The following is a 104,509-nucleotide window of genomic DNA, read 5'->3' as shown; positions in this document are numbered from 1 at the left end:
TCACTGAAAATAACGTCTCTTGAAAATAATTGACACGATGACTTTATAGATATTTTGTACATAAATATTGTATGCCGATGCACTTAATGCATTGTCTAGTTAAGTTTTTATTAGGGTTAACTGCTTCACTTTAATCGTGGCGTCTTGTACAAAAAGCAGTGTTCCTATTTATATATACTACTTAAGAACGATGTCTGCGATACTCGTACCAGTCTTTCCCGTTCCCTCGTCTCGGTCCTCACCTTGAGCTAGCGCGCAGGGTGCTCCCGCGCAAGCCGCGCAGCATCCGCGATCAGTCGCGCGCCACTTCGCGCATGTGTGGTGCGCATCATAAACAAATCATGCTTGCGTAAACTTACGGCCGAATAGTGTTGTGTTGTGTGTGAAGAAAGGTACCTATATTTTAGTAAATAATTGTACCTGACCAAAATACATGAAGTAACAAATAATTTTAGAAAAAAAAACTAGGTACCTACAATTGGTGTCTGTTGACCTAGTCGCACTAAATTGGAAAATTTATTTCAGTAAGCATTTTAATTTTACACAATGGTGGGGATAATTTAAAAATGTTATATTATAATAATAATTTTTTAGTATAAAATTACTATAAACATCATCCAAGTATTAGCAATGCGAATGGCTAAAAGATTAATTTTAAGTATTTTATGTTAAAGTGTATTTTCATTTAAAAAAAAATATATATAATATTTTTAGCACAATGTAAGGACTGTCAAGACAAAAAAAAGCAATCGTAATTTATGAACCGTTTTCTTTTGCTCTTGAGTGTTTCAATTCACGTCAGCAAGTTATTAATATTAATTACTAAGTAATTAATAGTTATTTTCCGATTCATCTACATAACCTGCACCGTCGATTCTTTGCCAGCTAAAAATAGACGAGCCTCGATCTATTTGTAGACCTTCTTATGCAAATAATACCGGAAAAGTTGGCTTTGCCTGGTAGCAACACTGTTATCTATAATTGTAACCATCGTAAAAACACTAGATCGTAATAATTAAACCGAAGTAACTATTTGCAGCAATATTACCTTGCAGGTATTGATATATCTGGTTGTAGCTAAGTAAAAAGTAAAGTAAAAAAAAAAGTAAAAATCGTTTATTGTTGCACATAAACACAAAGACATTTGTTGCAAAAGATAGGTAAAATTTACATCCATATGTGCATATCCTAATTATTGTTAACACAAGTTTCCAGGGGTCCCCGCACTAGGCTAGGCCTGTACCGCGGGAGACCTGTATTGCATTTTTATGTCATGAAAGTTAGAAAAACAAGTTAGCTATATAATTAAAGTACAGTGTAAACAATGATTAAACATTGATTCTGTTGCCTAAAGTATTACAGTTTACAGAAGTAGGTACCTATTCCATAATTAAAACCAATTGCAGGCAATTCTATCCCAATCCCAATCTAATTGTCCCCACAATCTCTATTCTCAACATTTTGCGGTATTATATAGGATATAACCCTAATACGGGCGAATCTCTTAACGGTGGTGAATATAGGACATTAGAAATGTAATTAGGTAACTTTTACTTAAAACTGAAACGCTCGCGTTAAACGCTCGTTGACAGTTGTCATTCACTGTCATCGCTACAACGTTTCCAGATCATTGCTGCTGGGATTTTTTTTTAAATTCATTATGGGTGAAAATTAAGAGTAGGTAACTCAAAAATACCTCTCACTCTCAGTTAATGATAACACTAATGAATTAAATGAATTATATGCCTGGTTTCATTTAGGTATCGCCCGTATTACGTTTACACGCTGTATATACTGAGAGACCCCCCTGTAGAGATAAATTTGCATTCTTTATGACTATATTCACAAGTTTGTTGGTGCTTATGAATATTAAGGAGCCATAAATTTATGTTTTGTACTTTGTTTACACCCAATAAGCACTCATTGTATTTCCTACATGTTTCTTAAATGTAATTAATTTTAGTATTGACGTCAGGTACATTTGCATTGATAATTAATTTTATTGCTAAAATTATTTTATGTGCTTCATTATACTCTTCTCCACCCTTTTCAATATAAATATGTAGGTGCCTACCAGTGGCGGCTGGTGAAAATTTCTGCTAGGCAACACTGAGCAAAAAGAAACTATACCTTAACATTAGGTTCTTTACTAGTAATCAATTTTAGGCAAGCCGGTGGTAATCGGCTTGTATGGACCAGCCACTGCTGGTACCTACCTACTTCTATGGGATGTAACAACACAGGCCAGTTTAGGCAGATACCTGATATTCTAAAAATCTTTTGCAAATACCAAAACTTAAACTGATAACGTCACTACTTATCAGTGGCGGTTGGTGAAAATTTCTGCTAGGCAACACTGAGCAAAAAGAAACCTACCTTATTAACATTAGGTACTTTAATATTAATCAATTTTAGGCAAGCTGGGTATCGGCTTGTATGGACCAGCCGCTGCTGCTACTTATACTATTTACTAAAATATGTACATAGCTGGTTTTACCCCGGACACTTCTCAGTTTTCACATAGTCAATACTTACACACTGGCGTAAATAGACTAATGTTATGATAATGACACTTTTTGTTTCTATCGCGACAACATTCTTACGACAATTTAGAGCAACTACACCACAGGATAAGTAACATTACTAAACTACTAACTCGTGAACGCTTCGAATGTTCATTATAGATAGCCAACGTGTTATAAATATAAACAAACAGGAATCAAAACTCTTTTGTAGTCAAAACGTCTGAAATGCCGTATTCGAGCCATGTTTATATGAAGTGAGTAAGATCTCATTGTGACATAATAACGATCTTTCAGTGTTATATTAACGTGTGTGATACAAAAAGTTCGTTTGATTCTGACATATCCGATGTGGATCTGGACTGGATCTAATATTTGACGTATATTAAAATTCGGATCGGGCAACAGGAATCGGGGACAGTAATATAAATAGGCTATGATATTCAATTGATAATTCTACTATATACATTTGAGCGAATACTTATGTCGCTGTATTTACAATAGTTAGATAACTAGTAGAATAATGTGTTTGAAAATCTAACTTGTGACCTCTTACAAAGTAAGCGGTCGATACCACAGAACAAATTAAAATCAATCAATCATATTGATAAGCAAATAATTAACTTATGACTTGCCTTATTTCTGATGCCTAAAATTCTTAATGAAACAATAAGGGCCTGTTGCCAAATGAAATGACGTAAGTATCAAAAGCGGTGGAGTAGTTTCACAGACCTATCATTTTGCTTACGCTGTCATCCTACTTCTATAGGTAGTTTTCACTCTGTAATAATGCTGTGGCCTTAGTGAAAAAGGGTATAACTCAAATTGACTCGGTGAAAAAGGTCACAAATTGTCAAGTCCGAGATGGGACTTGTGCCCTTTTTCACCGAGTCAATTTGAGTTATACCCTTTTTCACTAGGGCCACAGATTATTTATTTATGGTACAGCAATGTAGAGATACCGATATAGAAATAGCGATAAAGAGAGACTGCTATACGCTGCAGAGCGTGAAAGATTGGCTACTTTTCTATACATTCAGAAGTTATTTCTTACACTACAGGTAAATTCTGATCTTTGGATTTGAGTCACAAGAACGTAATCACGACTATACCACAGTATAATAAAGAGTACTAGCGTACTATCTATAATAAACTATCTTTTAAACACACAACGCTCTAATTTTTGCCATAATTAGGCTTGCTAACTTAACATGTAGACATAGGTTCGCATCATACTAATCTACATGCGTACCAGCAAATAAACATTAAGAGGGTTTTCTGAATCGTTATTTAGCGGCCAATAAAATTCACCGAACAATGTAAGTGTCAATTTAATATGATTGTTGGATTTCGAAGTTTGCTGTCTGAAAGACCTGGCGTGGCGCCTTAGTATCGACGCCTGGCGAAAAAAAGCGAATCAGAATTCCCTCATTGTTACAATGTAATCGTATAGTTTGGTTTATTGTTCCGCAACATAACTTCCTCCTAATTGCAAGGGACTAACCGAATGATAATTTGATAATAGTATTGTGAAGTATTATTTAACATTTAACGAACCCTGAAATGCGCGGATGTGAAACGCTCGGCACATCCTCGCGACCGCTCTGAGGCCGCCCGTTTCCCTTCGTTTTCTACAAGGACCTTCAAATAGCATCAATTCATGTAATTAGACCATGCATATTGTAACCTTGAGCCGTTTTGGCTTCATACTCTGGGGCCGCAAGGACTCAGCGAGGGTGCACTTATATTAGGTAAATAATATAGCTCTAAAATGATGTGCAATTGTGCACGACCAAGGCTGATTTTTTTATGACTTTGGCAGATTCATTATACATTGTTTTACATGATACTTAGCGTAGTTTTGCTGAATTTAGAGGTTTAACATCACATCGCGGTTACATGTTAGATTATTAAATTAGCTGTAATTTTTATAAAGTGACCTTACAGCCGGATGCACTAACGGTTCAGCACGTGGTTTGTATCTTAGATACGATAGAGAATGATACAGCAACTCATGCAAAATACCATGATATACAGAAATTACTTCCTAACACGTGATTGCAACGGTCTAAAGCGATTCACATATAGCTTGATGCAGGTGATGATAACTACATACTTACACAGGTCATGCAAATATCTCTGAAGGAGTGAGTTGTTTTTAAAATCCGAATTTATCAGAAGAACGAATTATTTGCAAATTACGAGCCAAATGAATGTTTAATAATTTTTGGAACAAATGGAAAATGGACATTTAAATTTTATGCGTTTTGGCGTCGTTTTAGAAATTAAATTTGACCTTTTTTGGACTTTTAATGACAGAATGAGGCTACCCATGGTCATATTGGTCATGTTTTATCACCACAACTACAATGACATTGCCAGTAAAATAATAATAGCAATTCGATTGCCCATCGCATCAGCAACGGTCCTAATAATAGGCTCGATTAATGGCTGCGTGCGATTTGTGTAACTTTTGTTGTGTGTGGTGCAGTGAATGTAATAAATATGGAAACGGACGAAGTGCCATATGTATGTAAACACCTTCTTATGCCAACACATTAAGGTACCTGTATACATATTTTGAATTCTTTTCGTGCCCATGTTTATAACCGTCATTGCACCACGTTTACCTACCTCACATGTATAGTACCTACATTAAAAACATATAGTTTGGTTTCATAAGGTTTAACAATATTGTTAGACTTTTTGAGTTTGGGAGCGGTTCGCTGCGCATACGCAAAGGCCCGTGCCCTTACGACAGACTCGTGAGAAACAAAAAACGGCGTAGTGTCAGAAATGCGAGTGGCAAAGCATTGGAAACACTTTGTTCGCGGAAAGGAATGGATTAATTGCAACATGTGATTTATGAAATACATATTTGCAATCAAGAACCTACTAATACAAGGCCAGTAACAGGGAATGATTGAAATTAGATTATTTAGAACACTCAAATATTTAAGAGCCACAAATTATGATGGTAAGTTTGGCGAAATAGTTCCGAACTCAGAATACATCATCTTTGTATTATTACATACTAGCTTTTGCCCGCGGCTTCGTTAAATTCGAAAATAGTGGAATGCTCATTTATTATAATATTAGTAAGTAAGTAAGTATCTTATACTATTAAACGAGCAATTCTTGTATATTTATTTATTTATTTATTTATTTATTTATTTATTTATTTATATATACCGACGATCTCGGAAACCGCTCTAACGATTTCGCTGAAATTTGTTTTGTGGGGGTTTTCGGGGGTGAAAAATCGATCTAGCGTAGCCTTAGATCCCGGAAAACGCGAATTTTCGAGTTTTCATGAGTTTTTCTTTCGCATTTGTAAACGTAAAATATGGTCCTTAATTTCGCCGCGCGCGCATCGATTCCGCGTAGCTCAGTCGCACGAGGTCGGTCTAATGTTCGCAGATAGATCGTAGGTGTCAGGGTTTCGAATCCCGGCCAGAAATTAAGTTTTTGTTTTTTGTCTTTTTTTTTGTTTTTGTATTTATAAGAGTTTTTTTTTTATCTAAAGACGTGATATATTAAAATAGAACCGAGCGAAGCTCGGTCGCCCAGATATTGGAAATTAAACTACACTAGGTGTACATTTATGAAAACACTAGCTTTTCGCTCGCGTTAGAAAGAGACAAAAAGAAGTATATGTCTCCATCCCTTCAACTATCTCCATTTAAAAAATCACGACAATTCGTCGCTCCGTTTTGCCGTGAAAGACGGACAAACAAACAGACACACACACAATTTCCCATTTATAATATTAGTATGGATATGCCTAATGATTAGGCATTTAGCTACATCATCATCATCCTCCTTGCGTTATCTCGGCATTTGCCACGGCTCATGGGAGCCTAGGGTCCGCTTTGACAACTAATCCCAAGATTTGGCGTAGGCACTGCCATCTGACCCTCCAACCCGAAGGGTAACTCCGAAAAGCGACTGGTAAATATCAAATGACATTTCGCACATAAGTTCAGAAAAACTCATTGGTACGAGCCGGGTTCGAACCCGCGACCTCCGGATCGAAAGTCGCACGCTCTTACCGCTAGGCCACCAGCGCTTCTAGCTACATATACAGATATAAATTATCACATCGAAATAAAGCTATGCTTCAAATGGCGTGTTTAGCACGAAAGAGAGATCTGCTATAATTACTCAAGTAGGTACCTATATCTAATTGTAACGGACATTATTTCATCTCGCATGCTGTTAAATATACCGCAATTTAATACATAATTGTAATACTTAATTGTACCTATTGTAAATTTACTTTTAATATTTTTGATTTAAAATGAAATATAATAAATGCATCTCGTTTTCTGCAGGCATCATGCAAGAACGGCTAAACTAATATAACGGATTTTGTGTTTGTTGTCTTGTCAGAAGAAGGTTTTCATTAAATAATATAAAACCTACCATCCGATATAGGCAGATAAATTACAAAGTTTGTTTTAACGATTAACGTCCTCCAATTGATCGCATGCTGCCAATATTTGGACACCAACAGTTATGTACGTAACGAAGCCTTGGCCTTGACTCATACGTACAATGGCCTCTCATAACCATCGAAAACTCTTAATGGCGTCATGAAAATAAACAACGCTCGCTGAACGTTGCATAAGGCTATGATGGTTATAATACTTCAATCTCATCCGTTGTCGCTTGAACCTTTTTTGGGGCTTAAGTGACTACAGATGAGTAGATATTTCAAACCATAAATTAAATATAACAAGATCATACCATCCCATACATTAAAATGCGACCGCCTACGAACGCGCTTACACTCCACCACACATAGATGACGCCACAAAAAAAATGTCTTGTAGCTTTCGATTATACTTGTAGATGGCGTTAAGTGTCACTTTTGACATAGATTTAAGGCTCGGAATTGACACTTAATGCCAATCTACAAATAATCGGTGGCAACAAGGAATTTTTTGTGGCGCCATCTATGTGTGGAGGAGTGTAAGCGCGTTCGTAGGCGGTCGCATTTTAATGTATGGGATGGTATGATCTTGTTATATTTAATTTATGTTCAAACTAACATAAAATTGAAAAGTGAAAGAAGCGAAAGAAGTATCGTTCCGATTGTCTCTGACTACCTATACTGCGTTTGACTAACTTTACCTATGTGCCTATTTTAAACTGTAACGAATATGAGTTTTATTTCATGAGTAACTATCGCGGTAACCGAAGACAATATTATGTAACGAGTATATCAGCAAATTCCTAAAAATATATTTGTAAGGGTGGACGACACAAACCCGTAGGCGTATAAATAATTTTCCCGTCTACGTATCTTTCCTAATCAAAACCGGGTAGCAAAATTAGGTGTAGGAAATATTCACTTAAAATCGTATTCATAAATTATTATTTAAGTGTGTAACTAAATGTAATCGAACTTGACTATGTTCCTAACGCTAATCAACGTGTTTAAAATTTCAACTAACATGTTTTAAAGTAGCAATAATCGCACCTAGGATTATCTTCATAGGTTACGATGCTGCCTCTATGTCTCTATTTAAGTTAACATTTGATCGATACACAAGGTTAACATAACTCGCTAATTCAGTATCACGGTTATTCAACTGTTTTAACCAAGTCATTCACTTCCAACCTGTGTTTATCTAACCAATTACTATTTTGTATTCACAGACCAAAGGCTGCTCCACAAAAGTTACAACTAAGAAAACCAACACAATGACTCAATGGACATGGAAACACAACGCGTCTTGCTGCATCGGGCATCTTCGGAAAGGCGATGAGCCTTCGGAACTCTTCGCCAGGTCGCGGGGGGGTATATCCCCCCTGTTTTGGAGGCTCCCGATCCTGATATGGGCGTTGCTGGTCATTGGCTGGTCCAGTGCCGGCTTTTGGGGACCTCCGGAGATGTTCTTCCTGTATATGACGCATTGGGGACTAATACTGATATTGGTGGAGTCTCTGTTGGGCGTTGCTGTTGCAATGATGAAGCACTGTGGAACGTTGCCTGGTAAGTTTTAAAACATGAATGAATTTTATAGAGATATTAGCGATATTACCACAATTACCATTCTCAGTCAAATAAGTTTTTAGATAATGAATCTCACAACGAATAATTTAGCCCCTTCCAGCGTTTCTTCCCTGGTTTCTTCCTTAGAAAAGATTGCTATAAAAGTTACAAACAGTGCGTGAGGTAGAATTAATGGAAATACACATCTAATAAGTGCTACATTACTAGTTTAAAACAAGGTTTATGGTGTACCTAATAATTACATAAAACCTTGATTAAAGTAGATCAATACTGTCATAGGAACCGCAAGGCGATTTGCAATATCATGAGATAGAGCGTTTATCTTGAAATTAGGTAGTATTAAGATCAGAGCTCTGGAATTTTATAACGGCATGTATTTCGATGTAAGTCCAGTAAGTATTTTATTAATCTTAGCTAAATCAAGTGACTTATTAAGAAACATTTACAGTAAAATGCATATAAAACGTTACTATTTTTAAATTAGTCTAGTTCTAGTAATATGTAATTATTTTAACGAGCGGTTATCTAGCAATATTTTCTCACGTGAATATCAAATAAGAAATTCTTTATAGAGATGAGTAATGAAATTGATGATATTGAAAACTTCAGGAATGCGTGTGAAACTATGAATAGGTGGGAATTAGAAAATTATTGTTGTAATTAATAATTTGCTGGTGTTTTTATGCGGAGTAGATGATTAATCTAAAATGATTTTTTATTTTCTTACTAAGTTCTTATAGAAGAATAACAAATATGAGATTTTAAAACCATTAAAAAATCATATTTTAATCTGCGACGTCGATTGGAAATTCTCAACAAATCCTAGGTAGAAACTGTTAGATTTAAATGTAATGTGTATTTATATAATCTTACTATTTGCATATTACCTATTATGTTACTGGCTTACAGCAAGCATGTCTATGCTTCATAGTATTTGAATTTTATATTTCGCCTGTTCTTATTTTTGTCTGCATGACAATATCATGTCACTTGATTTGTTTGTTTACTTTAGGATGCACGTTATTTAATATATATTAATTATACCTAAACAGTCTCGTGTTATTTAACCATTGCGTACTCAGAAAGCTGCGTTACAATGGTTATGGGCCCAGAGAGCCCTAGGTATATTTAAAATTGAAGTCGAGTCAGTTTTAGGTCAACGTATTTTGTGGTACGTACGGTTGACACGGAAGTAAAGGTTGACGTAGAGAGGTCAACAGAATGAGTACTACTGTGAAAATAGAACCGCTTACTCAAGAAAATTATGAAACGTGGAAAATTCAGGCCGAAGCGGTTCTTATAAAAAATGATGCATGGAGCTACGTGGATGGGAGTAGCGCAAAGCCCGCCGAGGTGGAGGAAGCACGGAAGTGGAGCGTTGGAGATGCAAAAGCTAAGTCCGATCTTATACTTGCTATCAGTCCTAGCGAATTACGTCATCTACGTGATTGTAAGACGTCGCGAGAGGTGTGGCTGAAACTGGAGAGCGTACATGCCTCCAAAGGACCCGCTAAGAAGGCGACGTTACTGAAACAGTTGTTGCTTCACAAAATGCAGGAAGATGGTGATATCAGGGAACATGTTATGCATTTCTTTGACGTCAGAAATAAGCTAGCTGATATGAAAATAGAGATGAATAAAGATTTAATCTCTATCATGCTCCTCTATAGTCTCCCACCAAGTTTTGAAAATTTTAGATGCGCTATTGAGTCCAGAGATGAGTTGCCAGATCCAGAGGCCTTAAAGATTAAAATTATCGAAGAGTTTTCTTCAAGGCGACAGAAAGGTATAGACGATGGAGCATTTGTTGTAAAAGGAAAATATTCTAAGCCGTTGAGTGGAGCAGGTGCCAGTAGATCTTACTTCAAAGGTAGATGTTGGAAGTGTCAAGATTATGGCCACAAAGCCTATGAATGTAAGATAAATGATAACAAGGAACGATACAAAGACAGTGCCGATAAGTATGTGTCGAAGTCTAATCGCGATGAACAAAATTATAATTATGGTCTTGTAACTTTTAATTGTATTTCAGACAATAAAGCTGCTGCGTGCGATGGGAATGAGGGCTGGATCATGGACAGCGGGTGCACCTCGCACCTGTGTAATGAGGCTCCTAAATTTGATAATTCTTTTACACCTGTATCTGGTAAGCTTAGCCTAGCCACAAATTCGTCAGCCAATGTAAAAGGTAAGGGCACAGTAAGGTTACTTACATGCCAAGATGATTTAAAAACATTTGTGGAGTTAAAAGATACATTATTTGTTCCGGATCTGAGATGCAATTTGATTTCAGTTGCAAGAATTACAGATAGGGGCTATAGAGTCATATTCGATAAGTATGCAGCTCATGTTGTGAATGACACTGGAAATACTGTCATGGTCGCAAATCGTTCGGGTAACCTTTATCATGTCGAAGAACGGCTTGGGACTGCTTCAGCAGTTATTGGTAAGAATGATGATGTAAAGTTGTGGCACGAGCGCTTGGGACATTTAAACGTAAAAGATTTGATAAGGCTTTTGAACAAAACTGGCATAAAATTTGAAATGGCGGATTTGAATCAACTGTATGATTGTAGTATTTGTGCTAGTGGGAAAATGATTGCGTCTCCGTTCCCGAGAGGAAATGGACCATGTGACGAGAAACTGAGGATTGTGTATTCGGATATTGTAGGTCCCATGCGTCATGAGGCTCTTGGTGGAGGAAAATACTTCATCACTTTTATTGATGATTCTTCTAGATGGTGCGAAGTGTTTTTGCTAAATAAAAAGAGTGAAGCGTTAAAATTCTTCAAGATTTATAAGAATCATGTTGAAAATTTGACAGGTAAGAAAATAATATACTTTCACACTGACAATGCAGGAGAGTATTGTAGTAGAGAGTTCGATGAATACTTGCAGGATGAAGGTATAAGAAGAAGGCTGACTATCCCTGGTACACCCCAGCAAAACCCAGTAGCAGAGAGGATGAACAGGACATTAACAGAAATGGCCAGGTGCATGTTAATATCATCAGGTCTCTCACCAGGATTTTGGGGCGATGCTGTACTGACTTCATGTTATATTCGAAATAGATGTCCAACTAGCAGCTTAGCAGGCGAAACACCCTATGAGAAATGGTTTGGTAGACCTGCAACAGTAAGTTATCTGCAACCTTTCGGATCTAGAGTCCACATTTTAAATAAAGAGGAAAACAAGGACAAATTTGCTCCACGTGGAATAGATGGTATATTTGTGGGGTATCCAAGCGACCGAAAGGGTTACAAGATTTGGTTACCACAGGAGCGAAAACTTGTCGTATCTCGAGATGTCAAATTTCAAAAGTTCATTGAACAGACAGACGAGCATGAGTGTAGTGAATTAGATCCCCTAGAAGTCAGAAATGAAGAGGTACAGATGGATACTAATAAGAGTTCTTCACCTGGTTTAATTGAAATAAGTTTTTCACCCAAAGGTATTGCTACAGAATCAAACCCTCAGAATGATCCAATTGAAACACAAATAGAGAGTGTTCAGGAAGTTAGAAATGACGTGGATCAGACAGAATCGCACGGGGATGACAACCAGACAGCAACGGTTCATGTGGAATCAATTGCTGGTCCGTCGCATACTCCCGTTCAAGATGTCGGCTCCTGTATTGACGAAGTCAAGGTTATGAAGAGAGGGCCTGGTAGACCGCGTTTAGAGAGAGGACACATTGGAAGACCAAGAAAAATTTACCACATGAACGAAGTGAGACAAGAAGTCGAAGCAGAATGTAATGTAGAAGGATCGTCTGACGAATGTAATGTAGAAAGATCATCTGCCTGTCAAGATTATGCTGGTGTAACTAAAAGGATGCCAGATGTTGAAACAGAAAGTGGCTCAGAAGAATATTCTGACTGCCAGGAATTCGCTGGTGCTGCCCAGATAACTTTAAAACAAGCACTGTCAAGTGATGAAAAACAGAAATGGAATGAAGCCATTTTATCGGAGATAAAAAGTCTTGTAAAGAATGACACCTGGGATATAGCTGAGAGACCAGTCGGGCGAGCGATAGTAGGTTGCCGCTACGTTTTAACAACTAAATTGAACATTGACAAGACAGAGAAGAAAAAGGCAAGGCTTGTAGCGAAAGGCTACAGCCAAAAATATGGTATTGATTATCACGATACTTTTGCTCCGGTAGTCAGATTAGACACGATACGATTGTTAACATCACTTGCGGTAGAATTGGATATGGAAATCCATCAAGTAGACATTAACACAGCCTATCTAAATGGTACATTGGACGAAGAAATATATATGGAGATACCTGAATTGCTTAAGGAAAGTCTACAGAAGCTCTTGGAGCTAGAGGAAGTAGGATCTGACACGTATGAACGAGCTAAGAAAATGTTAGCCGATATTAGCGCTGGGGGCAATGTCTGCAAACTTAAGAGGTCATTATATGGATTAAAGCAAGCGGGACGCCAGTGGAATGCCAGGTTAGACGACCAACTTCGTCGCATGGGCCTGAGATCATCGTTAAATGAGCCATGCTTATATTATGAAGACATCGACGAAAACTCCAAACTTTTTGTTGCGGTGTACGTTGACGATATATTAATAGCTTCACAGAATAAAGTTTACATAGAAAAGTTCAAAAAACAACTGGCCAGTGAGTTTGAACTCAAAGACTATGGCATCGCAAAATATATTCTGGGTATTGACATTGACAGAAATGTCAAAGGTAAAATTAAGTTGTCACAACAAAAGTATGTTGAAAATCTTTTACAGAAATTTGGTTTTGAGAATTGTAAAGGATCCGTGTCGACTCCAATGGAAGTGAACTTGAAATTTGAACCCTTTAAAAGTGACACGAAATCCGAAGAGCAATATCCATATCGGGAATTAATTGGAAGTTTGATGTATCTTTCCGTTGGAACTCGACCTGATATTTCAAATACCGTTTCTAAGTTAGCACAGTTTGTGGAATCCCCGCGTAAAGACGCATGGGTCGCTGCGAAACGCGTATTGCGTTATTTACAAGGGACAAAAGAGTATGGACTCGTGTTTACAAAGACTGGTAAGTCGTTAGAGGGGTATTCTGATTCTGATTGGGGAGGCTGTGTATTAGACAGGCGTTCATATTCTGGCTATGCTTTTGTATTAGGTGGTGCGTGTGTGGTATGGCGATCCCAGAAACAGAAATGTGTGGCCACGAGCACTTCCGAATCGGAGTATGTTAGTTTAGCGTCAGCGATGAAGGAAGCGATGTATTTGAACAGCTTGCTAACTGAAATCGGATTGGGTAAGTTTGCACAAGTAACCTTAAATGTGGATAATCGAGGAGCAATTTGTCTAGCCAATGATCCAGTGTTTCATTCCCGCATGAAACATATAGATATTCGCCATCATTTCCTTAGGCATGTCTTAAAGGAAAATCAGGAGATTAAGTTGGTGTATTTGCCAACTGAGTTCATGTTGGCAGATATATTAACTAAGGCTTTACCGAAAGTAAAGCATTACGAGTGTATGTCCGGTCTAGGAATGCATTCTTTGTTTTAATATTATGTTTTGTGCATTACTATCTTCTAATCTGTGTTGATAATAATTATAATATACACATTAAGAGGGCGTGTTAGATTTAAATGTAATGTGTATTTATATAATCTTACTATTTGCATATTACCTATTATGTTACTGGCTTACAGCAAGCATGTCTATGCTTCATAGTATTTGAATTTTATATTTCGCCTGTTCTTATTTTTGTCTGCATGACAATATCATGTCACTTGATTTGTTTGTTTACTTTAGGATGCACGTTATTTAATATATATTAATTATACCTAAACAGTCTCGTGTTATTTAACCATTGCGTACTCAGAAAGCTGCGTTACAGAAACAAAATTAACAAAACCTGGTTTTGGTTGAAAAAAAAAATGTTTAGTTAAAAGGTGGTTTTTCATAAACATAAGGTAGACGCAAACCAGGGAAAACGTAAACAAAATAGTAAACGGAGTTCTATGAAGATTGTGAATCTTTTTTATAATTATTATCTTTGATGGAGACTAATTCTTCAATAAAATTGATACGTGATGCGATTGTACTCGCATCTTCTATTCTATAACTTCTAGTTACGTGCGCGCGCGCTGCATCGGCACGCGTTTGGCTGCAGTGGCATTCTTTGTCACACAAATAGACGCGGCCGATCAAACGCTCTACTAATTATTCTCTTTAGATTCCTGCCACTTGATCGATCGCTTTTCTAGCTTACATTGTTATAGTGTATGTATGTTGGAAATTTAACTAGTTACCTTTTAATAATTCAAGTGCTTTGTGTCTGTCTACGTTTTTATACTCACTTAAACACATGATTAAGTAACTAGTTGGTTGAAACGAGAAAAATGATAATCTTTACGTTTTTTTTAACATGTCCAGCATGAACGTTTGATTTTTGGCGACGTCTGAGGTCGATAATTATTTAATTTTAGCCTCATCCCTGTAAAATTATACTTACTCCAAAAATCTTAAAGCCCCACTTATTAAAATCACTCTTAGGTCCTAAGGCACTGGTCCCACCGCGAGCTAGTAAATTATGAGCTATCGGCTATAAAAACGTACAAAAGATAATCATTCCCGCCTAAATAAAAGAGACACGGCGATGTTTATAGTTACTCACCCAGCGGTGACCTATCAATATCGCCGTGTCTCTTTTATTTGCACGGGAGTGCTTATCTTTTGTTCGTCTTTATAGCCGATAGCTCATAGCTTACTAGCTCGCGGTGGGACCAGTGCCTAAAGACCAAACCTGCCAAAGAAAAATCTCTTGTTCCCACTACTCCGTATGTTTAACCTGCACTGTGGGTACACTAAATTTGTATGTCAATACATTATAGTCTTGAAATCCATAAAATCAATAGATGTGACCTAAGTTATAAACATGAACTGCATACGATCACGTAAAATTACGTTAGTCACAAATAAAACGGTATTTGTGAGACAGTTCTTTGCTTATCCACTTAACCTCAAATTATACAATGTTAAGGTGATTTGACAAAACACACAAACTCACAAGGAGAAGTTAAAGTAAGTACTAATAAGTACACACAGGTGCTCAGTAAATGTTTGACGTTATGACCTTTCTCAGGTTGAATATTATGCCAAAAATGTTAAAATATGTGTTTAAAACGCGACACTTCATTTAATTAACATGTTGTATGTTTTCAGTTTTTATACCATTTAAAATGGATGGTAAAAACAAACTAAATATTTACTCGTAAGTGCGTTTTCACATTATCCGATCCGATATCGGATGTAGGATCGATATCCCATACATTGAAGCCGCCTTTGATTTTTGCCTTTGAAATCCTTCCGAGATCCGATATCGGATCGGATAATGTGAAAATGCACTAATGTGGGTCAAAAACGCCCACTAATGTCTAATTAAAACCAATTATTGTCGTATAAGCAAACACGAGCTCAGAAGCACAGGGCCGCCGGCCGGCAAGCACTTCACATGACTACTTTAACATACCGAGAAGGTATACCATACTAAGTCAAAGAGGTGTAAATAATAAAAACTATCAATCTCCACACACTCTTTATGAATTAAATATCATCACATCATCATCACCTTCCTTCCATGCTTCTCGGCAAAAGCCGTAAAAGAAGAATAGAATAGAATCGTTTTATTTGTGTAAAAAAAGGGTATACATTGATGTTACATTATATTATAAGATTTATAAGTTATAACCAGCCTTAATTTACCATAATAAATGGCGTACAAATTATCTTAATTAACCTATTTATCATGAGATAAAACTATAGAAACGGATTTAAAAAAATACGGATTATAAATTCATTATACGCGATTTAATCCGTTTCTATAGTTTTATTTCATGAGTAACTATGGCGGTAACCGAAGATAACCTATTTAAATGGAATGCTCTGGGGGCCTAGTTTTTATTTTTTATTATTGTTATACATTGAAATAGATATCATACACGAAAGAAAAAACGACAAGGCCCAATGGCGGCCGAGCCGGGAAACGATCCCGGGTCTTTAGTTTACGCGGCTTAATGTCTTTACCACTAGACCACCCGCCCGCCGTGGTACCCGACGAAATTTCTAGTGTATGTTATCTGATATTTCTGATAAGGCTAGGCGCCTTTTGATATTTGTGTATGATATCTCTTTCAATTTATATTTTTTATTTATAGTAGTGTGACTACTTGAAAAAATAACAAATCAAAAAATATTCAATAAATTAATTTGATTTGTTCCCTAGTTGTGTTTATTATTGTTATTATAAACTGGCCAGTGATTGACCATACTCCTGATGGAAACCTGATGGAAAGTGAGGACAACGCCGAAGTTGTAGCTCACTGGTTCAGTAATAGCCTATTCGCTCTTGACTTGAATACACCCAGATTGTATTCGGCCGGGAATACAGATGAGCATGTTTAATTCCTTGTGATATAGTCCTGTGATATAGCCTATATAGTATGTGGGTCCTTATGGCACTTACAGTTAGTGCTAATGGTAGTTGCCCGCATGATATGGCTTGCAAAGCCAAACTTGGCCCTGAGGATGCGGCAATTATCGTTACAAAGTCATTTCACAAATTAGCAGGGCCCTTTGACCTTAGCCACTAAGTCTCATGATTTTTTGACGTTTTAGAATACCTTACTCGATATATAACTTTTGATAGAGGCTTGAATCATGATATTAGGTTAGGAACATGATTTTGGAGCTACGAAAACATTTTATTAAAAAAAAATATCGCTTAGAGCCGGTAAGGCACAGCGTAAAGTTACTTAAACTACACAGGTATGGTTAAATTGTAGTTTAAAATATCTTTCGGTTAGATTTGAACTTTAAGATACGAGTAAGTACATGAAAATATTTGCTCTAGATACTATATCAGATACATACATGTGATATCGTATCGTATATATTTATTTTGCTTTTTATAATGCATGAAAAGTGTCACTGATATTTAGTTTTTCTAAATTGTGCGTGTTTCCAGTGTTTGCAACTATCAAATAAACCTGTCTATCAACAAAAATAGTAGAGACGAAATAAACTTTAGAACGGGAATATAAACTTTATTATTTACCTGTCGCCTCGTAGGTTAAGGATACCTTTGGATTGGCCTGCAGAGGCATTGCAAAACGAATTCCCAGCTTAGGTACGAGCTTTATGGCCAAAGTCAACTAGTATTTTAATCGAACAACTGTCCGATTTAGCCCTTTAGCGGTATCCGTTGTACCTACTTACGTTTGAAGGATATATTTTGTACCGTGTACATTTACCTACTTATATGCGTTTGCTACTACATGGTACAAATTGATCATTGATATTTATATTTTAGTAGGGCTAGTCGACGGCCCTACTAAAATATAAATGTCAATGATCATTTTGTGTATTTGTTAGTTGTAGACAAAAAGGAGAGGACCCCGCTCCGAGTCGTTCCTGGTGCAAAAGCTTTCCATCGTAATCCAACGCGGGAAGCAGTAAGCGTTATGGGCACTTTTGCATCGGAAACATCGGTTTTTTGGTTTGAATTGTTTATATTTTTAAGTTCTTTTTTAGTGTAATTTTAGTTTGTATTTTATGATATCAAAATTATTGTAACTAACATAATTATGTAGGTACTAAATTAAAATGACATATTTATAATAGGAATGTTTCATTTTATCTTGTCTTTTTATTCATGTCTGTATTATGTATGTCTTTGTGACGTTTTAGTAGAAATTGGCCATAATTTCAAATTAGTATAATGATTATTGCATGTAGTCTTTCATGTCAAATAAAATCCTATACATCCTGGAGAGCCCGCAAAAGACTATGCCAAGCAAATAAATAAACTGTAAAATTGTATATAACTAGGTATTGTATATTATTAGGTACTTAACTATTGTGGCCAGGCAATCTTTTTAGCCAATTACCTAAATAAAGAGGTGTCTAAACTATCGCAAGACCTTGTTAAAAAAGTAACAGTTAAAGAATGTCGCAGATCTAAGTTCACGCTTCAATGCCCCTGACCATTGTCTGTTTAGTACAACAGTGATTGTACCGACAATCAGTCATGTATTCTGATAAAATTAGATTAAACCTGTTTTAATCTCCCTCGTCATCCGCCGCGAAGTACAAGCCTTTTTTTCGTGTGTGATTGTTAAAAATTGTCGGTCCAAATCAAAAGTGCTTAAATCTCGACTGTATTGCACAGATCTTGCGTCAGCACTACTACTATCATCATTAATATAATTTTCACCACACCAACAGGCTTTACTTTGCTATCCGAAAACAGATTGCAAAATTGCATTTTATCTACAAGAGTGCAAAGTAATTTCATATAAATTTCAACTTGACTTGAGCTGGCTGGTTGAATTTACCTATAAATGATGATTTTGAATCATAAATATCGAATAAATTGATATATTTAATTTAGTTTGATGTTTTATAGTCAGTATTTTGTTCGTGTTGGTGTGGTGAAAATATTTGTGTTTCACTCGGCGGCAAAGTTTGTTTAACCTTCGTCCCTTGAAAATTGAAACCCCCGCAACGTTCAAGATTCCACTTTGTGAACCATTCGCTACGCTCGCGGTTCAATATTGGAATCTTTCGCTTGCTCGGGTATCAATATTAACATGTGCGGTTAAACAACAACTTCCTTTGTAAAACAAATAACTATTTTATAGCTCTGCTCTTGTCGTTGGAGTAAATAATTTGCCAGTCCAGGAAGAACCAATCTGATACGACACAACTTTTTTCTAAACATTCTGGAAGCAGAATTGAATACACGAGAGAATACGAAAGGCCTAGTACAACGTATCCCAGCCAAGTGAAAAATAATGCATCGTACAAGTAAATCAAGAGACACTAATATTCTGAACAAAAGTACACTAAAATGGTGTTCAAAAACAAAATTAAAAAGATGACTACACCACACAGTAAAGGTGACAGTTTAAACCGCAAACATCAAAAGTGATTCGTGACAATGAGCACCAAGTGTTTGACAAGTCAATGTCATTGGCGACTATTTGGTTTAGGTCACACGTTGCCTACCGATTTCTACGTGAGCTGCTGGCAAAACAGTCGGTCAGCGTTGCCGCTGCTTTTTCTACGCTGTTTCCTCTTCCTATTTTCCTTGACTGTGTTAGTGGCTACTATGTCATTGACATTGAGAATGGACAGGATCGGACATTGGTTCATGTATGCGCCGCACTGGGCCTTCTTGTTGGTTGTCCTTGATACGGGCTTTGCGGTCACCGTTTCCGCGTATGCTTATTTTAACCATCTTATTGGTATGTTATTTTTAGTGTTTCTATTACACTATGTCTAAGTTTATCTAAGTTGGTATTAAGAATGGAAACAAACAGCTGTCATTATGTTACGATCGTTAAAGTATGTACCTACAGTCATTTAATTGTTAGGTATGTTCATACCAGAATCAGTACCTACTTACATTATTATTAGTAGGCCCCTAATAATTATTGAGTTATGATTTGTGATCAATCTATGATAATTTACATTGTTAATGCTTGTTTTTGATAAGTCTTGATAAAACTGTTTGTGGATTGAACACAGTATTATATACCTACTTTACTTTGTCCTTGGATCGTAAAAGAAAATATCTTACAAACTTTAGACTTTCATTGGAAACATAATTAAGTGTCATCTTTTATGTTTTCAATTATATTATCTTAACTTGTCTTTATAGTCATACTAGTTATGAAAAAAAAGCTGCACTTTTAGATGGAAGCAAGCCGCTTTGCATGGTGATAGTAGACATCATAGTAAACGATTTTTTCCGAGGATATCGAAATTTCATCCCTTAGGAAGCCGAGCGCAGCGAGGTGTTTTATGAAAATGAAAAAAATTTTTTGGGTGGTCTGATTTTTACAAAACGTGTGTCAGTTGAAAGAAATTAATTTATGTAACATAAAAAAAAAACTTGGTTTTTTGTTGTTTTTCGTTGCAGACCTCGCTACGCTCGGATTCCTAAGGGATAAAATTTTTATAACCTCAGCGAAAATCATTTATTATGATGTCTTCTATCAATGCATAGTCTTAGCTGTAAGAAAAATATATTATTATTTCTGACTTTTTGGCTGAATAATTTAAAAGCGACCATATAAACAAACTAAGCCAATTTTGGCAACTTGTATCTTAAAAACTACTGATCCGATTTCGATTCGGTTTTCAGTTTATAATTATGAATTTATTTGTCTTTGATTTTAAAAACTCATGTATCGATATTGTATATCTTATCTGTCGTTCTTAGCAGTTATTCAGCGTGATACGAAAATTTAAGGTTTTTTTAATTTTTTCTTACACGTTTTTAGCAATTTTTATTTTTTTATTTTTTTTTCGATTACATTAAACAATACCTTTCAATTGACACATTTTTTGTCAAAATCGGACAAAGCACAAAAATAATAGAATTTTTTTTAACAGTTTTTAATAGTCCTCATTACGCTCGTCCTTCTAAGGGCTTAAATTATGATATCCTCGAGAAAAAAACTTTTATTTTGATGTGTACTGTCACTGTGTACTTTTATGTCTAAGAAAAATAGATTATTTCTGACTTTCTGGCAAAGGAATTGCAAAGTGATCATATAAACTAAACTTTTCCAACTTTGGCAACTTGTACCTTAAAAACTACTGATCCGATTTCGATGCGGTTTTTAGTTTTCAATTATGAATTTATCTGTCTTTGATATAAAAAAACTCGTATATCAATATTCTACATTTTGTCATTCATTCTTTGAAGTTGTTTAATGCGATACGTAAATTTACATTTTTCAATTTTTTTGTTACTTTTTCTGAACAATATTTTTTTTGTTAATTTTTTTTAAGTTGCACTAATCAATATCTTTCATTTGAGATACGATTTGTCAAAATCGGACGATATGATAAAAAGGTAGAATTTTTTCATTTTCATAAAACACCTCGCTGCGCTCGGCTTCCTAAGGGATGAAATTTCGATATCCTCGGAAAAAATTGTTTACTATGATGTTTACTATCACCATGCAAAGCGGCTTGCTTCCATCTAAAAGTGCAGCTTTTGGTCAAAAATTCGCATAACAAGTATGACTATTATTTGTAGGTATCATGTAAATATTACACCTCATGTATGTAGGTACCGTGCAATAAATGAATAATATAAGATAATATGCGTTGACTGCCAGATTCTCGAATTCGTGCATTGGAACAATACAATGAATCACACAGATTACAAAATACTTTGTTATTCGCAAAACCACCTTTAAAAATAACATAAAAACCGCCAGATATCAATCTGCGGTATCTTAGTTTATTGTTTACGCACAACCATAATATATTCTTATGATGTAAGGAAAAGATCAAACAGTACGAGATACGCCACACCTCGCGGTCCAATGCTTTGTTTTGGGCGTGCGTGCCCGTCACATAATATTCGTTGGAATTTTTGAGATCGGATATAGTGCGATATTTACCTTTTTGTAAGAGTTATTTATGTATTATTGGCATTTATTTTTGTAGTGTGATAAGCGGAGTTATAAGTAATTCGAATGTACATATTTAAGTATTTTTATTTTATACATTAAGTAAGTGTCTGAGTACTCACAACACAAGCTTCTTGAACTTACATTGGGACTTAGCGAATTTGTGTAACAATATCCTGTAACATTTATTTACCGTGTAACGTCAAACAAGGTAAATAATAAGTTATTCCTTAAAAATTATTTATTGTACTTACAAATAAAACATAAACAGAATCATATAACAATTAACAACACTGGATAACAGCAATGAAGCAAATGATATCCTTATCAGTACTATATGATATAAAATTCATCTGTTTGTATAGGAAACCCCTGTGGAATCTTTTGTAGTCTTAAATTCTGCTGCTACTCAGATAATTATAATTTGTTTTGTGACGTATCTGATATGCTTAGATACGCATATCTAATCTGTAGCAAGGATCGCACGCGTTAGTTGAGCACGTCCTGCGTCTTGCGCCCTTGGCTCTTGTTCTCATCGCTTGCAGATGGAAAAAGAGTGTGCAACAGATACTCAACCAATAAGATTGATCCTTAATGACAAAGCCATTTTTTTAATAGCCCGTTTATGTGTCCCACTGCTGGGCATAGGCCTCTCTCCATGATTTCTACAGTACTTAAGACGTACTGCGACAAAGCCATATTATTTCTATAATATAAATTTAATTTAATTTTATTTTTAATTTTTAAATATTGATAATACGTATTCTACAGTTCACCTTTTGTCGATGAATATATTCGCTTTAAATACCATTAAATTATAATTTAGTCACAACCCTACTAATAAATTAATAAAATTACTAATAAATTGTATCATGAGGAACGTGATGATGATATTCAACAGAAATGAATTCAAAATAAAACTAGGCGTACATGAAGACGGCCGGTGAAGACTATATTTTTATTTCTTTTAATAAGTGAATGCAATTGCACTAGGCACAACTGTGTATTATTAAATTTAGTAAAACCTAAATATTAATACCTACATCATATTTATTTTTTACTGGGGCAACACAGTGGTAGCATAGGCTTAGTTACATTCTTGAGTCAAACTAGCTTTTTAATGAATTGCGATATTTATAATAAGGTTCAATTACTTTAATATAAGGGCACATTTATTGATACTGGTTTTCTCGGTTCATATTCTGCCCTAAACTCTGCAAGTGTTAAGAATACAGGGCCTTGTGCCACTTGCACGAGCTCTCTTCGACTATTTGGGTCTTCCCTTGCCATACGAGTACACGATTAATCTAACTGACACAAAGACCTTTGTGTAGAAATGTCACGGTTGTGACAATCTTGACTGTGCTGTGACGTGCGAGTTAAATCTACTCGTTATGAAACTGTTACATGATAATTCGATTTTTGTGGTCGTAGGTGTTCAATTGTTAATGATTTTTGCTTCTTGGACTTAATTTGATAATCACAGTGATGAATCGATTATGTAATATGTTTTTATTCGTAACAAAATAGTGACCAGTGACCACCAGACTAACTGAATTTGAGTAATTCCTATTTATACGTTCCTCATTTTTCCATTCTATTTCTTAAAGTTTTAAATATTTAGCTTCACATGTTTGTTATGTAAATATTTGGTTCAAAACGTAGCGAAATTTTATATTTTTTATGTTATTTATGTAGATTGATATATAAGAATAAAATTTAAAAAATTGTTAAATTTACAACTCTACCAGCGGGCCGATTTTTGAGTCTCACGCGTTCGAATTCAGAAAATTGTCACCGAAAATGGCGAAAATAATAAGCAAGTCACCGATTTCAACCGGTATTTTAGTGACAAAATCTCGCATGCGAGATTCAAAAATCGCCCTCCAGAGCTCGATCTTGCAACGTCCAATGCAACACAGGTCCAATTTATATAAATAATATAAATATAAATATAATATAATAGGACTTCTTACACAGATTGACTGAGTCCCTCCCACTGCGAGCTCAAGAAGGCTTGTGATGTGGGTACAGACAACAAAACTCTTTAATCGTGAATGTAAAAGGATTGAGTAGTCACCGTAAATTTTTAAATTCCAGATGCAACGTTTGGTCTGCCGTGGTATGTCAAAACTTACTGGGTCCTGTACAACATCACCATTCCTGTCGCCTTTCTCATCACCATATTCTACTGGGGTGTTCTAAAAACATGTAAGAATGTTATTCTATTAATAGTCATACTAAGGGTCGGTTGCACAAAACCGACCGAATTTAGCGTTCGTTAATTTTTTTGTATGGGAATTTCCATAGACCTCTGTCGCGTGACGTTGACGTGTCTGTTAATTGTACTTAGTTGATGAAACTTGGTATGGAATGCGCTCCCATCATCGGTGTTCCCAGAAAAATACGACTTCGGTATCTTTATAGCAAGAGTGAATAGGCTATTACTGAATCGGTGAGCTTCATCTTAGACTCTGTCTTCACTTTCCATCAGGTGTGACTAGGGTCAATCGCCGATCAGTCCATAAAAAAAACTGGCCCTAAATGTTTTAATTTTTTCGTATGTCCAAGTAAATTACTTGGATCACGCGTCCATATGGGTCACCAGGTACGAGTATGACCTGTAGGCGTAGCACACTAGTAGGATAAACTTTATCGTATCGGTGCGTCCGTATGGCACTTACAAATAGTGCGAAAAAGAAGCCCTGACATTTTATCGTTTATCACGTGACCATGCTTGCCTGCCAGATATGATGTCTGAGGTTCTGTGAACAGTTTGCTTTCCAATGAAGGAAAATGATCATATGAAACATACATTGTTAGTAAATAAATACATGCCTGCAGTACAAATTTAGGTGTGTATAAAAATAATGAAAAGAAATCATGCTCATCTTTCTGGTTTGTGGTTAAAGAAGGTTGTAGTTAGAATTCACAAAAAGCTTTATGAGTAAGATTTTTTTCTTTGTTTTAAATCATGATTCATGGTTTTTATTTTAAAGACAAGGTACAGACAAGGAACACCGCTAAATTTATATCAAATGCCAATAGCAAAACAAGTAAACAAACTTATTTACATTTAATAGTAGTCACGCAGTTTTATTGAACGAACATCGTTTTTTCGAAAATTGCCTATTAAGCTTTTTATTCCTTTTTAAATGAAAAACGTGTACTAGTAATAGGTAATTCTGTAATAGGCTATACCGTTATTTGTAAAAAATTAGGGTCCTTGCTAAATTTGTTATATTGTTTATACTTTTGGTGATCTTATGAGCTTTAGGTGGTCTTATGAGCAGTATGAACTCCCAAAAGAGCCCGGAGCTAGACCTTTCTCATTTTCTCAAGCATTAAACATATGAGATAATCTAGCGTCAGTATCGATGTTAATGTCTGCATATTTTGATTGGGGAGAAGAAGTTCTGGTGGCTCTGGTCAAGAGCCCATTACAGCAACATCTCTAGTATGTAAACAACTTAAAAACTCTACCAACCTTCACAGCTGGGAGAATGGTGAACTACGCCCCAAACCCAGTGCTGGACGTGATGCTGCACGGCGTCAACTCGCTGGTGATGCTCGTGGAGCTGGTCGCGTCGGCACACCCTTCACGGCTGGTCCACATAATGCAGCCGCTGTACTTCGCACTGGCTTATCTGCTGTTCTCAGTTGGATATTACGCGGCTGGTGGTTTGGATCCGTAAGTATCATACGTAGAATATCAAACTAAATGCTAGACGTGATGTTGCATAACGTCAACACGCTGGTCGCATTAGCGCACCCCTCACGGCTGCTGCACATAATGCGGTAAGAGGTCTGGACCCATAAGTATAATAGTGTCATAGTGTTCGAAGCCAGAGCTGCACAGTGTGCATAAGAACTGCATGACCTGGTTCCTTCTTCCCCTTTCCATCAACAGACAACCAGGCGCGGGGAGCAGTTTCATCCTTACGTTGTCGACCTATCTTTCATTCGCACGAAGAGGTTTGCCTCTTCTTTCCTAATGCGAACTGCTAAGGAATGAAACATGCTCATCTGTATTCCCGGCCGTATACAATCTGGGTGTATTCAAGTCAAGAGTGAATAGGCTATTACTGAACCAGTGAGCTACAACTTCGGCGTTGTCGTCACTTTCCATCAGGTGCGACTAAGGTCAATCACTGGCCAGTTTATAATATAATAAATTAATAGTTTAAAAAACACTATAAAACACGCTTTTATAAATGCACGTAAAAGCCAAAAATAAATTATGGATCGTTCAAGTTGTCTCTATTTGTGAGCTGAAGTTTAAAAACTATGTGCTTTTAATTATAATATTTGATTGTAAAAGCGTGGGGCGCTGGAACAGGAAAGACTTTTTGTATAACTTGCTGATAAATCAAATTATGCTATGTTACGGGAAGGAGGTTACACAGATTGACGCGCTAACTGGAGTTGCAGCATCACTAGTAGGTTCTACATTAAACAGTCAAATCAATTAAAAGTCAGTGTTCAAAGTAGGTACCAGTTTGTCGAACTCAGACAAAATATGCGCTAGTAGCGAGGAGAGTCGACAGTCACCGACACTTAGAACGCCGCTTTTTTCCGGTAATCAAAGTACAAATGGGGAAGTGTCTACAGTGACAGGATGCAGAGTTCTTGTTCGTGGACGAGATATCTTTGGTTCTCTTTGGTAACCCTTAAGCGGCATATGTAAACGTTATGTTCTTATGCAACTTCATTCGCCAGGAAGTTCGGATTAGTATTTGTTTTCAAGAAAGTCTTTCCTGTTCCAGCGCCCCACGCTTTTACAATCAAATATTATAATTAAAAGCACATAGTTTTTAAACTTCAGCTCACAAATAGAGACAACTTGAACGATCCATAATTTATTTTTGGCTTTTACGTGCATTTATAAAAGCGTGTTTTATAGTGTTTTTAAACTATTAATTTATTTTATACTTTTTAGTCATTAATAATGAAATACTTTTAACATTTATACATAAATTTATTTCAAGTAGGCGGATTTTACATGCCATTTGTGGCTTAACGTGTACTTATTGCTAATTGCTACTTAATAATAACTAGCGGCTACCTTCTTATTACGGTATTATCATAAAAATGTTTATACCTAGTAAGTTATCCGTAAAAGATAGACAATATAGACATGTGCCATCGCGGACTTTTTGAAGACATTAGAGAGACATACTTTCGCCATACATTGTTTTGAAGCTCTCAGCTAGTGGGATTTTGTTTGACTCGATTAGAAAATATTGTCACATTTCAACTAATTCAAACAAAATTTAAGTATTTCTTTTTTGCCGAGCCCCCCTTTATTTGCTCTTAAGGGTCACAGGATAACCATTACCCAACTTATTTTAAATACAACGTTGATCTTTCTTTTATGCGGAGGCTTCGCCCCCCGAGCCCCCTTTGTTTGCTCTTAAAGGTCACAAAAAAACGCTAACCCAACTTATCTTAAATACTACGTTGATCTTTCTTTCATGCGGGGGGCTTCGCCCCCCGAGCCCCCCTTTATTTGCTCTTAAAGGTCACAAGAAAACGCTAACCCAACTTATTCTAAATACTACGTTGATCTTTCTTTCATGCGGGGGGCTTGGCCCCCCGAGCCCCCCTTTGTTTGCTCTGAAAGGTCACAAGAAAACCCTAAATTAACTTATTTTAAATACAACGTTGATCTTTCTTTCATGCGGGGCTTCGCCCCCGAGCCCCCTTTGTTTGCTCTTAAAGATCACAAGAAAACGCTAACCCAACTTATTCTAAATACTACGTTGATCTTTCTTTTATGCGGGGGGCTTCGCCCCCCGAGCCCCCCTTTGTTTGCTCTTTAAGGTCACAAGAAAACGCTAACCCAACTTATCTTAAATACTACGTTGATCTTTCTTTCATGCGGGGGGCTTCGCCCCCCGAGCCCCCATTTGTTTGCTCTTAAAGGTCACAAGAAAACGCTAACCCAACTTATTCTAAATACTACGTTGTTCTTTCTTTCATGTGGGGAGCTTAGCCCTCCGAGCCCCCCTTTGTTTGCTCTGAAAGGTCACAAGAAAACGCTAACCCAACTTATTCTAAATACTACGTTGATCTTTCTTTTATGCGGGGGGCTTCGCCCCCCGAGCCCCCCTTTTCGTTACTCTTAAGGGTAACAGGAAAACCCTAATCCAACTTATTTTAAATACAACGTTTGTCTTTCTTTTATGCGGGGGGCTTCGCCCCCCGAGCCCCCTTTGTTTGCTCTTAAAGGTCACAAGAAAACGCTAACCCAACTTATTCTAAATACTACCTTGATCTTTCTTTCATGCGGGGGGCTTGACCCCCCGAGTCCCCCTTTGTTTGCTCTGAAAGGTCACAAGAAAACCCTAAACCAACTTATTTTAAATACAACGTTGATCTTTCTTTCATGCGGGGGCTTCGCCCCCCGAGCCCCCCTTTGTTTGCTCTTAAAGGTCACAAGAAAACGCTAACCCAACTAATCTTAAATACTACGTTGATCTTTCTTTCATGCGGGGGGCTTCGCCCCCCGAGCCCCCCTTTGTTTGCTCTTAAAGGTCACAAGAAAACGCTAACCCAACTTATCTTAAATACTACGTTGATCTTTCTTTCATGCGGGGGACTTCGCCCCCCGAGCCCCCCTTTGTTTGCTCTTAAAGGTCACAAGAAAACGCTAACCCAACTTATTCTAAATACTACGTTGATCTTTCTTTCATGCGGGGGCTTCGCCCCCGAGCCCCCTTTTCTTTACTCTTAAGGATCACAAGAAAACCTTAACCCAACCTATTCTAAATACTACGTTGTTCTTTCTTTCATGCGGGGGGCTTTGCCCCCCGAGCCCCCCTTTGTTTGCTCTGAAAGGTCACAAGAAAACGCTAACCCATCTTATTTTAAATACTACGTTAATCTTTCTTTTATGCGGGGGGCTTCGCCCCCCGAGCCCCCCTTTTCGTTACTCTTAAGGGTAACAAGAAAACCCTAACCCAACTTATTTTAAATACAACGTTTAATCTTTCTTTTATGCGGGGGGCTTTGCCCCCCGAGCCCCCCTTTTCTTTACCCTTAAGGATCACAAGAAAACCTTAACCCAACTTATTCTAAATACTACGTTGTTCTTTCTTTCATGCGGGGGGCTTCGCCCCCCGAGCCCCCCTTTGTTTGCTCTGAAAGGTCACAAGAAAACGCTAACCCATCTTATTTTAAATACTACGTTAATCTTTCTTTTATGCGGGGGGCTTCGCCCCCGAGCCCCTCTTTTCGTTACTCTTAAGGGTAACAGGAAAACCCCAACCCAACTTATTTTAAATACAACGTTTATCTTCCTTTTATGCGGGGGCTTCGCCCCCGAGCCCCCTTTGTTTGCTCTTAAAGGTCACAAGAAAACGCTAACCCAACTTATCTTAAATACTACGTTGATCTTTCTTTCATGCGGGGGACTTCGCCCCCCGAGCCCCCCTTTGTTTGCTTTTAAAGGTCACAAGAAAACGCTAACCGAACTTATTCTAAATACTACGTTGATCTTTCTTTCATGCGGGGGGCTTGACCCCCGAGCCCCCTTTGTTTGCTCTGAAAGGTCACAAGAAAACCCTAAACCAACTTATTTTAAATACAACGTTGATCTTTCTTTCATGCGGGGGCTTCGCCCCCGAGCCCCCCTTTGTTTGCTCTGAAAGGTCACAAGAAAACGCTAACCCAACTTATTTTAAATACTACGTTAATCTTTCTTTTATGCGGGGGCTTCGCCCCCGAGCCCCCTTTTCGTTACTCTTAAGGGTAACAAGAAAACCCTAACCCAACTTATTTTAAATACAACGTATATCTTTCTTTTATGCGGGGGGCTTCGCCCCCGAGCCCCCCTTTGTTTGCTCTTAAAGGTCACAAGAAAACGCTAACCCAACTTATCTGAAATACTACGTTGATCTTTCTTTCATGCGGGGGGCTTCGGCCCCCGAGCCCCCCTTTGTTTGCTCTTGAAGGTCACAAGAAAACGCTAACCCAACTTATTCTAAATACTACGTTGATCTTTCTTTCATGCTTCCCCCCTCGAGCCCCCCCCCGCCCCCCCTTTTTCTGTTCATATCGTCCGGCACCATCATCAGGCCTTGAAACCTAATCGTAGTCATAGTTCATTACAAGGCTTTTCTAAGAAGCCCAAAAACAGCTATGATACGATGTTCCATCATTTAGTTCCAGTTCATATCTTCCGGCTCCATCATCAGACCTTGAAACCTAATCGTAGTCAAAGTTCATTACAAGACTTTTCTAAGAAGCCCAAAAACAGCTATGATACTATGTTCCATCATGTAGTTCCAGTTCATATCTTCCGGCTCCATCATCAGACCTTGAAACCTAATCGTAGTCAAAGTTCATTACAAGACTTTTCTAAGAAGCCCAAAAATAGCTATGATACGATGTTCCATCATGTAGTTCCAGTTCATATCTTCCGGCTCCATCATCAGACCTTGAAACCTAATCGTAGTCAAAGTTCATTACAAGACTTTTCTAAGAAGCCCAAAAACAGCTATGATACGATGTTCCATCATGTAGTTCCAATTCATATCTTCCGGCTCCATCATCAGACCCTGAAACCTAATTGTAGTCAAAGTTCATTACAAGACTTTCCTAAGAAGCCCAAAAACAGCTATGATACGATGTTCCATCATGTAGTTCCAGTTCATATCTTCCGGCTCCATCATCAGACCTTGAAACCTAATCGTAGTCAAAGTTCATTACAAGACTTTTCTAAGAAACCCAAAAACAGCTATGATACGATGTTCCATCATGTAGTTCCAGTTCATATCTTTCGGCTTCATCATCAGACCTTGAAACCTAATTGTAGTCAAAGTTCATTACAAGACTTTTCTAAGAAACCCAAAAACGGCTATGATACGATGTTCCATCATGTAGTTCCAGTTCATATCTTCCGACTCCATCATCAGATCAGCTCAACAGTACCATATTATTGTATTGTCATCGGAACTACATATAGCTGCCAATTTTCATTACGCTACGACTCCTGGAAGATGGTTAAATTAGCCTCCGCAGATTCCATTACATAGTTAGTTACATACACGACGACCTAATAAAAGCGTGTTAAAAAAGCTATACATGTGGTTGCACGGCGTCAACTCGCTGGTGAGATGCATATATAATGCAGCTGCTTTACTTCGCTCTGGCTTTTCTGCTGTTCTCAGTTGCATATTACGCGGCTGGTGGCTTGGACCCGTAAGTATCATAGTTACCAAACGTAGTTCATTTATATCGGCGCTTGACTGCAAAACTTAATTTGTGATGACTTATTTCTATAATATGAACTGCGGGCCGATTTTTGAGTCTCACGCGTTCGAATTCAGAAAATTGTCACTGAAAATAATAAGCACCGTTTAAGCGTAAGTCACCGTTTTCAACCGGTATATTAGTGACAAATTCCCGTATGCGAGATTCAAAAATGGCCCTCCTGGACTATTTATTTTTAGTCCTCTAGCTCACCATACATTTTCAAGGGTTCTAAATCACAACTTCAATCGGTCTCCGTCGGTTGAAAAACTCCAAAAAGGCAAATATAATTCATTCATAATAGACTCACTTTAAAAGTATGACCTTATTATAGGCAGCTTACTTCACTTGAAAGTAGGTATTTTTATAATATTCAGTTAAGAAATGATTTCGGATTCAGTTGAGATGGCGATGAAGTTGAATGACCCACATAAAGCTAATAGTGGGACATCAAAATACCTTGGTTTTGTTTAAGAACGTATAAATCAGAGGACCTCCTTGGCGATAAGGTGCTAGAGTTTACGAACATTTCGCAACTATAGTGCATGGGAAGGTTTTGTCCTGGAACTGTTTATTATTTAGCATTCACGTCATCATGCTCATTTATGCGCCATATGCATAGCATGTTACAAAGGGCGGCCCATAATAGTTATTTGTTTTACAAGGGGGCAAAGTTGTTTAACCGCACGTGCCAATATTGATACCGGAGCAAGCGAAAGATTCCAATATTGAACCTCGAGCGTAGCGAGTGGTTCAAAAAGTGGAATCTTGAGCGTTGTGAGGGTTTCAAGGCAGTAGGTTAAACAAACTTTGCCACCGAGTGAAACACAACATTTTTCACCACACCAACACGAACAAAATACTGACCATAAAACATCAAACTAAATCAAATCCAGCAATCTGTTCAATATTTATGATTCAAAAGAATTATTTATAGGTAAATTCTACCAGCCAGCTCAAGGCATGAAGTTAAAATTTGTATGAAATTACTTTGCACTCTTGTGGATAAGATGCAATTTTGCTATCAGTTTTCGAATGGCAAAATTGATCTTTACCAGAGTTGGTGTGGTGAAAAAACTTTTGCATAGATGTTTGTGAATATTTAAAATATGTATATTATAAAGTTAATGTTTCAAAAAGAAACACAAGTATCTATTTATACATTTTTCAATAAAACAAGCTTTCATTTTTAAAAAAAAATTGGAAATTACTTTTACGAAAACACCTTTGGTGAAAATATTATTAAAAAATGTTTTGGGTGCGTAGTTTTCTACTATTTCATGAATATTTAGAAATACATATGTATTATACACAATTTGGTCAGAACTACAACTTAAACTAAAATAAAATATGTACATAAAAGTCTATACAGTTACTCTACTTGGCTACGAACTCTAATCAAGATACGATTATATTTTGGTAAACTTGAATATGCATAGAATAGGTAATAAAAGCAATGTCTTCAACACCAAGAGTCAAAAATACTTTTTGTGAACATATCTTCACAACAGAAGTAAGTATAAATTAAATTGTCCAAGACGAATTATATCGTTTCCAATGACCCCAGACTGCAGGTGCGAATTAATAATGTTCGGCGCATTCAATGTCTCTTCGTCTATTATGAACGTAGTTCCAAGGTTAATGCACTATTACGTGAAGAGATGACTATTGCAAAATAACATAAGTGGTAACCTAAACTTGAGTTATTGCTATTGATGACATTTTTCTTATTCATTAATAACTTTCGGTGTAAAAAAGGTCGTCACTAAAAAAAGCATTGTAATATCTTTGTCTTTTCTGTGTGTAATATGTTGTTTTCTATAATTTTGTTCATGTTACCTGTCGTGATTGTTTTTCACTGAATGGTTTAACCGGAAGATCAGCGCTGGAAGTCGCCAGCAATATGCTGAGGTTAAACCATTTCGTGGCACCTTCTCATTTTTATGTGTTCCTATTTGTAATATTTTTCTCTTTTGTGTGTTTACGAATAAAATTTATTCTATTCTATTGTCTTCGGTTACCGCGATAGTTACTCATGAAATAAAACTATGGAAACGGATTAAATCGCGTATAATGAATTTAAAATACATCCCGACGTTTCGAACTCTTTACAGCGTTCGTGGTCAACGGGTGACTGAGGAAAAAATTAAAATGTGCAAAAGCTACCCACTTACAAGAAATATTAACGAACCATGACCACAAATAATATAGATTTCTAAGGCAGGTTCACACACTATTAATAAAGCTAGTTATACAATATTCAAAAAAATTTTACCATTACTCTGTTAAAAAATAATTAACCAATTAATCTACACAAAATTGACAAAGAAACAAACTGCAAATGTCCAACACCATACAACACAAATGCCTCACAGCCTTCGTCGTGCTTGTTCCATTATCAGATGTACTACTGGATCCCAAGCCGGTGGTAAAGTAAAGCCATCCTCTCTATTAAAGTTTGGATATTTCTTGATCTCAATGGCCTCTCGCAACATTCTGGGTATATATCGCTTCTCCTTAGCGAGAACCAGAGGCTTGTCAAACTTTATAGCATGATTGACTTTATCCATGACATGTTCAGAGACTGCAGACCTTTGCCGACGGTGCTTGACATCCGCTATGTGTTCCTTCACCCGTGTGGAAATGCTTCGTTTCGTCTGTCCCACATATGACAGGCCGCACTCACAGTCTAGCCTGTACACTCCCGCGCTTTGTAGAGGAATTTTTTGAATATTGTATAACTAGCTTTATTAATAGTGTGTGAACCTGCCTTAGAAATCTATATTATTTGTGGTCATGGTTCGTTAATATTTCTTGTAAGTGGGTAGCTTTTGCACATTTTAATTTTTTCCTCAGTCACCCGTTGACCACGAACGCTGTAAAGAGTTCGAAACGTCGGGATGTATTTTAAATTCATTATACGCGATTTAATCCGTTTCCATAGTTTTATTTTATTCTATTCTATTCTATTCTACTACAATAGTCAAATGTTTTAAAATTGATTAGTGATTGCAGTTTTATGGTTTTTTCAGATGGGGTAACCCTTTCATCTATCCCGTGATCGACTGGTCGAAGCCAAACCAGACGATGGTGGTGGTCACGTTGACTGCACTGTTCCTGGCCCTGATGCACATCCTTACTGTTGGGATTGCTGCCTTGCGTGACGTCATCTCTAGAAAGTACGTCAGAGATTCTACGGGAGTTTACAATGATGGATTCAAGGCTTGAAAACAGAATGCAAAGAAATGAACCAAGTGGTACTTTTAGTGACATCGAGATGTGTTCAAAGTGACGTGTAGATTTGCAGATCAAATAAGCATTGGTGCTTGTCGTGCTAATATGTGCTTTACTTAGTCTTAGGACACTATTTATGTCTATTTAAGGGCCTGCCGGCCGTCAATGTGTCATGGACTTGTATTCCTAAAGGTGTCGTACGTATTTTTCCTCGTTATGTTCGATTCCATCCTGTTGTCAGCCAATGCCAAACTACAGCGCCTTATTTATTTTAAGTAAATAGAAGTGCCTGATGTAAAATTACTTAGTTAAAGTTACCTATTACAGGCGTTCTTTCCGTTTTAAGGCTCAATGTTTTTAATAAAGTTATCGTGTGAGAAAAAAAAGACAAATGAGGAATCTAGGGAACAACGATAAAATTAGAACATTATATTTGTTTTCAAGTCTGTTCTTAAAGAGTACTTTTCGTTTGTTCTAAGTAGTACTCCTATTGTTCTATCTATACTATGTATAACGTAAGTTATTAGGTTTAAGACATAGGCACTAAAGACTGTGATAGAATTATTAAAGCCTACTGTGATTTTAAACTTTTGCTGACGCCTAAAACTGTCAGCTAAGTTTTTCTCATGCACTTAAATGCAGCAAAAGTATTGAATTTTATAAGATGGTTGCTCCATAAATTGAGTTGGATAAGTACAGTGCACGCAATTTATAATGAGGTGAATGGAAAAAATGGTGAGTGAATGGAATTACATGCACGACTAAACAAATATGGAGATATGAACTAAAAAAAATACAATAAATGGCAGCGGCCACTTCATTACAAGTCATATTGTGTGTATTATCTAATTTGATGGTGCGATTTCTATAATTTTTTACCAATTTAGACTTATAATGTGGTTTGTAACCTTCAAGCTCAATTATCTATGATTTATTTAGTAACTGTAAATACTTAAGGTTATTTTTTGTATGGATTATAGTTATTTTCTTAAATACTATTTGTCAAGGATGAAAACATGTTTTTGATCTTTAGAATAATGAGGTCATCTAGATTGTTAAGGTTATTTTTTTTTTCAATTATTATTAATTGGATGTTTGTGCTCTGTCAATTAAAGATGTACCTAATTGAATACGTATATGTTTGATAAATGGTAACTTGATAAAATGATAATATACAATCATGTGAATCTTTCAGGTCATTAAGCACTTCTCGTGCAATTTTGTGAGCAGATTTTATAGGTAATAAAATAGATTTTGTGTTGAAAGGTTTTTTTTTTAATGGCGTAGTCTAAAAGGCGGGACCTATTCTTTCAAGTCTAATTTTTTTTAGCTTTTGATTCGTCAAAATTAAGAGCTATGAGATGGGACATATTGAACCGTACGAATGAGCCGTAGAACTCAGTCAAAATATTTATTTATTTTTAAACGATACTCGCGAGACCTACCTACTGCTCATAAAATACTGTTTTTTTAATAACTCAAATATTAAACCAATTATTGAATAATATGAAAATATATTAAAAAATCAATTGTTTACTGATATACCTACCAGACGGTTCCTCCAATGTTTAAATTTATGTTATTCTGTGAATGACTCTTGTAACAGTTAAAACTTAAAACTAGACTCATTCAAAATTAAATTTCTGCAATATCAGGTGACTAGATTAATTTCGTTATTATGAACGAGACACACGAAAAATGTAAGTACAATGTGTAAGTAAAGTATAAATAGTATCTTCTTCTGTTAATGAATAAGTAGACAAAACAAAATTAGTTACTATTTGTATGGGATTCTTTAGAGTTGCAGGGATTCAATTGGGATTGAGTAGTTTAACGTTCAATACGTGTTCACATACCTAAGAAGTTGATTAAAAAAACATGATTTTTATTTTTAGATAAAACAATTAAATTCAACTTAAACAATGAAATGTGACGGGATCAACGAACGTACTCTAGCCAGACTAGATGACAAAATTCTGAATCAGTACTGGCCTTTATTGTTATACAAACATCAGATTTTATCATATCCTCCGATAAGCACTCAAACTGTATCACCCTTCGAACACGAAACTGCAACAATGCGATGATTCGATCGCTGACAAGCGCGAAAACGTATCGCAGATAACATTATTAAGTATTTTCAACGTGACTGCGCCGGTGTCTGTCAAAACCTAAAATAAAATGGGCGTGAAAAAATATTTTAAAAAGGAATTCCAATGGTCGAATTTTGGTTTAGAATACGATATCGCCCCTGATTTTTATTTAGGATGCTGGCAGAGGAACAGATCTTGTGTGCCGTTGTTGTGTTTGCGTGCGATTCTGTGTGCCGGGAATGTTGCTATTGTGGTAGCGTCCTGGGCTTTGCTGGCTAATGTGCTGAGCAGCCATGGGTTCTGGTGGATCTATCTGACGCATTGGGGAATTGTGGCTAATGCCTTGACTGCGACATTTGCGTTTGCGATATCTCTTAAAGTTTACTTCAGTGGGCCTATAGGTGAGTAAAATTATTTGCTTTTAATCGAATTTAATCAGAAACTCTATTGAACAATATGCAGATTTACGAAGAGTTACAAAGATATGACTACGTAAGTGGTAGCTAATTAACTCATTATTATTTTAACATTGTGTTTGAAAAATTTGCATAACATCTTTACTTTGTCGTGACAAGGTTACCCAAAAACACGCCTAACACTAAAACAATATGGTCATGACTTCTTAAAATTAACTACTTATTTTGATCGACAGCCATCCATTCTTATTTTAGTTCTTTTGTTTTACTAGTTGAGTCCTTTATTTGACGCAAGCAGATTTGTACCTACAAATCAGGCAGTTTTCTACAAATCATCATAATCATCATCAATTCTAAGTTTTGTTTTAATGATAATGGATCAATTAACGCTTTAGAAGTAACTAACATTCTGTAACCGTTAAACTATACTTAAATACTTACAGAATAATAATAAAAAAAATAACTTTTACACTTCTGACCGCGAACTGTTTGTAGATGTATATTTAAATAGAAAAGTAATTCAGGATGTCTCATAATTTTGGAGCGTTATTTTAGCTACTATTGATGTTGACTGTACGTACACAGATAGAAAATATCTCTTCAACCAAAGAAACCTATTTGAACCAAGAGATATCCAGTTTCCCATATCAGGAAGATTTTAATTACTTGATATAAAACATAAAATGTCTCGATGTTTATTACTTGCACTAACCATTTTATATCTTAACATGATTAGCAAAACAATCTTTTTTTAAAAACTTAATCATTTATTCCAAGAGCGTAAACGTTTTGTTCAGTGATAATTATTACTCAGAAGCAAATCAGCAAGTTCTTAAAAACAAGTATAATATTTCTTGGTTCTAAGTAATAAAATTGTTGTATTAAGAGTTATGACGGTTTTCGGTTAAGAGTTATGCATAATTAAAGTAAAAGTTAATGTTTCATGGGGTGAAACAATTAGTTACTTACACCAAATATATACATTTTTCATTTTAAAAGTTCTGACGGTATTAGATGAAGATTTACATGTTTGAAGTTAGATTTAATGTTTCTTGGGGTGAAACAGTAAGTATCTTAAACTAAATATACTTACTTCTTGGATGTAATTTATCTTATTTCATTTAAAATATATAATTTCGAGTTCCCAGCCAGTTAGAGAGAGAGAGAGAACTGGAGCGGAAGCACGTTTAGGATAGTCCTCAATAATAGCGCGTAGTTCCCAGAGGGAAGCAGGGGGCTATTATGTCGGAATTTGTATTCCTATGATTCGATACATATCAAGTTCCAACCGGCGAGCCTAATGGTCCCCCCACATCTAGCGTCTCGCGAGCGTCGCGTCGGGCCAACTGTATGGGCAAAGCCTGACGCCGCGTCGACGTCGCGTCGACGCGACGTCTTTTTCCATACAGTTGGCCCGACGCGACGCTCGCGAGACGCTAGATGTGGGGGGACCCTAACCAAATCGGGAAAAATCTTAACACCGCGATGTACGAATTCTATGGGCTGGGGTCAGCGCCATCTAGCGGGTTTTTTGGTAACTAAACCGGTGTCGCCGCTCGGCGCGCGAACTAAATCTTGAAGCAAAACTTTATTATTTTTCGATCTAAACGTGTTGATTCTCAAATGGAACTTGTAGGCATTAAATCAAGAATTTGTGATATGAAGCCAAGAATGTAATAAATCTTGACCTAAGTCCGTGTTGATTTTTTATTTAAAACCTGCTCGAATTATGAATGAAGTCTATAAGCATCAAACCAAGAATTATTATAATCAAGCCAAGATTGTTCTAAATCTTGAAGTAAAACCTTGATATTTTTTGATTTGAACTTGTTGATTCTCAAATGGAGCTTGTAGACATTAAATCAAGAATTTGTGACACAAAGCCAAGAACTTAATAAATCTTGACATAAATCTGTGTTTATTTTTGTTTTAAGTTATTCTGGAACTTTGAATGGAGTTGCAAAGCATCAAATCAAGAACTATTAAAATCAAGCCAAGATTGAACTAAATCTTGACGTAAAACCGTGTATTTTTTTTATTTAAACTTTTATGTCTTGACTGTAGAACGTAAAAGTTAAATTAAGAAATTATGATTTCCTATTAAAAACGCAGAATTCTTGTAGTTAAATTGTGGTGAATCTTCTTTTAACAGGTTTTTATTTTTGCTTTGATAAAGGTTACTTGAACCAAAGACGTTTTTTAAGAACTAGCATATTCATACTAAAACGGTGTAATATTTTGTTGCAAATAAATACTTCTTTGATTCAAATCTGTCCTATTTGTACCAAATGTATATAAAGTTACGACTGAACAATTTTGATTCTTCTTTGAAAAAGGAATATCCCTTTAGGTTAAGACCATGTTATTAGATGAAGAATTATATTATTCCTTTTAAATACCAGTGTTTGAGAGAGTTTTCCGTCTTAAATTAAAATATATTTTCTATCTGTGTACCTATAAGCCAAATATGTATTTTTCAGAGAGTACATTTGGGCTGCCGTGGTATATAAAACTATACTGGTTTCTGTTCAATGCGTCAGTGCCGGTGGCTTTTATGATAACCCTATTTTATTGGACTTTCATCAGTGGAGCATGTAAATATATTCTTTATCTTTATTATTTCCATTAATATTTCATATGCATATTTATTATGTTCACTTTAACTGCTCGAAGTGACTTAGGCTATGAAAAAGATTTTATTTAGAAATCGATAATATAAGGTACTAGTGGCATTCACGGTTTACGATTCAAATAAGATTTTTTAATACTCATTCAATATTTTTCATAACAATCTTTAAAAAAAAACTACTGAGTATTTGTTTACCTACGAATACGTTATTTGTATTGTATTGTATTCTAATCAGACCGATAGTAGAAATATCGTATAATGCCAGTATATAGTAAGAATCATGTTTTATTCGGTGATAATATAACTTTTTCTTAAACTCTGGAAGCTTATATTTCGAGAGGCCCTGTTAAAAAAAAGTAAAAACATAGTTCCCAATATGGAACTTTCTTTGCAACATCACCTGAATGGAATTCTTAATTTGCCTGTATTTTAAGCATCTAAATCTTCAACAGAGTGACATGAAGTCACGATCCTCAGCATTAAGGAAATGACTAAAGAAGCAGAAGAATTCTACATAAGTATCTACCCAATTATTTTTTTCAGTTGACATTCCGGGATTGAATGTAACGCTGGATGTGTTCGTCCACGGCATCAACTCTGTGATGATGGTTTTGCTATTGATCTCCGCAAGGCACCCGACTCGCCTGCTGCATTTCCACCATACTGTGGGGTTCGGCATATTCTACCTCATTTTCAACATAATCTACTACTATGCTGGAGGACTGGATCCGTAAGTTATTCTTTTATAAAAGCAAATAGGTTGAAACATTAAAAGAACGCATTTAATTTGCAAACCGATGTAATACCGGAGCTTTGTAAACAAAGTTTTGTACGAAAGAAAAAATGCACGCGTCTGGTTGATTGGTAGGCCTACGCAGGTCAGAACGGATAGGCCGGTGTTCCAGAAAGTAGCAGGTTCGAGTCGGCCCTATTTAATAAACGCGACAATGACAGGTGACAGGCGACAGGTGACAATCCGACAATTTGACATTATTTCGTTTAATAAAAATTATCAATGACAAATATGTCACGGTGGAAAAACTACAAATTTGTCGACTTGTCGTGACAATTTGACATATTTCTGTTTAATAAATAATTACCCTTGACAGGCGACAATTGACAATTTGTCCGGAAAAACTTGTAAAATTTGTTTTATTAAACACTAAATTGTCATGACAGGTAGACATATTTGTCAAATTGTAAGAGATTTTCGACAGGCTCGGCCCTATTTAATAAACGCGACAATGACAGGTGACAGGCGACAGGTGACAATCCGACAATTTGACATTATTTCGTTTAATAAAAATTATCAATGACAAATATGTCACGGTGGAAAAACTACAAATTTGTCGACTTGTCGTGACAATTTGACATATTTCTGTTTAATAAATAATTACCCTTGACAGGCGACAATTGACAATTTGTCCGGAAAAACTTGTAAAATTTGTTTTATTAAACACTAAATTGTCATGACAGGTAGACATATTTGTCAAATTGTAAGAGATTTTCGACAGGCTCTTCATCCTATGTCAACGATATTCGGCAGTTAAATTCGTTCGATTAACTTAAAAAAATGGTGTTAACATCGTCGACCGATAGCAGTAGTGACGATGAATATTTGGCGCAAATTGTACGACGACGACGTCGCATATTTAAACCAAGAATAAACTTTACTTTCGACGTGACTGATGGAATATTCATGGAACGGTTTCGAGTCTCTAAAACTACCGTAGAATACTTAATCAATAAAATTGGACAGCAACTTCAACACGCAACAAGGAGGAATATAGCACTTACACCACTTCAACAAATTTTATGTGTATTACACTGGGTGGGGTGTGGGTCACAGTATCATGTCATTGCAGATGCACACGGAGTTAGTAAAGTGACGGTACATCTGTGTATAAAACGTGTTTGTGAATTAATAACTAGCGAATTATTTGGCGAAGAAATCCGCTGGCCCGATAATTGCAACGATATTCCTAGTAGGTTTATGGCATATAACATTCCCAGAATAGCTGGCATAGTTGACGGATCTCTCATACAAATGGATGCGCCTCGCCAAAATGAATCGGCGTTTGTTGACAGAAACGGAGATCACTCCATGAATGTCATGATCGTATGCGGACCTAATTTAGAAGTTTTTTATGCAAGTGCGAGATGGCCTGGTTCAGTTCATGATGCACGAGTGATGAGGTGTTCTTCGTTAGCACGGAAATGGGAAAGTGGATGGAGACCATTTCCCAATGCAATCATATTGGGAGATAGTGGATATAGTCTACAAAAATGGCTCATGACACCTAGAATTCCAGTACAAATACCAAGAACAGCAAGCCTAGAAAGATTTTTGCGTGCGTTTAGATCTACTCGGAGGATGGTGGAAAATGCACTAGGAATCATAAAAGAAAAATTTCCTTGTCTTAATTATATGAGATTACAGCCAATAATTGCTTCAAAAGTAATATTATCTTGCATTATTCTACATAATATAGAAAAACGACTAGGCTCGCAATTTTACGTTCCCTACGACGACAATGCGGTTCAAGGAAATAATTCAAACAGTAACAATGTTGTTGAACATGATAACGCTATGGTTGCAAGAGACGAGGAAGTAATTGAACCGGAAGCTATTGAAACATTGCAGTCATTAATACAACTGTTTGATTGAGTAACTTATATTTTCAGCTATTGATTGGTTACATAGTATTATTTAGCGCTTCCTGCAGAATATCATTAGTCCCTTCAACAGAATAAATAATATGAATATCCTTTTCTTGTTCCGCTGGTACAGAATCAGCAAAACTTACATTTTGTAAATATAAAGGAATTGTAAAATTAGATGGTTTTGTTATATTTAGTTCTTTTTCCATCCTCAGCAACTCCAAATCTAACTTATATTTTTCTCTTTTTGCTATTTCTACTTTTTCTTGTAAGAGCATGACCTCTAATTCCATTTTTTGTTTTTTTAATTCCATTAAATCATTTGGGGTGTCAGGCTCACAGGTTGATATTCTCGCCGATTTCCTTCTTGGCCGCTGATGCGGTATATGCGGGTGCGTACCATTATCTTGTTGAATAGAATCTGGAACAGATATTTCAGACTCTTGTGATCCTGATGATTCTGGCACCGGAAGACCATTTAGAACCGGAGAATTTTTTCCTATTATCTTAAAGATCAATTCATCGGAATCATCGTATTTGCACTTTTTTCCTCCTCCTGACCCAGTCTGCAATCGATTATCTCTCTTTTCCTAAAAACAGATCAAAAATAATTTATAAAAATACTCTCTAAGTAAGCTCACTCACTCACTCACAGGGCTAGGTCGATTTATATAAAATTGTCCTATGATATTTAATAAATTAATTTATTATTTATTACATCATAATCTCATTGTAGTCGTAGACATACATATATAAAGTACTTACAACTGTCCTTTTCCTCCAGTTTTGCCAGGTTGTGTCACGAAGATATTTCCAATCTTTGTTAAATACTCCCAATCCCTTCAATTGTTCTGTGATGCTCTTCCATTTATTTATTTTAATTTCGTGTGTTAAAGTATCACTAAATTTGCCAAATAAAACCTCTTTGTTTTCATAGATGAGCCCTAAAATTGTTAACTTCACGTCCATTTCAAATAGCAAACAAGTTGACATAAAAACGAAAGTTAAATTGTGGTAGGAACTTTTCTGATATTACCCTCATTTTGTCTCATATGTATGCCTCGATGTTGTGTTGTGACAAATATGTCGGAATTAGTGACAAATTTGTCATTGTCATGACAAATATGTCATAGGATATTTTCTAAGATACTTGACAGGTAAAACCTGACAATTGTCGTATTTATTAAACAGTTTTTTAGCCCGACAATTTTGTCAGTATTTACCTGTCACATTTGGACTTAATTGTCATCTTTATTAAACGCCACTTGTCACGACATTTCGACTAATTTGTCATAAAGTGACAAAAAAGTCGAATTGTCGCGATTATTAAATAGGCCCGCTTGAGATGTAGGTAAATATTTCTATTGTTCCTTTTACTTATTCAAGAGCGTACACCCATCTTAAAGGCCGGCAACGCACTTCCAACACCTGGTGTTTCGGGTGTCCATGGGAAGCAGTGATCGCTTACCATCAGGCGACCTGTCTGCTCGTTTGCCTCTAGCAATCCTATAAAAAAAATTGTAAGAGTAATCAATTTCAAAATAGGTACAGTTTTGTTGCCTAAGATCAATTAAATACATACAGTGCTATATTGAAATTACATAGTTTCAAAGCTTTTGTTATTTTTATAATACGTAACGCCCTCATCAGCCGGCCCAACCCAAATGACAATCGTTGGTGACGCTAACGCGATGATCGAAACTAGAAGAGCGATGTAGGAAAAATTCTACAATATGCTAACGAAGCGTAAGCATCCGTAGCGTTGTCTAGATATCCAGTTGTAATCACTAATCTTCTACATTTTGCAGGAACGGAAACGTGTGGGTATACCCCATGCTGGACTGGTCGAACCCCGGCCCCACGGTACTGGTGGTCGTTGGAGTGGCCATCGGACTCATCATTCTGCACTGCGTAGTCGTCCTCATCGCCCTGTGTAGGAACCACTTCAGTCGGCGGTTTAGGAAGGACAGATCGTTCTCGGTTTCTGGATGAAAGGAAGACTTTCAATGTGTGTATTTATTTAGTTAAATGAGTTAAGAATGAAAGACTTAGTTAAATTAAACACGTGCATTTTTGTAAACTGTTAGTGACTGGTTTAATATTTTGTTCGAGTCATTTACTAGGTTACTACCAAGAACAATATAATACGGGACTAACAAACAAAGAAGCGTACCCCTGAAATGTATGGGCTTTTCAGGCTTAAAACTAGATGGCACTGTTTCGCAGCTTGAAAGTGGCCAAAATAATATTTTCCCCAAATAGTTTTGCGTGTTTTTATTTTTTATAAGAACAAATGACATAAGCCTACATACCTATTTCTTTTTTTAGGGTTCCGTAGTCAACTAGGAACCCTAGTTTCGCCATGTCTGTCTGTCCGTCCGTCCGTCCGCGGATAATCTCAGTAACCGTTAGCACTAGAAAGCTGAAATTTGTTACCAATATGTATATCAATCACGCAGACAAAGTGCAAAAAAAAAACCGGTCAAGTGCGAGTTGGACTCGCCCACCGAGGGTTCCGTACAAACTTTCAAACTCCCCAGTTAAAATAATCTCATGTTTTCACATAACTCTAACGACTTGACTAGAAGACAAAAGTATAGGTACTAATGAGCATTATTGTGTATAACGCCATCTCTCGGTGAATTCGCTAACTAATTTGCGCGACCATAAGTATGTTGGTTTTTCAGGGATTATTCTTTATAATGTTAACCGATTTAAACAATTTTTACTTTATTGGAAAGAAGATGATTTACGTAATATCTCGTATAAATCTGAAGTACTATATACATCCGCAAAGGTGGGTAAATTAAAAGTAAAAATGTGAAAAGTTTTTTGTGAATAAAAAAAAAGTTTTCAAGATACAAACACGATTATATTTTTCCTGTAATATTTAGCATAAAACCAATGTTTCCTAAAATTTTCATAATTTTTCGTTGGTAAACTTCGGAGATAAGGGGGGGGAACGGTATTTTTTTTTACATTTTCCTTCAAAATTCTTTTTTTTTCCACAACAAAAAAAATATAAAAAATAGTTTATTTACGTTCAATTTAAGCTCTTTCTAACGATACCCCACTTGACCTAGTAACTTGAAATTTACAGTTTGCCCCCCTTTCATTTTGGCCATTTTCTACAATTAAAATTAATAAATTTAAAAAAATTATACCTTCTATTTGTAGAGGTTCACAATGTTCACAACTATTCCAAATTTCAAGTTGATAGCATTAGTAGTTCTCGAGATATTTAGGAATGTGACAGACGGACAGACAGACGGACAGAGTCGCACCATAAGGGTTCCTGTTGTACCTTTTTGGTACGGAACCCTAAAAATGAAAAAAAAAATGTTTTATTAGGGTACCCCCCCCCTACATGTAAAGTGGGGGCTAATATTTTTTTCATTCCAACCCCAACGTGTGATATATTGTTGGATAGTTATTTAAAAATGAATAAGGGTTTACTTAGATTGTTTTTTGATAAATATTGATATTTTCGGAAATAATCGCTCCTAAAGGAAAAAAAAGTGCGTCTCCCCCTCTAACTTTTGAACCATATGTTTAAAAAATATGAAAAAAATCAAAAGTAGTAGATCTTTATAAAGACTTTCTAGGAAAATTGTTTTGAACTTGATAGGTTCAGTAGTTTTTGAGAAAAATACGGAAAACTACGGAACCCTACACTGAGCGTGGCCCGACACGCTCTTGGCCGGTTTTTTTAATATCACAATAATATCATGTCAATACACATTTAAAAAAAATTGTAGGCAGATTGTAAATCCTATATAAATAAATAATCTTTGGTAGTACCTACTCATTTGTTAACCAAAGGATGTTAACTATATGTTATAATTTTCTGCTATGGCTGATACCATTCCAGTATTTTCATATCCCTATATGATAATTTATAGTCAGAGGTCGGACAGGGTGAGATAGACATTTGCTCTGATGATAAGTCTAGTGTATTACTAGTACAATATTTCAAAGAATGCTTTAAATACAATTAATGTTTGTTCTTACTTTGACTAGTTATAGATATCAAAGCAGTTTCAAACCATATAAATTGACATGGAATTTATGGAATATCAAGATGGCAGACAAAAGTTTTTGTGGTATACTCCGATTTTCTTTGGGGAAAATCGGTGATATTACTAAAATAGGAGAAAAATAGATGTTTAGGACTTTTAAAGTTACTGCAAGAAACTGACCCCTACATAAGGTATAAATTGTGCAAATTTTGAAAGGAATGATGTATGATTAATGTATATTTTTATAGTCATGAATTGATTTCCGTTTCTGTATATACCTAACGAAGAAAATAATCAATAAACTATTTTTGCATGAATATTTGTACTTTATTGTGCTGTTCCTTAAAAATATTAGAATTAAAATTATCACGATAACTAAATACTTATCGTCACTACTTTAAAAAATCTTGTATCTCACGCTGTTCCTCAAAGTTAAAACGCATTCCATACATACATACTACAATTTTCTTTTCATTGACAGACGAAGATACAAGTTTTTTTAAAAGTAGTGACGTTATCAGACAATTTTACATCAACGAAGGCCTAACTAGGCAAGATTAAATACCTACAATATGAATGTAGGAATGTACTCATCAAACAAAAGTTTATAGACAATCGTGCATGGAATAGTTATTTGTTATACAAGGGGGCAAAGTTGTATTTTAACGCCGAGTGTGGAATTGAAAAACGAGCAAGAGAAAGGATTCTATAGTTGAACCACGAGCGAAGCGAGTGGTTCGAGAATAGAATCCTGAACTTGCGAGTTTTTTAACACACGAGAAGTAAAATACATTTGCACCCGAGTGTAACACAAAACTTTTCCCCTCACTATAGCGAGGAAACTACAACGCAAAAAATGCGTTTATCACTGCTTCCAGTAGTTCCACAGGTGGTAAATCATCTTTATTACTAGATTCACCTACTTTTATCAATTTTAAAGCAGTTAATTTGACTTTATTCAAGGTCAAATTACTTTACCCACTAGTGGATAAAATGCGTTTTTACCCGCTGCTATTAAAGAACAAAACACGTGTTTCCGAGCTAGTGAGGGGAAAACGTAAATTAATCATACTTATCTTTCTGCTGTAAATTATTATCTATAATATGGCTATCCTTAATAGGTGTAAAAAACCTTGCGCACTTTAGCACTTATGCATCTTTCATATAAGTACCTAAGATACCACTGTGATGCTTTGGCACTGATTGTCGAGAGTGAGTCAACCCGATACGCGATACCATATCGATTCGTAGTAAAAGATAACACGATAACAAGTACCGAATAATGCACCTAATATTAGTATAGTAACCTGAATTTTTTGGCATCACGATGAGTGCAATTAAAAACTATTTTAAAGAAGAAGCGAAAGTGCAGATGTTAGTGCTAGGGCATCCCAAGTCGTCGGACTTTTACCTCAGTGTTTGGCAAACTACTCGGTCGCCGGTCCCACTTCTCATTTGGCGGTCGTTTCTATTTCTAGTTTCACTAGGAGTAGTACTCGCGTCTTTGATTTTGTACATATTGGCGTCTAAAGCAGGATATTGGTTTATTTACCTTACACATTGGGGTCTTACGATAAACACATTTGCCACTGGATTTGCTGTTGCTGTGTCTGCGCGCTGCTATCTCTATGGACCAATAAGTAAGTAATTTATTTGTTATTGTTTTGATATATACAACAATGCAAAATAGTTTCGACATGACTGCTTTATTTTTCATTCATAAGTTTCATTTATATTCACATTTGGATTAAATTTAATAGTCTACTCTTCTCACAACTGAACAATTAAAATAGCGCCTACACATATAACACAAGCAATCTTTGTTCTTGGATCAAGTTCATGACTTTGCTAATTTTGTTTTGACAGGCGGCGAGTTCCTATTACCATGGTACGTGAAGACCTACTGGGTGTTTTACAACTCGGCCATTCCCCTTGCATTCCTCATCACCATATTTTACTGGACTGTACTGTATGGATGTAAGTTATTTTTTAAAAGTGTTAGGTACTTTTGGAGAAAATAAATATAACTTTCTTGTCATAGTGGTTTGTTCCTACTATAGTACTTAAGGTAAACAGTTGCCGTAGCCGAATGGCATTTCTGCAACGCGAAACGAAAACGAAACGCCGCGAAAGGTAGTCTGGCTCTGTCGCGCTAATATGCTAGAGCGATAGGGATAGATATCTACGAGCGTTTCGTTTCGTGAGCGTTTGTGCCATTCGGCTACGTACCCTGAGGGTAAGAGAGTGTCAAGGTCGGAAACGCGCGTGTAAAACCTCTAGAGCCGCAGACGCAAACGTCTATAGACTTCGTAGATTGCTTATCCTCAGGAGGGCCGTGCTTTCTGTCGCCTGATGTAGTGTTGAAGAAAAGGAAACTTTTATGGAACAAAATATGTGTAGGTGTATGGTCTTAACAAATGATTTAAGCAGCGTCTCTGATCGAGCGACAGCGGCGCTTGTGGCTATATAACAACCGGCATAACCTACTACATCTGTCACAAATAAAACTAGAATTAGGGTCCGCACGAGTGCGATCCTCATTGTGCCTTATTGCCCATTTTCGGGCTAAGTTTTGAAATCAGGACTTGTCATGGACTTGTCATCTGTAAAGATGTACAAGGCCTAATGATGATGATGGTCTTAATCATTGCGTGCGATTTTTCCAAGATCTTTTACGATAAAATATAGTGCCAGCCTTTTATAGGCGTAATTATACTTGTTAGTGGAGCAAACAAGTATTTATCCCTCTCGAAGGTCTATGAAAATTCCAAGTAATTTATATTAAATTTTAATTGCTCTTAGGATCTACACAACTAGGTATTTACTTACCTGCAGCTAGTCACTATGGAAAAAACTCAATTAACCGTTTTCAAAACTAAATTAGTTTCATAATAGCTCTTCGTTTAATTCTGCGAGTTTTTAAAGATTAACTAACTCACAGACTTACTTACTTGGTGGTGCATCTCAAAATGTGTTTGACCTCCAACATGACTGCTCGCCGGTAACCCGGTCCTGTGCAGTTTCTGTCAATCTGGAGTCCAAAAATCCGCGTCCATGACTACAAGAAAAAAAAATAAACAAGAAGGCTGCTTTTTTACTTCTTCGTAAGCTGCTGTATATTATTTATACTTACTGTACGATTTTTGTTTATTAAGTATATTCATCCTATTCCATTTGTGTTTTCAGTGCACGAAGAAGAAGAGTTGAACCATGCGCTCGACGTGTCAGTTCACGGCGTGAACTCGCTAGTGATGTTCGGGCTCCTCATCAGTGCATCCCAACCTTCGCGAATGTGGCACATCTACCAGCCACTCCAGTTCGCCATTCTCTATGTTATCTTCAGCGCGATTTATTATGCTGCTGGTGGGGTTGATGTGTAAGGAATAATTTAATAATATGTTTAAAAGATTTTGGGAAAGCAGAGGGTCTACTGCTAAATACGCTCGACGCATTGCCTGCCTGTCAAATTAATATAATAATTTACAAGTGCTATTAGGGAGGCAACTCAACGAATGTGGTTCGTGGTAATCTATCAGGTATCTACTGGGCATGTAGCCAATAGTAAAATAGATGTCGCTCCGTAATTAATAGTTTAGTTATCTTTTTCTATCCCTGTTCTGTATTGATGTGTCAGAGCCAGTTATCAGCGTATTATTCGCCACGGAGCGTCAAATATTGCACTTTTGGCTAGAGGCACTGGTATCTGCTAATGTATTAAGTCGACCTAGATAATCTCTAAAATGATATTCAGGAACGCGAATCCACTTTAGTAGGTATGAGCTGTAATTAAAAATTAATTACAATTCAATGACTAATGCACATGCCAGCATATAAGAGGTTTTAACAAATGATATAATAATAATAATATTCAGTAAAAGTGACCAGTTTTTCAAGAGTTAGATAGATAAAATAGACCTTCATATATTTATTAATTATAATCGAATATAATCTATGGAGTCGATATTAAAACTAAACTTTAATTCATATTCATACTCACTAATTTTCTTAGTCCCGTAATACTTTTGTCCCTTGTGCAGGTTGACAGATCGAAAATGTTAATCGAAAATTAATCTAACTGAATGTAATTAAAACTATTTATGTGGTGTGATTTGGGAAGCCTTTTGCTTGGTAAAGGGTTACATTTACCCTGTAACTATATCAAATTAGTTACTATTTTGTTTGGTTCAGACTACTTTGTTGCGGTAAACGTAATGCTAAGTACTAGTAACACATTTCTCATGATCGTATTTTAGATCTTTGTAAGGTTCTATCCAGTATAAAATTGCAGAAACTTGCGGATCAGACATAATTGTTTACGTAATTATTGCACGCACGATTGCAATAAATAATTAAGTGACACATCGCGTCGTGAATGATGCGAATGATTTAACCTGCACAAGGGACAAAAGTATTACGGGACTAAGAAAATTTGTGAGTATGAGTATGAATATGAATTAATGTTTAGTTTTAATATCGACTCCATAGTTTTCTTTCATCTTACCATGCGAAAAATAATCCGAGGCCTGCTAATAAGCACTTTATATGTAAGCTACACCTCTAACCCATGTATCTTTCGATTCTAAAAAATCTTTAATTTAATCATTAAATTAATTAATTTATCTACTCTTGTGAACTGTGACACTCCAAAAAAATCTAAATTAAGGTACAGCGGGGCAAATCTCGACTGAGGAGCAATTGTAACTAATCCATTTTTTCCATTATTACATTATGATGTTGAGTTCTACATGTATCCACTGAACACGCCTACCATATATAACCAGTGGACACTCTATTTAATAATGCAAACATTATAAAACATGGAAAAAATGGACCAGTTACATTTGGCCCCCAGTCGAGATTTGCCCCGCTGTACCTTACAGTATATTCAATGATATTTAATAAAAGAATATGACCTATTTTAGCATACTTCATTTGTTACAGGAGCGGCAACAGATGGATATACTCCGTTATAGACTGGTCATCGCCAGGCTTGACTATAGGCATCGTAGCGATGACAGGCCTCCTCCTAGCGGTGTTACACTTCGTGGTGATGGGGTTGGCCGTGGCACGGGACGCGCTGGCTTCCAAGTTGTTCCATGATTCGGTCACAGTGCATGGGGCGGAGGGAGTTCCATTAAGGAGAAGACCGAGTCAAACACGGACCTCTAATGCATAGATGACATGATATTAACGTTGCACATTGGTCAACATTACTTGTTTCACGTACTTGTAAGTAATAAATTCAATGATAAAATCGTTTCAGCGAACGGTCTCATAGCGAATCTCGACCAACACCTTATGTTGGAAAAGATGCAGAAGGCGGTGATCTTGGACACGGCGCGGATGGTTCAAACCACCGATAATTAATAATGTGTTTATATGTTTTATATTGTTTGTAAGTGTTTTTTTTTATTTTACTTTTATACTCATATTGTACAAAACCTAACTTAAGAAGGAAGATAAATAAAGGAATAATAAAGACGTAAGATCAGTGCAATCGTATGTTATAAAAGCGCTATGTGGTCAAGATAATAATATTATAATGTATTTATCCCACCTGGCCCCGTCGCCGAATGGCATTTCTGAGACGCAAAACGCCATCGACGTTGCAGAAATGTAGTCTGGCTCTATCGCGCCAATACGCAAGAGCGATAGACATAGATACCTACGAAAGAGATATTATCCTGAGCGTTTCGTGAGCGTTTGTGCATTCGGTGTGGGCTACGCACACTGGCCTTATACAAGATTACCTAGACTCAAGTGTTAATCTTGCCCCAGTGTTTATTTTACTCCATTTTACCTAATTACCCCATATTAGTTTGCCATGAAGACGAGGTGAATAGCAGATTGATTGTGCTTGACATTGTAGGAATATACTTAGGTATTATGATATTTAAATTATCATGGATAGGTAATATAAATCGAATGTATATGTATGTTATATTTTTGTAACTAATAAAAAGTAAGCTTGATTGGAATTTAGTTTCTTGTTTTATTTCCTTTTGATTGTATATTTATATAAGGTTGACGCTCTTCGGTATCTATCTTTGGCAACACGGTATAGTCATAAAAATATTTTTAGAAATATGAACTTTGCTATCAATAGTTAAATAAATTTCTTTTTGAATATTGTCTGTCATATGACTATGTAATCTACATATATTATGATGTTGGGTTACCTGAGCAAGAGCGACTTGAAAGAATGGTCCATGATCCGAGTAAGTATACATAACTTCAACGATTTTCAGTATGTTCAACTGGACACCACTAGGGTATAACTGTATTAACTGTGCCAAGTTACACAAATTATTTCCGCTAATTACTCATTTTTGCTTAAAATTGACGGGGTTATACAATAAAGTTGCAAGAAAGCATCAAGAAAGCATGTCCAAAGCATGTCCTTCATAATTGTCCTTCATAATAGACAATTCAAGTAATGACATTTTATTTTTCAAGTGCTATTGATGATTGAGCTCTAAAGAAGTTTAATATATTTAAATAATGAGATATTCTTGAATGACCACGAATGTTTATTTATAATTAAATTTGCCTTTACCGAACCAGTTCAAAGCGGGAAAGAGAAATACGATACGATTGTTTCACCTAACTATAATCCAGAACATTATTAGTGTATCTATGATAGAAATAGGTAAGTACCTAATACCTATGTAAAAACCTTCATAGCAAAATTCTCTACAAAAGTAAAATTTGTAGACAATCTGTCATTTAGACGCCAATCGTATATAATTGTTCTCTCTAATGCTAATAAATAAAACGAAGAAGATTTTTTAAGTTCTAGAAAATAATTCTCAAGTTTATAAGCAATATATTATACTTATTATGCAAGCAAGTGAATTAATCTTAGTATAATCATTGTGTCGAACAAGATGTTCGAGTAAGTATGAAATCATGATGATAATGAAAATATTTAAGTACCTCAACTAAACTTTGTTTAGGTACAGTCACCATCAAATAATTTTATTAGAGCTGTCTAAACATGTCTCTATTGTCAAGAAGTTAGAGTGAGTGTTTCAATACTTGTGAGAGATTTTGCATGTAGGCATGGCATGATGTAGGTACTTTGGCCATATTGGTCAGTGTTGAAATATAATACACCCGTTTACCCTTGTGGTGACGAGGTGAAAATTTCACCACCCCTTTTTCTCCCGTGGGGGTCATCGAAGTTGGATATGGGTTCCATCCATTACGGTGTGGGCGATGGGCTGGCAACCTGTCACAGTATTACAATTTCGTTTTATTTCAACCTCTTAATTGCCAAGAGTGGCACTGAAACTTATAGTTTCATATGCTCTGCTACCGTTTGGGAATACAGGTGTGTCAAAGTATTATATAGTAGGTACTTGTGCATACACAATACATATGTTTTCAAGAAATTCTGAATAAGAGTTTGCGTTTTAACTATAAAACTCCCGTGAGACTCATACATATTTAAATATATTTTAAAGATGTTAACTTAATATGTGAGTAACCCGCTTAAAATATCTTTAAAGAGTTTGCGTGCCCACTGCATCTACACCGTGTTTCCGCTAACACTCAAAACCTCAGACACCCCAACTGATTTTTATTTTTTTAAACTCATCTAGAGTATTCATCTTTTAATCTGATGGTTACTTTTTTTTTAATTGAATTTTTAATTTTTTGTACAGCTCTACTTGACTTTTAGCTCTACACTCAATAAAATAATTGCTAACTTCCACCATAAACCACAAAACTATTTATTTGTGTACGTTACTGCAACGACATAAGGTTTACCAATAGACAGCTAAGATGTCACTGTAAAACACTTTAAAGTTTTGTCACAGTAAACTTCAAATTGGACAGGTAATCAAATTTAAACCCAATGTTTAAAATGACAAGGTTGTAATTAGGTACGAGTTCAATTTGTTATGACTTATGATAAACATTAAGATTAAACTGACAAACAACGTCAAACTCGTAGCGAAAAAATAATCGTCCAAGTAACCAGCCAGTATTAATACCCCTAAATACTGAAAAAGGTAAACAACCTCTAGCAATGCGATATACACAATGTTGTCTTACGAGTACAATAGAATAGGCACGTAAAAAATAACTAATAATACAAATTTAAATAAAAATATTACCCCCATCAAGATATAGCTGAATCGATTCTACTCTCGATTCTGAACAAACTGTTTTCAGGTTTTTAGTGTTAAGTGAAACACGGTGTATATGTATTATGCAAAAAATGCTTAGTCAGTGAGTACGAACAATAAAAACGATTAACTGAATACAGATCAAGGTTTTGAATGCACAATTTTAATTTTTCAGGAAATTAGAATAGATCGAGTGTTTAACTCAGAGCGCATTACGAATATTACGATGATTAAATTTTAATTTTTTAAATAAGGTTCTCAAGCAGATGCTTAAAATAAGGTACAGCGGGGCAAATCTCGACTGGGGGGCAATTGTAACTATTCCATTTTTTCCATTATTACACTATGATGTTGAGTTCTACATGTATCCACTGAACACGCCTACCATAAATATTCGGTGGACAGCATCTTTCCAGATGATAGTTGCAGCACTTGCAGCGACTAAGTAAGAGGTAGGTATTCTGAGTAGGCAGTCTACAGCCTACATCGGTTATGATGGCTGTACAAGCCAATGGCGGATCGGCATTTTCTGCCGCATCGATCACAAATGTGCCTTGACTCCTGGGGTGGTCCAGCAGCTCTACGGAGACGCTTTTGCTTGAGTTGGTCCAGCCAAAGCTCGTCATGCTTTATCATACCCTCCCTCAAGCTACGACGCCACTCCATTTACATTTGTCCCCCAGTCGAGATTTGCCCCACTGTACCTTACATTATTTATTCGTGGTCATTGTGATACCATACCCCGTAATCGAACCGGCAAATCTGTAGCAGATGTACGTCAGGGTTGTCACTACCTATGTATGTACTTGTACTACGAATACAAAAAAACACACATGTTATTGAACATATCTTTATTAACTAAACATCTTATTTACCTCCACAGAATTTTGAAATAAACTATGCTTCTGTATAATTACGTCCTTATCCATGAATGTAATGTATGAAAGGCACCATCGTGAATTATATTTAAGTTGTGATCCATCTGAACCTTCTTCTCTATTGTATATAGTCACTCCATGTTTCCACTTCATACACTGAGAGAAAATACAACCAGTTTTCATGTTCGTTCAACTAGTTTTTTGGTTAAAATAGCGCCTACGTGCTCTTTGGTTCAAATAACAAGCTACTTGTCATTTGAATCGGCAATATATTTGAATCATCAACTCGAAAATGCGTGCTCTTATGAATAAAATAACATACACATTTAAACGCATTTAACATTGATGACATTGACATATTAATAATCTATTTTCTTTGATAGAAAATCAAACAAGGTTTTATCTAAAGAGGGTCAATAAGGTTATTTTTACTTATCATATCATTATTAGTACTTATCAATCATACGTGCAGTATGCAGTAGAGTAAAGAAATTATTCATCGTGATCGCCAACCCTGACATCAAACTGTCAAATGCTATGGTTTTGCTACATCCGTTACGAGGTATGGTGATAACATTGTGAACGTTTCATTAATTAAACTATAAAATCAGTAGGTATTTATAAAGATTTAATAATGAATGAACAATTCAGTATGACTCCAACTTGCAAACATTTACTCACCGAACCAATCTAGTAAATAATATTAAGAAATACTGTCAATAAAATAGAAACCCATTATTATACAAGTCAATAGTACAGAAATGCAGAATAATTGAATGCAGATATTATACTCCTATCTTTCTCAAACATAGGGCTCTCCATAAACGTTGCCTTATAAACCCAGTTAGGTCCAGTGCAGAAATAATTACATAAAAGTCAGGTTTGAGGGTTCTTGTGCAAGAATCGCGGCAACCGCGTCGCGTCAGTCCACGAACGCGCCCGCGCACTGCCGCCGCGCCGCGAGCGCTCCGCACCTTGTGCGCTTACCTTGCACCCTCTACCGTACACTCTGTAACAAAAACCTTAAATAAAAAACAAATCTATAAGTTAAAAAACATGGGCATTCTCCAATCCAATTCCCATACTCGCGATATATGATATCATCCCGATAAGGGCTGAGCTTCTGTATAATTACGTCCTTATCCATGAATGTAATGTATGAAAGGCACCATCGTGAATTATATTTAAGTTGTGATCCATCTGAACCTTCTTCTCTATTGTATATAGTCACTCCATGTTTCCACTTCATACACTGAGAGAAAATACAACCAGTTTTCATGTTCGTTCAACTAGTTTTTTGGTTAAAATAGCGCCTACGTGCTCTTTGGTTCAAATAACAAGCTACTTGTCATTTGAATCGGCAATATATTTGAATCATCAACTCGAAAATGCGTGCTCTTATGAATAAAATAACATACACATTTAAACGCATTTAACATTGATGACATTGACATATTAATAATCTATTTTCTTTGATAGAAAATCAAACAAGGTTTTATCTAAAGAGGGTCAATAAGGTTATTTTTACTTATCATATCATTATTAGTACTTATCAATCATACGTGCAGTATGCAGTAGAGTAAAGAAATTATTCATCGTGATCGCCAACCCTGACATCAAACTGTCAAATGCTATGGTTTTGCTACATCCGTTACGAGGTATGGTGATAACATTGTGAACGTTTCATTAATTAAACTATAAAATCAGTAGGTATTTATAAAGATTTAATAATGAATGAACAATTCAGTATGACTCCAACTTGCAAACATTTACTCACCGAACCAATCTAGTAAATAATATTAAGAAATACTGTCAATAAAATAGAAACCCATTATTATACAAGTCAATAGTACAGAAATGCAGAATAATTGAATGCAGATATTATACTCCTATCTTTCTCAAACATAGGGCTCTCCATAAACGTTGCCTTATAAACCCAGTTAGGTCCAGTGCAGAAATAATTACATAAAAGTCAGGTTTGAGGGTTCTTGTGCAAGAATCGCGGCAACCGCGTCGCGTCAGTCCACGAACGCGCCCGCGCACTGCCGCCGCGCCGCGAGCGCTCCGCACCTTGTGCGCTTACCTTGCACCCTCTACCGTACACTCTGTAACAAAAACCTTAAATAAAAAACAAATCTATAAGTTAAAAAACATGGGCATTCTCCAATCCAATTCCCATACTCGCGATATATGATATCATCCCGATAAGGGCTGAGCTTCTGTATAATTACGTCCTTATCCATGAATGTAATGTATGAAAGGCACCATCGTGAATTATATTTAAGTTGTGATCCATCTGAACCTTCTTCTCTATTGTATATAGTCACTCCATGTTTCCACTTCATACACTGAGAGAAAATACAACCAGTTTTCATGTTCGTTCAACTAGTTTTTTGGTTAAAATAGCGCCTACGTGCTCTTTGGTTCAAATAACAAGCTACTTGTCATTTGAATCGGCAATATATTTGAATCATCAACTCGAAAATGCGTGCTCTTATGAATAAAATAACATACACATTTAAACGCATTTAACATTGATGACATTGACATATTAATAATCTATTTTCTTTGATAGAAAATCAAACAAGGTTTTATCTAAAGAGGGTCAATAAGGTTATTTTTACTTATCATATCATTATTAGTACTTATCAATCATACGTGCAGTATGCAGTAGAGTAAAGAAATTATTCATCGTGATCGCCAACCCTGACATCAAACTGTCAAATGCTATGGTTTTGCTACATCCGTTACGAGGTATGGTGATAACATTGTGAGCGTTTCATTAATTAAACTATAAAATCAGTAGGTATTTATAAAGATTTAATAATGAATGAACAATTCAGTATGACTCCAACTTGCAAACATTTACTCACCGAACCAATCTAGTAAATAATATTAAGAAATACTGTCAATAAAATAGAAACCCATTATTATACAAGTCAATAGTACAGAAATGCAGAATAATTGAATGCAGATATTATACTCCTATCTTTCTCAAACATAGGGCTCTCCATAAACGTTGCCTTATAAACCCAGTTAGGTCCAGTGCAGAAATAATTACATAAAAGTCAGGTTTGAGGGTTCTTGTGCAAGAATTGCGGCAGCCGCGTCGCGTCAGTCCACGAACGCGCCCGCGCACTGCCGCCGCGCCGCGAGCGCTCCGCACCTTGTGCGCTTACCTTGCACCCTCTACCGTACACTCTGTAACAAAAACCTTAAATAAAAAACAAATCTATAAGTTAAAAAACATGGGCATTCTCCAATCCAATTCCCATACTCGCGATATATGATATCATCCCGATAAGGGCTGAGCATAGTTTAGCTTCATTTCAGTTGCGAAATTGTGTTATCTCGGATAACTTATCTCAAACTCTTGGACTCTCACCGTCTGACAGAGCAACAAAATATCGATTCAAACATGGTGTTGTGACAAAGTGAAAAATGGTTAAATATTTTAGGAAGACCGTATCCCTGTCGGATTTGTGGGTGTCGTCCCACGAGCGTCTGAGTGATTTCTACGCGTCGTCATGGCAACGCGGAGATTCGCCGATGCCACTGCTGGTGGTGCGGATGGTGGTGGCGATATTGGCGCTGGCTATCCTGGCGTGGTCGGTGTACGAAGCGCCATCTCCGTACTGGCTGATATACCTGACCAATTGGGGATTGGTGCTGGTTTCCGCGATGGCTGTCAGCGGGGTCATTGTGTCTTTGAATGCCGCGAAGAAGGCGCTACCAGGTTAGTATTTGTAGAACATAATAATTAGCTTTTACAATGTGTCGTAAGGTAGCTTAATAGCGTTCGGCGTTTTTGTCTCATAGCAGCGCGTTAGTATTTGACTATCGTTAATAAAGGCGTAAGCATCGCCTAAAGACCCAGGTCAATATTTCTGATTTAGAATTTTGAACTTTTTATTATTTGTATAAGAGTTCAAACCTGGAATATAATTTATACGCCGCGACTTATGTGGGTATGGTACATTTGCTCGTGTAGGGCGCTACAAATTGACTCTAGAGGTAGAAAGAAGCGACATAACATAATCAATGGAAATAAAGAAAATTCTCATTAAAACTTGGCATTATGTTACGGACAGAGTTTAATTAGTAGGTATGTGTGTAAGTACCTCTATTTCGGCAAAACAGCTGCTAAAACAAAAGTGTTAACGTCACCTGATAAATTTTACGATGAAATCGATCGGTTTACCTTGAGCCCCTGACTGATAAAATGGTCAATATTCTGCTAAAGGCTTTATTACAAAATCTTCTACTTTCGATTTTATGTAAAAACGTAATTCTAATTTTTGTCGTACATATTTTACAGTTCATCTGTGTGATATCCACGATAGTAAAAAAATAAAAATGCATAAGTACTTGTGTAAAGATAATACCTAGTTTTAATTTTAATTTTAATTTTACATTCAAAATATCTGACTTTCGTGACGTTCCGAGTATATAAGTAATGTATAATTTACTACCTGAAAGGCGTAATAAAACAAGCAGCACGATTTCTTAAGAATCCATTCTAATATTATAAATGGGAAAGTGTGTGTGTCTGTTTGTTTGTCCGTCTTTCACGGCAAAACGGAGCGACGAATCGTCGTGATTTTTTAGGTGGAGATAGTTGAAGGGATGGAGAGTGACATAGGCTACTTTTTGTCTCTTTCTAACGCGTGCGAAGCCGCGGGCAAAAACTAGTTATTATATAAATATTGAAGTACACAAATCGATGTGTATAAATATGTTAGTTTAGTACTTTGAATGCAATAACTAACGTAAGGTACAGCAGGGGCAAATCTCGACTGGGGGGCAATTGTAACTAATCCATTTTTTCCATTATTACACTATGATGTTGAGTTGTACATGTACCTATCCACTGAACACGCCTACCATATATGTATGGTGGACCCGTTACATTTGCACCCAGTCGAGATTTGCCCCACTGTACCTTATTTATTCCATTTATTTTGATGATAAGATGGTCTTCTTCTTGTTTCTGTACCTACTTATGCCTATTCAATTTACATACGTATAAAACTATAAATTTAATAGGCGGCGCTGCAAACCACTTCTGGGCAAATTTTAAAATCGCTGACATCGTAATTAGTGAATTACGATGTCAGCGATTTTAAAATTTGCCCAGAATAGATAGAGAGTGCTCTATACACCGTATTTCACTTAACACTAAAAACCTGAAAACAGTTTGTTCAGAATCGAGAGTAAAATCGATTGAGCTATATCTTGATGGGGGTAATATTTTTATTTAAATTTGTATGATTAGTTATTTTTTACGTGCCTATTCTATTGTACTCGTAAGACAACATTGTGTATATCGCATTGCTAGAGGTTGTTTACCTTTTTCAGTATTTAGGGGTATTAATACTGGCTGGTTACTTGGACGATTATTTTTTCCGCTACGAGTTTGACGTTGTTTGTCAGTTTAATCTTAATGTTTATCATAAGTCAGAACAAATTGAACTCGTACCTAATTACAACCTTTTCATTTTGAATATTGGGTTTAAATTTGCTTACTGCGATTACCTGTCCAATTTGAAGTTTACTGTGACAAAGATTTAAAGTGTTTTACAGTGACATCTTAGCTGTCTATTAGTAAACCTTATGTCATTGCAGTAACGTACACAAATAAATAGTTTTATGGTTTATGGTGGAAGTTAGGAATTATTTTATTGAGTGTAGAGCTAAAAGTCAAGTAGAGCTGTACAGAAAATTAAAAATTCAATTTAAAAAAAGTAACCATCAGATTAAAAGATGAATACTCTAGATGAGTTTAAAAAAATAAAAATCAGTTGGGGTGTCTAAGGTTTTGAGTGTTACCGGAAACACGTTGTATATCGTCTAATTTCATATCATTGTCTTGGTGGTTCCCTAGCGCCATCAAAGAGGTAGATAATTATAATTTATAGCAGACAGCTGGCCCTTGCGACTGTTCTACTTTGACAGATTCTCCTCATTTTCTTTCCACACTCCATAGGTATGATTCTACACAATTAAACCTCTATTACTGTAATGACACAGCGATATAACCTTTTCATGCAGGTAACCACTGTAACTAGCAGATCAAATTACACACCAACAAAGGACTTAACTCGAATTGTTTGTCACGCTCACATCGCCACAGTTTACAAATTATCGACTTCCTTGTATGTTTTACAAACCAAAGGTTGACTACGCTGGCTGTTGATAATCGACTATAGCAATTCATGTAAACACCTATTATACACACCGATTATCTGTCATTGTTTCACGGATATTGGATGTCGTCATCCTGTTTATTAATTTTACCTACTTATAAATAATTACCTTTAATGGAGCTAGATCGTATTTATTTCATGAGATAGTCTTAATTATAAGGAACAATAATAGGATTGATTGTTGGTATTAGTTAAATGGTTAGTCTATGTTTTGTACCAAAAAAAAAATGAAAGAGCCCGCGATTTTCTGAGTGGAAACCACATAAAAATTTTCAAATCCAAAAAAAAGTGGGGTTGAAAAAAATAGCCGTTTCCATAGTTTTATTTCATGAGTAACTGCACGAAATAAAAATGCCAACTATCGCGGTAACCGAAGACAATATTAAGTCAGTCCTGTTTTTCAAGTCTAATGAAGAGATGACTCAAACCTCAAACTAATAATAATCATCATTCATCAATGAATCCAATAAACGCACTAAGAGATAGTGATTTAATTAGTATGCAGTGACGTCCAGTGTTTACCCACGATCGCAATGCGAAGTTATCTAACGCATTACGAAAGTCGTCGGACAGGCTTCGCCGGCCGACCTTGGCCGAGTCGCGGGCTTCACTCTCTTTTTTTTGTCCCACTTAAGAATACTAAACACCGTGAAATGTGGGATGAAATGTGCGTGGGTATAGTAAACACGAGGTACCTACACACAATGGAAACAGTCAACATTTTTTACGGTCCATTCCGAATAATCCATACTAATATTATACTCGTAAATGGGAAAGAGTGTGTGTCTGTTTGTTTGTCCGTCTTTCACGGCAAAACGGAGCGACGAATTGATGTGATTTTTTAGGTAGAGATAGTTGAAGAGATGGAATGTGACATAGGCTACTTTTTGTATCTTTCTAATCTCCCACTTCCCTAAAGTGGGGGGTGGAAGTTTGTATGGAGCACTCCGCGATTTTCGAATGTAACGCGAGCGAAGCTGCGGGCATAAGCTAGTATGTAATCTTGCTTCCGCCAATTTCGGCATAGACGGACTCTGGCAAAACCAGTCATCGCGTATCGTCATATATTATTTTCATAAAAAAATACATAGTCGTTATTAGCATAATAAACATTTATTTATATTTATTTTAATTATGTTTATACCTACTTGCCGCTAGACTCAACCATTTGTAACTGTTATTATAAACCTTATCTTGTTTAAGAAATGTTAACAAATAGCTAAGTAGTTATGTCGGCGATGTTATGTGTAACATGCCCATCATGTTTACTGTTCAATGTGACGATAGGTTGCGCGAGTGCAAAATATTAGAGTTACAGGTAAGTTGGTAAGGATTTCGATAGAAGAGAGTGTTATTTTGAAGTCAAACTTTTTTTAAATTACGACATTTTGTTTATCAGTTGCAAAATATTGCTGCTGTAAAATATCCGATCTGTCTAAAAACAATCAATCTTTTACTGTCCCACTGCTGGGCAAGCCTCTCCTCGCTTTTTCCACTTGACCATGTCGCTGGTGTTTTCCCACCATTTTTGGTAGAATGCGTCTATGTCATCCCGCCATCTCCTTTTTAACCGACTTCAAAAAAGGAGGAGGTTCTCAATTCGACTGAATGTTTTTTTTTTATTTTTTTGTATGTATGTTACTCGATATCTCCGAGAATTGTAGACCGATTTTCAAAATTTTTTTTTTGATCGTACGGGTATAACCCCGAGATGGTCCCATTGGCACCAAGTCGGGGTCTGATGATGGGATCCTGGAGAAATCGAGGGAACTCTTCAAATGTTATAGGCACATGTAATGTTTTTAGTGTATTTTTCAAAGGTACACCAGTATTTACGCCTGATGGTAATAATTTTATGTGGCTGAGCTGATGATGGAAGGTCAACTCCTCAATGGTTAGGAGTTAAAGGATAATTCTTTCACTAGTGTGCATATATTCGGACTGATGCATATAATATCAATAGGAACCACTAAAAATCAACAAATAAACAAACTTTTTAACAAAAAATAAAACCGCCTTCAAAAATAAGCGCGTTACAAAACACGGAGAAACTAAAAAGCAAAAAATAATAAACCTTTGAATTCAGATTTCTTATCGTATTGCAATAATCTAAACATCCAAATTATAAACAAATCAATTATTTTTGGAGTCGGTACCAGCCTGCGTATGGTTGGGTGGGGCAAATAGGCAATAGCAAGGCGACGAACAGGTCTGGTACCGACTACAAAAATAATTGATTTGTTTATAATGTGGATGTTTAGATTATTGCAATACGATAAGAAATCTGAATTCAAAGGTTTATTATTTTTTGCTTTTTAGTTTCTCCGTGTTTTGTAACGCGCTTATTTTTGAAGGCGGTTTTATTTTTTGTTAAAAAGTTTGTTTTTGGTCTGCTTGAACCCCGGCCTGTACCTATGGTATTTCGTGTACATAATTAATTTTGTAATTAATCTTAAACTTAGATTATCCGAAACTTTCAGTTTCAAGTATCTGCCCAAACCTTTTGGAAAAAGAGGTGTGATTTTATAAGTGTAATAATGAGACTAGTATTTGCTTCCATTTCAGAGGAAGGTGTACCGCCGTGGCACGTGTCGATGTACTGGGTGTTCTACAACATAGCTGGCACTATAGCCATAGTCATCACTCTGCTGTATTGGATACTACTGTTTGATTCAAGTGAGTAACAGAACTATCGCTTTTACACTCTATTTCTATCTTTCTCTCCCTTATTTTCCCTACGAACGTAATCATTTAGTATCTTGGCGCTAACTGACGCCGATCAAAACGTAGTCTGGCCTTGTCGCGCCAATACGAAAGAGCGATTGAGGTAGCTTGCTACGACAACGATATTATGGTAAGCGTTACTGCATTTGGCTACGTACCCCGAGTATGACTAAGGTGAGAAATCAGAGAACGCCTTTAAAGTTTCCACGAGCAATTTAACGAAACTGTATTTACTCTTCGTAGGTCAAGAGATGTTTCGTCCGCAGTCTACTGCCGAGAAATTAGCCCTAAACAAAATCATCATCCTCCTTGCGTTATCCCGGCATTCGTCGCGGCTCATGGGAGCCTGGGGTCCGCTTTGACAACTAATCCCAAGATTTGGTATAGGCACTAGTTTTACGAAAGCGACTGCCATCTGACCTTCCAACCCGAAGGGTAACTAGGCCTTATTGTAGCCCTAAACAAAATACCGACAATTTTGTCCTACAATAAGATTAATACATAATTTATTTGACGCAACAACACTTGTGAGAATCAGGCATGGGCAGCAGCAATAATAAAATATTCCTAAACATTCCAGGTTCCGTCGAGGTAGAAGACCGAATGTTCTGGCTGGAGACGGTAACGCACGGGTTCAACACTGTCCTAGTCCTGGTCGAATTGTTCGCCTCTCGCACGCCGCTCCGCTTCGCACACATCTACCAGCCGCTCGGCGTCGGCCTGTGGTACGCCGTGTTTTCTGTCATATACTACTTCGCCGGAGGCACTGATGGGTAAGTTATTATTTGTTTACACAAGTAGTTATACTCTACAATAACGGTTAATGTAATCACATGTATCCACAAGAATATTGTCCCTTTCTGTGTCCTCGTTCGTCGTCGGAGGCGTTAGTATTGCTCAAGTTAATTTTCCGTTGCATTCACGTATAAACATTATAGTACATACATACACATAATCACGCCGGCATCCCATAAAGGGGTAGGCAGAGCACATGAATTTCTAAGTTACAGTGCCACTGGCAAAAAGGGGTAGAAAGAAATCCAAATAGTGATATTGCAGTGACAGGTTGCCAGCCTCCCGCCTGCGCCACAATTTAGCCAATATCCCACAGTCGGCTTCTACGACACCCACGGGAAGAAAGGGGGTGGTGAAATTCTTAACCCGTCACCACACGGGTCAAAAATTATAGTGCTTCGTGAATATCCTGTCGTATGGAGTATTTAATTAAATTACATTTAACACAAATCAGTAACATTAATATGAAACAAATAACTTTAAAAAATATTAATAATTACTCTTTCTCTTTCCTGCGTTAGGTAACATTAAACCTTATATGCCTACCAATTACACCTACTCGTAATTATTATTACCATGTCTTCAAATTCCACGGTTCTATATCACTCTTTTTCCATTTCAACTTTCAGGGAAGGGAACCCGTTTATCTACGCAATCCTGGATTGGAGTCGTCCAGGCCCTACGACCGCACTGGTGGTGGGGGCTATAGTGGGGCTGATCCTCGTGTATTCGATACTGTGGGGTTTCACCGTAGCTCGAGACAAGCTGACTGGATCGCTCATCCGAACTACCAGCCATACCTTGCCGTTTACACCACCGGATTACGTGAATGGATTTGTCTGAGCTATTGGATTTTTGCCTTCGGAGAGAATGACTTATTAAGCTAATAAGATGATAAAGATTATTTATGATAAAGATTATCTATGATAAAGAGTCTAGGGTACCTAGCCAGCTCACTCTATAGCTCTTCTGTATTGGTGCGACAGAACCAGACTGCGTTTCGATGGCCACGTATCGTCAACTATTGTCACTTCGGCTAGGCCGGAAACTGTGAATCTTACGCTGGTCAATCATATCTACGTCTATAAAATTAGGAGTTACCTAATCTTTGCATAGGCATGGCTTTCATAATCTTAATTAACTTACCTTTTTGTATGACTTTACGCGATTGCGTGCGTATCTCGGTTATCAATACAGTGAAAAAAGCAGAAGAGGTAGATATATTTTTGATAGAAACGTGGATATTTATGCCTATCCTCGAAGTTAATGGAGCAATATCTAATGACAAAATGAGCGGGCAAGACATAACGCCGGTATTTCACATCGAGACGGTAGTGGTGAAACATATGTCGATGCTGAGGACGGTGATTATTATTGCGAAAGAAATATCTACATCAACAATATGTTACTTCAGTCTGTAAAATTTGCCTGTAAAATCAGGCATTATACACCGTGTTTCACTTAACACTAAAAACCTGAAAACCGTTTGTTCAGAATCGAGAGTAGAATCGATTGAGCTATATCTTGATGGGGGTAATATTTTTATTTAAATTAGTATTATTTGTTATTTTTTATGTGCCTATTCTATTGTATTCGTAATACAACATTGTGTATATCGCATTGCTAGAGGTTGTTTACCTTTTTCAGTATTTGGGGGTATTAATACCGGCTGGTTACTTGGACGATTATTTTTTCCGCTACGAGTTTGACGTTGTTTGTCAATTTCATCTTAATGTTTATCATAAGTTATAACAAATTGAACTCGTACCTAATTATAACCTTGTCATTTTGAATATTGGGTTTAAATTTGCTTACTGCGATTACCTGTCCAATTTGAAGTTTACTGTGACAAAGCTTTAAAGTGTTTTACAGTGACATCTTAGCTGTCTATTGGTAAACCTTATGTCGTTGCAGTAAAGTACACAAATAAATAGTTTAATGGTTTATGTATGATGGTAGTTAGCAATTATCTTATTGAGTGTAGAGCTAAAAGTCAAGTAGAGTTGTACAGAAAATTAAAAATTCAAATTAAAAAAAGTAACCATCAGATTAAAAGATGAATACTCTAGATGAGTTTAAAAAAATAAAAATCAGTTGGGGTGTCTGAGGTTTTGAGTGATACCGGAAACACGTTGTATAGGTATACAATTTCGTTAAAAATATTACCTACTAGAATTCTGTAATTTTTATAAATGTTTTAGCGAATTATAACTGCGATCATAATTATGTAGTTTGATACGTTCTACAAAAGCTCATAAGAGCTTATTTTTCCACATTTATATTGGTCATTATTGCGATGTGGTTCACCACATAAATACTTTAATAGTAATTAACGAAGATAAGTTTCCAGAGTGAGCTGTGTAAACCTAATAATTTCGTGTGTGATTTGATCAGGATATAGACTGTCATTATTACCTTTTCGCTTTCTGTCGAACTCCTGTTATCGATATTTTAAGGCTCCACTGTTACATAAGTCGGTCAGGGTGTTTACTTAACTGTAAAATTCTATCTCTTGTTAGGTTCTGCAATAAAGAACCGGCACAGAGATTCTTGACACTAATCCCAGACAAAAATAATAAACTAAAGTTACCAGGTACCAGGTAGTGCAACTGTAATCGCCTGTCAACTGTCAAGTCACATTTTTTTCTGGCTTGGCTACACAAGATGTATTCCGTATCTACAGGGTTTGCACTAGCAAGGCAAGCACAGCCCGGCCGCGTGGTGTGGCCTATCGCGTCGGTCCGTCCTTTTCGCACTTTCTGTAATTGCGAAAAGGACGCACCGACGTGACACTATAAACTATATCAAACTAGCATGCTATGCCCGATAAATTATTAGTGTACTCAATCATTGCGTGTAACTGCATGGTGCATGATGGTTATCTATTTCTATAGATATATTTACTGTTAATGTCAGTTACATGGAGGATTAATAAAGCTTTGTTCTTTTACACTGTAAAGAAAATATTTAGACAACTTTATTATGTACCTCTATTGCAATTCTTGCGTTTGGGTTAGGTGACGTAGCAAATAAAGCAACATTCCGTATATTTCAATTATACTGAATTGTTTGTAATGTACTTATAATATATTTTTGTAAATATTTTATTTAAGTTTATTATTAAGTTGCTGTAAATATACTTAGAGTAAATACATTTTTATTGAATGTTGTAAATGTGTGTTTCGCTTACTTTTAACATGCAAAACTGTCGACTGAAATAGGTGAGGTAAAATTTAATCAATAACGCCGTGTCTTGCGTGGGCGACGGTCGCGCGACCGTCGCCGTCGCGTCTCATACTTCCATATCGATAAGGTTTGAGCGACCGTCGCCCACGCAAGCCACGGCGTAAGTGTATGCGATAATATGTAACATGTACGTACAGTCGGACATGTATATTTGGTAAGAATGATGATGTCGACAATTATTGTCGTCTGGTTTCTATAGTGTTAAGATTAACGTGCTGAGATTATCACTTAATTAGGTAGGCACAAAGCAATAAACCCATTGCTCTGAAGCCAATTAATATGCCAGTCGACGCAGACTTCAGTCGCATTTACACCAGTGCATCGAAACTGCAAGCTCATTTCTAGGTACGATTCCTTTATGTGACGACTGCGACTCAAGAAAATGATCGTTATCATTGAAAGTCGAATACTTTAATTACACATAAATGACAAAATAAAAGCAAAAATTGTAAAAAATGGTACATTACACTAAAAAGTTTTGCGAAGAAGAGCATTTGAGGAAATTCTACAGATCATCTTGGCAAAAGGGTGATTCGCCAATACCGATGTTACTGGTGCGAGCCTTCGAGTCTACTTTGGCATTTGGGATATTGTTATGGTCTTTGTTTGAAGCCGCGATACCTCAATGGCTGGTTTATCTCACTACTTGGGGTATAATAATGGTTTTTGCAATGGCGGCCAGCGGCCTCTACGTATCACTGTGTGCTGCGAAAAAAATGATACCGGGTGAGTTAGTGTAAATAAATATAGTACTTGTAACTTGGCACCAAAGGTTGTCATCAATTATGTGGGTAGGTAGTTTGGATTCATTAAACAAAAACGCATATGATTAACATTACCAGATGGTATAGGTAATTCCACGGAGGTTGAAGTGAATGATAACACACACAGCTAAATGAAGATTAGTACTGATTGCAAAAAAATGAATGAATGAAATGAGTGAGTGAATGTAAAAAAACTATCAATATATTTTTGAAAAACATTATTATTTATTGATAGACTTATGATTAATGGTATTAAAAGCAGTAATGGTATTATCCGGTGAACTTTATAGCTCATATGAAATTTCACTTCCAAATAATTATTCAGCTATCGATATATTTTGTATCGGAAGGATGTCCCTATGTTAATTGACGTTATTGCTACTGCGACTTCTATGTCTGCTAATAAGTAATGAAAAAATAGGTAAACACCATTTTAACAGCTACGATGATAAAATAAGGCAATCTAATAACATATCTTTGATTTCTACGATTAATATTACAATCATAATCTGACAATTAATTAATCACATACGAGATATTTTATTTTCTGTTTTGTTTGAAAATTATTCTATAGACGTAATTCTTAACAAAATAGTCAATATAAACTTTTTGGTCTTTCTTGCAATTCACTGTTGAATCTGCAGTCGGTACACGGTAAGAACACTAATTTCAAAATCTCGTTGTCTTTACATGACAGTGTTATAGTGTGCGTGGCCTCAACTGAGTTGAAACTACCTATACCTTAACCGTTGGTAGATGTCAGTTCACAAGAGCTGACAGGAACGGAACGAATGGGTGAATGAAAATACACATCCATGTTTGTGACGGGTTAAAATAAGTATTTAAAAAAAAATTACAAAAAAAATAAAACCGCCTTCAAAAAAAGCGTGTTACAAAACACGGAGAAACTAAAAAGCCAAAAATAATAAACCTTCGAATTCAGATTTCTTATCGGATTGCAATAATCTAAACATCCAAATTATAAACAAATCAATTATTTTTGTAGTCGGTACCAGACCTGTTCGTCGCCTTGCTATTTCCTGTTTGCCCCACCCAACCATACGCAGGCTGGCCCCGACTCCAAAAATAATTGATTTGTTTATAATTTGGATGTTTAGATTATTGCAATCCGATAAGAAATCTGAATTCGAAGGTTTATTATTTTTGGCTTTTTAGTTTCTCCGTGTTTTGTAACACGCTTTTTTTGAAGGCGGTTTTATTTTTTGTTAAAAAGTTAATTTATTTGTTGATTTTTAGTGGTTCCTAGTGGTATTATATGTATCAGTCCGAATATATGTACAGTAGTGAAAGAATTATCCTTTAACTCCTAACCATTGAGGAGTTGACCTTCCATCATCAGCTCAGCCACATAAAATTATTACCATCAGGCGTAAATACTGGTGTACCTTTGAAAAATACACTAAAAACATTACATGTGCCTATAACATTTGAAGAGTTCCCTCGATTTCTCCAAGATCCCATCATCAGACCCCGACTTGGTGCCAATGGGACCATCTCGGGGGTATACCCGTTCGATCAAAAAAAAAATTTTGAAAATCGGTCCACGATTCTCGGAGATATCGAGTAACATACATACAAAAAAAAAATAAAAATAAAAATATAAAAAAAACATTCAGTCGAATTGAGAACCTCCTCCTTTTTTGAAGTCGGTTAAAAAGAGGAGCTTACAGCTCCGGGATAATAGTGGCCCTTGATATTTACGACTCTATGCAGATGCCACACAATAAATGTTTCGTTTATTTCATTCGCGCCGGCTCTCGTGATACTGATAGGCGTATGTTTTATGCCACATTTGAACTATGTGAACATTATTTTAAAACTTTGTCGAAATCTACAGTAATAAAAAGTTTACTCCACCTTATTTAAGCTTTAGCCCTTCGTTAGCTTAAAAGAGAGTGGTCGGTATAGTGTACTAAAATTTCAATGAATCCCACATCCATACTTCCATACTAATATTACAAATGGGAAAGTGTGTGTGTCTGTTTGTTTGTCCGTCTTTCACAGCAAAACTGAACGACGAATTGACGTGATTTTTTAAGTGAAAATAATTGAAGGGATGGAGAGTGATATAGGCTACTTTTTGTCTCTTTCTAACACCCCACTTCTCTAAAATGGGGGGTGAAAGTACGTATGGAGCATTGCCCAATTTTCGAATGTAACGCGAACGAAGTCGCGGGCAAAAGCTAGTATATTATAGTGTTTTCGAACATATTATAATAGTTATGTTAGAAATTTTGCATTGAAGCATTTTCAAAATCAGTAAGTCTGACATTCTTTTGTCTTAATTTAAACAGTCAGCTAGATTAACGGTTAATGGCATAAACAGTTAATTCATCAAATCATTATGTTCAATCCGAAGTTAATTAGTTACTAATGGAATCTGTGACGCTCTTGATTAATAAATAGGATTTCATCAAACTACATAGTCATCGGTTTTCTTGTCGTCATTGAGACATTTCTGAATAATAATTAATTAATTACCCATACAAAATATGTTCAGAAGCAATTCAAAAAGTAACATTGAATATTTAATTTTATTTCAAGTACATATACATTTCTAACACATAGAAGTGATATTATTAACAACGTTTTATTTGATTCCAGAGGTAGGCAAGCCACCGTGGTACGTAATGCTGTACTGGGTACTGTTCAACATATCAGTTAGTTTAGCCATCGTTGTAACCCTGCTATATTGGAGGTTATTATCCGAAAATGCTAGTAAGTTGCTTAACTTTTTGGTACTTTTAACCCATTAAAGTATAAATCTTTGAGATACATTTTGCAATATTGCTAATGTTTTAGGTAAATATGGGATCCATGAACGTTACTTCTGGTTGGAAACTTCATTGCATGGGTTTAATGCCGTGTTAGTTCTGATCGAGTTATTTGCGTCTCGGACCCCAGTGCGTTTAGCGCATATCTACCAGCCGCTTCTGTTGGGCGTCGTGTACACTATATTTTCCAAGATATATCAGAAGGCTGGGGGCACTGGCGCGTAAGTTGAATTATTTTCCTATTTAAAAAAGCCTCATTGTCTGGAACTTCAACGTAGGTCTGCGACGCTAGTCGTTGATCGAAGCGTCAGTATAAATCTAAGGTCTGACTCTGGCAATTTGCTTTTGTATGTCCCGATCCCGATGTTTCCTTCTACAGATCGCATTTCTCAATTTATTCTCGTGAAACCTTGTAACCGAATTCAATAATAACCGAAATGTATTTTTGACGATCCAGTTTTTTGGATAGAGTTTTTCCACTTTAGACCATTGTGGGTTAAGTTACATGTGCCTGTTCATAAACTACTATATAATGGAGATACATAATATTTATGGAGAATTGGGACTTGGGTGGGTACCATCCAGATTTTGGTCCAATCTGAAACAGATGTTAGCCGACGCTCGCTCGTTTAATCCTAGTGTTTAACTTGGACAATGGCCCCGAAAAGGAAAAGCTTTAAATTAAACACCCAGTTTAATAATAAACAGAAGTATGTTTAATCGGCTTATTAACACATAAATCACACCGAACACAAAATAATTCAAATATCATTACAAAAAACTACAATGCATTAGTACCGTTCGCTAGTTTCCAGAAAGAAAAGCGACATCTCTCGGGAAATTCAGAAAACTATCGAGTAGGCGTTTTATAGTAATAAATAATATTGTACTGTTTGTTACACATGGAAATTCAAACATAACTGATTATTTTGAGTAATCTTTTTCAGACACGGAGAACCGTACATCTACAAGTTTCTGGACTGGAGCGAGCCGCAGGTCACGTTGCAAACGACGATCGGCGTTGCTTTAATGATCATCGTTCTATACGTCTTTTTGTGGGCTTTAGCGTTTGTCCGAGACTGGTTGAGTCGGCTTTGTTGCTCTACTAAACAACCGATAATCGAACACATTGTACCTATCACTGTATAGAATCAGGATCCAATACGCTAAGTGACTATATCGGATCCTCCTAGATATAATGCAATTTTTCAAAATATTATGTTGACTTCTTAAATGATTAATGCATTACGAGTATGTCTGTTATTAAGTCATTCTGCCGTCATTTTTAAAAGGCAGTCTTCTCAGAACATATTATTATTCTTTAGGAGAATACTGCTTTTTAGGACACTACGGCAGTATGGTACATAATTTTGGATCGGTGTAGGTACATTACGTATAATTTTTTCAACTTTGTGTAACTATTCATTCGCCAATAGTTAACAATTTGTAGAAAATTGTGCATATTTAAGGAATAACCACTACTCCGGTTTTTAAAAGGTTCATAAAAATAAAAATATGTAAGCTAAGATATACAGAATAAAGCGCCATCTATTGTTGAGTAGTTGCACTATACTTTTTACTGCCATCTATTGCCGAATAGATTAACGTGTTTTCAAACAAAGCTTTTGCGTAGATGGCGTTAAAATACTAACATTTTACGTGATTTTACTAAACTTTAAACAAAGGATACTATAGACTAGACAGACAAATAATAATACCACTACCGAACGAGATGGTCACATACAAATTATAATAAGAGTGACAGAGAGCAAAATGTTATTTTTTGTCTTTGTCATAGTTTCACTTTTCCGCCGTTGCCACAAACGAGTTTGTGGCAAACAATAAGGACGTGACTTGTCAAACTTATTATCCGCCCAAATTACGTAGGTTGTTTATGGTAAACTGTCAGCCATTTTTAAAGTGATTCTTTAATTCGCTCCATTATTCTATCTGTCCCTTACGGGTGTACGCTTGCGTCTAGTCTATAGTATCCTTCGTCTGAGTACTAAACACTGCACATTTGCATTGGTGCCGTATAGGTGGCACTGCATGTTACACTACCGCGATATTCTTTCATGCTGCCGTATTCGAAAAATGCTTCAAAAATTAGCGTAAGATGTAGATACCGATCTGGGTGGCTAGCCGAATGGCACAATCGCTCACGAAACGCTCACGAAACGAAGCGCTAGTAGATATCTATCTCTATCGCGCTTGCGTATTGGCGCGACAGAGCCAGCGGCGTATCGCTTTCGTTTGGCGTCGGAGAAATGCCATTCGGCTACGGGGCCTGGAGTGACAGTAACGTTCCTTAAATAAACAAAAACTACTTTCCAGTACAATTAATTATGGTGGTACTTTGTGTGCTTATATCGAACTTCAAAGGGCCTTAGATACTGTAAAACGTTGTGCGATACACGTGCAAAGAGGGTATCCGTACCTACCTCGTCTCGATTTAAAATACTCTTTGGTCACAGTATAATAAATTAATAAAGAGTACTATCGTACAGTATGGCCACTCCCGCTCCCCGCTGAAAGTGCCGCCGACCCCCTCTCGGTTGCCTCACAGTTACCGCCTGTCAAAAACGCGAACAGTGTGTGACAGGTCGCTGTCACATTTCACTCATATAAGCATAGTAACGAGATCACCTACACGGCCTCTTTCATATATTTGATCGCCAGTGTCCGAGGTTGTGCTTTGGTCCTATTTTATTTATTTTAATTTATCCTCACTCGTTACGTCATTTCTTCTTTTCCGCACTTTGATCGTTACGTACTATTTATGACCCTAAAATATCAGTTTCATATCATATCTAAACTCCGAATTGAGCCGATAGGACTTTTTAAAAACATTGTTGACACTATTAAGGCAAGTGGATTTTACGAATAGAGAGAGTGCAAAAACTGAAGGATTTATGACAGATCTCTATCATATTTAAAACTAAAACTCGAATCGACCATTTCGAAGTAAATCTAAACATTTCGCAGCGCAGCGCGTCGAAGGCGCAAGCGGATTCAACTTTGGTATTAATAATTATAGACCCAATAACATATTGGATAGTCTACACTCGACAGGCACGCGACCATTTCAATGATGGTATTTGGTGTCAACATCGCGAACAACTATTTGCTTTTAGAAAGTTTAGAACTTGAACGTTGGTTATTCTGGAAGTATTTCAATTCATTATCACGAGTTGATCAAAGTGATCTTACAGGGTCCCCATACAACCATTTCAGTCGCAAAATCTTCAAATCAGTAACTAACTGTCAAATGTGACATAACGCGTGGTAACGGCGTGCAAACAATGCGACCGTATTGATACAATAACAAAATGTAGTCGTCGTGTGCACTCGTTACGGTAACAAAATGTGTACGAATTTGTGGCTGTCAATGTCACTGTCAGAATGACTTTTAACGACACTTTATTAGTCGACGTTTGCACACATAACGGTAACAACATGTGGACGAATTTGTGGCTTGTCACTGTCAGAACGGTTTCTGACAGTGACATTGACAGAATTTGTACACACATGTGTAGGTCTGATTACCGAACTGCTCCTAAACCACTGTATCCGCAAATGACAATCTGAAATACGAAGGTTTCTCAAACTGTCTTGTGAAGTTGTGGACTGGTTGCTTTGAATCATTTAAATATGAGCGAATTAAATAATAATAAACGACGACGACCATTTAAGCACTCTTCGACATTTTATAGAAATGTGGGAAAGTTAAGAAAAGTGCAGAATGATAATACAAATAGATAAGCACTTTATAGTTACTTAATGTATTAAATATATAATTTTTAATTCTTATTGATAATAAAAATAAAGTGTAGTGTTGCTTTACACAATAAAAGTAGGAATCAAATGAAATAGAGTATTTACTGTGATATTAATAGAATTTCTGTTGCGCAATGATAGTTTTTTTCAGTACAGATGCTGCTTTTTTTAACGCAGTAGTGCGAGCAATCCAAGCAATGATTCATTTCTTGTCTGGTCGAAACTCTTAGCTTAGATTTAGGTACTGAAAATCGTCGTACGATACACGTGCGAAAAGGACATTCACAACTCGTGTCGAAGTAAAACACTCCCTTCGTTCGTGTATTAATTTATCGCTACTCGTATCGATTTTCCTCTTTTCCGCACTCGTATCTACAAGTATTTTGTTTGGGTTACAAAAAAAACACATTATTTACTCTACTACGTTTTATTTATGTCTCTTTAACATTACAAATTTGTAGACACTTATCTATACAAAAATCTTGACAAAAGAAGTACAGATCGCTGAAATGAATGTTGATAGTAATATTAATGAAGACTACTTCAACAAGTGTCAATTGTGAAATGCCGCACAATACTAGTTGCTCTATAGAAGACCATAATAATATGATCCCCGATCCTTTACAACCCAGCAGCTCGGTACGCACGTTACAATTTTTTTTTAATCTTCTTTAGTGAGGGCAACTGAGTACGACGGCATATTTAATTGTTTATAAAGTTTGAGGATACCTGAAAAAAATGAATACAAGAAGCCATTCTGCTTTCGGTCACGCGTGTACGCTGCGACCATTTTGCGACCGTTTGTTGACCGTTTGGTGACCGTTTGGCGACTGTTTTTTACATGGAATATTACCGTCTTAATCCATATTTTAACAACTTTATTGGTTTTCTAGGCATTATTTTTATTATTTCAGTATAGTATATGCACCAGAGCACTAAAACTTCACCAATCAATATACATAACACGCAAACACCGAGTAGTCAATAATATTATTACTGGTTAAACTGAGGTAAATTGATGGCGCGTTGATAAATTTAGACTTATTTTATGAAATCACTCGAGCAGTTTAATTGGCCATGGTAATTAGCCCACATTATATTACAAATGCAAACAATATTTATCTTTAACAAATTCTTACGCCATTACATTTTAATGTCAAATGATTTTATTTCTTTTTTACTTTGACGTCTCTGACAGTCGCCATTTGAAAAGAATGAAATGAACGAATGATTTTGGGAAAGTAGTCGCCAAACGGTAACAATGTGTGCACGCGTAGTGCACACTTCTGTCACTTCTGTGACCATTTGTGCCTGTTACCAATCGTCCCCATTTGGGTCGCCGCGACTAAACGTCGACCGTACTGCGACTAAGCATTGAGACCCGAAGACCTGTGTGTACACAAAATAGGAGGATTTGCGTAGGAACGGCGACCGATTATGGTTATATGGGTCTCGACTAATTGAATCTGGACGTATTAGTTTTTGGCATTCTTACCTAATGTGATTGTTACTCATGAATCTCATGATAAAATATTATGGATTATGACTGACTTGACTTGACTTAATGTCCTATGTCCCCTAGATGGGGCAGAGGGCAACCACAGTGCGTCGCCATCCCGAGCGGTTTTGAGCTTCGCGCTTTACTTCGCTCCAGGTCATCCCTATCGCCTTCGCTTCTGCAGTGATCGTCCGCCGCCAGGACTGCTTAGGGCGGGCACGCCTTCGCTTTCCTTGGGAATTCAATTCTAGGGCTTGCCTCGGTATGTGGTCGGGGTCCCTTCGGAACTGTTAGAGTAAAAACACCAGGATACCACTATTAATTATACAGTTTATTAAACGGAATCTCAAAATACAAGTTCAATGACAAGCTATCTTCAAGTGACGCCCTGAGTCCGTCTGACGCCATTTTTTGACAGCGATGCTAGTGAAGGGGACGTTCGACTAGTGATGTCCTTATACTCGACCATTCTGACCTTGACCTTTCGTCCCGAAAGTCTCTGCTATCCATGCTGCTACTGATGACTGCCGCAGTCAACGCAGCCGAAGCAGGCTGCGCCTCCAACTGGTGGCGGTAGACTTCATCTGTTCATTTGTTCTTTTCTTTTCTGCGGAGTGAACAAGAACTTTGTATACTCCAGCTATACACTCAGGCCCTGGTCCTTTGAAGTGATTAACTCGAGTACCGTTGGAAACGGCCGGTGTAGTTTAAGACTAACTTACACCAAGATATGTAATTGGTCTCATTTTATAGTCGAATCATAGTAATGACATAACTAAACTCAAGATTGCATGACAAGACTAGCCTAGTACAAGTAAGTCAGGTCATTATTTAACAACTCCACAGCCAGTAAGGCTTTAAAACTATTAAGGTGCGATGGTACGAAAAGTACATGTTTTACCGCCATGATCGATACTATATATTAGTCAAATTAATTATGTAAAATAGATGACATCTAGCGGCGGGCAGGTAATTACTGGTGTACAAAACACCATCTAATATTTGCTTGTAAATAACTTCACCCATCAATACATTTCATTTATTTTCAGGTAAGTATTATGCCATTTATGCCTTAAGTTAAGACTTACGTGAGCGGTGCATTCCAAACTAACCAACCGCTCAATATAATAATGATGATTGGCGTCGTTTAAATAGCAAATACATGGAACAAACTCACAGTTGGCTCCGTCACTGTAGGCTGTGAAGCTCCCCGCACGCGCAACAACGCGTACATCAAACTCGTGAGAGGTGAACATGACACACTCCATGCGTGAGCATAGCCGCCTTCTAACACAGCAAGCAGCAAGAAAGCTCTTATTAAAAAGCTCTGTAACATACATGGGAAATACTAAGTTCCTTAATGTAACGAGAACGTGATAATTTTTCCTTGGAACTAAGCCAGTAGGTGATAGAATCAGTACAACACAACTGTCGTTCAAGTAACATGATAAGGTTACGAGAAATTAATGTACAATTGGCATAGTCGATGCTCTCAATTACAGATCCGGCTTACATAGCCGTAAAATAATTTAGTAATAAACAATGACAATGAAGATATTAAAAATATTGTCATGTAATCTTTTTTTATGAAAATATATTAAGCAGAATACATGGCTGCTCCTTGGCAGGACCTTTAACAACTGCTAATTATTTATCTATCAACATGATAAAATTAATAAAAGGTAATAATCAATGTGTACTAGCCACCAATTTTGCTATAAGATAACAAACATTACCATATCAAAGCTTCATACGCAAGCCACGGTGATACGGCTGCTTTCGAGGCTGGCGGCGCAACGACCGCAGACGTTGGCCCTTCATGACAAGGTTGTCGCGCAGCCTGTAGCATGCACTCTATTGGAAACCGTAATTCCACCAGCAACCTCTGGAAAGTATTAGTGCAAGCAACCCTTTCAAGGTAACCTTGAGATCACTACTCTTTAAGGTCATAAAACATGCTTTTGACAAAGAAGGTCTCAAGCTAACCTCTTAAAGATAGACTATATAACACATGATGGTCCGTCTCCAAAGACCTGCATCACAAATACCAGAAACAGAACTAGCCTCTTAAGGATAGTCTACAGAACACAAATGATGGTCCGTCTCCAAAGACCTGCATCACAAATACCAGAAACAGAACTAGCCTCACAAGGATAGTCTATATAACACATGATGGTCCGTCTCCAAAGACCTGCATCACAAATACCAGAAATAAAACTAACCTCACAAGGATAGTCTATAGAACACATGATGGTCCGTCTCCAAAGACCTGCATCACAAATACCAGAAATAGAACTAACCTCACAAGGATAGTCTATATAACACATGATGGCCCGTCTCCAAAGACCTGCATCACAATAATAGGTCTTATGCACATGGTCCGCCTCCTAAGGCCTGCATTGCATAAACAGAAATACTTAAGAAACAATAATCAAAGTGCTAAATGTATAGCAGACATTAAAGTAATCATTATAATTATGACTCACACTTTAAGTGACGGAAATCACTTCATTTTTACTTGTGGATATCACATTAGTTACACTACCATGGATACCACAAGATTCAGGTACAATGTTCTTATATATCAGGAAACCCTGTGAACAGAATATATTATTAACATCATGTAAAGGCAACACAACTCGGTTCTTAATCCGGCGTGTATATATGCAATGGCAACTCGGTTCTTAATTTGAGAGTAATAGCACAAGCACAACTCGGTTCTCAATTTGAGAGTAATAGCACAAGCACAACTCGGTTCTCAATTTGAGAGTAATAGCACAAGCACAACTCGGTTCTCAATCCGGCGTGCATATATGTAATGACAACTCAGTTCTTAATCTGAGACTAATAAGGCAAAACACAACTCGGTTCTTAATCCGGCGTGCATATACGTAATGACAACTCAGTTCTTAATCTGAGACTAATAAGACAAAACACAACTCGGTTCTTAATCCGGCGTGCATATATGTAATGACAACTAATGTCTTAATCTGAGACTAATAAGGCAAAACACAACTCGGTTCTTAATCCGGCGTGCATATACGTAATGACAACTCAGTTCTTAATCTGAGACTAATAAGACAAAACACAACTCGGTTCTTAATCCGGCGTGCATATATGTAATGACAACTAATGTCTTAATCTGAGATTAATAAGGCAAAACATAACTCGGTTCTTAATCCGGTGTGCATATACGTAATGACAACTCAGTTCTTAATCTGAGACTAATAAGACAAAACACAACTCTGTTCTTAATCCGGCGTGCATATATGTAATGACAACTAATGTCTTAATCTGAGATTAATAAGGCAAAACATAACTCGGTTCTTAATCCGGTGTGCATATATGTAATGACAACTCAGTTCTTAATCTGAGACTAATAAGACAAAACACAACTCGGTTCTTAATCCGGCGTGCATATACGTAATGACAACTCAGTTCTTAATCTGAGACTAATAAGACAAAACACAACTCGGTTCTTAATCCGGCGTGCATATATGTAATGACAACTTAGTTCTTAAATCTGAGAGTAATAAGACAAAACACAACTCGGTTCTTAATCCGGCGTGCAACTTGTCTTATTTTTCCCGTGCCCCTAAATAAGGTAATCACGCTTACTATATATACCATTATTAAAATACATTTCAGCATTTTCAGCCAACCAAAAATAATTTTATGAAACTTGGCTTATTTTTCCCGTGCCCCTAAATAAGGTAACACGTACCATTATTGAAATACCTACAGTCCAGCCAAGCAAGAATAATCATATGGCACTTGGCTTGACTTATCGAGGTTTCACTACATTCAAATAATGTAATATTTTATCTATCATTGTTCACTTACCAAATGGTTCTTGACAAAGGTATTTATATATCATCATCAGGCATTGTGCATAAGCTTATTGATTAAACCATCAGGCTTGCCAGACAATGCTTCAAAAGACACACTAGAGAGGTGCTCCAGCTGTAGGTATATGTGCAATTTAAAGCACAACATTATCCATATAGCTGCCACCTGCACAACTACATAATTTTGTTAGTTGTGTTAATACTATGCATATGCAAGAATACTTAGTACAAGTTAATGAGTTTTTATAACAAAATATCATTATTTTTGATTCTTGCAAAAGTCACAAACATGTAAAATATATATATTCTTGTGAAATCAAGAAGCAATAGAAGTGTACAGTTATTTTTATATTTCAAGGAACAGAACATATTAAAAGTAGACAATACTTGTCAACTTCAAACGGTAACCTGTTTGTCATGCTTCGGTTCGGAAACATTCCTTCGCAGTGAAGTGGTTAAAATTATTAGAAGCTCCAATTAAGTTATTTACCTCAGATTATTGCACATCTTTTAAAAACTTAACTGATTGGCATGTTTCAAGCCCAATTCCAAATCAAACTGATTTGTTGTAACAGACAAGTATAGCATGTAGACCGTTAAAGTCCATCGGGTCTATAAATATCAAAATCTCTTACCATTAGCTATGACAAATTTTACCAGTGTCATAAATAGTTCAATAGATATCCAGTTTGGTGTTTCCAGCTTTTAGCAAGATTTAACCTCAGGAACTTCTGGAATCATGCCTTATCAATGCAAGTATTTTCAACTTATGGTCAATAGTCTCCGGATTACCGGCAGGCAACTACTGTAATCAATAAATTAATCTGGAAAGGAATGTAATTTAAAGAACAAATTATATCACTGTCAATGCATTAAATGGACACTGGACTATGTCATGATAATAAATGTTCCAAGTGTCTGTCTAGGTAATATATTTGTCTTTGGTTCAATTTAGAACATTGAATACATTTTTTTTGTCAAAAATGTTTGCAATGCTAAACCAGCATTATTATAAACAAAACAGCATCAACAATACACTATACTTCAGTGCTATGCCCTTAATTTTAACACACATTATGGTTTTAACAAGATGCATTATTAACCTCATCAACATATTATTATGTTAATATTATTATTATTTCCTCAACATTTTGGATGAATTTGTGCCATGTAATATAGCAATATGTTTCCTCATTTAGAAAAATGCAAGATCATACAGAGTTTATATGCATAAGAATGTCACTAAGACAGATTTCAAAATACAGTCCCCGGAGAAGTGTGAACTTATAACAAAACACAAACAAGACAAGACAGTTGTCAAAGTTTTCTTATGCTTATTTACTCATCCCTTTATACCAACCTGTAGTGAATTTAAAATGTATTTACTGTCAGTATACTTACATAAGCCAGATGCAATGGTACAATATTATTGAGTAGGATAAATACCTTATTCCATGTCATTCCGGACAAACTTATATTTAATATGACAAATAGGGCAAGATAATGATCATCTCTCTTTGTAGATCATAAAACTCATAAAGTCACCTGTTATAAGGAATCATTTAGGTGCCAATTAGAATTCCAGAAACTTGAATCTTATATTCTGTTTCACTGTGACACTGTGACAATTGTCAATATATCCCAAGTACAATATGTATTATGAATCTGAAACATATCTGGAAGCACAAAAACACAACACACAAGTGAGCTAATGATTATTCACTACTGCAGCCCCTCTATATATACTGGTAATACTCTTTGCCCGGAGCAATTGTGAATGACAACTTGGATGTGGTTAGCATCTCACCGTCCATGACTTACTGTGGTACTTATTGTGATACATTTTGTGAGTATATAAAAGTATTAGTATCTTCAACATGTACATAATTTGATCTGAAAGAAAGAAACAACACACTATTCCCAGCAAACATTCTAAGTGCTTTTACCCATGCTCTAGAATATATTACTAATTTAGGTAAAAATTACATCATACGCACCACATAAATTCACATCTCGTACATTTATACTTCTGGGTTAAAATATAGAGCCATTGAAACGTAAATTTCCCTTCATCAAAGCACCATAAGGTCACAAACTTGAAGGTTGATTATGAGCAAAATATAAGGTAAAATTAACTTCGAAACTCGACCAATTGTTCATATTTACTTGTACGTCCATATTAGGTGTATATGCGACGTAATTTTTTCTTAAACTAGGGACCTTTAGGTCATCGATTTAAGTCGCTTTTGCTACCAATTTCGTAGTAAATATTACCTTCTTGAGAGACCAAATTTAGACCATAAAGTTATAAATACTTGTAAGGTACTAATATTACCATAAGGTTTCGTTTAGATTTACCTAATAGTCAAATTAACCCTAAAAAATAACCAATAAGTCGACGTTTGCGAGGCGACCTCAGATCAAGTTATTTTTACTCACAAATAAGTCATTTCTCGGTGAAATAGGACGTATATACTCAATAGTTATTTCAGTTTTTTAAATCAAAAGTTGTGTTGTGTTAACAATGGCCAAAGAGAAAAAAAATATAGACATTCCAGTAGTTATTATAGGAAGATTAAGAAGGCTAAGGCTAAGGCTAATTATAAGGACGTTCAGAGTGAAACATCAGAAGAAATAAATTGTGAATTGGCTTCTACATCCGGTTTTCAAGGAGTATCTACTTTGTGCGTTTCTTCTGATCCTGATACCACACACACAAGCAAGGATTTTTTGCCATCTGATAATATAGATGAGAAGAGCGACGATGAAGAAATCTGTTCAAACAAGGAATCAGAAAATGAAGATTCTGGAGATGAATATGAGACAAATAAAGACTATTTAAATATGAAACTTGTGGAAGACCTAAGAGAATGGACAGTATAGCATGCAGCAGTAGATGAACAATTTCCATTGAAAAAAAAAGGTTGTAGTGCATCGGTCCGAATTGCGGATACTAGTTTTTTCATCTTTTAGTAGATATAATTGAATGTTAAAAAAAATATTTTGCCTGACACTGAGTATTTTTTATAAAAGCTAAAGCGCTGGTAGCCTAGCGGTAAGTGTGTGCGACTTTCGTTCCGGAGGTCGCGGGTTCGAACCCCGGCTCGCACCAATGAGTTTTCGGAACTTATGTGCGAAATGTCATTTGATATTTGCCAGTTGCTTTTCGGTGAAGGAAAACATCGTGAGGAAACCGGACTAATTCCAATAAGGTCTAGTTACCCTTCGGGTTGGAAGGTCAGATGGCAGTCGCTTTCGTAAAACTAGTACCTACGCCAAATCTTGGGATTAGTTGTCACAGCGGACCCCAGGCTCCCTTGAGCCGTGGCAAATGCCGGGATATCGCAAGGAGGATGATGATGACTGAGTATTTTTTATGCTCCTTATTTTAATTTTACAATTTATAATATTTGGAATATAGTGCTTATAATTATTAAATATAAATATTTTTTAAATACTTTTTGATACAAAATCATACTTCATTGATTTGGAACAATGCGTTTTATCGGACCTACATCCGACACTATCGGAAGCGTTTATCGGATGTAGGATGTCGGCCCGACACCCGATATCGGATCGGATAATGTGAAAACGGCCTAAGCATTAAGACGATACGGTAGGGATCAATTCTCCATACAAACGCTCTCGACTATTTCCTCCCTGGTTTTTGAAGATAGAGCAATGGTTTTTTCAACACAGTTTTTAACCGTCGCCTCAGTCTCAACAAGGACGGTTATCAATTCGTCTGTATTTTTTTTTTTTTTTTTTTTAATGTTTGTTCCTCGATATCTCCGGCGTTACTGAACCGATTTGGAAATTTTTTTTGATTGAATGTATATGCATACAGATTGGTCCCATTTTTCTCAGAACCCAGTTCTGATGATGGGATCCTGGTGAAATCGAGGGAACTCCTCGAATTTGAAAGGCACACATATGGTGATTTTTGTGTTTTTAAAAGAACAGCGTGCATTTAGGTACGGAACAGTGACATTTGGTGCAGTGGAACTGCTCATGATGGCCAGAACGGAACTCTTCAAAGCTGAACGGCACGCTTATAGTGACTTTACTATTTTTATAAGAACAGCATGCACTTTCGTCCAGAACAGTGACATTTGGTGCAGTGGAACTGCTGATGATGGTCAGAACCGAACTCCTCAAATCTGAACGGCACGCTTATAGTGACTTTGGTATTTTTATAAGAACAGCATGCACTTTCGTCCAGAACAGTGACATTTGGTGCAGTGAAACTACTGATGATGGTCAGAACCGAACTCCTCAAATCTGAACGGCACGCTTATAGTGACTTTGGTATTTTTATAAGAACAGCATGCACTTTCGTCCAGAACAGTGACATTTGGCGCAGTGGAACTGCTGATGATGGTCAGAACCGAACTCCTCAAATCTGAACGGCACACTTATAGTGACTTTGGTATTTTTATAAGAACAGCATGCACTTACGTCCAGAACAGTGATATTTGGTGCAGTGGAAATGCTGATGATGGTCAGAACCGAACACCTCAAATCTGAACGGCACACTCATAGTGACTTTGGTATTTTTGTAAGAAAAGCATGCATTTAAGTTCAGAACACAGAGACATTTATTTAGTTATGTTTGTTAAGCATATTGAGTTTTCAAGTCAAAGTTTGTCAAGCTTCGATTTCTTATAATCGCATTTATGAGGAATTGAGGAAACTCCTCAAACCTTAACGTTATACGTATATTCATTTGTGTTGCCGTCTAATAATTAAAGCATTAAAAGCAGTTTTAAAAAATACCTACACATTTCTACATAATCCAATATTCGCAAGTAGCTTTCACCAGAACCCAAAAGGCGACGGTTTTTTTTCTTAAAAATTATTTTTATACTATATCGGTGGCAAATAAGTATACGGTCCGCCTGGTGTAAAGCGGTCACCGTAACCTATGGACGCCTACAACTCAAATAGTTGTTAATATTTTTATAGGAATTCGATCCGATCCGGATCGGATAATGTGAAAACGGCTACCAAGGCTAAGGGTTACCAAGGCTCGACTCGGCGCGCCTAGTGGACGCCAGGCTTAAATTGTCTGGTCTTGGTGTTTTAATAATTATGTGTTTTTAATACAGTTGCTCAAAAAGTGCCCGTTTTTTGGCTGTTTAGCGTGCGAGAAGTTGGTTTTTACGCACTAGTGCGTAAAAAGTATGCGTTCCATTTTACGACTACTTACCGAGTTGTTTTAATATTAGTCTAGTTTATTAAGACGGAATAAAAATATAAACATACTATTAAGTGATTAATATTTAAAACATTGATATTTCATATCTAATTGTTTATTTTTAGTCATACTAAACATAATTGGCCCCATCTAGCTCTTTGAGTGTGGATTAAATTTAGCCTACAGGTCTAGAATACTTAGGACGGCGCCCATTTTTAGTATGGGATTAGGTATCTGTACTAGTATTATTTGATTTGTGACGCGACCTACGTCCGCGCTGTCAAACAAAATACTGTCTTGCGATACGAGGTCGAAGCATAGTCATGATGGCGGTCGTTTTGACCTTGTATGGTTACTCTACACCATTAGGTCGTAGAATTAAGTGTATATTACGTAAAATTGACTTAAATACCATTACGTCGTATTTTTAGGTATATTTAACTTCTTAGCCGAGCCGACATTTTGTTTTCTTACAATCAGACGGTGTTATTGTAAATTGCATATTATAGGTATGTTGTAATACTAAAACGATAACATTTAACGGTGTTTTTATTGTCATTTATATGATAAAAATATATATAGTTAAGTTAATATAATTACAAACACCGAACACAAATATACGAAACCTATTTACAAGCAATACATACTATTTATGAGCTTTAAAATAAGTAATACTTAAGTATTTCGAAAGCCCATCAGTACTTTTGAATAAAAACCTAACATACTGCACGAGAAATTTTTCAGCGCACAAGATTTCATCGTATAATTCCTGCGTAATCGACCTAGATAATTAGATTACGTAAAGTATTCATATTCATATTCGTTTATTGCAGTCATGTACATGCATTACGTCTAGGACTTATGACTATGTTACATGGACCCGGGTAGGGTAAAGCAATTTAGTACATACTTATAACTTATAACTAACACTATCTACTCGCACAAATAAATTTTGCCTGCACAACATATTATTCTAACAGTTAAATATTCAGTCGTAGTAAAATTTATGTCAAACTTAAGTTTTAATCAGCATTATTAATATAAATTATTTAAGTATAGGCAGGTACAATAAGTTTAGGTAACATCATAGATTAGCGTCGTTAAGAAATTCGTTCACAGTGTAGTAGCACTTATCAATTAGCAGCTTCTTAAGATTATTTTTAAAGGCGGTTGGATTTGTTTCTAGTTTAATTTTTCCGGGAATTTTGTTAAAAATATCTATAAAACGGGAATGAGGGCTGTTTCTATGCATTTGCAAGCGCGACTGTGGTATTGCTAGTCGGTTCTCATGCCGCGTTTTCATGGTACGGTTTGGTGCGTCCTTTATTTGTCTAAAAAGGTGTGTATGGTTTCGAACGAATATTGCTACCTCCAAAATGTATATAGATGACAATGTAAGCAGTTTTTTTTGAATAAATAAGGGTTTACAATTTGTCGGGGGCGGGCGTTAGCAAGAATACGCAAGCACTTTTTTTGCATTAAGAATAGGTTGTGGGCATCGGTACTGTGGCCCCATAGGATCACCCCGTATCTTAACCATGCATAGGCGTAAGCAAAGTATGCTGTGAGGGCAGCCTCGTAGTCAGTATTTACTTTTAGTATACTTAACGCATAGATAAAACTTGATAGCTTCGACTTTGTGTTTTGGATGTGAACTTTCCAGTCGACGTTAGAGTCGATCGTCAGTCCTAACAAGGTAAATGTGCTAACTTCTTCTATTTTCTTGCAGTCTTTAAAAAGATTAATTTCTAGATCTTGCTTTTGCCGCGGTTTAAATTGTATAACTTTTGTTTTCTTTAAGTTAATATCTAGGCTATGATCTGTGAGCCATTCTGAAATCGCGTTTATAGACTTTTCTAGTTGTTTATTACATTCAAGGCTAGAAGAGCATTCTAGAAGTATTGAGATATCGTCCGCGAACATGACACATGTAGTATTAAGGGCCCTTGGTAGGTCGTTCACGTATAATAAAAATAGTACACATCCTAAAACGCTTCCTTGAGGAATTGATGTCTTTATATCACGGATATTAGATGGTACGGAAAGGATCTCGCCTGTGTCGGTATTTGTGTGTTCTATCTCCACGAATTGTTTGCGGTTATTTAGGTATGAGGAGAACCATTTATGGGCTATACCCCGTACCCCACACTGGTACAATTTATCTAAAAGTATTTTATGTGAAACTTTTTCATACGCTTTTGTTAAATCCAATAATAGGCCTACGGCGTATTTTTTGTTGTTTATAATGTTAAGTACGCTTTGTATGTAACTATAGACAGCAAGGGTTGTGGAGTGGTTTTGTCTAAAACCGTGCTGGTTCTCATCTAGTATTTGATATTTATCTAAAAAAGAATATAATCTATTTGACATTATTTTCTCAAAGATTTTTGAAATTGTAGGTAAGAGAGATATTGGTCTGTATTGGCTTATGTCATCCTTTTGCCCACTTTTTTTGTATATAGGTTTTATTTTTGATACCTTGAGTTTGTCGGGAAATATCCCCTCACTAAATGATTTGTTAATTAATAAAGTTAGAGGGCCTACCAGTTCAGTTGCGCAAACTTTTAATAAGCAGGTAGGTATATTGTCGTAACCAAAACTTCGTTTATTTTGAAGACTGTTTATAGTTTTTATAACTTCACGCTCTGTGACCGGGCGCAGGTACATTGAATTGATAACGGGCGTAGGTACCGGCCGGCCCGGTTCCGTCGGTATGTTGGCATTGTTGCCGAGAGCAGGTGATATACCTACGCTCGCAAAGTACTCATTGAACGCATCAGCTATAAGGTTGGGCGAATTTATTATAGATCCGTTGATATTTATTTTTAGATTTTCGAAACGCAAGTTTGAGTTTTGTCTTTTGGTAGTATCTTTTATTATGTCCCACATGGCTTTAGTTTTGTTCGGCGCTTTATTCATTTGGTTAATGTAGACCTGTTTTTTTGACATTTTAATGCATTTTTTTAGAATTTTCCCGTATTTTTTGCAGTAATTACTAAGTGTTTTATCTTTTATTTGATTATTAAGTGTTCTTAAAAGTCTTTTATTTCTACATGCAGTTTTTATGCCGGCGGTTAGCCACGTTTTTTTATTAAATTTCGATTTTACCTTTATATATTTTATTGGAATGACATTGTGGAGAATTTCTTGTAGCTTATCATGAAATATATTATAATTCACATTAGTATCAAAATTTATTGACATTAACTCATACCAATTTACTTTCTTCAGCGCTTCTTTAAACAATTGTATATTTGTGTCGCAAAATATTCTTTTTGTAAGTAAATTTTTCAACCGCTTTGCGCACTGTACACCGGTAATTATATGAGTATAACACACTTCGGTGGTCAGATAAACCGTTTTCTTCTACCTTTATTGTACAATCAGAGCAGTTTGAAAATATTAAGTCAATACATGATTCAGAATTGTTATTTATCCTAGTTGGCTGCTTAACAAGTAATTTATAATTATAGGAGGACATTTCAGTTAGTAAATCTTGAGAAACAGTATTATTTTTGAGCATATTTATGTTAAAATCTCCTCCTATAACTATACGCATTTTTGTTTCTTTACATTTAATTTTACATAACATTGTATTCAACGTGTCGAAAAAAGTAGTCATATTTCTATCTGGCCTATATATGTTAACGATCATGAGGCTATATTGAGGTATTTCTATCGCACAGCATTCTATGTTACCTTCAATTGATAAGTCCGCTATGTCCTGTCTATCGATGTAGTTAATATTATCCCTTACGAGTATCGCCACCCCGCCACCTGGGCGCTCTCGTCGGTGGTATGCTGCAGCAACTTCGTATCCGTTTATGTGGATTAGATTTTTTTGCGCTTCAGAAATCCACGTCTCCGTTAGGCATATAGCTAGAAAGTCGTTATCATGCACGAATTCTTCAAGAAGATGAGATTTATTTTTCAAACTTTGCATGTTTTGGAATAATAGATTAATTTCTTCCGAATTACTTACGAAAAAAAGGACCATTTTGCAGATCTATATTATTGTTGTTCTGTTGGGCGGTCTGTGATCCATTCAGGGTTTTATGTTGCGTAAGTTCAATAGATAAATTTGTACTTTGCTGCTCGTGATTAGAGTTGCTTGCTTTTATTTTATAACTATCATTGAATAGGTAGTGATTTGCCATAGAGTCCACGGTATATTCTTGACCGTCGATTATCAGTTTTTCATTTCTTATAATGGCATGTCTGCCGCTGGCTCGCGCTTGTATCAAGCCTTTTCTCAATGTTTTTCTTTCCAGTAGCGCTTTCTTGTCCAAAACAGTCGAGATTGCAATTCCAGTGTTCTTGAAATATTGTTTATTTTGAAGTATATAGGTCGTTACCCTCTTGCTGATAAATTCGACGAGTATAAATCGACGACGACGATAAATTCGAGAAGTAATGGCCGCCATTCTCGTTGCAAAATTCAAGTTAGATTTTTAGCCAGACATTTTTTGTGAGCGAAAAGAAAATACTCTCGTAATATGTTTGTCTCTTTCTTTGCATGATACCTCGTAAAAAATAACCTTTTTTAGTAATTCAATGGTAAAAACCACGTTGAAATAACGTTGAAAAATGGTAAGTCTTACCAATTTAGTACATTACAACCCATGGCACGTCGTGTCGACGTCGATTCCACGTCGCAAGAATCACCTAAGTGGCGACCATTAGCTCGCAATTACTTAAATTACGTGGAGTCGACGTAGCCGGCACGTGCTTTTTTTCCCCACTTTGGTCGACTCCACGTGGATTCGAGGTCGATTCGAGGTAACTAATTTTGGTCACTGTCAGATTTGCGACCTATAATAGGTAGTTTTATCGATATTTTTACCTAAAATGTTTGCTGGGTTGGCTAATAGTGGATGTTGATCACTTCAGCCCCAGAACACTATGTTTGGACCACTTTTACTTCCTGTTACACACTCATTATGATCAAATACTACTCCAAAGTGTGAATATCTCTTAAAGTGCAATGGATCAATGCGTTGAAGACCGAAGCAATGGCTCCGGTGTGAAAGAAAACACAAGACACAAAGACCACAAGGTACGCCAGCACACTAGGTTATAATCCACCTCTTCTCCGGCACAATTATGTACTCCATTTTGATTACATTTTGCATCTCACACATTTAACTGTAGTATATGGTGCCTTTACTCGTCGAATCAGATCGACTGATGTTAATTAAATACTGTTGCACAACAATAAAAGATTACGAGCGCGGCGCGAGAATGACATTGTCAATTTCGGACAAATTTCATAGTACGGGCGTATATGGGTAACTTAATATCGCGCTTCTGAAACTGTTAGAGTAAAAACACCAGGATACCACTATTAATTATACAGTTTATTAAACGGAATCTCAAAATACAAGTTCAATGACAAGCTATCTTCAAGTGACGCCCTGAGTCCGTCTGACGCCATTTTTTGACAGCGATGCTAGTGAAGGGGACGTTCGACTAGTGATGTCCTTATAGAACGTATGGCCAATCCAGTTCCATTTGCGGCGTTTGATCTGCTGGTTGATCGGAGTCTCACCGCAGCGTTTCCACAGAGCTGTGTTGGAGATTTTCTCGGGCCAGTATATTTAGAGATTGCGGCGAAGACAGCGGTTGACAAATACCTGGATCCGTTGCGAGATGTCCTTAGTGACCTTTCATGCCTCACATCCGTACAGCAACACGGGTTTCACGTTGGACCGGAATATCTTGAGCTTAACTCTCCGAGTCAGTTTCTGCGATTGCCAGATTGCGATGTCCTCTTCGGTCCCTCCAGTTTCCGACACTACACTACCAAGGTACGTAAATTTGTGGACTGTCTCCACGCCCTCTGTGCCGATGAGCAACGGTACCGAGCTGGTTGCTCTGCACCTTATGTCTTGGGTCTTCCTGGTGTTGATTTTGAGTCCCGTCTCCAAAGCTTCTCGCCGTAGGTCGTCCAATTTGGCTTGCATGTCGGCGCGTGTGTGGCTCAATAGGCATAGATCATCGGCATAATCTCAATCTACCAGCACGTTGGACAGCCCCCACTCTATGCCGCGGCGCTTGCTATTGGTCTTGACCATGATGCCATCGAGGACGACAAGGAAGAGGAGAGGAGAAAGAAGACACCCCTGTGGTACACCCGCCTGAACCGGTATGTCCTCCGAGATGAGACCGTCGTGAGTTACTACTCTACAGGAATAGTTCCTGTAGATGGCCTTAATCAAGTTTATTATTTTCTCGGGGACTCCAATTTCATGTAGCCGGTCCCAGATACAGTTCCATCTCAAGGTGTCGAAGGCTTTTTCGAAGTCAACAAAGGTCAGGTACATTTCCCTCTGAAATTCTGATGCCTCTAGAATTAAAAAAAACATTCCAATAGCACCTATGTCAAGATATTCAATAAACTACCAGATGCTATTAAGAATATAGAAAATGATAAAAAAATGTTTAACGTTATTAAATCTCTTTTGATAGACAAGTGCTACTATTCACTCAACGAATATTTAAATGATGATAATATAAATGAGAAAGTTTAAATAATGTAAAATGTAAAATAGATATTAATAATTGTGTAAACTTCTATAAAAATATGATATAATGTAATGTAATGTATTTTAATATGTAAGAAATTTTGCTGTGCCCTATCAGGGTATCATGTACCAACTATATTACTACCTAACACCTGTATAAAATGAAAATGAACATGATCGCAATAAAGATTTGAATTGAATTGAATTGAACTGTTCGAGGATTATGCGTAAGCTGGTGTTGATCTGGTCCGTACACGATCGGTTGGGCTGGAAGCCAGCTTGCTCTTTGCGCAGAAGAGGTTCTACGGCCCTCGAGAGTCTGTCCAAGATGATCCTGCAGAGCACCTTGGAAGGAATCGAGAGCAAAGTGATGCCTCTCCAATTGCCACACTCACTGAGGTCTCCCTTCTTGGGTACGGTGATCAGAAGGCCTTTGCTCCAGTCACAAGGTAACTCTTCGGCTGACCAGATGTTCCTCAGGAAAGGCGTCAGCGCGTTTGCAGCGGTAGGGATGTCGGCTTTCAGCATTTCCGCTGTGATGAGGTCCTCTCCTGGGGCTTTTCCATTCTTTAGCGATCGGATAGCCTTCACTACTTCGTTGTAGGGGGAGACACATCGATGTCCAGGCTTTGTGTGGGCAAGCTGGCCACACTTGCAAGCGTAGCGGGGTCGTTTGGGACTTGGAAGATCTCTTCAAAGTGCTCCCGCCAGCGTTGAAGCTCTGCTGTCCCTCCGATGTCACAATAAACTGGCCTGTCTTGTCTTTCAAAGGCTTCTTCTTCCTCTGGTTTTCTCTGGTATGGATTATGAGATCCCACCAATGTGTGAAATGGGAAATATTTTTCTATGAACGTCTAACTTTGCAGTCTTCTTTTGATACCTTTACTGCGTTTGTAGTCATTTATGGATACAACATAACTAGTGTACCTACTGTCAAACGTAATAAGATACACGTACGAAGAGGGAATTCGTACCTCGTGTCGATTTACCTCGTGTCATTATGTAAGTTGCCCCTCTGGGAGTCGCTTGTTCTGGGTGCAATTTTTGAATCTCGCATACGGGATTTTGTCACTAAAATACCGGTTGAAACCGGTGACTTGATTATTATTTTCAGTGACAATTTTCTGAATTCGATCGCGTGAGACTCAAAAATCGGCCCCCTGGTCGCTTTCCAATGCTGCCAATGGGAAAAAAATTTTCAGTCGTCATATTTTCATTTCCACCACTGTGAAACCTGCTGGTGATCTGGTTTACAGGACAAAAGATACTTGTCTCGAATTCAAATTTAACCTCTAAAAAGACGGTAGGTTGAAGTGAGAGTGTCAAAAATTATTCAATGAAACATTTTTGAGGGTAATGCATTAGATTGTATAAAGCTTTTTGTTTGGAAATTTATGAAGATTGTAAGACTCATTGAAACAAGACAGATCGGATGTCACCAGGGGGCCGATTTTTGAGTCTCACGCGTTCGAATTCAGAAAATTGTCACTGAAAATAATAGGCAATTCACCGTTTTCAACCGGTATTTTAGTGAAAGTGAGATTAAAAAATCGGCCCCCAGGCCGGAAAAATTTTTCTCTAAAATCAACTAAAATGTATGACATTGTGCATGATTTAACAATGACTACAGGCGGTTATAGTGGCGCCACCTAGAATGATAACTTTTCAGCTTGCCTTCTCATTAGAATCGGGCCGTTAGACAATGAATAAACTAATAAGCTATAATGAACAGGGGCGGTTGGGCGTTGCCTGTCTCTCGGCGGGACGAGTAATTATATCACAGCCCATAATTACCTCATTAGTAAATAATACTGCTACGTCGCAATGGGAATCACTGCCCAACGTCTTCATTTAACAACCGCCCTGATCGTTGTCCGCCCGTGATGAGGTAATTTCCATTTAAAGTAATTAAATAATAATGAAATAATGAAATTCATCTATGGAATAGAATTATATCGCGTAAAGTAGATTTAGAATAAATCCAGACGTTTCGAACCTTTTATAGCGTTCGTGGTCAAAAGAAAAATTACAATGTGAAAAGTCGGGATGCAATTATATATTAAACTAGCTTTTGCCCGCGGCTTCGTTCGCGTTAGAAAGAGACAAAAAGTAGCCTATGTCACTCCCCGTCCCTTCAACTATCTACACTTAAAAAAATCACGTCAATTCGTCGCTCCGCTTTGCCGTGAAAGACGGACTAACAAACAGACTTTCCTATTTATAATATTAGTATTTTAATTTATGAGTAAACTAGCTTTTGCCCGCGGCGTCGCTCGCGTTAAATTCGAAAATTGCGGAATGCTCCATACAAATTTCTACCCCCAATTATAGGGAAGTGGGGGGTAAGAAAGAGACAAAAAGTAGCCTATGTCACTCTTCATCCCTTCAACTATCTCCACTTAAATATAAGTATTTCTTATTTTTATATTTTTCACTAATGTTGGTACAGTGTCATATGTGCCATGTAATATGTTTTGTTTTTGTCTGTGTCGTCCATAACATTGTGTTTTATTTTTCGTTTTAGCTTCCCGGCCTATCCTTCCAAAAATAAAATGAAAATATCACCGAACACTCGTTTAAAACAAAAAAAAAAGTCAAAAGTCCTCACTCCACGACATTGGCAGAATCCACCTGGCTTGAAATAGCGAGGAGTAAAAGCCATTCATAAAAAAAAAGTATTTCTAACATAAATTGTTTAACCGCATTTATTTATAAGACTCGCAAACTCGTAATTAAGACTATCAGAATTTATGGGCTACTACTGATACCGGTCTGCATTACTGTTCTACATTTTTATGATTATTGCTTTTGTCCAGATGGTTTTCCTTTTGTATTTTCGAGAACATTCCGAGTATATCTACTCCTGTTTTATAACGATAAATGGGTGTAACACTAAAGTTAGTATATTTCATCCATAAGGTACAGCGGGGCAAATCTCGACTGGGGGACAATTGTAACTAATCAATGTTTTCCATTATTACACTTTGATGTTGAGTTCTACGTGTATCCACTGAGCACGCCTACCATATATAACTGGTGGATACTCTATTTAATAATGCAAACATTGTAAAACATGAAAAAATGGACCAGTTACATTTTCCCCCAATCAAGATTTGCCCCGCTCGCCGTACCTTACTAATATTATGAAAGGGAAAATGTGTGTGTCTGTTTGTTCGTCTTTCACGGAAAAACGGAGCGACGAATTGACGTGATTTTTTAAGTGGAAATAGTTGAAAGGATGGCAAGTGACATAGGCTTTTTTGTCTCTTTCTAACGCGAGCGAGGCCGAGGGCAAAAGCTAGTAATTTAATAAAGTAGCACTAGACTTAATTAACGATATTAAAGGTAGGTACTGGCGATAATATTGAAAGCTCCTTGGATTTCAAAGAGAATTTAAAATAGAAACAGAATTTAATTAAATATAAGTATAAATCTATCTTTTACTTTAGTTTTCAGCACAGAACTTAATTTAGATAGAAGAAACAAATTCATATATTTGTATAGGGGCCGAGCGTGTCAAATTTTGTACTTTCTTGCCTGTAATTTTAAATATGTCTCAGGCTCTTGATTGTTCATAATTTTTATGTTGTTGCAATTGAATATCACGTAACGAGGCATTTTTTATGTTTTGGTTGACTTCAACTTACAAAAATTGACGCCCGAAAGCTGCAAGCTGCGAGTAAAGACGGACAACTCAGTGGATTTCACTGAGTTCATTTGACACGCTAAGTAGATACGTTTGCTTGATCTATGGTATATATGACATCTGTGGTTTTCAGCAACGAAGTTAAAATTGTTTTTAAACTGAAAGAAGCATGTTGAGTTTGTACCTTGTTCCTTTACATCACAAAAACTATAATATTTGTCAGTAAATCATTAAGGTTGCCCCAATTCAATAAAAACTGTTTATACAAGACTGATTGATTGCTCCCATAAACTTCTATATTTGTTAATTATTATGTACATTATTATTAACTTCAGCTCATGAAATGTGGCACAGAAACAGGTAACGTAATAACACTAATAACTCTGAAGGTTCGCTCCTCCTACACTTTTCAGATTTTGGCGTTTTTCTTGTCTAATTAGTTACTTGTTATTCTATGAGTTAGATTAGATTTATTAATAGATTAGATTAATATACCAGTAAATTGAAAATAGCTACCGTCTGCTGCTTAATACCCTCGTCATTGCCACTGTTCAACTTTCGTATGAATATCGGTTTTTTAAAGAAACAACACTATTTTGTCTTTAGCTTCCGGTGTGTTTAGCCCGGCACTAATCATTTCCGGTAGCCATTACCACACATTCTTTTCGCTCTCGATCTAGCTTGCGAGCGCGTCGCTGCATTAAGGTTCCCATTATTGCTGATTAAATGGTTGAAGTCACAGTTTCCCAATAATTATCGTAAAATTGAGTTTGAACTCAGTGCTAGTCACATTATCGGGGTGGACGGGAGGAGGGCTCTGCTCCAGGAACAGTTCTGGGGTCAAGGAAGCGGTGGGCCGGGCCCGCACGTGCGCCTTGCATGCCAGGGCTGGTTTGTAAGCGAGCAGGAATCAATCCACTGGAACCTCATGCTAAAAAGGTATGTGACATATGCACTGTTTTTTCCCCAGTAAGTGTTTGTTTAAATCTCTAAAATTTCGAGTTATCTTTGTCAATTTCGTCTTAAAGATATTTTATTAAATTACAGTCCGCTCAATTAGTTCATCATTAAACAGCCACTATAAATAAGCAGTTACCACTTTCTCGCTTACTATATGTAAACACATAACTCCTCTATATAAATTTCCCTTCATCTGACCGTTGTCATAAGGCATAAAAGTGCCTGCGCTTGTTATGAAGACATAGGAAAGGAGCATGGGTAACAGGATCGTAAAAGGTAACAGTAACAGGAGCCGCTTGTTTTGCTGACGCGATGTGATGGATGACTTTACATCTCATGATGATATCTACTTTTGAGACTTTCTCAATTATCTTTAAAAGTAATGACTGCATTATCTGTGGTGGAACAGAGTGTGGGCACACCGTAAAAGCGTCACGCTTGCTGGCGCCTCCGTAGCTTCACTCCTGCGCACACTGCGATGCTGCGGGTTCTGCCGACTGCCCCCCGCGGCAGCAAACGAACCCCCGCCATCCCTCCTTACGCGCGTCGCACGCGCAACGCACGACTTCTACTGTGGCTTCGCGCTTGCGGTAACCTCGACGTACCTGGTTCAACAACTCATCTACTCTTATTTGGTATTTCGTGAACTGAGTAATAGTATGTATTGTTTGCACGATTAGTCTTATAGCTTCAATCAAAATAATCACGCTTTCTTTCGCTGGAATGTAACAAAATTTGAGAAATTACCACTTACAAAAGAAAATCACCACCTAATACTTATCTATTGATCTACAAGAGAAATATTGTCATTTGTTTTTATAGAAATATCGATTCGAAATGTACGTGTACGTATCCACCAATGCCAGAAAATGTGACGAAAATGAATTGTGTTTTACCTCTGGGCATATTAACCAAAAAAGATTCAAAAGATTTTTTTTTTATAAAATAGGTTTTAATGTTTTTCTTACTCAAAATCACGACCCCTTTCAATCCTACTAGGCAGAAAAAAGCGTCTGAAATTTAATTTAGTTAACACTTTGTCCAGCGGTTACAAAGTGGGATGTATGCAAAATGACAGAAAATTTTGGGACCGTTTTTTTGTGTCTTGTTTTTTGTCCTAGATCGAAAGGGCTCGTGATTCTGAGTAGGAAAAACATAAAATGTACCTATCTTAGAAAATATTTTTGGTGATTGTTCTCGCAAAAATGCCCCTCTGCACATCTGTAGATAGTTATTTGTAGAAGTAGAAACGGTGGGGCAAAAGTTGATGAGAGTAATTTTGTAGGAACGTGGTGATATGGATACGCTGGCGCGTGTGATGTTCCTCTTGCTCTGCCATGTAACATCGATTGCCAAGCAAATCGTATTCATGGTGCGTGCTTCTCGCATCGCTAAACTCGTACAAGACTTCGATGGTAAGACGATTCTACAATGACAAGCTAACACTCGTAAATTAGTTCAAACTTGTTGATGTCTAAGAAACAAAGCCCTAAAAATCGCCTAGGTACCTAAAAATCTAAGAACTTGCTGCAATATGCAACTTGCTGGCAGTGGGCGATACACATTGCTTAAAGAACTAATGGCTGATGGGTCAGAATGGTTCAGTAGTGGCGGCTGCGTACCGGAAGACGCAGAGTGGACTTTGGAAAGATAAACCGACGATCTGGTGAAGGTCGCCAGAAACCGCTGGATGCGGATAGCGCAAGACCAGACGTTGTGGAGATCTTTCGGGCAGGCATTGGTCCAGATGTGTACATACGTGTTTGGGTTGATGATGATGTCTCTGTTACAGATATGGCATATAATCCGGAAGAGACAACAAGAAAAAATCTACTCATAGAAAGAGCACAAGGGATGTCGCGGCTTGGAGCAGCGTACGCAGGAACTGCAGCGCTTACCTGTGCTTTATGGACTATATTTCCATTCCTTGCGCGCATGGGTGGCACGCGCGTTATTTTTGCTCTATGGGTACCCTTCGCCTATTATTCCTGGCCTGAGTTTCTTATTGTTCTCATGTATACGCATTACGTCACATCTTTGGTTGGAATTGCTAATACGACTATGGACGCTTTTATTGCTGGCATACTTGGACAGTGCAAGACGCAGCTAACCATACTAAAGTGAGTGCTGCATATGTACAATAGTTTGTTTTATATGTTTATTTATATTTTATAATACACGTCGATGTGAAATCTTTTTCAGAATGGACTTTGAGTCTTTGGCAGAGAGGGCACATGAACGTGCACTTGAAACTGGGGAACAAGTAGACGAGGCAGCTGCAGCTCTTTTCGTCCGCTGCATTAAGCACCACCATAAGATTTGCGAGTGAGTAATATGGTTGAGGAAGTATATCATTTGACCCAATCTCTGGAACTTAATACTTGTACTTTGTCAAATCGGGTGCTATTATATTTCGTCTATCTCACTTTTCTGTTCTTCCTATCCTGTATCATGGTTCGTGAATCAATCTAAAACCAAATACAAAATTGGTTTTAATACTTACAGCACATCGCGCGAAGTGCAAGCGATCTTTGGCGGAGTAGTGTTGCTACAGTTTGGTATTGGTGGTTGGATTCTCTGTATGGCGGCTTACAAAATTGTCGGTGTAAGTTCTCCAAAGACAAATCTTTAATGTACTTATTGTGATTTGACCTACTTACTAGTGTTAATTTAACCTTGGATTACTGAACATGAGTCCATGTGGCAAGAAAAGAGTCAAAATATATTCCCTTACCTTCTACTCCCCTTATTCATAAACGTACACTGAAGTTATCAAGCCGATAAAGTTCGTTTGTCTCTTTCGGACGTATTGGTGTGATAGAAAGGGACAAACGAACTTTATCGGCTTGATAACTTTAGTGTACGTTTATGAATGAGGGGGTATGACTCTTCTCTTTCTACAGACGCTATTGTTTAACAGTGTCTAATTTCATTCCAGCTTAGTATAGCTTCTCTGGAATTTGTATCAATGGTGATGTTCCTAATGTGCATTCTCACCGAGCTCTTTCTTTACTGCTTTTATGGCAACGAGGTTGCTGTAGAGGTAAGCCAAAGTTTAACATTATTAAGTTATCATGATGTACCAATTCTTTCTACATAATAATTATTTTGAAACACATCACCGCTATTACACAGTTTCCGGAATTTAATCAATCCATGGAAACACTATTTAGAGAATTTCCAATTAAGCAGTCAATGAAATCCTCCACATATTATTTCATTTTACAGAGTGCACAAGTGAGCGATGCGATATACGGGATGGAATGGGTGGGGCCAGATGGGGTTGGAAAAGAGGTCCGACAGGCCTTGCCGTTTGTCATATGTTGCAGCGCCGGCGCCGCTCGCCGCCCCCTTCGACCCGCTGCTTTGTTCATCCCGCTTTCGCTTGAGACCTTCGTTACGGTAAGTTTTGAAACTTTTGTCGAACTTCAAGGACCACTAGAAGAATCCTTCGGATTAAGATCTGTGCGGCAAAAGAAAAGTTGTAGAAATTATGAGTACACATCCTCCTCCTCCTGAGTGTCCTTACATTTTACGACACCTCTCTTTCCGCGCAGACCATATAAGGGTTTTTATACTTGAACTCTAATCGGGGTGCTTTAGGCGATAGACGACCCTTACTCATTACTATAAGAAAACATATTAGGTATTACTGATTAGATATTGTCGATTTTCATGTGCAGATCATCAAGTCGTCCTACACATTCTACGCGATGCTGCGACAAACTCAACGTTGAATAAATATGAAAAACCCGCCACCAGGATCACTAACGTTAGTTTTTAGTCTACTTACAATAGAAGAGGTACTGAATAAAAGCAATGTATATTAAATTAGAAACATCTGCCTTTTATTATCATTCCCTCATTTTTAGGCACTTGATAATTATGGTCGTTGAAAAGATATTAGAAACACGATGAAAGTGAAAGAGGGGGTCGGTTTACCTGTAGCGGGAGGTCGAATCGTAATAAAAGAAATTTATGAAGACCGGCTTTGTAATCAAACGCTTTTGAACGCGACATCTCGACATCCGCTTAATTAAGCGACGCCGGGCCGGGAGACTCGTAGGGAGAGCCCTGGGACTCTCCCGACGAACTCTATGAGCCACCCCACATTACCGTCTGTATCTTCGGTGTCAATGTCTAGATTGTCTAGTCAACTGTTTGGCTGCTCCGTGATGCATGCCGTGAAATTACTCACTAACCTTACCATAACTTAGTACTTCTACTTTGCAGAAATTCGCAGCCATATAACACAGGAAGGGTCCTGTGTTATATGGCTGCGAGCAGGGGCTCATGTTATGTTCATGCAGTGAGGTAAGTAAGGTTGCCAGAGCTCAAAGAGGGTGCGGTGCGTTGGCAATGCGAATGTAACGCCTCTGGAGTTACAGGCTAAACAGGCATTGAAAACCTTAAAATATAAATACAACATGAAACTCTGCTCTTGTTTGTTGTTATCTGCAGCCACAGGCGTCATTAGTCAAAGCGTATCACGCCGACGACGCGACAGGAGTCGGGTGGCGTGACGGGGAGTGACAGCGGTCACCTGAAGCCAGTATAATGGTATCCATTAATAAAAGGCGAGATTTTTAAGCGCGGTTGTATAGGGTAGAAACAGTGTAGAATGCAGGAAATCAGGAAATGTATGAAAAACGACAATGCGTTTACTGCTGCAAATTCAATTAATTTAAATTTTAATACCCATTTGAAAGACTTAATTGACTTCATTTCAGATAATTTACACTATAAACCAAGTAAATGAGTAGGTAAGTCCACTAAAGCTGCGCATGGCTGCGATGGATTAAACGTTTTTCATTAAAACGACTGCATTGTTTCGTAGCCCGCCCTCGATTTCCCGGTCTGAGGATGCAGCGCCAGTGTTTATTGAAATAGTTTTACGGAAGCATAATACAGAATTGTTTTCACCGTCGGGTATTCGCCAAATCTAAAAAGAACCAGTGTACGTTGGACCTCAGTTCAAGAGAAGAGTAAGGGTGTTAAGGACATACGCTAGACTGGATAACTTGATTCGAAATGCTGTATTCTCTATTTCATCCTGGTAGTTATTTTGAATATCTGGTTACCGAACGAGCGATGTTGATTTTTTCAGTTACGTGAAGTAGGTTGAAGTGAGATGAACAAATCTTTGAATAATTTGGTTCGTGTTTTCTCTCGGAAAAGTGAAGTTGTTTGTTAGAGGCTACATTAATCTCTTTATTATTTAATTTAATGTAGACTGCGATAGTATCAGAAAAAAGGGATTGAGATGGAAGAAGGTAGTCGTACAAAAATCATATCAGAAACCTCTATACCAAAATAGTGTTTTTTATATTTGTATTTTTGTCCTTAGGTTTGTTAGTCGGATCTATGGACCGTTGTTGCCCGAAAATTAACGATTTTCAAATGTTAATACAATATGGCGTGAGCTTGCCGATAAGTATATACCCAGTATTTTATCAGTCAAGACACTCATGACATTATCAGCGTGCGTAGCCGAATGGCACAAATGCTCACGCTCGTAGATATTTATCTATCTCTAATATCGCTTTTGCGTATTGGCGCGACAGAACCAGACTACCTTTCACGGCGTTTCGTTTCATTTCGCGTCGTAGGAATGCCATTCGGCTACGGGGCTTGACCATTGTATAAAGGTTAACTAATCGTTGCACTACGTTATGTAGTAGGTACCTACGTTACGATACAGGTGAAAAAACCGGCCAAGAGCGTGTCGGGCCACGCTCAGTGTAGGGTTCCGTAGTTTTCCGTATTTTTCTCAAAAACTACTGAACCTATCAAGTTCAAAACAATTTTCCTAGAAAGTATTTATAAAGTTCTACTTTTGTGATTTTTTTTCATATTTTTTAAACATATGGTTCAAAAGTTAGAGGGGGGTGACGCCCTTTTTTCCTTTAGGAGCGATTATTTCCGTAAATATTAATATTATCAAAAAATGATCTTAGTAAACCCTTATTCATTTTTAAATACCTATCTAACAATATATCACACGTTGGGGTTGGAATGAAAAAAAATATCATCCCCCACTTTCCATGTAGGGGGGGTACCCTAATAAAACATTTTTTTCCATTTCTTATTTTTGCACTTTGTTGGCGTGATTGATATACATATTGGTACCAATTTTCAGCTTTCTAATGCTTACGGTTTCTGAGATTATCCGTGGACGGACGGACGGACGGACGGACGGACGGACGGACGGACGGACGGACGGACGGACGGACGGACGGACGGACGGACGGACGGACAGACAGACATGGCGAAACTATAAGGGTTTCTAGTTGACTACGGAACCCTAAAAAAGGGGATACTTTAAACGAGTTGCGATACCACCTCCACCTGGGCCTACTCCTAATTACGTCTCTCTATTCCGATTACTCCTGTAGGTTTATTTCATGAATTTTTCAGCCCCCAAAACCATGAATATAACTTACGTAGGGGCCGGAGCGTGATTTGTTAGTCTGTGTGAATATTTGATAGCAGATCATCAGAATACCCGTCGTAAATGCGTCCGTTTAAAAATGTACGCGACCCGTCGTCACCCTTTCGTCCATTGAACAGGTCTAGTCACTTAAAAATACACGAAAAACTCTTCAGTATAATTAATTATTAATTGGTCCAACAAATATAGCTGTCCATTATGCCCTACCCCTGAACTGTCAGTCAGCAATGGTCCTTAAACTGCTTAACTGTCAGTTACCAAAATATACCCAATGACACAGTAAGGCTTACCGTTGTATGAGCAAGCTACTGTTTGTTTGAACCATATTATTTTCGAATGCCTCATACGTAACCTATAACCAAGTCACAAAGAATCTATCAAATGCTAATTTATGATTTACATGTAAATATTAAAAACTAAAAACAACTACTTATGTAAATTTAAGAGGTACTAAAAACAACTGGTGCATAAATAAATACCATAAATTGACTGTACAGTTATCATGGGAAGAGATTGAGATTGTGGTCAACACTATTACAGTAATATAGTTACATATGTGCCATTAGAGCATTTTCAGAATTTGGGACCCCAAATTCTGAAAATTCCCATTAGTCCTTTAGCAAAAAAGTTTAGCACTTAATGAGATATTGGTTCAATTACACGCCATGACGTATACTTTTGCCAGAAACTAGTCCGGACTCAAAGTACGTAACTAAGATAAACACTTTTTCTTGAATGCTCAGCCACAAACAGTTACGTA

At 36.8% G+C, this 104,509-nt stretch overlaps 6 protein-coding genes and 1 long non-coding RNA gene across 12 annotated transcripts; 6 read left to right on the top strand and 1 right to left on the bottom strand.

The window, feature by feature from the left end:
- The first annotated feature begins 306 nt into the window (after positions 1-306).
- On the top strand, positions 307-35,746 carry LOC125225709 (protein rolling stone-like). 2 transcript variants are annotated; one of them, XM_048129540.1, is made up of 5 exons: positions 307-392; positions 8,187-8,523; positions 24,099-24,209; positions 25,494-25,689; positions 34,286-35,746. In XM_048129540.1, the coding sequence occupies exons 2-5, from the start codon at positions 8,232-8,234 to the stop codon at positions 34,479-34,481; spliced, it is 795 nt and encodes a 264-aa protein (XP_047985497.1). In that variant the 5' UTR covers positions 307-392; positions 8,187-8,231; the 3' UTR covers positions 34,482-35,746. The 2 variants fall into 2 exon arrangements, with proteins under 2 accessions (XP_047985497.1, XP_047985496.1); XM_048129539.1 differs by having other exon boundaries at positions 316-524.
- A 794-nt stretch (positions 35,747-36,540) lies between these two features.
- On the top strand, positions 36,541-44,372 carry LOC125225822 (protein rolling stone-like). The gene is made up of 4 exons (XM_048129680.1): positions 36,541-36,981; positions 39,477-39,590; positions 40,169-40,355; positions 44,095-44,372. Exons 1-4 carry the CDS (start codon positions 36,669-36,671, stop codon positions 44,276-44,278), a joined length of 798 nt encoding a protein of 265 aa, XP_047985637.1. The 5' UTR covers positions 36,541-36,668; the 3' UTR covers positions 44,279-44,372.
- Positions 44,373-47,528: 3,156 nt separating this feature from the next.
- LOC125225695 (protein rolling stone-like) lies at positions 47,529-51,543 on the top strand. The gene is made up of 4 exons (XM_048129526.1): positions 47,529-47,945; positions 48,172-48,282; positions 49,492-49,681; positions 51,247-51,543. The coding sequence occupies exons 1-4, from the start codon at positions 47,633-47,635 to the stop codon at positions 51,479-51,481; spliced, it is 849 nt and encodes a 282-aa protein (XP_047985483.1). The 5' UTR covers positions 47,529-47,632; the 3' UTR covers positions 51,482-51,543.
- Positions 51,544-58,175: 6,632 nt separating this feature from the next.
- LOC125225786 (protein rolling stone-like) lies at positions 58,176-66,610 on the top strand. 2 transcript variants are annotated; one of them, XM_048129638.1, is made up of 4 exons: positions 58,176-59,054; positions 64,072-64,200; positions 64,829-65,021; positions 65,673-66,610. In XM_048129638.1, the coding sequence occupies exons 1-4, from the start codon at positions 58,760-58,762 to the stop codon at positions 65,884-65,886; spliced, it is 831 nt and encodes a 276-aa protein (XP_047985595.1). In that variant the 5' UTR covers positions 58,176-58,759; the 3' UTR covers positions 65,887-66,610. The 2 variants fall into 2 exon arrangements, with proteins under 2 accessions (XP_047985595.1, XP_047985596.1); XM_048129639.1 differs by having other exon boundaries at positions 58,181-59,054; positions 64,090-64,200.
- A 2,152-nt stretch (positions 66,611-68,762) lies between these two features.
- Positions 68,763-73,406, top strand: LOC125225799 (protein rolling stone-like). 2 transcript variants are annotated; one of them, XR_007177021.1, is made up of 5 exons: positions 68,763-69,015; positions 71,679-71,792; positions 71,877-72,069; positions 72,796-73,099; positions 73,145-73,406. XR_007177021.1 is itself a non-coding variant. In XM_048129652.1 (4 exons), the coding sequence occupies exons 1-4, from the start codon at positions 68,835-68,837 to the stop codon at positions 72,995-72,997; spliced, it is 690 nt and encodes a 229-aa protein (XP_047985609.1). In that variant the 5' UTR covers positions 68,763-68,834; the 3' UTR covers positions 72,998-73,406. The 2 variants fall into 2 exon arrangements, 1 of the variants encoding a protein (XP_047985609.1); XM_048129652.1 differs by having other exon boundaries at positions 72,796-73,406.
- A 4,805-nt stretch (positions 73,407-78,211) lies between these two features.
- LOC125225824 lies at positions 78,212-79,083 on the bottom strand. The gene is made up of 2 exons (XR_007177025.1): positions 78,860-79,083; positions 78,212-78,450 (listed from the first exon to the last, which is right to left on the bottom strand). It is a non-coding gene; the product is annotated as an uncharacterized LOC125225824 (long non-coding RNA).
- Positions 79,084-95,041: 15,958 nt separating this feature from the next.
- LOC125225411 (putative odorant receptor 92a) lies at positions 95,042-101,123 on the top strand. 3 transcript variants are annotated; one of them, XM_048129115.1, is made up of 8 exons: positions 95,042-95,589; positions 98,584-98,713; positions 99,091-99,418; positions 99,501-99,623; positions 99,804-99,903; positions 100,237-100,341; positions 100,527-100,700; positions 100,982-101,123. In XM_048129115.1, the coding sequence occupies exons 1-8, from the start codon at positions 95,488-95,490 to the stop codon at positions 101,033-101,035; spliced, it is 1,116 nt and encodes a 371-aa protein (XP_047985072.1). In that variant the 5' UTR covers positions 95,042-95,487; the 3' UTR covers positions 101,036-101,123. The 3 variants fall into 3 exon arrangements, with proteins under 3 accessions (XP_047985072.1, XP_047985073.1, XP_047985074.1); XM_048129117.1 differs by lacking the exon at positions 95,042-95,589 and adding an exon at positions 97,263-97,277 and having other exon boundaries at positions 100,982-101,081; XM_048129116.1 differs by lacking the exon at positions 100,237-100,341 and having other exon boundaries at positions 100,982-101,087.
- The last annotated feature ends 3,386 nt before the right edge of the window (positions 101,124-104,509 follow it).

Source organism: Leguminivora glycinivorella, chromosome 4 (genome assembly GCF_023078275.1).
Source record: "Leguminivora glycinivorella isolate SPB_JAAS2020 chromosome 4, LegGlyc_1.1, whole genome shotgun sequence".
Taxonomy (NCBI): domain Eukaryota; kingdom Metazoa; phylum Arthropoda; class Insecta; order Lepidoptera; family Tortricidae; genus Leguminivora; species Leguminivora glycinivorella.
The sequence above is the reverse complement of the archived record's forward strand: the minus strand, read 5'-3'. Positions and strand labels throughout refer to the sequence as shown.

Bases quoted from the DNA above. Each gene is read 5' to 3' on its own strand.
- LOC125225822 (XM_048129680.1), top strand. From the start codon at position 36,669: ATGGGCGTGAAAAAATATTTTAAAAAGGAATTCCAATGGTCGAATTTT. The intron at 36,982-39,476 runs GTGAGTAAAATT...TGTATTTTTCAG, and splicing joins TTACTTCAGTGGGCCTATAG to AGAGTACATTTGGGCTGCCG. The intron at 40,356-44,094 runs GTAAGTTATTCT...TACATTTTGCAG, and splicing joins TATGCTGGAGGACTGGATCC to GAACGGAAACGTGTGGGTAT.
- LOC125225799 (XM_048129652.1), top strand. From the start codon at position 68,835: ATGTTACTGGTGCGAGCCTTCGAGTCTACTTTGGCATTTGGGATATTG. The intron at 69,016-71,678 runs GTGAGTTAGTGT...ATTTGATTCCAG, and splicing joins TGCGAAAAAAATGATACCGG to AGGTAGGCAAGCCACCGTGG. The intron at 72,070-72,795 runs GTAAGTTGAATT...AATCTTTTTCAG, and splicing joins AAGGCTGGGGGCACTGGCGC to ACACGGAGAACCGTACATCT.
- LOC125225709 (XM_048129540.1), top strand. From the start codon at position 8,232: ATGACTCAATGGACATGGAAACACAACGCGTCTTGCTGCATCGGGCAT. The intron at 8,524-24,098 runs GTAAGTTTTAAA...TTTAAATTCCAG, and splicing joins GCACTGTGGAACGTTGCCTG to ATGCAACGTTTGGTCTGCCG. The intron at 25,690-34,285 runs GTAAGTATCATA...TGGTTTTTTCAG, and splicing joins GCGGCTGGTGGTTTGGATCC to ATGGGGTAACCCTTTCATCT.
- LOC125225786 (XM_048129638.1), top strand. From the start codon at position 58,760: ATGGTTAAATATTTTAGGAAGACCGTATCCCTGTCGGATTTGTGGGTG. The intron at 59,055-64,071 runs GTTAGTATTTGT...TAATGAGACTAG, and splicing joins CGCGAAGAAGGCGCTACCAG to TATTTGCTTCCATTTCAGAG. The intron at 65,022-65,672 runs GTAAGTTATTAT...TTCAACTTTCAG, and splicing joins TTCGCCGGAGGCACTGATGG to GGAAGGGAACCCGTTTATCT.
- LOC125225695 (XM_048129526.1), top strand. From the start codon at position 47,633: ATGAGTGCAATTAAAAACTATTTTAAAGAAGAAGCGAAAGTGCAGATG. The intron at 47,946-48,171 runs GTAAGTAATTTA...TTGTTTTGACAG, and splicing joins CTATCTCTATGGACCAATAA to GCGGCGAGTTCCTATTACCA. The intron at 48,283-49,491 runs GTAAGTTATTTT...TTGTGTTTTCAG, and splicing joins CTGGACTGTACTGTATGGAT to TGCACGAAGAAGAAGAGTTG.
- LOC125225411 (XM_048129115.1), top strand. From the start codon at position 95,488: ATGATTATTGCTTTTGTCCAGATGGTTTTCCTTTTGTATTTTCGAGAA. The intron at 98,714-99,090 runs GTAAGACGATTC...TCTCTGTTACAG, and splicing joins ACTCGTACAAGACTTCGATG to ATATGGCATATAATCCGGAA. The intron at 99,419-99,500 runs GTGAGTGCTGCA...AATCTTTTTCAG, and splicing joins ACGCAGCTAACCATACTAAA to AATGGACTTTGAGTCTTTGG.